Genomic DNA, 144,179 nt, shown 5'->3' with positions numbered 1-144,179 from the left:
ATTGCTGCAGTGTGTGCTCAGTTTTGTACATAGATGTTGGCATGTAATTCTCTGCATACAGAGGAAATGTTGCAATGCTCAGGCAGAAGGGATAGACTATCGATTAATTATAAAAAACTGATGGATTTTAGATATGTGCATTTTTCTGCTGTGTGTGTACACATTTATGTTTAGAATGTGGTTCCATTGTACTGTGGAAGCTCTGCAGCTGTATTGACAAACCAAGTTTTGTTGTCTGTCTATAAGCTAAATTCTGTAAGACTGCATTATGTTGTTTTAAATAGCTACTTCTAAGGGAGAATTTTTAAAGAGGATATTGGGTTTGGACACATTGGTTCCCCTTTTCAGTTTACACTTGTGTACATTTTTAACTGTTTCAGGAGCAGTACTTTCAATGTACATGAGAGAAAAAAAATACTACATATTTTTACTAAAAAATTTAAATACACTGGTCCAAAGACATCAGAGTTCAGCTGAAACATATCAATTAAGTTTTATTTTCTTATCTAACTATTCTATGATTCTATCATTTGTCATTAAGTACAGGAATCATTATGATTCAAACCCAAAGTAATGCCTAATTTCTCTCCCTGGCTGTTGAATAAACATACTGTACTCGAAGTAGTGAGTCTCAGTATCATTGATTTTAAAAGAAAACGCTGCTAAGCAAAATATTATTCAGAGGTGTTTGTAAAACATAAAAGGCTAGTTTGCACGTATTTTGGTATAGAAACACTCAGATAAAAGCTTTTTAAAACAGACGTTAAAAATTAGTCCAAACTATGAGCTTTTCAGTTCTTTAATTTTATATAATACTTTTGATGGTCACAAAAGTTTCTGAGAAATACCAGTACTGACATTCTTGTAACAGCAGAGGGAGCCAAGTGTTAAAGCGCGAGTTTACATGTGACAGAGCTGCGCGTTTGGCTCACAAAGAAAACGTAGGATGTTATGGGTGATGCATAAACATAATAAGTATTTGCACAGTGACGCTGCCTCGGTGCAGAAATTCACCTGTATGTCTTTTCGTATCTGTTTAGACTTTTACTGGTACCCTTACTACTGTATGTTAGCTTTCATTTGCAACCAAAAATCTGCTGTTCGGACAATCCTGATTGCCAAAAGTTAAGATATCAGGTATACTGACTCACAATCATTTAGGGTTGTCATAAGCAGTGTATGTTATTGCAGCCTAAAATGTTACCATATAACATCAGACGTTATATTAAAAATAAATAAATAAACAAATTCAGGGGGATTACATGAAAGCGCAGAGAAGATATCGCAGAGACTTGCGTAACCACAAGAGCAGAGCTGGCTGGATAGTTTTGCCTAGCCTGGTGAGCAGCGGCAGGAAGGGGACAGCTATCTCACTGGGACACACAGTGGAGCACACAGGACTACATGATACTGAACCAGTCTGGGTCTGACTCCTTCATGTGAGAAATGTTACTACAAATCCAAATGAATCCAAACAGTTGTGTCTTTTGCAAAGACAGAAGTAAACTGATAATTTCTAAAAGGCAAGGCGTGAAGGTCTGGCTGTATTTTCTGAGATGAGGAGGAGGATATACATTGTGGTTTATAAATACATTTCTGTGGGAGATCTTTGCAGCAGACAGCCTGGAATTAAAAAAGCACATCAGAGTCCTTGGCCAGATCTACCACTGGAGGAACACCAAGAATATGGATAAGGATATTCTTGACATTCTGAAATGAAGGGGCATTAAAATAGTAATGTTTGACATTCAATGGAAACAAATTCACAATTTCTGTTGCATCTGTAGTTAGCCAAGGATTCTTTACCTTAGGGAAATAGAGTTTGCTGTATTTTAACTTTTAGCCAATTTTTTTTTTTCCCTTGTCCTGTGTGTCTACCAGCTGCCAGCACCTAATATAAAGAGAAATTTCCAGGACTGAATTAACTTAGTGTGAAGCACATAACATCAACACATGGCTTCCCAACATTCAAACTCATTTTCCTTCCAGAGTTGAGTCAGAAACTGACTTTTGATTAAATGAATAAGGAGACAGCACTAAAAGTTAAATGGTCTAAGACATCGTTAGTGTCTAAATTAATTTGCAAAGTCTTTACAGATTCAGTGTGTGCGCACAATTATTTTTGTTTTAAACCATTCAATATATTAATTTTGACTCACAATTATTCAGGGCTCTGATTCATAAGCAGTATATGCTGTGGCCTAAAATGTTACCGTTGTTATTGGCAGGAGATTCACCTCAGTTACCCTTGCTACTGCAGGGCTGCTGTGTGTTAGTTTTTCAGTTGTCACAGCTGGCATATTGTTTTAAACTGCTGTGGGTCATGAGCACAGCTCTCAGTTCTCTGCTGTCAACAAAAATGCAGAGAAGATAAAGATAGAGTAGCTGGATGGTTATCCTTTGGTTTATAGCATCCATCAAAGCCCTACTTTATAAATGGAAATCAAATTAAGCTTTCCAGTATTACAGCAGCTATGAGTCTTCTAAATTATGATGGATTGAAATAATTCATGCAAAAGCCCAGGATATCTCATCTATCCCATCTGGTGGGTTTAGTGTCAGAGCCTTTCAGAGGCATTATTCAAATGTTTCTGGTAGGAGGTGAATGTAATTGCTGCTTGAGGAGCTATTTGGGAGGGGAGATTATGATTACTTTTAATATTATATTTAATTATATACAAATAATAAAGCAGCTTATATAAGTTTGCAATGTTCCTGTAAAAAATGTTATGGCCCTTTATTTCTTCACTCACTGATAGGCTCTTGTTTTTCGTTTGTATCATAATGTACTAATTGTGTGTAATACATCGTAAGAAGGATGTAATGGAAGCCTGTCTTAAACTGTGTGTATCTGTTCTTAAGCCTTTAAGTGGGAGAAGTGGAGAGTTAGCAGACTTGCCAATGTTAGAGGCAGAGACAGAAATAGAATCTATTTTTTTTCCCATCTAAGATATACATGACACCTCCTCATTACTAGGACTGCTATATAGTTGTGGTGGTTATGGATTAAATATTAGTGTTGCAATCTCTCTCTCCTATAAAATAAATGGTAGGTATAGTCTGAAAAAGTTTTGTTATGATAATATCTCCTAATGCTGTAAGCATACAGAAACACTCACACACAAGATGAATTCAGCTAACTTAAAGAAGGCAAGCTGCTGGGCAAGGCGATACAACCTCTACTGTTTGTTTTGATACCAAACAAGGTGTGCTGTTCTACCTAGAAAGGTGTTTCTAGTCCAAAGGATGAAATATAAAATAAACAGTTCTATACTCTGCTATAAATTTATTTTTAGTTATTTAAGTTTGAAGTTATGAAGGTTTCTTCTCGGATTCTTGCTGAGTGAAACAAGCAGAAAGTCTGTCTGTTAGAGTCTTGTTTAAGGTTATCTTGTAGTTAGTGAACACAGACATGGAGCAGAAAGTCTGATTAGATATCAGCCTGTGAAAGGGTGGGAAATATGATGAGCAGTGTTCAGCAGAAGTCTCTGAAACACACTGAGTGGGTATATAGAGGAAGTTGTATTTTACAAGTAAAAATTTGACAGTGTATTTGAAAGCTGCGTTTATATTTTGGAATAGATTGTGTTTGTCAGTTGTAACAACTTATCAGATTGCCATAGACAATGTTGTTGTCTCATTCTCTACAGGCTGTAATTGTAAAAGGAGCTGGGTATGGAATAATATCCTACTATACAATACAAGTTTAACTTTCAACTTTTACATTTTCTATCATTTGATCTAACTGCCTTTCTGAAAATTGACTGTTCTACTAATGGACTTGGCATTCTATGCTACTGAACATTGTTAGCAATAGGTACACATTTTCTGTTGTGCGTATTTCAGAAGCTAAAATGGCATATACATTGTGTATTTTTTATTCAGTTATTGCCTTTAGAGCACGTGAAGTTCTATATTAGGACCTACCATTATGCAACTTATCAGCACAATCCCTCCATTTGCAAAACTGTAAAGCTGTTTCCAAGTCTTAACTGCTAAAGACAGAAAAAAAAAAGGAGAAGGAAGGATTCATAATCTCTTAACAGAATTATCAGGGAGAAAATATAGCACACACTGTGCTGGACTGTGACCTTATCCTTCTTCAAACAGGTTGCTCCCGAAGTTTTCTGCAAGCATTATGTTGAAGACATCTGTGATACTTTTCTCTCCCTTGACTCCTAAAGCAAGGTGATGCACTGACAAGGTAATACAGCTCATAGGTGAACAGAATATACACTGGAATGATTGGTAACTGGTATTATGGAAACACTTGACAGACCCAGCTGAATTAAGGTTCTGCTATGCCTGCAAATTCAGGGTAAAAGGCAGGCCACATCATGAAAATCTCTGCATCATGAATGGGAAATTTAGAGAACTGGGAGGGTGTTGCATATATGTGAAGAGTTTGCTGGCTGTTTTTACACATAAGGTTTGGGGGTCTTCTCTGTCGTTTCCTAGCTATATTGTAGTTTTGATTGTTGGCTGGGTTTTTTCAGTTTCCTGTTGTTTTAGTAATCAATGTAAGTTATTGACTTTGTGTAAACATAAAATATTTTGTATTTGATACTGTTGTATTGATAAGTGATTGGGGGGGAAGAAACTAAACTGTTAATGGAAAGCCAGAATTGTGAGCTTGAAAAACATATGATCAACTCTTAATTTATAAGGACTTTTATAAGGAATTTTTAATATGATACTTTTATATGCCTATGCAAGTCTATTTTCCTGCTGCTTTAGTCATCTTGCTGCACCTTAAATCATAACGTTTTAGTGAAAAAGTTATGTAGATATTTATGATTTATTTATAATTGGCCTATCTAAAGTTGTACTATAGTGGCTACATAGCAATTTGAAGTATGTGGAGATACTGGTTTCATTGCAATTGTTAGTGCAGGCCAGGATTGCTTTTAGAGGATTTGGTGTTTACACATACTGAGATACGGACTAGAGCATCAGGACTAGTAGCTGTCATTTGATGTCACTAAAGGTAGTGAATTCAGTCAGTATCTTGTTGCAGAGACTGACATTGAAATGCTTTCACCGAAGCTTCAGAGTACTTTGAGGTGTCTGGTTTTGTCTAAAACTGGCACAGGATAGTACTCTTCTAAAGCAGAAAGAACTTTTCCAGTGTGAAGTATGTTGTACAGCCATTCTGAATGGTTTTGGCACATTAAATGTACTGATGCTTTGATCTTAGTTTCATATGAAATCGGAGCCCACTTCGTCTGGCAAAGCTTCTTGACGAACTCCCCATCTTCTCCCTCCTGAACTTTTGTTTTGCCGGTGGTTTCCAGGTCTTTAGGTCATCCTCTACCGTAACTCCTTTTGTGACTGATGTTCGATACTAAAGTAAGCATAAATGCTTACATGAAACACGTATTTTCAAACAACTTGTGTATCCAAAACTAGCAAACAACAGAACACTTGTTTAAAAGTGAAGTAACAATCATGATGACTTGATGTGACTGAGAATCTGTTAATCTTCCTAACCCAGCACTTGGGAGGTAAGCTTCTTATAAGTGTTTGTCTCCTTAAGAATTCCCCTCTGCTTAACCAGTGATAAAGAAATGATGGTCCATTTAACCATAAAGGCTTCTCTACCAGCTGCATCTGCATTTATTAGCATGATTTCTATTACACAGGAATAAAATATAGTACATTGGCATGTCTGAAGCATTTTGTGGTATTTTCTGTTTCTTCTGAACAGTTATGAACAGTTATGTTCTGTTTCTTCTGAACTGTGTATGAGGCAACCATGCTGAAATGCTTGGATGTGTGTAGTAAGGCATTCAAATAAGTTGCAAGAGCCAATGCACTTTCAAATGGAATATTGAACATGCCATTTATTCATTCAAGAAAAAGCTGGTTGTGGATTTAAAGAAGAAAGGACTTGCAGACAAGCGTGTGCCTCTAAATCCAAGACGCATTGTAACTGGTCTAATTTTTTATTTGGTTTGGTTCAATTTGGAAGAGCTCTAATTTGCAGTTTTATGTTTTAACTAGTTTAATAACGCAAATTCCTTCAGTATTTCCTCCCTTGATTCTGCTTCACCTTGACAGGAGAAAAATACATAAAAAATTTTAAAAACTGTCTTTCTCCATGTAAAGAAAGTCTGTAATAAAAAATGCTTTGTGTGGGCTGAGGAGAGTGGGGTGTCTTGTTTTTCAGTGGGAGGCGCATTTTTAAGGGGGTAAGTTTGTTTTGGTAGGTGTCCTGGGTTTTGGAGTGGGGAGCGGGGGAGCCGAGAGAAAGAGAAGGGAGCTCTGTGAGTTACTCCTGTGGCCTACAAAGGTGCCATGTGTGCGTTTTGAGTTCACACAAACTAGGTTAATCTGGGACTGACATAAAGGGCATATGATCTTGGAAAGAGCATACAGTCTGCAAGAGGGCATTCATTGTAGTGCTGCAGAGCCTTCCCAGCTGGTTTGTCTATGAGGTAAACTTAAGAGTTCACTGGGGAAGACTGAATGTATACCTGGGGAGTCAGCACAAGTTTTTATTATTTGAGTGAGGATGCTTAACTCCACTTATACTCTATTTACTGGAACAGTTTTATCTCAAAAAATAGATCAGAAATTAAAGAGAAACCTTGGCAACAAAGGCAATTATTGGAAATTATCCACATGTCAGTAAAGCTGTTACCTGGGAAGCTTATAGCCTTTGAGACCTCTTTGGATGGATAAGGAGCTGCTGAGGAAAATTCAAAGGAAAAAAAGAGGCTTATAGAAAGTGGAAGCAAGGACAGGCGGCCTGGGTAGAGTACAGGGATGTTGTCCGGGAAGCTAGGGACCAGGTTAGGAAGGCTAAGGCACAGTTAGAATTAAACTTGGCCAGGGATGTTAAGGATAACAGGAAGGGATTCTATAGGTACGTAGCAAATAAAAAGCAGATTAGGGACAGCATAGGTCACCTCCGGAAGCTCTCGGGAGAACTGGCTACACAGGATTTGGAGAAGGCTGAGGTTCTGAATGACTTCTTTGCCTCAGTCTTCACTGGCAGAGGCTCTAATCACACCAACCAAGTCTTGGAAAGCAGACGCAGGAGCTGCGAGTATGAAGACCTTGGGCTCGCTGTGGGAGAGGATCCAGTTCGAGACCGTCTTGAAAACCTGAACATGCACAAGTCCATGGGACCCGATGAAACCCATCCACGGATCCTGAAGGAGCTGGCAAATGAAGTTGCTAAGCCACTGGCCATCATATTTGAAAAATCATGGCAGTCAGGTGAAGTTCCCGACGACTGGAAAAAGGGAAATATAACCCCCATTTTCAAGAAGGGGAAAATGTGAGACCTGGGGAATTACAGACCAGTCAGTCTCACCTCTGTGCCTGGCAAAATCTTGGAGCAGATTCTCCTGGAAGGCATGCTAAGGCACATGAAAAACAACAAGGTGCTTGGTGACAGCCAGCATGGCTTCACTAAGGGGAAATCCTGCCTGACTGATTGGTGGCCTTCTATGATGGGGCTACAGAACTGACGGACAGGGGTAGAGCAGTTGATGTCATCTACCTGGACTTGTGCAAAGCTTTCAGCACTGTCCCACACAACATCCTTCTCTCTAAATTGGAGAGACATAAATTTGATGGATGGACCACTCAGTGGATAAAGAACTGGCTGGATGGCCGCACACAAAGAGTTGTGGTCAATGGCTCAATATCCGGCTGGAGACCAGTAATGAGTGTTGTCCCTCAGGGACTGGTGTTGGGACCGGTCTTGTTTAACATCTTCATTGCTGACATGGACAGTTGGATTGAGTGCGCCCTCAGCAAGTTTGCTGATGACACCAAGCTGTGTGGTTCAGTTGATATGCTGGAGAGAAGGAATGCCATCCAGAGGGACCTTAACACGCTTGTGAAGTGGGCTGTTACCAACCTCATGAAGTTGAACCATGACAAGTGCAAGGTCCTGCATCTGGGTCGGAGCAATCCCAGGCACAGCTACAGACTGGGCAAAGAAGAGATTCAGAGCGGCCCTGCAGAGAAGGACTTGGGGGTGCTGGTTGATGAGAAAATGAACATGAGCTGGCTGCAGTGTGCGCTCGCAGCCCAGAAAGCCAACCGTACCCTGGGCCGCATCAAATGCAGCGTGACCAGCAGGTTGAAGGAGGCAATCTTGCCCCTCTACTCTGCTCTTGTGAGACCTCACCTGGAGTATTGTGTGCAGTTCTGGTGTCCTCAACATAAAAAGGACATGGAACTGCTGGAACAAGTCCAGAGGAGGGCCACGAGGATGATCAGGGGACTGGAGCACCTCCTGTACGAAGACAGGCTGAGAAAGTTGGGGCTGTTCAACCTGGAGAAGAGAAGGCTGCGTGGAGACTTCATAGAAGCCTTTCAGTATCGGAAGGGGCCTATAGGGATGCTGGGAAGGGACTCTACAGTCCCTTATGAAGTGACAGGGCAAGGTGTAATGGGTTCAAACTTCAACAAGGGAAGTTTAGATATGCGGAAGAAATTCTTTGCTGTTAGGGTGGTGAGGCACTGGAATCGGTTGCCCAGGGAGGCTGTGAATGCTCCATCCATGGCAGTGTTCAAGGCCAGGTTGGACGAAGCCTTGGGTGACATGGTTCTGTGTGAGATGTCCCTGCCCATGGCAGGGGGGTTGCAACTAGATGATCTTAAGGTCCTTTCCAACCCTAACTATTCTATGATTCTATGAAATATTCTAAAATTGAGCTTCAATATAATATATCAGCTGCCCAGTCATGCAGCTGTTATTCAGGTTACCTTAATAGAACTGTATCCTTCCTTGGGCTTTTTTTTTTTAAGTTTGAAAGAAATTGTCTCAATGATCAAACTTTTTCTGCTTCAGGGATCTCAAAACTATCTTTCGAGTCCAAGCTGAAGACGAGGGCCAGGTCCTCTTCTGTCGCCTCACCTCCCTGGTTCTGCTCCCATCCTCCCCATCAGGACTGCCTTTGCTCTGCACCACTGATCAGGTTCACTGAGTCCACTGCACCAGCAAGAGGATCTGATAGGCACTGAGCACTGTCAACCTGCTCCAAGCCCCTGCTCCGCTCTCCACAGGGCTCACAAATTTTGTCAATTGCATGCTTGCACGTGGCTGTTCCATCCGAAATGTAGGACAGTGCACTTGTTCTTTTAGAATCTCATAAGATTCCTGCTGACCCGAGCTTCCAGACTGAGTCCCTCTGGATGGGAGTCTTGCCCTCAAAACCTATTTGTGTCTTTTCCCCAATTTAAAGAGAGTAACTGGGCTGACAATTTGGTGGGGGTTCAAGCTGAAATATTTAAAGCTAAGCTTACAATAAGGTTGAAAATATTAAAGAGATTTCTCATTATGATTTTAGTCTATAGAACTGTATGTTTGGAACTGATTGTGGAAATGTTTTCGGAAACTCTTCAAAGAAGCTTTTTTACCAGTAGCTCATCTTTGTATGCTGCTTTTATGTATGTATGTTGGTAGACACAAATCTCTTGTGTCTGCAACTGGTGTGTGTTTCATGGAAATAATCTTCACTTGCCGCATTTCTGTTTGATTTGGCATTTTCGGATTGGCCAAGACATGTGAAACAGAGAGATCACACATGGAGAAAACCTGCATTTCTCTGTTAAAGCCTCAGTCATTTGGCAACAGAAAATCCTGCCAATGTAAACTAGCTAGCTACCTATGCAGAACAAATAACAGGAAATAGCCCATGAAAAAGTTTCAAAGAGAAAGCCATTGGGTTTTTTTAGCACAGTGACTTATGCTTGTTTAGTCATGAAGGTAAGATGTGGGGAAGACAAGATCCAGTTAATGGTCACACAGTTAGCAAATGGTATGGAATTGATCCATGTTCCATGTATTACCAAGTTGCTTGTAACTCCAACTTTTTGAGACATTTATTGCCCGCCTGGTGTGCTACATTTGTTAATTAACTCCATCTGTTGGAAGTCTGGTCTGGCATTTTAATAATATAATGAGTTGATTATTAAAAATTTATGCCTGAAAATGCTACTGTTTTTCATGAAAAAGAAAATTTCAGACAAATACATCTTGGAAATATCCTTATTTTGCTGGTGATGTCATTAAATCTTAATCTCTTACAGCTCTAGTTCCCCATGTTTAAAGTTTATATGAAATTGTGTGTCATGCATTTCACTATACAAAATATTACCTTTAACACAATAATCTTAATTGCACTAGTCCTGCTCCATTGATCATGATATAAAGAAATCAGCTAAAAACATGGAAGAAGTTGAATTTTCAGCTTTAAAACTGCAAGTGAAAGAAAAAAAAAATGAGTAAATAACTTCACAACTTCTCGTTGTTAAATTCTTGGTCAATTCTGTTGAAAGCAGGTAATAGAGACATTGGTGTCCTGTTTATTAGGTCTTACTTGGTATGCATCTTCTTTGCCTGGCAGACTCATGGGCATACTGTTACTTTTTAAAAAATATGGGGAAGGAAAGCATGTAATATTTATGTTAACTGGATCCGTACATTATAACTTGGTTTAGGATATCTGTTGCTATTATGTGTATGAATATGTACTACCATTTGACATAGACCTGAGGCAAAATGACACCTTGATATAAAAACTTTATTGAATACCAAGAAAATTTCTGGCTTGCTTTTGAACTCTGGCTTCTTCATATGTGTAGTTAATTGTGATTAAGTAATATTCTTTTAAATCCTCAATGTTTGCTATTCAAGGGATTGCTATCTGGTTCTTCACAAGCCACTGGTGTTCTGCAGAGTTCATAACTAGTCTGCATGCTGTTACATAGTTAGTAAAGATAGTCACGTTGTACTTTCATGGAGTTTATAACTGTCAGCCAGCAGATTATATAGCTTGATGCATAGATGACAGGCAATTTTACACCTAATAATTTGGATGGTTATCCTAGGGTCCACCTTTTTGCATTCCAAGAGTTTAAGTGTTGCAAGCAGAGAATTAGGAGACAGTATACCCTAAGACCTATGTATTGATAAGCAAACAGCTAGGTGAGAGATTCTTCTGCTACCTACCCAGATTAAAATGGTTATCAAAAATAGAACTTCGTTAGTAGGAAATATTAACATTGACTTTGCCCCACATCCATTTTGATTTATCAGCAAAACTGAAAAGCTTGTTCTAATGTGTAAATACCTAACTTAGCAAGTGGCACCTACCAAAATTTTCCTTGACAAAGTTGAGCTTTGTTAACCTTTGGTCCCTTGCATCACTGTTAAAGTCTCTGTGCTTTAAGCTTTCCAAAATATTTTAATTCCTGAAGTATAGATATCAGAATTACAGAGAAGCTGTCTTTCCAAAGATGCACATGGGTGTGAAGTATTATGTTTCTATTTGATATTTGTGTTTACAAATATGCAAAAATCCATTGTAAAGAACTACTAAAGTAATGACATGATTAAGGGTATTGCTGACCCTTTTCATTACAAGGTTGCACAAAGAGCTGAATTGTCTTAGTTACAACGATTCGCAGATCTTTTTGCAAATCTGTAGTTTCCAGGATAGCTTCCATCTCAAGTGTACGTTTTTGTGTTCATTCTTCCTTCCCGGGTACATTGTAGTGCACTTGGTTATATTATTATTCAATATGACCTTCAAACCTTATGTTTAGCATCATTAATATAACTTGCCATCCTATAAAGTTTTGGCAGTAAAGATTTTCCATAACTATCTAGATTGGCTATGCAAGTATAAACAGCATGATCCAAATCCACTATGATCTGGTAACCTGCAAATGCTGATAGTTATGTTTGAAGATATATTGTCAGCCTGCTTTCAGTCCTTTTAGCGTTGTTCCTGCTTCAAATAGACTATTTAGATATGTACGGTGTGTGTGTGTGCATACGCATAAAATTTACATATATCACATACATATATATTTGTGTATGATGATACATGAAATGCTCTGGTATATGCAGCGTAAAATGCAGCTGCCTTACCTGCTGATCTTTTCCCTTTTCTTTACTTGTCAAGGTGTACTAATATAATTTTTGTTAAGCTTCAGTATTTTAATAATGAAGTGTTCTCAGGCAGCAATTAAGGAGCAGCTTAAATGAGGCACTTACATCTATGATTAACTTATAACCTAAGAATACATAAGAGGAAGAATTTGTAAGGGTGTGTGCTTTTCCCCAGCTAGCACTTTACTGCAAGGGCTGCCAGTTTTCACAAAACCCTGATGAACTATCAGCTATCCATCCAGTTGCATACAAAGTATGCCTTGACAAGTAAGTCTGTATATTACTAAATGAGTACTCATTTAATAATGTATATTTAAAAATAAAATAGATAAAATATTGGGAAGTTGACCTGGACTGTAACCACTAAGCAAATCCCATCTATAAGTAGGTCCAACTGTAACTACTTTAGTTTCACTGAAAGTGCCTAGATGGAAACTAAACTTTGCCTATGTAATTAAGGTTGTGGAGACAATTAGGTTGAGAATTACATTGCAGATTAAAAATAAGGTCCAAAAGTTGCTTACTTATGATGTAACCTGACTCTACTGTATCTGTAGATATCTGCCCCAATATAATCTTGCTTACTGAGAATATAATACTTTTATTATCATTATACTGTATCAAAACCATGAGCAATTTATATGTTACAGTATGATATAATCTCTGACTCCTTTAAAATTACACAAAGAATACATCTGAATATCATGTGCTTTAGAAGATGGCTGTCTCTTCTAAAAATATGACCCATGTCATTAGCTACCACAATGGACTGTAAATACACAACTTATCCAGGCTTCTATAGCTCATTAAAAATTCTGGCTATAATGATATTTTTAGTAACTGAATATTCAGAGATACTCCTAACAAAAACTTTGGAACTCCCTAATTGACTCTCTTTCATTGATTTCAAGGGCAAATAAATGCTTTTGGAACACTGCCCTCCTGCCAAAGTTTTGTTTTGGTTTTAACTGAAAACAGTTCAGGTTTATATATCATGAACATATTTTACTTTGGTTACTCAAAGTGTCTCAATTATGTCAAGGCAATATTTATTTGGCTTGGCAGAGTTAAAAGGGGTTGTACAACCTGACCAATTTACTGACTGAGGTTTTAATGGCTGCTTAGCCAAGGGTGTGTTGTTTGGCACAGGTTCAAACATAGTAACTAATCTGAAAACAACATGAGGGCCAAGGTAATGGCTGGAAAGGCCTTCACTTGCTAAGATCCGTTCAGTGAATCATGCATTACCTAGTTTTGTTAGTGTCTTTCAGGGGAATTTAAACATCTCTAAGCAAAGCATCTGGATTTTTAAGCAGTCAGGAAGAAACTATAGTAGTCATCATAAAAAAGCAGCAAATCAAAGGGAATACTCTGTATTCCCATGGTAAGATCATAAGACTCTGATTAATGATTATTAATTTAATAGGAAAATGAATTGTGAAGGAGAAAAAGTTACATGTTCTGAGCTGGCTTGCATGTAGATGCTCAGTAATGACATTTGATAGCTCTTGTAGCTAGCTTGTACCTTGTGTATCACGTGGAATAATACTCCTGTTAGTGTATCTCATATTATAATATTTATCTTTGTATTTGATTGTTTATTTGCTTATAATAAAGTCCGCATTATCCTGGCCATAGCTCAATTAAAAGTATCTTAAAGGTAGCTAGAATATATTGCTCAATCGCCTGTGTTTTGCAATCTGATTCAAGGGAGAGAGGGGGATTTGTGCTATGAGCTTCATCAGTTCTAAACTTATCATATCTAAGGAATCCTAACAACTGGAAACGCAAAAGACCCTTCTCTAAGTGCTTCCTGTCAGTACGCAGATCTTCAATTGCTGTGTTCGACATTACAAACTCAAACATTGCTTTGCTTTTTAGAATTAATTGCTTATAGAGACTTGGGAACATTAGGTTAGATTTTTAGCTAGGTGGCTAATTTTTTCAAGTCAAATGTGACACATCGTAGTGTCAGAACAGTGAGGAAATTTTTCTTTAGGGTGCCTGCGCACCTGCTTTCTTCAAACATGAGTATTATTTTTACTCCACTTCAGTCTCTTTGTAAATCTGTGAAGGAAATTAACCCAGGTCTCTTTTGGGTCCTTCAGCTCTGCTGAATGCTTTGCAGGAAAATGATTGACAAAAGTATATATTTTATGAGTAACAAGATTTTTTTTCCAGGAGATACTGTTTGAAAGCCTGGTGCTATAGGGAAAATGATGTAAATTTACATGCTGTTCTACAAAAATTCTTTACCCTAACTAGTATTCAACGAATGTGGTATTTGGAGAAATGCAACTCCAGCCATAAAAATTCTTAAAATTACGGGTAAAACAAAACTATATGCAAAACTAACTATAAACAAACTTCATCTGTTCCAATGCCATTCTTAATTCCAGCCTGGTGAGTGAGTGAAATCTGTAGTCATCTTTTCCAAGATGAATGAGATTAGAAGCACAAGAAAAGAAGAAATAAGGTGCAGGGGGGAAATGCTTATAGAGTATAACATTCATATGGGTCCTTCAGGTTGGCTATGGAAAATATCATCCCTTGGCCAGACTTGCCTAATGTGATTTCAAGACTCAGGTGAACTTTGTGTCTTTTGTCTTTTTGCCTTTTACTGTCATGGAAAAGCAGCAGTATGGCATTCTATGTGTTAAATCAGCTCACAGACCAGTAGAGATGAGAACAATATGCATGCAGAAGGCTTTAGTAATGCTATACTAACAATACAGGAATAATAATATTGATCAAGACTCAGTGCAGGTGTAATTGAGAAAGTTGTGCAGTTATTTTCAATTATATTTCTCTGCAGCCATTTTACCTGTACAAATATGGCAAAACAGTGTAGCACGCCCTGTAACAGGATGAGTGCTATAATCTGAGAAGAATAGTATAGCAAAAGCATGGTAAATGAATGGTTAAGGTGTATCCTGAGCCACAGCGAATCATGACTTCTTTTATCGTCCATATAAATCCAGCCCTATGTTTTTTGTAGTGGTTTCAGTTGTTAAGAATGAGGTGAGTAGGTCTGTCCTATGCTTGAGAAATTTAAATACTGGTTGAAATATTTTCTCTGGTGCATTCCATTGCAGAGAATCTTGTTTTGGCTTTGCCTGTCCCACTTCCTTTCAGAATTGTACCAGCAGCCTACAGGCTTTTTCAAGATTTCAAAGGGGCAATATGATGCCCAGATTAGAATGCTGTCAACAGGAGACAGTCTGCCCAGTGTCACTTTTTGTAAGTTGTGTCTTTGTTTACACTGTGAAAAAAGATGGAGAGGGAAACCAAACTGTGCACAACTGGCTCTAGTAAACATCAAGTGACAGTAAATGCCTAGTTTACTGCCTGGGGAAGGCTGGTAACCTGATGAATTTCCATCAAGGCTTCTTCGTAAAGGAGCAGGGCTCAGATCTCCACTGGAGCTGGTTATGGAACTGATGGGGAAGGGTTTTGGCTTCTGAAGGAGCAGGCCTGCATAGCATGGTTTATAATCCAGCACTCCCTTCCCAGCCTGAAAGGACCTTTTTCCATAAGGCATTTTCTGTAACCAAAACTGCTTCCAGATTTCTACCCAGTTACAGAAATAATAGTATCCTAACTCTCTGAGGAAAAAAAAAAATCTTGTTCAAGAGATTCTTGACCTGATCTTTCTGTATATTGGCCACCTTTCTTTCACTTTTTTGTTTTTTAATAATGCCACAAAGGCAACTTTGCCTTTCATTAGCAGAATTCTTCTTGATACAACACTGAAGAAATTGAATTATGCCAACTAAACATTTCTTGGAGGCTTTAACACAAGCCAGTTTCTGAGAACTTCATTTTTCTCGTATAACCTCTGTATGAGCAAACCTGCAACTAGAAAGTTTAGTCTGTACTTGGGACACGAAGGCCTCAGTAATACCATGATATTTATGCCACAAAGATGTTGTCTGTGGAGGTGGCTATAGTGTTTACTGAAGGACAATGGGAATTGGGATGCCTTGTTCTTTATTGCAGCCTAGGGGCATGCATTCTTCTTGCTTTAACAAGAAACTTCCATCTATTATTCTTCAACTGCCTTCACAACATATGCTACCCATCTCAGATGAGTGATTTCTCTCTTCATGTTTCTGTCCTTAAAGAAATGTGTCTCCCTCTTAGCTTGCTCAGAAATTCTAGAGCAGCCAATGGGTGGTATTCATGTGTTGCAGTCCAGGTCCTACACTGCTTTGTGGCCTGTCTGTGCATATTAGGGTAAATATAAGAACTCATGCAGCACAAGATTTACGTTACTATTTCGTCTTCCAATTGATAGAACTGTAGGAAAAGTGTTCAGATGAAATCTCCTTGTGAATTGAAGTAGACAATCTAGTATTCTTTTCCTCCTGTCTCTGAACTGCCCCACTGCCCATCTTCATGCCCAACAAGAATAATGTTCCTAGATTGTTACAAATTTGGGGTTTCTCTGGGTACTCATCAGTTAGGAGCTGGTGATTTGGAAAGAGCTGAAGTTACATATGCATCTCCCATCATTGTCAGCTACAAATGCAGATGATTGGTCTTTCTGAAAACAACTTTTGTGGTCAAGAGATGACACTACTCTCAGAAGGCAGCAATCAGAATGACTTATTGTAGATCACATGAAATCTGCTATTGTGATGTCTGTAGCAGTCATTTCTTGCTTTCCTTTCATGAAAGAAGATAAAAAAGGTGAAACAAAGAAATTAATTGAAGTATTACACCTTTAAATTGTTGGAGAAATTACTAAAATTGCCAAAGTCCTCATTCACAAAGGGGAGCAGTATGGACAACAGTACTGAAAGATTTGCAACAAATCTTTCAGTTTATTGTACAAATGAGTTGTCATATATTTACACATTGTTAACCCACCCTTTTCAGGAACTGGTCTCTGTGCCAGCAATATTTACAAGGAAAGGTTTTTATCAGAAGGTCCTTGTTACAGGAAGATTTTTCCTCAAGTCTTAGTCTCTCCATTGTTTCTCTGTTGCCACGAACATTGTCACCATCATCTTTGCTGTTTTGTTACAGAAGCTATGGAACACTTTTAACTCATTTCCCAACATCTGGATTGTGCCCAAATCTTGAGGTGGTAATCAGAAGGACTGCTGGTTTTATATAGCAGACTGTCAGACACCCAAGGTGCTGATTATTGGGTTAAAAGCAGTATAATCATAATTTAATTTATGCCTCTCAGATTCACTACGTGATGATGCTCTGTTTGGGTTTAAATGACCAGGAACTGACTGTTTTTTGAATCAACTTCTCTCAACTCCCTCAGAGGCTGACAAAAGTAACACTAAACCTCTGGCAGAAATTATTCAGATCCATATTTTAAAAAGTCAGTAGTTTGGTTGTAGCAAACAATACCGAAAAAGTCAACCATGTACTAGGCTGCATCAAAAGGAGCTTGACCAGGGGGTCAAAGGAGGTGATCCTGCCCCTCTACTCTGCTCTCATGAGACCTCACTTGGATTACTGTGTGCAGTTCTGGTGTCCTCAACATAAAAAGGACATGGAACTGCTGGAGCACGTCTAGAGGAGGGCCACAAGGATGATCAGGGGGCTGAAGCACCTCCTGTATGAAGACAGGCTGAGGAAGTTGGGGCTGTTCAACCTGGAGAAGAGCAGGCTGCACAGATGAGTCATAGCAGCCTTCCAATATCTGAAGGGAGCCTACAAGGATGCTGGAGAGGGACTCTGCATCAGGCACTGTAGCAATAGGATAAGGGGTGGTGAGTTCAAACTTAAATAGGGGAAGTTCAGGCTAGATATAACAAAGAAGATCTTTGCTGTTAGGGTAGTGAGGCACTGGAATAGGTTGCCCAAGGAAACTGTGAATGGTCCATCCCTGGCAGTGCTCAAGACCAGGCTGAATGGAGTCTTGGATGACATTGTTTAGTGTGAGGTGTCCCTGCCCATGGCAGGGGGTTGGAACTAGACAATCTTAAGGTCTTTTCCAAACCTAACCATTCTATGATTCTATCTGAGTTGTGGGATCAGCAAATTGAAGTAAATTGCCAAATGAAAAACAATGAGGTGGTTGGTGACAGCCAGCATGGCTTCACTAAAGGGAAGTCCTGCCTGACCAATCTGGAGGCCTTCCATGATGGGGCTACGGAACTGATGGACAGGAGCAGAGCAGTTGAGGTCATCTACCCTGACTTGTTGAAAGCATTCAACACTGCCCTGAATGACCCCCTTGTCTCTAAATTGGAGAGACATCAATTTGATAGGTGAACCGCTCGGTGGATAAAGAACTGGCTGGACAGTCACACACAAAGAGTTGTGGTCAATGGCTCAATATCTGGCTGGAGACCAGTAATGAGTGGTGTCCGTCAGGGATCGGTGTTGGGACCCATCATGTTCAACATCTTTGTCGGTGACATGGACAGTGGGATTGAGTGCGCCCTCAGCAAGTTTGCCAATGACACCAAGCTATGTGGTTTGGTTGATATGCTGGAGGGAAGGGATGCCATCCAGAGGGACCTTGACACGCTTGTGAGGTGGGCTGATGCCAACCTTATGAAGTTTAACCATGCCAAACACAAGGTTCTTCACATGGGTAGGGGCGATCAGAGGCACACATAGAAGCCAGCAGAGAAGAGGTTCAGAGCAGCCCTGTTGAGAAGGACCTGGGGGTGTTGGTTGATGCAAAACTGAACATGAGCTGTCTTCAGTGTGCGCTTGCAGCTCAGAAAGCCAACCATATCCTGGGCTGCATCAAAAAGAGTATGACCAGCAGGTCCAAGGAGGTCCTTTCCAACCCTAACTCTTCTATGATTATTTTGGATTTTATTATTGACGTGCAAAGGCATTCTTAACAATGCTGAATATAAATCCAGAGTTTTTAGAGTTTATTAACCACAGTTAAATCTTTTATGAGAAACTCCGCATCTTCGGTTTGTGGCTACCGAAAAGGCAAAATACGTATCATTGTACACAATCTGGCTATTCTCTGCTAACAGCCCTAGTGTTTCATCTATGAGAAGCTGGAACCCAATCAAACATTCTGTTTATGCAATCTATGTTATTTAATGAACTACTAACTCCAGGGTTATTTGAACTTTGACAGTTTGGGGACAGGGATCAGAGCTAAAGTTGCATCCTCACAGCCAAATCCACATTAATTTCAGTCTTTAACTGAAAAGTGGAGGGTCAGGTCTTGTGTAGCAACGCATTTATGAAAGTGTGTATGATTGCTTACAGTAAAAACAATTGTTAAGTACAGTTATGTGAATGCAATTTTCTAATTTTCATGTTCTGAAAGAGTGTGCAATGACTAATAATGAAACCAAAACCTAAATCTGAAATTTTGAATTGTCAAATAAGTTTCGGTGTACTCACTGAACAAGAGCATTCTCAGTTTTACTGCTTTAAAGCCCCTCAGCTCTGTCTGACTAGCTCTTTAAGTATAAAATGAATGAAAATTCCCCCCATCTCTCTTTTAAACTGTTTCACTGAGCTTGGGAGCAAGTCCAGACAGAATGTGTACAGCTCTAGGGTTGCAAACATTTCAAAGTTGTGACTTAAACTAGATGCACATTATTGACATAAGAATATTTATATGCTGTACTAACTTGCAGGGTTTTTATAGATGCTGTAACGCTGATGACTGCAAAGTTTGGATTTTTTTCCTGAGATAGACCAAGTAAATATATCTAGAAGAGTAATGTTAATCTGGAACTATACCTGCACAATGAGCTTGCATTGATGTGCTCCTGAGCGTTCAGCTGCCCAGATACCAATGTGCCAATTCTGTGCTATAGATCTGTGTTAGTGTAGTTCCCTGAGCATACACACCTCCTCTTTTGATACCTAAGATATATAACCATCATACAAATCAGTCAAAAGTATAGGGTATACTTATTAAAGAATCATTGTATCCTCACTTTACATTCACCATTGTATGTAGTGGATGCTTTGAATGAAGGTTATTTGAAACAAACAGAATTTGTCTTATCAGATTATCTAGTTATGTAGCAATCTGGCATAATTCATTGCAAGCAGAAAAGCCACATAATGGTATATATAATGGAGAAAGTTTTCTGTTTATTGGAAAAAAATCAAATTAGGAGCTTCAAAAATAGCCCTGAGTCAGACAGCTAGCTCTGTTATTATGTTACTTAGAAGCTAATGTATTATGAACAAGTGCCAAATATTTCTGTGTAATGCAGAAGAGATTAAATGGAAGCTTCTGTTTTTGAGATCCGCTTTATGTGATCAACAGAAAGTCCTAGATAACAAGTAGTACATAGATAGTCCTGCTAATTATGAATAATTATGTAAATGGTTCTAATCTGAGCATTGTACTTATTTGAGGAATTAAGAAAACATACAAATCAACAGAAAAGTTTTGAAAATGAACTTACAAAAAGTCAAATATAATTTATTTTTAAATTGTATGGAAGCAAAGCTCAGCTGTGTAGTTTCGTTTAGAGTCACAATCATAGCACTATGAAGGGAGAACTCCCTGACAGGGCTATACTGCATGAGTGAATAAGGTTTGAACCTGTTCAAGTAATTTACACACTACTTCGTTTTCAGAAATGACAAAAATTGTGGGTTTCTGAATAGAATCATAGAATAGTTAGGGTTGGAAAGGACCTTAAGATCATCTAGTTCCAAGCCCCCTCCCATGGGCAGGGACACCTCACACTAAACCATGTCACCCAAGGCTTCATCCAACCTGACCTTGAACACTGCCAGGGATGGAGCACTCACAACCTCCCCGGGCAACCCATTCCAGGGCCTCACCACCCTAACAGGAAAGAATTTCCTCCTTATATCCAATCTAAACTTCCCCTGCTGAAGTTTGAACCCATTACACCTTGTCCTGTCACTACAGTCCTTGATGAAGAGTCCCTCCCCAGCATCCCTATAGACCTCCGTCAGGTACTGGAAGGCTGCTATGAGGTCTCCACGCAGCCTTCTCTTCTCCAGGCTGAACAGCCCCAACTTCCTCAGCCTGTCTTCATACAGGAGGTGCTCCAGTCCCCTGATCATCCTCATGGCCTCCTCTGGACTTGTTCCAACAGTTCCATGTCCTTTTTATGTTGAGGACACCAGAACTGCACACAATACTCCAGGTGAGGTCTCACGAGAGCAGAGTAGAGGGGCAGGATCACCTGCTTCGACCTGCTGGTCACGCTGCATTTGATGCAGCTCAAGATACTGTTGGTTTTTGAGCTGCGAGCACACACTGAAGCTGGCTCATGTTCATTTTCTCATTGACCAACACCCCCAAGTCCTTCTCCACAGGGCTGTTCTGAATCTCATCTTTGCTCAACCTGTATCTGTGCCTAGGATTGCTCCGACTCAGGTGTAGGACCTTGCACTTGTCATAATTATACTTCATGTGGTTGGTATCAGACCACCTCACAAGAGTGTTAAGGTCCCTCTGGATGGCATTCCTTCTCTCCAGCCTATCAAACGAACCACACAGCTTGGTGTCATCGGCAAACTTGCTGAGGGCGCACTCAATCCCACTGTCCATGTCATCGACAAAGATGTTGAACAAGATGGGTCCCAACACCAGTCCCTGAGGGACAACACTCATTACTGGTCTCCAGCCGGATATTGAGCCTTTGACCACAACTCTTTGTGTTTGGCCATCCAGCCAGTTCTTTATCCACCGAGTGGTCCATCCATCAAATTGATATCTCTCCAATTTAGAGACAAAAATGCCATCCGGGACAGTGCTGAAAGCTTTGCACAAGTCCAGGTAGATGACCTCAACTGCTCTACCTCTGTCTATCAGTTCCGTAGCCCCATCATAGAAGGCCACCAAATTGGTCAGGCAGGATTTCCCCCTAGTGAAGCCATGCTGGCTGTCACCAAGCACCTTGTTGTTTTTCATGTGCCTTAGCATGCCTTCCAGGAGAATCTGCTCCAAGATTTTGCCAGGCACAGAGGTGAGACTGACTGGTCTGTAATTCCCTGGGTCTTCCATTTTCCCCTTCTTGAGAATGGGGGTTATATTTCCCTTTTCCAGTCGTCGGGAACTTCACCTGACTGCCATGATTTTTCAACTATGATGGCCAGTGGCTTAGCAACTTCATTCGCCAGCTCCTTCAGGATCCATGTATGGGTTTCATCGGGTCCCATGGACTTGTGCACGTTCAGGTTTTTAAGATCAAACCAGATCCTCTCCTACAGTGGGCCCAAGGTCTTCGTTCTCACAGTCCCTGCGTCTGCCTTCCAAGACTTGGTTGGTGTCCTGGGTTTACCAGTAGCCGTTTTTCTCCTTCTTAGTAGCTGGTGCAAGCTCTGTGTTTTGACTTCCAGCCTGGGCAGAGAGCTGATAATACCAATTGTTTTTAATTGTTGCTAAGTAACGTTTATTCTGGCCAAGGACTTTGTGAGCCTCATGCTCTGCCAGGGATGAGGGGAGGTCGGGACAAAACAGTGACAGGACACCTGAACTAAGCTAGCCAAAGAGGTATTCCATACCACAGCATGTCACGCCCAGGGAGGTAACTGGGAGTTACCCAGAAGGGCACCGGCTCTCTTCAGGGGGGCTGAACTCGTTCGGCGGTGGTATCGTATTCCCTTCTCTTGTTATTTTCTCTTATCAATATTATCATTGGTGGTAGCAGCAGTGATTTGTGCTATACCTTAGTTACTGGGCTGTTCTTATCTCAACCCGTGACAGTTACATTCTCTCGATTCTCCTTCCCATCCTTCTGCGAGCAGGGAGGGGCGTGGCGGAAGGAAAGAAAGAGGGAGAAAAAGAAAGGGGGGGGGAGTGAGTGATTGAGTTTTTGTGGTTGGGTTTAAACTATGACAGTTGGTGTGGTCAGAGCCTCTGCCAGTGAAGACCGAGGCAAAGAAGTCATGCAGAACCTCAGCCTTCTCCAAAGCCTGTGTAGCCAGTTCTCTCGAGAGCTTCCTCAGGGGGCCTATTTTGTCCCTAGTCTGTTTTTTATTCTCTATGTACCTATGGAATCCCTTCCTGTTATCCTTAACATCCCTGGCTAGGTTTAATTCTAACTGGGCCTTAGACTTCCTAACCTGGTCCCTAGCTTCCCGGACTACATCCCTGTATTCTTCCCAGGCCGCCTGTCCTTGCTTCCAGCTTTTATAAGCCTCTTTTTTTCCTTTGAATTTTTCTCAGCAGCTCCTTATCCATCCAAGGTCTCCTGGCCCTCCTGCTGCACTTCCTTCTAGTCAGGATGCAACAGTCCTGAGCTTGTAGCAGGTGATCCTTGAATATCAACCAACAGTTTTGGGCCCCCCTGCCCTCCAGGGCTATATCCCATGGAACCTTACTGAGCAGGTTCCTGAAGAGGCCAAAGTCTGCTCTTTTGAAGTCCAGGGCAGTGAGCTTGCTGCACGCTCTTCTCACTGTCCTGGGGATCTCAAATTCGACCATCTCATAATCACTGCATCCAAGGCTGCCCTGGAGCGTCACATTTCCAACCAGCCCTTCCCTGTTGGTGAGCACAAGGTCAAGCATGGCACCTCTCCTTGTCAGCTCCTCTATTACTTGAAGAAGGAAGTTGTCTTCCACACAATCAAGGAACCTCCTGGATTTCTTGTGCCAGTAATACGTTTCTGTGCAGTTCTTGGCTAGGTCAGTGTGGGTTTATGCTTTCTTATTATTTCTTTACTGGAAAGGTAAATGTGTAGGATTTCAGAGTTGGACACAGTAAGAGTAGTTTCTCCGCTTAATACATTGCAGTGGCAGCTCTAAAACTGTTGTTCATGCAAATATTCTTGTTGCAGAGGCAAATGCCAAAATTAATTTCAAAGATCTCTGTGCTCTAGGAAAGTTTAGATCTAATTATTGTTATCCATACTGTTGTCATTGTAGGTATTTAAACTGATTTGCTTTATTTTGAGACAGGATTTGGAATGCATTTATTATTGTTTATAAATATTTAGGGCCTAACAGAAATATCCAGGATGAATTTCGCAAGAATGGGCTTACATAAAAAATATTTTCCTTCAAAGCAAGTGGATGGCCTAGCTTTGAGTGAGAGGAAGCTGCAGCAGGATTTGGCTCACACAAAACTGACCTACTGTCTTTCTGTTTGTGGAGCCAGGGCGCATAAGACATCATGGAATTTACACCTCTAGCATGAATTTACAGGCTCTGAATATATTTGTGTTTTCCAAATCATTATTACTTGTTTAGTTTTAGGTGGTTAAAAATGTTGCTGAATTTACAAATGATAGTTTAAGCTTTTGTGAGTAGCAATAGTTACTGTCTTGCCTGTTCTAACACGCCTATTGAGGGCTCCAAAGAACTCACTTAACACAGTGTTATTTTAGTTCCATATGGCACTGTCTTTAGAAGAGGATCCCACTCCACAACAGTCTCTAATGAAAATCAGAATGGATTGTTGTGGTCAGTGGAGGAAGCAATAATTAAGGCCCTGGGAGAAGTAAGTTTCACAGCTACCTGGCAGAGCAGCAAGTTAGCACATTGCTGACTCCAAGAGACCCCCAAAGGCAATTACTGCTACCTCATTAAAGGGATTAAAAACACCTTCTGAAATACTTAGAGCCTTTTCTGTGTTGGCTCTGCAGACTTTCTGAAAGTGGTTGAACAAAAAACCAAGTTTGGTTTGCTTTTGTAAGAATACCATTTTAAAAACCCCTTACTTCTAAACCAGAAGCAAGCTGTCTTTTCAATAGGTATTTGTTGCTAATTCTTAAGAAGTAAAACTTAGAGACACCTTGTTCTTGTTGACTTTCAAGCTTTTACATGTTATTTAAGAAAATACTTCTTCGTCTAAGCAAGTTCAGTTAGGGAGACTTTGAAAGAATTTTCCCAAGTTGTATTTAATTTACTGGGGAATTTGTTTTTCCCTTAAGCTACCAAATAAGTCATTCTTCATAAAATAAGATTTTTTGTACCTAAAGACAGTTCTTTATGGATAAAATCTTAAAACTTTCACTTGGGCAAGTTCAGTTTTTATTTTAATGGTCAAATAGCTTCAGTTTAGCTTTTTAAATTTTGAAATTGAAAACAACATATTAAATGATGAGGTGGTAACAGAATTATCATGTATACAATAGTTTTAAACATTTTGGTTTTGAAATATGAAAGTTCTGGAGTTTTTCCTTCTAACACATATTCTCAATATTAGATACTCAGTGTGCATTTAAGCAGTACTCATCTGAGTAATCACTGTCCCATTTTAATGATACATAAGAATTGCATCATTCTGTCTCTATGAAATTTTGTAGAAGCTAATATTAATTTTTATTTAGCTCCAAAATTCTTACCAGCTGATTGTACAAAGTTGATTTTTATTACCAGTCTGCTCATGACTAGGCAGTACTCATGTGAACACTGTGTAGTGAAATTCTGGTGTATGGAGTATACCAGAATTCATCCACAGCATCCTACTGGGAGATAAATAGTCTGTGATAGGAACTGAACATGCCTTAGAGGAGCTTATGAGTTAACATGAAATTAACGCAATGAGAAATGGTAACAGGCAGAAGAGGAGGGTCAGAGGAAAGTCAGTGGTCACAGAAATTAAAAAATTAATGCTAAGTAACCTTTTTATACCCATTTCAAGTAAGGGTATCCATTAGGCAAATGGGCTGGTTTTTATTGGGCAAATTTAGGAGGATTTTTGCTTCCTCTTTGAATGTAGTAATTCTAGGGTGCATCTTGAGCTATTCTCCTACTGAATGAGTCCTTGTATCCGATTACGAGGCTTCATTTATAAAGGACCACTAATAAGGATGAATATTTCAAAAATAAGACTTTTTCTCTAGCCACCTTTTACTCATTTGTTTGAGGTTCTGGGAGGCGTTCCATTTCTGACGTCTTCCAGGGAGTCCCTCCAATTGTCCCAGCACATCTGTGAGAGGGTGTGCTGATTGTTGTTTAGACACTGATAATATCTGACATTTTACTGGCTCACTGAAATTCTCCAGGGAATTTCCAAAGGGTAATGTACTCCTTTAGCTGCCTAGTTATCTTGACACAATGACTAAATTTTACCACTCCTGTCACTGAGGTAGCTACTGTGGTGTCAAGCCAAGAAGGACCATATGGGATAACTTTGCAGATAAGTTCCAGTCATTTGCTCAGAGACTTGTATCGATCTTAAAGCAGCGTTCTTTGTTGAGGCTATAAAGCACTGTGCAGAGGTATTTGCATCTGAACTTCTTGTTTCCTCTTCTGTTTAACATGCTGTATTACTTTAAGTTCAAACTGTTTGTGACATTGATTCGTCCCTTGTGACAACTATATTATTACAAACAGGAAGTTTGCCTCTTGTGTGATTCTTATTTACCAGCATGATTTCCTTCACAAGAGGGCTGTACATGCTAAACATAATCTCTAGATGTGTCTCCTGTCGTCAGTCCTGTGCTTGAATTGCTCATTATTCTGTCTCTAACCCTTGTCTTATGTAACTGATGTGGCTGTTCAGATTGTTTCTAAATAAAGTTCAGAACATCTTACATTGTGGCAGTCACAATTAGTGAAATACATATTTCTCCAGCGGTAATGTTTGGCAAAATAATTCTGCTGCTAAATTGATTAAATTTACATAACATATTGTCTTCCGAGCTTTTTTTCATTAATTTGGTGACAAGACATAGTAGTTAATAGATCAAACCACAGCTACACTGAAGATGGAATTTCAGTCTCTGAAATGCTAAGACAACAGCTGTGATCCCTTGTGACAATGTAAAGTAGATCATAAAGTCCTGGGTGAAGTTTTTTTATTTAAGTAAGTGGTTTTGGTTAGACATGCTTCCAGGGTAGATTAAAGCCAGGCACTGAACTTCTTTGGAAACTTCTGTAAAAACGTCTTCACATAAAATCTTCTTACTGTTGAAATTACATAAAAAATCTGGATACCAGCTTTAGTGCATGAAAACCAAAGCAGCACCCAATAATCATTTTGATTAAAAAAAATAAAATAATTAAGTAAAGATGTCTCAAACATTCGATTTCACAAGAAAGAGACACAACAAAGATTTTATGAAATATGCTTTGGACTTTACTAGAAAGTATTCGGCCACCATAATGGCAGGTGAAAGCATAAGCAGATTTACTGATGGGTCCTAAGCAAGTCACGGCTGTTCAGTCGTTTCAGGATCTGGCCCTGCAAAGATTACAAACCATTGTGGAAACCAGAACTTTGATGTTAGAGCTGAATCAATCTGATATTTTTAATTTTCACCCAAGGTTAAGGGTCCTTCTGAGTGGTAATGCTGGTGATAACAGCATTTTGCATTTAATTTGTGTGCAAGTGTATACACAAACTTGCCATCTCCTTTTCATTAACTTTTTTGCTTCCCTTTCTTGTTTTCTGTGTAGTAACAAAAACACTGCTGGGTGGTCTAGCATCCAGATATTTTTCCTATGTGACAGTAAAGTACAAGAAGTACTAAGCAAAACAAGAACCCAAAACGAGCTCCAGCTAGAAGGAATATAGAAGTTTACAGACATAAGCATGTTTCAAATACAATCTAAGTAGGAAGCTACTAACTTGAGTGGTGCTATGACTTTTCCCAGGCATTTCACAGAAGTAAAGCTCTGTCGCAGGAGGAGGTTGTCTGGTCTGACCAAATATTTCCTAAAATATGGAAAAGATAGGCTACAGGGGGAAGTAAAATTTATTTTTCTAGTCTATGCTAGCAAACTAAGCTGGACACATGCTGGCCCTTAGTCATCCATGCTGTTGAACAGTTAGCATGCTTGCTGGGGCAGTTCAGGCCTGCCAGAGAGTGCTCGCCCAGGCAGTGCTGGGGTAGTGCAGAAAGTGATAGTTCAGGCCTCCCAGATGTAGGCTGGCTAAGTAACACTTGTCCTCGGAGTCAGAGACTAGGTTCTGGCTGATCTTATTTACTTGTACGTATAGAGCCACGGAGCTCAAGAGGGGAAGAAAGAACGGAGATCTTTAGAGGCACCAAGAGTCTCCTCTGACATGGTTAGGAATTTTGTTTACTGTCTGTTCCTTATAGATTAATTTAAAGTGACTTGACTACTTGTTGTGCTCATTTTGTTTAAAGACTGCAAGTGCTTGCCTATACTGAAAAGTCTAAATCATGATCTTTCGTTACTTGGCTCCCTCATTATTAAAGGTGCCATGAATTAATGGTCAGGATAAGATATTTTGGCCTAAAAAGATTATGTTCTTTTTCCTACCAAAGCACCTGAATAAATATAGACAGATCCAGAATCAACGTAAGTTATAAATGCTATATGATGTGACTCAGCAAAAGCAGAGATGTCATCATCAGTAAATATTTTGATTTCAACTACTTTTTGTCTTTCATATAGATATAAATGCCATTATTAGCAAAGTCAGAAATTGGCTGCTTTTCCTTTCTTATTACTTATATTCGCAGGTCAGTTCTGAGTAGCTGTAAAAATTATTCATATGTGAAAGTGCAGGTATGTTTATGCTACATTCCTGTTACTTTTATTCCATAGCACTTGCAGACCATAAGTTTAGTTAGTACGCTATTTCTTTGCAATTCTCAGCCCATTATTTAAGTTCCAAAGTGAAACATTTCAAAGATGCTATAAATAATTTTCTGAAACTAAATATGAATGAAGATTGATTAAACACCGAGGCTTGGCATGGCCACCTCATTCTCTAAGCTCCCTTCTTCTGATTGCATTGCAATGTGAAACTATTAAGAAAATATTCTAGGAAAGATCCTGTTTCTTTTTTTTTTAAAGATATGTTATTTGAAACAAGATTTGATAATTAGGAAGTGCAGAATAGCTGCAATTTAAAAGGAGTGGTGTTATCTATCTCTGATTACAGTTTTGCAACAGGTCTAAAAGAGCTAGCAGACCCCATGGAAATATATTGGGATTCTGAGCTCATGACCACCTGAATCATGATAACCTTAACAGAAGAGAGGCCTGGAAGGAGTGAACTGTAGTCCAATTTGTATGGGTTTGTGTACTACAGTTATCTCTGTAATGTCTGAGTACATTCTGGGAAGCTACTGCTTTTCTTTCTGTCAACTAGTATGTAAGAAGAGTCTGTCTTAAATGTAGGCCTAAATCTTGTTTTTCAAATGGTATAAAGATGGAATATTTTCAGCCCAGTGTATGTAGAAGAGTGAAGAATATACTCTGTGCCATCTCTTCCATATGTCAGTGAATGCTGGACTTTTAATTGACATGCGTGGTATCTAATTTCAGTAACTGATACGAAATTCAAGTAAAGAAGAGAAGGTAGTAGCCATATGTATATCTAGGGGCATAAGGCTTGGCAGCTTGTTACACCAGTATAGTTCTGAAAGAAATCCTCAGAAGCAAACTTAAAAGCAGGGCCAGAAAGTGTGCTTCTTGCACTGTTGTCTGTTTTAGTGTGCTTAACTGTTGTTGTAAAGCAGATTGAGGAATCTAGATTCCTCACGTACTTTTAGGCTGCAAAATTCATTTGATACCTTCTCCTGCTTTTGACACCAGATAGGGTCCAAAAAGGGCTTCACCATCTGTGTTTGTGTTGGCTTGGTCTTTGCATATCTAGTGGGCAAGTCCCACAAGTGACTTAAGAGTCTCAGCTGATGAATTTTTGCATGTCCCATTTTCTCTTCACATGTCAAATGCACTGAAAGCTTTTGCCGTGCCCCAGGTATTTCCACCTTTTGTTTCAGGGAAGTATAAGATAGGGTGGTTAAATTCTCCAGTGTATCTGTTGCTGTTGAGCATTCTTTGAACTTAATATTTCTCAGAGTATTTATATATAAATATGCTCTAGAAATGTCTTATGTCTTACATAGAATTTCAGCTTTGCTATCAATATATTGCATTTTAACAGGCACAACGGAAACTTTTCCTGGTGTTGTGGTTTAAGCCCAGACATAACTCAGAACCACGCAGTCTCTCTCTCACTCCCCCACCACCCACACCACCCCTACCTCCCCCCCTGCTCCCGGAGGGATGGGGAGGAGAATCAAAAGAATGTAACTCCCATGGGTTGAGATAAGAACAGCCCAGTAACTAAGGTGTAACACAAATCACTGCTGCTACCACCAATAATAATAATGATAAGGGAAATAACAAGGGAAGAGAATACAACCGCTCACAACCCGCCAACTGATACCCAGCCTGACCCAAGCAGTGATCTAGCCCTTCCAGGTAACTGCCTGCAGTTTATACAGTGGGCATGATGTGCTGTGTTATGGAATACCTCTTTGGTTAGTTTGCGTCAGGTGTCCTGTTTCTGCCTCCTCCCTGGCAGAGCATGAGACTCACAAAGGCCTTGGTCAGACTAAATATTACTGAGCACCAACTAAAATCATTGGTTTTATCAGCACTGTTCCCAGGCTGAAAGTCAAAAACAAGCACTGCACCAGATACTAAGGAGAAAAATGACTACTACTGCTGAACCCAGGACACATGGTCACAAAAATACTTTCTTTTGAAGTCTCTGGGACATGTTTAAAACCTAAGAAAAGATAGAATATGTTTTTAATGATCAAAATACTCCTTAGTACTAAAATGGACCATAACTTCATTTCTTGCATATTGCAAGTTTCTAATCATAGAATCATAGAATAGTTGGGGTTGGAAAGGACCTTAAGGTCATCTAGTTCCAACCCCCCTGCCACGGGCAAGGACACCACACACTAGACCATTTCGCCCAAGGCTCCGTTCAACCTGGCCTTGAACTCATAGGCGGGGATGGAGCATTCACAGCTTCCCTGGGCAGCCCATTCCAGTGCCTCAGCACCCTTACAGTAAAGAACTTCTTCCTCATATCCAGTCTAAACTTTCCCTGTTTAAATTTTAACCCATTACCCCTTGCCTGTCCACTACAACCCCCAAAAATGTAAATGAGGCCAAATTACTCAAGAAGGAAGTTGAAATGTAAATAAGAAACTTGCACTACCTTCCTGTATGCTTGAATACATTGAAAGTGGATATTAGTTTCTTGACATACTATTGAGTTCCCTCAGGTCAGCTTCATATTGATTTCTATGAAATCTAGAATTTAGATTTGCATATGTATGAGCTGTAGACACAAATAAGCAATATGTTTGTTTAGACGGTGTGAAGTAATTTTCCCAAGGCATGTAAAGAAGAAATGTCTTTCCAGGAAATTCCTGTTAAATAATAGCCTCTCTATGAATTTAATCTTCAAGAACTGGAACACTGTTGAATAGTACTATATTGTTATAGGCACAAGATGGCGGGCTATTGAAGCAGTTTTAAAATGTAAATACAACTTTAATGTCTAGATCTCTCTGCCAAAGATATATGATTTATGTTACAAAAAGAAAAATACACGTATCTTAGGTTTGGGGTGGGGGGGGAAGAAAACCAAAATTAGAACCATATGTTTAGAACTAAGTTATTACTACTTTCACAAATAGTTTGTTGTACAGCTTTTTCAGAATTATCCCAGATAAGCATTTTGTTGATGACAAGCTGGAATTAAATTAAGATAATACACCCTTCATTATTAAAAAAATAAAATAAACAAAAGTATCTTTCTGGCTAAAGGCTAGTTGTCACCTTAAAGAATTTTTGGTTTAGGTTATTAAAGCATTCAATAATGATTGGCTGCCCTTGGGACACATTTGTTAATATTTTATTCCATGTAAACATCTGGATTCAATTTAGTCAAAGAACATTGTGAGTGAAAACTGGCCTCTCTCCAATGCACCACAATAGGTGTCTGGAGGTTTGAATACTTTGCTTGCACCACTTTTCTGAGATAAAATTTACTATCAATCCAGCTAATTGAGACTTAGTAAATGCCCTTTAATCCCAAGTATCTTAAGAAAGAAAACAGAAAATAAAATTCAGGTTCATGTGCAGAATGCTGCTGCAGTGTAATAACCATAGGATTTGTAATAAAGGTGTGCAAAAACATTCAGGAATCACTTTGCAAAGATACAGCAGTAAAATAACATCTAATCCTGGGTAGTGGAGATTTCCACCCTGAATGGATATTTATTGTTTGCCATTTGATGTCATAACAGAAATATGATAAACTGCTCTGCAATACTTTTGCAAGATTCCGATTTATTTCCTCCAAGAGTAAATTAATTTGTACCCTTATGACTGATTCAGAGAAGCAGTAAGTATCTCCCTTCGAGGTACTGAATACTACATGAAACAGCAACACTACCATGAATCCATGAAGAAAATATCCATTGATGATCATAATATTTATGATTTTGTCTTTGAGCATTAGTAACCATGAAGAACATCAATATTGTTGATTAGTCAGTGAACAAATTTAATTCCTTAAATGTAGCTGTAACTTCGAAATGATGGGCCTTCTTGATTGAATTTAAGTTGCATGGTCAAAGTCATGTTCATTTTGCCATTTATAAACAACATGGGAAGCTGTTGCCATATGTACTAAAAGCCTTTTGGGGAGTAAGAAGATAGGGAGAGGTCTAGTTGAACATAAGCACTACAGGCAGTATTAAGCATCTCTGACTTTGAGTATAAACCACTGTAGTCAATTTTCTATCCTGATGCCTTACAAATCCGTAGTCCTTTGTGTCAAGAAAATCAACTAATTGTATTTCAATTTGTAAAATTATGATATGCCAATAACTTACAGATAATGAAGATTAGTTTTGTAAAGTTTTTGACTGTGGGAAGTGTTACCTAAGGTTTAATTAAGGACTGTAACATTCTCAGGAGCTATGCAGTTAGTATTATGCAGCTGTGTAGACTTAGACATAACAGATTGGGCACAAATCTTGCACGCTCTATCCTACTTCCTCTATTTTTGGGGATTTCATTTCTGGGGCATGAATCAGTTGCCAAAACAGAAATGTCAATTGATCTAAGGTATTTCACTTCTACTCTGGCTACCCATTCATAAGTGAACAGATATTCTTTATGTTCTCGTTATATCTAAATAGATTTTTCCAATAATTTGAAGCAGTATATAAATAATAATCATTCTAAATATTAAATGCTGTAAGTGTGATCCTGACACCCTACACCCTAACCGTGCTAGAAGGCCAGAGGGATTCTTCAGAGCCAGCTGGTGAATCAGGCCAGCTTCTGACACAGTTGCTAAGATGTGCTCTCTCTCTTTCACTGAAAAAGTTCCAGTGTTAGGAGGAAATGCAGCACATTTACTAACCAGCAGGAGAGAGATAACATAAAAATGTTCAGAAATTGAACAGTGAATACGAATGCAAAGGCTCCATATTATGTTTTTCACAGTATCTTTAAAAATTTTATGGTATAGCAATAAAGGTGTGCAGAACACAGATAGTAGATCCATTTTGTGTGCATCAACTATGTGAATATCACTTGTCATGGATCTTATCAGGGATTTTCCTTGAGACTTTGTTTACAAAATTAATCAGTGTCAATTTTTTTAAGCGCAGAAATACATTCACTTTTTGAGTGTCCTTTTGTTATTTTCCTTGGCTTGATAGAAAGCACAGCCACCAAAGGCCAGTGAAAAGGTTGTTCTTGGCCTCCTTCCCAGTTTGTAGTAGGTGAAGGTCCATGTGACATTGGTATCCACATCCCTGTAGGAGGATGTGGGTGTATACATGGACTGTGTAAGCCATAATAAATCACTTGTTTCAAATATAGTTGATCCTTTTCCTTGGTGTCTGAATGATTGAGATTGTGCTGTATTTACTTTATCTCCTCCTAAATGTTGTATTGAAAAGGAACAGATTCTTCCCTGCACATTTAATCCTTTGATTTTTCTGAATTAATTTCAGTATTTTTATTTCTAAGCTTTTTTCAGCTTATTCAGAGGTATAATGGAGTAAGGTTCCAAAGTGGTGTGGTGAACTTGGCAAGACCAGAGAACCATTTCAACAGAACAGTGTCAAGAAGACAGATATCTATGCACCCCACAGATATTTAGTTGAAAAACAAGAACAGGAAAGTTCAAAATGGTGCATTCCTTCTCTATTAATAGTTCTGTAAAAAAAATAAAAAAAAAATAAATAAATAAAAAAAAAAAAACCACACACACACAAAAAACCCACACCAAAAAAACCAAACAACAAAACAACAACAAAAACCCAACACTTCTCCTGCTCTCATTTTTGGTTTTTTTTCTAGTTGGGTTGTTATGCAGTTTCAGGTTTTACACTGTCCTTCAGAAAGCTGTTAATAATATTGGCACTGGTAATATTTCAGAGATAAATGTAATTTCAAGTTTTATGCATAGATTGCATTTTTTCCCCTCCTCATATTAAATTGCAGTGTGGGGCTCTTTTTCCTCCAAGGTATCTTAAAGCATTTCAGATGAAAGCCCTTTTTCCAAAAAATTTCCCATGATGGCATTATATAAGAGCTCCACCAATTGTATCGATCAGCAACCATAACAAAAGTCTGAAATACTGGCTATGCCACTAACATCTTATTTCCCAGGAGTTAAGGGTAGGAAATAAGAATGTAAACAAGCACAAAATATGAGCTGCAGAAAACAACACCAACTGCTATAATAAGTGAGTTTTAAATGTGACAGGATGACTGGCAACACCACAGTAAATGAAAAAAAAATCCTCTTTTGGGGAGAAAGAAAAGCAGGAGAGCTGGTTGATGTTCTTGAACCACTACACATAACAGTGGAAGTGACAATATTTCTGATTATTTTCTCAAACATAAATGAAAGCAGAGTAAATGGACAGAGATTCTTTACGAGTCAGGTCACTTCCAGCTGTAGTCTTCCCTGTGTTTAAAAGTACTTAAATTCATCTGTTCAGGGGCTTGCCCTAGTTATGCAAGTACTTGTTATGGAAAGACACTTCTGTTTACACTGGTATGACTTTCAACAAAGGTCAGATGATTCCATGAGAGCTGTAGATTTTATGTGTACAGTTTACAGGAGGTCTCCAACTCATCACTGTTAACAGGAAGCCTCAGCTATTTGCAGGAGGCTGAAAATCTTACCTATTGGCGGTTAAACTCTTTGAAGAATCATACAAAACAAACATAAAGAATTGTGTTGCCTACAGACATACTGAGGAGCTAGCTGGATTAGCTCTCACTTCCTTCTCACTATATAAGCCACTGTCATTTTCAGGTTTTATGGAACTTCCTGGTTCCAGCACCCTCCCCTGACAGTGGATAAAACAGTATTTAGCACATGATGTCTGAATATCTCAGTGTCTAATTTTAAATATGTTTTTCACTGCCATCTTTGTGTCTCTGTTTTTGCAGTAGCTTTTAAATGAGGTCAGAGATATTGTGCCTATAATGCAGGCTAACATATCTGAGTAATCTAGTCAGCAATTTCATATGGGATTAAAGGTGTTCAATGCCCATTTCGCCTCCAGGTACCAATTGGTTTAAAATAAACCCAAACCTGTTTGAAAGCTGTGTTATTAGCTGAGTGCACATTTCAGCAGGCTCCTGATTTATTTATTGCACGTGACCTGGCTGTTGAAGCTATGGAGATCTGAGTGCTTCAGGAAACCAACTGGAGAAAATGGAAGGCATTCTGCTAGTATTAGGCAGATGCAGGTGCAGTATTACACAGGGAGCTATGCAGTGTTTTCTTGGAAGGAAGCAGTGTTTGCCCCAGCACACAATCCCGCTTGAGGCCAGTGCCTTGCCTCTGCTCCCTCCATTTGCACATGCCCCACATTTTTATTATTTTTTTAAAGCACGGAATCTTTTATTATCCTCTCATGGCATTTTTGAGGTGATGTAATCCCTGTGCTGTTATTTTTCTGTATATGACCAGCACTTTAAAAAAATTATAGTTTCTAAAAATGGGACAAGGTATCACTTTAAGATCTTTGCAAGATCTGTATTTTGGGGTTTTAAATTTAGAAACCTGTGCTGTCATTAAAAAATAAAAAATAAAAATGTTGCTTTTCATCTGATTTCCCCCTGGCTCCCAGGAGTCAATCTCAATGTAGCAGACACTGTATTGCTATTTCCTTTTTAAATCTAGGACAGCAAAGCTATGACACTATTCAAAGTCCCAATGTCCTTGTTAATATTTCTTTGTACTGTGAGTGAAGGTAAAGCTTACGCAGGAAGTGTCCTAGTTTCCAGTTCCTAATTCCAGCAGAAAAAGTTTAGAAAACAGAAGTTTGGCAAGCCTTTTATATTTATATATATCAAGTCATGTACCTTGTAGTGTGTAAAAGCTTTGTGAAAGATGGAGGGAATAAAATGCAAACGTATGACAGTTTATTATCCACTTGTAATATATTCTACTGCTAGGTTGGAAAGAATTTCAAAGCTTTCACAGTCATTTAACTCAGATGTATCTGTTTGGTACATGAGTGGCAGCAACCTTTTAATGGCTCTCCAGTACCAGAAAGACATTCAATATACTGCAGTTAATTCAGCAAAAAGCCTCTAAGAAAACTGAGGGTTTGAAGTACATGATACTCAAGGAGAGACTGAGAGAACCATGTTGTTTGAACCTCAAGAAGAGAAGATGAGGGAGAAGCCTTATTGCTCTCTACATTTATTTAATGAAAATGTAGAGAAAAGATAGAGGGTGACTCTTTCCAGGGAGTGTGCAGCTACAGATGAGAGATCATGAATGCAAACTGGAACACAGGAAATTACAATTATATGATCTTTAAGGTCCCTTACAACCCAAACTATTCTATGATTCCCTGAACAAAATTGCTTTCACTGTGAAGATAATCAAACACTGGAACAGATGACTAGAGAAGTCATGGGGTCTTTGACCTTGAAGATCTGTTCCACCAGATCTACTTGTACCTGCTTTGAGTAGGGGACTGAACCTAAGTTCTGTGTTTCTATGACTGAGCAAAGTCACTACATTTGATGCCGGTTCTGCCACAAGAATAGGAAAATATATCTTTCATACAAAAAGCTTAATTATTTTTATAGTTTCTCTACAAATGTCTGACTCCAGATGTACCCACTATGGATAGTATTTCCTTGTCCTCTCCCTTCTTCTCTGTACTCATGCAGCATTAATAGAAATTGAACAAATAATACATGAACAAACAACAGGCTAATACCATAATGCTTGTGCAGAAGGTTTGAGCTGGCCAGTAGAGCATGTAAAAGCCCTATCTGTGTGTGGCATAAAGTGCATGGTGAGGAGGACTGGGGTCTTAATGGCAATGTTTTGAATTCTGCAGAGGAAAGCACCGATGAGATTTGAGATTTTAACCACTTATGATAGGAATGCGTACCTCACCCAGAAATTCCTCTCTCAGCTGTTTCATATTACCCAATTAAAGTTTCTCACAAATATAAATATGCACATACACACTTTTTTCCTGACTTTAATCTCAACAGTGTTTTTAGCTGCTGCTGCTGTAACAGAGACCTAATTAAAAAAAATGAAAGTGAATACAAAGGAAATAAAGTTTGACATTCTGATCCCTGTGCTCCTGGCTTTATCCACTGTCCAGTCAAAACCAGATATCCCACTACTGCTGTGAGAAGCAAAGCTGGGATATATGGTAGTCCTTCCCCACTGACTGCAGTTTTTACTATGTTTACAACTCAAGTTAGAGGGGAAAAAGTTTTACAAGAATCTATATAAGTATTGCTGTATGAAATTAAAGATTAATGGTTCTTACTTTCTTCCTATAAATCACCCCTTTTAACTCTTTTCCAATATAATAATTTTCTTTGCCTTTTCTACCATTTAGCAGTACAAAAGTTTTTGGACAGTATCTTCAAGCCTTCTGGAAAATCAGCAGATCTTACAGAAATGTTTTTACTGAAAACTAAAAGTATAAAATATTCCATGAGCCTCTAAGGATCACCTACAAAAACATACATGTAATCGCCATGTATCTAAAAATGCCACCCCTTCCCAAAAAAACAGGTAGTGTTGTAATAAATATCAGTGTTACATTTGAAGAGGGAAATTTTCAACTCGGAAATTCTTTTTATTTATTTATTTTCTTAGATTGGGATAACATTTTCAAAACTGTTTTACTAATGCAAGTACTAAATCTGGAAGTAGAAACCAAGTAATTTGCAGCTGTTAAAAAAATATTTGAAGCAAACTGAGTGGCTTTTGGAAGTTTGTGCCTAGTGGAGACACTTTTGTTACAGGTCAAACGATGTTTTCCTACATGTTCACTGACCTTGCTGGGACTGCAAAGGTTCGATTGAGTGCTTCAGGAGATTATTTTATTGCATATTGATATGATCTCTAAGTGCTGTATGTATGAAAGGTTAGAATCCAACGTCTGTACTGTGATTATACTCTGTCCTTATCTATGTAACTTGGTAAGTTAATATGGGGGTAGAAACAGAAGGAGAAGGGATGCCTGCTACACTTGTTTCAGAGTACACCAGGTATTTAGAAGATAGCAATGCTATTAAAAATGAAAGTACAAGAAAAAGAGCAGAATGCCTGGCTTTGAAGCAACAGTATGTGGAATGCTGTTTTTGGTTTTCAAAAGTAACGTCTGTTAGAATACTAGCAGTGATGGAAAAAAGAAATGGAGCTTATCGTGTAGTCTGGGGGGAGTTGTCTTTCTCCTGTACACGTTCAAAATAGAGATGAAAATATTGCTGAGTTCCACAAACCAATACACCTCTAGGCAATCCTACTAAATCACAGAATTGCATCATGATCTAGTCATCCCTGCAATTTGGACTACATAACATTGAGTTCAAGGTGCTCATATATCGGGGAATAGATATGTGACCCTTGAAAGATACTGGCATGTCAGCGAGTTTGCTTCAGGGCCACAAGTTGACATGGAACAATATTTGGAAGGCCTTCCTTTGGAAAACTCCTTCCTGAGCATGAGAGTTCAAGAGGAAATATTAATAAGTACATGTGTTAGAGAGGCATACTCTGCTGTTCTGCAAAATAAGAAATAAAGTGAGATCTATCAATTGCTAAGACAGCATGTTTGGAGTGACTTCATTTTTGATGTTTTTATTTCTGCACATGCTAGGATATTAATTGTAGATACCTTGTCAAAGTTACATACTTGTGCATTAGAAAGCATATGCTACTACAGGGGTTAATAATAGCATATAATGAATTGTTACTTTCCACTTAGTATATAATTTTATGCAATGTTACATTCCACATTAGGCGTCATATAAATAACCCTTCTTTTAAGCAAACTTTACTCATGTTCCTTGGATCATATGCTGAGGAGAAATACTAAATAACAATCGTGGCTAAAATAATAATTGTAAAGTTCTGAAGGTAAAATGTACAGAGTAGGATCTATTCAGACAAGAGGGTAAGTGGGATTGACAGAGCTTTTGCTGTGATTTGGGATAGAATTTATTTTAAAGCAGGATGCAGGTTGAGTCAATGGCCATGCTCACTTAAGAGTGATCTCAATGCCCAGATCATCTCTGTTAGTACACGATATAGTAACATGTTATTACACGATGTAGCTGGTGAATGAAGTTGCAGATGGCGAATGAAGTTGCTAAGCCACTGGCCATCATAGTTGAAAAATCATGGCAGTCAGGTGAAGTTCCCGACGACTGGAAAAAGGGAAATATAACCCCCATTTTCAAGAAGGGGAAAATGGAAGACCCGGAGAATTACAGACCAGTCAGTCTCACCTCTGTGCCTGGCAAAATCTTGGAGCACATTCTCCTGGACCGCATGATAAGGCACATGAAAAACAACAAGGTGGTTGGTGACAGCCAGCATGGCTTCACTAAGGGGAAATCCTGCCTGACCAATTTGGTGGCCTTCTATGATGGGGCTAAGGAACTGATGGACAGGGGTAGAGCAGTTGATGTCATCTACCTGGACTTGTGCAAAGCGTTTGACACTGTCCCACACGACATCTGTCTCTCTAAATTGGGGAGACACCAACTTGATGGATGGACCACTCGGTGGATAAGGAACTGGCTGGATGGCCACATGCAAAGAGTTATGGTCGATGGCTCAATGTCCGGCTGGAGACCGGTAACGAGTGGTGTCCCTCAGGGATTGGTGTTGGGACCCATCTTGTTCAACATCTTCGTCGCTGACATGGACAGTGGGATTGAGTGCGCCCTCAGCAAGTTTGCTGATGACACCAAGCTGTGTGGTTCAGTTGATATGCTGGAGAGAAGGAATGCCATCCACAGGGACCTCGACATGCTTGTGAGGTGGGCTGATGCCAGCCTCATGAAGTTTAGCCATGCCGAGGGCAAGGTCCTACACCTGGGTCAGAGCAATCCCAGGCACAGCTACAGGTTGGGCAGAGAAGAGATTCAGAGCGGCCCTGCAGAGAAGGACTTGGGGGTGCTGGTCGATGAGAAAATAAACATGAGACAGCTTCAGTGTGCGCTCGCAGCCCAGAAAGCCAACCGTATCCTGGGCTGCATCAAAAGGAGCGTGACCAGCAGGGTAAAGGAGGTGATCCTGCCCCTCTGCTCTGCTCTCGTGAGACCTCACCTGGAGTATTGTGTGCAGTTCTGGTGTCCTCAACATAGAAAGGACATGGAACTGCTGGAACAAGTCCAGAGGAGGCCACAAGGATGATCAGGGGACTGGAGCACCTCCCGTATGAAGACAGGCTGAGGAAGTTGGGGCTGTTCAGCCTGGAGAAGAGAAGGCTGCGTGGGGACCTCATAGCAGCCTTCCAGTACCTGAAGGGGGCCTATAGGGATGCTGGGGAGGGACTCTTCACTAGGGACTATAGTGACAGGACAAGGGGTAACGGGTTCAAACTTCAACAGGGGAAGTTTAGATTGGATACAAGCAAGAAGTTCTTTACTGCGAGGTGGTGAGGCACTGGAATGGGCTGCCCAGGGAGGTTGTGAATGCTCCATTCCTGGCAGTGTTCAAGGCCAGGTTGGATGAAGCCTTGTGTGGGATGATTTAGTGTGAGGTGTCCCTGTCCATGGCAGGGGGGTTGGAACTAGATGATCTTGAGGTCCTTTCCAACCCTAACTATTCTATGATTCTATTCTGTGTTGCTCTTGAAAGGAAAGTGGAAGAAGTAAGTAGATGTGGTTCCACCATCTATTAATGAGATAATTTCTTAGAATCAACCAACCAATGGCAGGGACTTCTACTTTGTGTGATCTTTCTCTGATATGTAACACTGGAATTGCAACTTCCTGTGCAAACTTCTATCCGTGTGCATCATCATATCATTGCTGTATGTGTGAATGGGCTTTGACCCAGCCATGCTTTGTATACTGACCTTTTTCACAAGCTGACTAGAAAAAAATAAAAATTGGCTGGTGTAATCAGTTCTTCTGGCCCCTTGCATGGGTCAAGATAAGTTTAATTGCTGTTGCATGCTAAGCTCAGGTTCTGCGAAGGGACTGTAATGCCTGCAAGGAAAGAAACAATGTTTGAAAACTTTCAGCAGCAACAGAAGCACAGTTCATTTATGCATTTCAAGATAAAGGCATTTTGACATCATCTGAAGGTCCCCTTAGGAGCTCCTAGAATCTTTGCAAAAGAAATCTAAGTAAACTTTAGGCTTTAAGCTTTCTCTGCAGTGGACTGTAGAAGGGTAGCATGTTAAATATAGCAGGCATTTTCTTATTTCTCTCTTATTTTTATCGTGTGTGTATCACATTATACAGCTCTCTGCAGTTGGTGATATGAACAGAATATATTCAATATAATTTCTTCGGTATTTTATGTGAACATATTCTATCTCATTGCTAACTTTAAAAACATCATTTTTATACTTGCTAGAAAGCACTTAATACTAATTTAACATGCAGATTTCTAAGTATTATTGCTGTTCTTAGTCCTGATTCATACTACAACGGTGTAATAATCTAGATTAGATATTAACTCTGTTTGGTTTTCCAGTTAAAATAGTTTTATGAGATTCTATACTCTCTCAGCTGCTGTTGAAGCTGTCAGCTTTCACACCACTGCCCAGTTTATACCAAAGGGTTGAAGGTAGTCATGTTTGAGGTTTGGGGGGCTTTTGTATATTTGTATTTGTGACAGTAAGTGCTCAGATGCCACAAGTGCTCAAATTCCAGACAGCTGGATTTGATTGGTCTCACTGCTCACAAGAGTGAATGTCTGTTAGTAGTTATGTTTTCTTCTCATATCAAGAAAATACCTACTATAAACACAGTTTACCAAGTGTGGAAGCATAGCAAATATAACTTTCAAAATTACTACATAACAGTTCTGTCTAATGGACCAAGCCTTGCCAGGACTAAATCTTCACTAATGACATAACCTTTGCTAATTAGGCTTCAAAAATATCTAGCAAAATAATAGTGAATAATCTGAGGTAGCTAACAGTTCATTATGGTGTGGAGAAGCTTGACAGAGTGCTGACAAATGGGTAGCAAAAAAGAGAGTCAATGTTTCCAGAAAATGTGAAGTGGTGACATCGTTTTCTATTGTGGATTTCACTCAGAAGATTGGAACTTGACTTCTGGCCTTCACGTTCAATGCTTGTTGGCAGCATATTGCTGTGTGTAAATAAATCTATTTACTTCTTTTGTTCCGGTTAGTTTCCCAGATCATGTCAAAGTACATGAAACACATGCTAAAAGGAAAATACCTTTAATCTTAATGATAACAATAAAAACTGTTTTAAATATTCTTCAGTCTGGCATATATAAAATAAAGAAATATGCATTTGATATGGTTATATTTATTTTAAGCAAACACAGTACTTTCTGTGGGAATTAATGGGAAAGGTTATCTGTATCAAAACATGGTTGAATATTTCTGCTTTGTATAATGCTATGAGATTAGATGTCTTGCATGGTGTACTTGAATCCATCCTGCCTTATGTTTTGAACTCTTGGCACCCCATTCCCCCCTGCAAAAAAAATCCTGGAATAAATACAGAAAAATACAAGTTGTATTTTGGGGGAAAATCAGAACTATGAGATGTGATTCCAAGTATCTGATGACAGAGGGGCAGATTAAGTTCACTTGTAGGCATTTTCTTGCACTACAAATTGTTACACAAACATTGGTAATCTCTTAAATTTCCCCTATAGAGGCAACATGTTAATTACAGGACGTGAGCACTTTCACTTGTAACTTGACTGATGACAGAATGAGGGAGAAGAATGGTGATTCTAACATCAATTTAAAGCGTTAAAATAAGATGATAGCAAGTAATATAACGCCCAGAAAGTCTTGATGTATACTGCCTCCACATTCCCTTAAAGCTTAAGAGGGTTCTTATTGTTCCTTACATTCAAACTCTGTCTTACACTTGAAGATTTAAGTTATGGCCATCGTGTGTGGGAGGAATTTATTAACATGACAAATGTGCTCTCTGAAACATCACAGAGTTGTTACCCAAGAAATTACCAATTTATATTGTGAGCTGTTCCATTCATGGGGGCTGTAAGCACAATGTAGCTAGAAAACTCTGGATCTGTTAAACTGAAGACCACTATTCAACAGAGAGGGAAGTGATTAAATTTATCATTATCTCAGCTTCCCATATAAGCTACAGCAAAACATTCCCTTCCTCTCTCATGATTAGTTTATAGATGTGTAATATATTTTACCTCTCCAAAAAAAAGCAGAGTTTGAAGTAGCAAAATTATTTCAGATTTTATTATGGATGAAATTAGACCGTGGTCACTGCAAAAGAGACCCCATTCACGTTCTATGAAGTCCAGAACCTTATTCGATCATTTGTAAGTTCTTCAATTGCATTTTTAAGAAAAGTATTACCCTCCCATTTAAATTCTGCTCTAGGCACAGGATGCAGACTTTACCACTGTTCTCTGTTTCTCAAGTAATGAACCTAATGCAGAGTTGCACCACTCTGAACAGAAGTCTTCAGACTATAGACAGAGCCTATATGGTGTATCCTGTATAAGGTCTTGCTGTAGCTTAGAAAGTCCTTTCTCACTCTGTAAACTCTTATATTCTATTCTCCAAACTGGAATTTGCCTGCAAAATCCCTAAATAAAGGTTAGTAGGGTAAAAAAAGTCCCTATATTCAGGTTAATGAAAATCTGAATGTTGATGATGGGCTTGATTTCCTTCTGTACATATCCAGATATGAAGATTTTGGATATAAGCAAGAAGTTCTTTACTGTGAGGGTGTTGAGACACTGGAATGGGTTGCCCAGGGAAGTTGTGAATGCTCCATCCCTGGCAGTGTTCAAGGCCAGGTTGGACAGAGCCTTGTATGACATGGTTTAGTGTGAAGTGTCCCTGCCCATGGCAGGGGGGTTGGAACTGGATGATCTTGAGGTCCTTTCCAACCCTAACTATTCTACGATTCTATGATTGAATAGAATCAATAGAATCACAAACCAACATGTTGGTTGTCCGTCCTATTTCTTCACGAGTTCTCCTCATTTCCCCTTTATCTAGTCAGGCTTTTCAGAAATATGTAGAGGAAAAGAGAAGCAAAATTATGAGAGCTTTAAGACATATTATTCCATCCACTTCTTATCCTTTACATAATTCCTGTAGAGAATTAAGGGTATGTGCACAATTCATAAATTAAATTAGAGGTAGCAATCTCTTTACAGTTGAGAGTGTCAAATACTTGAGCAATTAGTCTGCCTGTTAAGTTCAAATCACTAAAGCATGAAGATTCTAACAGAGGCTTCGTTAGAAATGTTCCTGGAAACAGAAAATGTTTAAAGCAGTTCTCTTACTTATGTTTTCATTAAAGGAATATAATAAAAAAGAACTTTTCCTGAGGACTATCAAGAAGTAACAGGGGAGCTGTCTGAAGATCTGATGGCTGACAAATTGCATCTGTGCTGATGGAGATCAAGCAGGGTTAATGCCCCAAACTATTGTTTTAAATAATAAAATAGCTTAACACTTTCAGCCCTTCTCTACCAGCAATTGAAACCTGGTGGAATTATACCTCAGAATAAGTTGTCAGATATGTATAGAAGAATTATGACAGCAGTTTCCATTCTATCCATGAAACTGCAAATAGGATGTACCCACACAGCTTTTTCTTTACCGCTGCACCATCACCGCTGAGACAGAATACTAATTTTAAATGCGATGGATGAATTTCAAGAGAGAAGACTTGGCCTCTTCAGGAGCCTGCTTAGTAAGGTTCCATGGGATATAGGCCTAGAGGGCAGGGGGGCCCAAGACTCTTGGTTGATATTCAAGGATCACCTGCTACAAGCTCAGGAGTGCTGCATCCCAACTAGAAGGAAGTGCGGCAGGAGGGCCAGGAGACCTCCTTGGATGGATAAGGAGCTGCTGAGGAAAATTCAAAGGAAAAAAGAGGCTTATAAAAAATGGAAGCAAGGACAGGCAGCCTGGGTAGAGTACAGGGATGTTGTCTGAGAAACTGGGGGCCAGGTTAGGAAGGCTAAGGTCCAGTTAGAATTAAACCTAGCCAGGGATGTTAAGGATAACAGGAAGGGATTCTACAGGTATGTAGCAAACAAAAAACAGACTAGGGACAGCATAGGCCCCCTGAGGAAACTTTCGGGAGAACTGGCTACACAGGATTTGGAGAAGGCTGAGGTTCTGAATGACTTCTTTGCCTCGGTCTTCACTGGCAGAGGCTCTGATCACACCAACCAAGTCTTGTAAGGCAGATGCAGGGACTGTGAGAACGAAGACCTTGGGCCCACTGTAGGAGAGGATCTGGTCTGTGACCATCTTAAGAACCTGAACGCACACAAGTCCATGGAACTTGATGAAATCCATCCACGGATCCTGAAGGAGCTGGTGAATGAAGTTGCTAAGCCACTGGCCATCATATTTGAAAAATCATGGCAGTCAGGTGAAGTTCCCGACGACTGGAAAAAGGGAAATATAACCCCCATTTTCAAGAAGGGGAAACTGGAAGACCTGGGGGATTACAGACCAGTCAGTCTCACCTCTGTGCCTGGCAAAATCTTGCAGCACATTCTCCTGGACCGCATGATAAGGCACATGAAAAACAACAAGGTGCTTGGTGACAGCCAGCATGGCTTCACTAAGGGGAAATCCTGCCTGACCAATTTGGTGGCCTTCTATGATGGGGCTAAGGAACTGATGGACAGGGGTAGAGCAGTTGATGTCATCTACCTGGACTTGTGCAAAGCGTTTGACACTGTCCCACACGACATCTGTCTCTCTAAATTGGGGAGACACCAACTTGATGGATGGACCACTCGGTGGATAAGGAACTGGCTGGATGGCCACATGCAAAGAGTTATGGTCGATGGCTCAATGTCCGGCTGGAGACCGGTAACGAGTGGTGTCCCTCAGGGATTGGTGTTGGGACCCATCTTGTTCAACATCTTCGTCGCTGACATGGACAGTGGGATTGAGTGCGCCCTCAGCAAGTTTGCTGATGACACCAAGCTGTGTGGTTCAGTTGATACGCTGGAGAGAAAGAATGCCATCTACAGGGAACTTGGCACGCTTGTGAGGTGGGCTGATGCCAATCTTATGAAGTTCAACTGTGACAAGTGCAAGGTCCTACACCTGAGTTGGAGCAATCCCAGGCAGAGGTACAGACTGGGCAAATAAGAGATTCAGAGCAGCCCTGCAGAGAAGGACTTGGGGGTGCTGGTCGATGAGAAAATGAATATGAGCTGGCTGCAGTGTGCGTTCGCAGCCCAGAAAGCCAACCGTATCCTGGGCTGCATCAAAAGGAGCGTGACCAGCAGGTCGAAGGAGGTGATCCTGCCCCTCTACTCTGCTCTTGTGAGACCTCACCTGGAGCATTGTGTGCAGTTCTGGTGTCCTCAACAGAAAAAGGACATGGAACTCTTGGAGCAAGTCCAGAAGAGGGCCACGAGGATGATCAGGGGACTGGAGCACCTCCCGTATGAAGACAGGCTGAGGAAGTTGGGGCTGTTCAGCCTGGAGAAGAGAAGGCTGCGTGGAGACCTCATAGCAGCCTTCCAGTATCTGAAGGGGGCCTATAGGGATGCTGGGGATGGACTCTTTGTCAGGGACTGTAGTGACAGGACAAGGGGTAACGGGTTAAAACTTAAGCAGGGGAAGTTTAGATTGGATATAAGGAGGAAATTCTTTCCTGTTAGGGTGCTGAGACACTGGAATCGGTTGCCCAGGGAGGTTGTGAGTGCTCCAACCCTGGCGGTGTTCAAGGCCGGGTTGGACAAAACCTTGTGTGGGATGGTTTAGTGTGAGATGTCCCTGACTATGGCAGGGGAGTTGGAACTAGATGATCTTAAGGTCCTTTCCAACCCTTAGTATTCTATGCTTCTATGATTCTAATTAGCATGGAAGATCCATTTGGCTACAGCTCAGCTATTCATTCTTGGCCCCCAGATCTTACTGCATATCTGTTGCAGAAAGATACTTTACTGTCTAAGGGTTCCCACACCATGAATGGGGTACACACGGTTTCTGCCATTCACACAGTTCTAATACTGTGGGAATTTCAAGGCCTTTTATAAACCGGAATCAGTCCTGTGTATGTTCATGCATGTAACTATTATTCAGAAGCATAAACACATGGAGATCAGCTTCTTTGGAAGATGAAACTCAAGGTAGGCTTTCAGCAGTCAGGGAAGGCCGAAAGCAGTTTCTTCATGAGGCCAGAGATATAACAGAAGAAATAACCTAACCTTTTCTCAAATCAGAGAGAGGTCTCTAAGATGGATCTCTCCTAATGAAGATCTTACACCAAGAATGAAAATTACTCCTTACAGCCAACAGAGGAATACAGTGAAAGGCAGCAGATGTTCTTCTGTGCCTTGGGTTATAAAATAACAAAAGAGAAATTGTAGGACCCTGTCCTGTGTTCAGCTGTAGCAGTTATTTTCCTCCGCATCACTGTGTTTTCGACTTTAGTCTGGGAACAATGCTGATAACACACCGATGTTTTTCATTGCTGCTAAGTAATGTTTGATCAAGGACTTTTCAGTCTCATGCTCTGCCAGGGACGAAAGGCACAAGAAGCCGGAAGGGAGTAGAGATAGGACACCTGGCCCAAACTAGCCGAGGGAGTATTCCACAGGACAGCATGTCATGCCCAGTGTAAACTAGGGGGAGTTACTGGGAAGGCCAAGGCCAGGCTGGGTATCAGTCTACGGGTGGTTATCAATTGTGCTGTCCATCATTTGTGTTTTTTGTTTTCTTTTTCCTTTCCCCTTTTAGTTTTATATTCTTTCCCCTTGCTATTTCCCTTATCATTATTATTATTATTGATGGTAGCAGTAGTGATTTTGTATTATACTTTAGTTACTGGACTGTTCTTATCTCAACCTGTGGGATTCACAGAAACCTTGGGAAACAGAAGCCTTATCTTCTTAAAAAACAGTGGAGAAAATCAGTAAGGCTTCTCTGTAAGTAATGTTATATGGCTGATGTGGGCACCTCATTAAAAATGGAGTGTGTGTAAGTGAATCTGTGTGTAAGCCAGTGGTGATGCCAGGGGATTCTTCTGTTTAAACAGGTAGCTGGTGAATATGAAAAGCTTTCCAAAACCACACTGTGACGATTGATTCTTAGTACCATAATTCACTATTTCTCAACAAATACAGTACATCAGTGGGGGGTGGAGGGGGAGGGGGAGGGAGGAGGGTGTGGGGTGTGGATGGAGGATGGGGAAGGAGAGAAAGAGAAAAAAGCTGTGTTTCTAAGATCCTGTGTCTGTGCCTCGTAGTAAATGAACATATCCTGATACTTCTTTCTGTTGATGTCTGTGTTGCTAAAACATTTTTTCTTCTGGACAGTAACTTTGAGAATATGATCTCTTTCTGGGGTCATATGCTTCTTGTTTTCTGTAATGCATCAAGCAAACCAACCACCCCCTTCCTAGATCCATTCACAGCCTCTCTGTTAATGTCTGTCACCTCTGAATGGTACTTAGTGGTTAAACCCTTCCTCCAATACCCTAAACACAGATCCATGACTTTTTAGTTAATTACTCAGCAAAAATATGCCCATTTTTCTATGCCACTCCTCATGCTTTGGGAGAAGGTTTTGCACACCTGCAAAACTCTGTTATTTTCATTCAAATTCTGGTGAACTTTTTGTCCTCTTTTTTATGGCCATGCCTACAAAAGAGAGGATAAATATCAGGATGTCAACATACTGTAACTACTTCCTATATTGCTAGCTTTTATTGTCTTGCCACTTTCTTTTGTTCATGTTCTCCCATCTTATACAAAAGTCTCTGGAGTAGGAAGTGCCCTTTTAACTTTATGTTTATTGAACAGTTGGCATTCTGAAGCCCTGGCATATGAAAAGGAATTACAGGCATAGGTGCATTTAATAAAAGAAGCATTACCTGTGTGACTTAGCCTGGTGTGAAATTGGACTTGTTACTGTTAAAGCTATGTAAAGGGACCTATGATCAATCAAAGATCTCTGAAAATCCAGTTGACATATATTCGTATTTTTACCTAACATACTTTAGTATCATGTAATCTGAAGAGGTAGCCAGCTGCAGTTTGAATAGAAAAAAGAATTAAATTCAGTCTTCCATCACAGAAACTGAGCCAACTGCTCAGTGTTGCCTGTGTATGGACACCTTAGCCAGTGGGCTTGCTTGGAGGTATCTTGTGACATCACAATGATAAGCTGTCTGTTAGCATTCTAATATTCTGGTTGTTCAGAAGAGTTACTCCTGAATTACAGCCATGAAGTGCTGGATTTTTCCTAATCCTCTTGTAGGTACTGCAAGTATAGTTTATCAAACATACCAGGTGTCTTTGCGTGCACACATGAAGACAAACTGGGGAAGTGCAGTGACTAGTCTATCTTCTTCCAGGACTCAAGAGAATCTGCTCTTGGGAATAGACACACAGGATTTCAGGTACCAGCTTGCTTTTCTTATTCATTGTTTGAATTTAGGGTATCCAAGAATATGGAAGATTGGTACTGTTTGTATCAAATACGTACAAAAGGCGACATATTAGGGTATTCCCAGATTATGCTTGTTTAGGTGAATCTTGGTAGACTACTAACACAGTATAGTGCATACACTATTCATAGTTTATGTTGTAGTTAATATAATCATTTTATCAAAAATAACATCTGTTGGCTCTCCAAAACAGTAAATGATATATCTCAATTAGCCTTGTAACTTGTCCAAATGGGTAATAGCATGTAATTAGAATCATAGAATAGTTAGGGTTGGAAAGGACCTCAAGATCATCTAGTTCCAACCCCCTCTGCCATGGGCAGGGACACCTCACACTAAACCATCCCACACAAGGCTTCATCTAACCTGGCCTTGAACACCGCCAGTGATGGAGCATTCACAACCTCCCCGGGCAACCCATTCCAGTGTCTCACCACCCTCACAGGAAAGAATTTCCTCCTTATATCCAATCTAAACTTCCCCTGCTTAAGTTTGAACCCGTTACCCCTTGTCCTGTCACTATAGTCCCTAGTGAAGAGTCCCTCCCCAGCATCCCTATAGGCCCCCTTCAGATACTGGAAGGCTGCTATGAGGTCCCCACGCAGCCTTCTCTTCTCCAGGCTGAACAGCCCCAGCTTCCTCAGCCTGTCTTCATACGGGAGGTGCTCCAGTCCCCTGATCATCCTCGTGGCCCTCCTCTGGACATGTTCCAGCAGTTCCATGTCCTTTTTATGTTGAGGACATCAGAACTGCACACAATGCTCCAGGTGAGGTCTCACAAGAGCAGAGCAGAGGGGCAGGATCACCTCTTTCGACCTGCTGGTCACGCTCCTTTTGTTGCAGCCCAGGATACGGTTGGCTTTCTGGGCTGCGAGCGCACACTGAAGCCAGCTCATGTTCATTTTCTCATCGACCAGCACCCCCAAGTCCTTCTCTGCAGGGCCGCTCTGAATCTCTTATTTGCCCAGTCTGTACCTCTGCCTGGGATTGCTCCGACCCAGGGGCAGGACCTTGCACTTGTCATGGTTGAACTTCATGAGCTTGGCATCAGCCCACCTCACAAGCGTGTCAAGGTCCCTCTGGATGGCATTCCTTCCCTCCAGCATATCAACCGGACCACACAGCTTGGTGTCATCAGCAAACTTGCTGAGGACGCACTCAATCCCACTGCCCATGTCAGCAACGAAGATGTTAAACAAGACCAGTCCCAACACCGATCCCTGAGGGACACCACTCGTTACCGGTCTCCAGCCAGACATCGAGCCATTGACCAGAACTCTTTGTGTGCGGCCATCCAGCCAGTTCTTTATCCACTGAGTGGTCCATCCATCAAATTGATATCTCTCCAATTTAGAGAGAAGGATGTCGTGTGGGACAGTGTCAAACGCTTTGCACAAGTCCAGGTAGATGACCTCAACTGCTCTACCCTTGTCCATCAATTCTGTAGCCCCATCATAGAAGGCCACCAAATTGGTCAGGCAGGATTTCCCCTTAGTGAAGCCATGCTGGCTGTCACCAAGCACCTTGTTGTTTTTCATGTGCCTTAGCATGCCTTCCAGGAGAATCTGCTCCAAGGTTTTGCCAGGCACAGAGGTGAGACTGACTGGTCTGTAATCCCCCAGGTCTTCCATTATCCCCTTCTTGAAAATGGGGGTTATATTTCCCTTTTTCCAGTCGTCGGGAACTTCACCTGACTGCCATGATTTTTCAAATACGATGGCCAGTGGCTTAGCAACTTCATTCGCCAGCTCCTTCAGGACCCGCGGATAGATTCCATCAGGTCCCACGGACTTGTGCGTGTTCAGATTTTTAAGATGGTCTCGAACCAGATCCTCTCCTACAGTGGGCCCAAGGTCTTCATTCTCACAGTCCCTGCGTCTGCCTTCTAAGACCTGGGTGGTGCAGTCAGAGCCTTTGCCAGTGAAGACCGAGGCAAAGAAGTCATTCAGAACCTCAGCCTTCTCCAAATCCTGTGTAGCCAGTTCTCCCGAAAGCTTCCTCAGGGGGCCTATTTTGTCCCTACTCTGTTTTTTGTTTGCTACGTACCTGTAGAATCCCTTCCTGTTATCCTTAACATCCCTGGCTAGGTTTAATTCTAACTGGACCTTAGACTTCCTAACCTGGCCCCCAGTTTCTCAGACAACATCCCTGTACTCTACCCAGGCCGCCTGTCCTTGCTTCCATTTTTTATAAGCCTCTTTTTTCCTTTGAATTTTCCTCAGCAGCTCCTTATCCATCCAAGGAGGTCTCCTGGCCCTCCTGCCGCTCTTCCTTCTAGTTAGGATGCAGCACTCCTGAGCTTGTAGCAGGTGATCCTTGAATATCAACCAAGAGTCTTGAGCCCCCCTGCCCTCCAGGGCTATATCCCATGGAACCTTACTAAGCAGGCTCCTGAAGAGGCCAAAGTCTGCTCTATTGAAGTCCAGGGCAGTGAGCTTGCTGCACGCCCTTCTCACTGTCCTGGGGATCTCAAATTCGACCATCTCATGATCACTGCATCCAAGGCTGCCCTGGAGCACCACATTCTCAATGAGCCCTTCCCTGTTGGTGAGCACGAGGTCAAGCATAGCACCTCTCCTTGTCGGCTCCTCTATTACTTGCAGAAGGAAGTTGACTTCCACACAATCGAGGAACCTCCTGGATTGCTTGTGCCGTGCAGTGCCATCGTTCCAACAGATGTCAGGGTGGTTGAAGTCCCCGATGAGAACAAGGGCCTGCGAGCGTGAGGCTTTTCCTATCTGTCTGTAGAGTGCTTCATCCACAGGTTCTCCTTGATCAGGAGGTCTGTAACAGATCCCCACAGTAATGTCTCCCATCGGTGTTTTCCCTTTAACCCTGACCCACAAACTCTCTGTAAACTGCTCACCTGCCCCCAGACAGAGTTCCATACTCTCCAGCCTATCCCTAACATAAAGGGTAACTCCCCCTCCCCGCCTGCCGGGCCTGTCTTTTCTAAAGAGCCTGTAACCTTCCATTCCAACACTCCAGTCATAGGAGCCATCCCACCATGTTTCTGTGATGCCTATTATATCATACCCCCGTAGATGTGCACACATCTCTAATTCCTCTTGTTTGTTCCCCATGCTACGGGCACCTGGGCTAAGCGAATGCATTCAGTGACTGATCTGAAAGGCAGAGAAGCCTGCATTTCTTAGCCTACTTGCTGAGATTAGTTAGTTTTATAGTGAGTGCTTTAACATTCTTAAATCAGATCACAATATTTACATCTTGGTGTCATTACAACTGCAGTCAAAGCTTGAAGTAAAAGCATGATAAACTGGGAATATCTTAGCAAAGTGTCTTGCTTGGACCAAAAGTTTTAGGAGCTTTTTGCTTGCATTTTTCCTCCATCAGCACAAGAGACTGCAATTCATAACCTTTTTGCTTTAATTTGTATTGATAATCTATAAGAGATTTATCTCCTTTCTTAGATATGGTGCTTTTACCTTCCTCTTTGGGGGATAGTATTTTAAATATGGTTACAGGTTTGACACATGCAAGCTTAGGCTGCTGAGACCACATATTTAGCCATACTGACCTAAATAGGTATTCCCCCACCACCCAAATCTTATTTGTGCTGGTTGCTAGTTTGTGCTGTAAAAAATACTGTTGGAGAAAGTTTTGCATAGTAAAAGGATTTTGCTGTGGTTTCATTAAGGGTTATAACAAAGTTACAAACTAGAAAACTACAAAGACAAATGAATTTTAAAATAGTTTGAGGATTTATGATGAGCATGTACACACTTCAGAAGGCCTCTGGCACTAATAAGCCCCAGTGTCTATCCTCTAACTAGATTAAATTCATCTCCACTAGAACTCAGCAGATGCAGCAGCCATGGGTTGTTTTTCATTCCCAAGGAGTACTTCCTGCTTGATAGAAAACTCCAGATACCCTTTTGCTTTTCACCATCTAATTATTAGACAGCAATCAGGAAGGTGACAATAAAACTGGGAGCTTACAGTAAACACCAGTCAAAAAAGGAGGAAAAAGTTAAAATACCCACAGCTTAAAGCAGTTTCTTAATGAGCATCCTTCCTAAGGAGAAAAATGAAATATGCAACCCTGAAAAACAACACACGGTTCAAAGAGTTGAAGCTGAATAGTGGAATACAACTTTTCAAGAGAGAGCAGTGATTGTAAAGGGGAACTAAATTGTCAAAATGAAATTGGAAATGAGAAGCGGATGGCAGCTTTAGTAGCTGGAATCAAGACATTCTTTCCTATTTTCCAGGAATACACTGAGATTTATCGCTGCCTCAAAAAAAGCTTCACAACAACACCAAAACCTAAACTTTGAATGCAGCACTAGAGGAATTCTACAGTCAATGATAAGGAGAAAACTGATAGGGTAAATTAGTTGGATTTTTTTGAATGAACTCTAATTCCTTGCTATAAGCAGTTTTCCAGCTGCTTTGATGTGCAGCTGCAAAGACTCTGCTTTGGTTGGTTACTAGGATAGGTCACACTCCAGGGCTTCCCATTGTAACGCACTTCTAAGGACCATTTATTGGAAGCTCATGGATGAAATTTATTGATTGTGAAAATTGGCTGTAGTGTGATGACTAAAGGAACAGACATGCTTGTTTGAAAGTACTGGAGTCGATTTATTTGAAATTGGTCCCTGAATTGTGTAGTTTAGGATACATACAAAGATGATTGATTCTACTGCTGTGGCAGTAGCTTTTCCTACCATCCTTTCAAACTTTCTAAATGTGTAGGATGCAAGAACAGTTCTGCAGCAAGAAACTCCCGTGTTCTAGAGCTTATGTTCTTCTGAACAAACTAGGGCTGGTTTGTTTTGTTTGGTTGGTTTTTTTTTTTTTCCATTAGCACTCTCTTCATAACTTTTTAAGGAAACCTGTATTACTATAATACATTAAGAAACAGCACGACTGAAGCTGTGGCAAGCCCCTGCTTGATATGATGAACCTTCAATTGCATACTGTTTAAAATAAGAAGATGGTGTCTTTAGGATCCCTAATGCCATATATAAGGCATACAGGCAGACAGGGTTATATTATTTTATCATATCGTGAAGTGCCTCTCTGGGGTGTGCCTGTTGGAATCCAACCCTGTCTGCAGGATCCCTGTGGTGAGGGATGCGCTATGCAATGCTTCTCCTTATCCCCGCTGGGCCAGCCAGGGCAGGATTTGCTCCATAATTATGAAAAAGGATGCATATTTCACTGTGCAGATGTTCAAATTATGTGCTTGCTTTCTTCCATTTAAAGAGAAATAAACTTTTTTTTGCATTATCACAGTGAACATAAGCACAGCTTGCACAGGATTTCTGTTTAACATCTTACTGAATGTTGTTACCATGTCACCCAAAAATACTTTGGAAGATGATATCTTTATGCAGCTGACAAGCTATAAATTTTCTCTCAGGCAGCTCTGTAAATGTGTGATCTTCCCAAGAGCTTTTCATTTTAAGCAAATGTGCAAAATAATCAAAACAAGCATGGATTTATTTGTAACTACCTAAGAGATTTTACATTTAACTTTGGACTTACTTTGGTGTATAAACTTAATCTTTAATGAATCAAGACTAATGGTTTTTGAAAAGAGGGTGTTTCACCTTAGCCAGGGAGCTGACACCACTGAGAGAACTGAAACAAAAAAACCCCAGCCTCCAAACCCAAACCACCAAACAATAACAGGAACTAAACCCCAAGTATCTTTAGTAGAGAAAATCACTGTGATTTTTTTCTTTTTTTTTTTTTTTTATAATTATTGATGGTCAGTGTCACCACGCTAATTGGGATGGCAAAGTTGTCCTTGGTCATATCACATTCTTTGAATTATCCTGTTTCAAACCAGGCTGTGTTGTTTTTGTTTTTATTTTTCTCTTGAGACAAGGTATAACACATGTAACGACCTCACTGAATAAAACGAAGCCTGTCACTTGAAAGCTTTTCTGTGCAGCACTAGCAATCTATGGGGAGGGCTGGAAACAAGAGGTGCTACAATGGTAAATGATATTACAGTAGGAAGTAAAAAAGATGTGTGCAGTATGAAATAGGCATTCATATCAAAGAACATTATAATGCCCCAAGCTTTCTGGGTACTCAGGTGTGGAAATCAGAATGTTGTCTTTTGCAATTTTCCCTCTTCACTAGTAAATCAGAAGTGTCAGTGATAATGCATGTAATCAGATTTCTTTGTGGTAGACAGCTTCTCCAGTGAGGCGCCCCCTCCGATGTTATAATCCTCATTACACTCCCAGTGTTTGTTCAAACTAACTCCCACTACCATTGACAGGATGTTGCATGACAAAGGATACCTGATAACAAATTTCCTTACTTTGTACTGTTCCCAGAACACCTAACATAAGGTGTTATATCCAGCCAGTATGTGATTTGCTGATGTATTTCTCGTCACAAGTATTTGTGACAATGATTTTTAAATGCATTTTAAACATAAACAGGAATATGAATGAAGCAGACCCTTACTGTACCTGCTGAATTTATGTCTTGGTGACCACCAGGACTCTACTGAAAAATTACTGGCAAGAAGAAAAATGAAAACTCCCCAATCACCCCTTATTTAAAGCTGAATGCAAACCTTGCTCCTTTGTCCAAGCTTCCCCACAGTAGTGCTCTCATTCTTACTGATTCATGCAGAAAATGAAAATCAGGAGACTCTTTGTCCCAGTTTGTATGGATAGAGGAAGGAGAGGGAAAAAGGGTGGAAGCATGACCATTTTCTTTGGAGGTGTTCTTAAAATGCTCCTTTTTTGGCAAATGTTTGCTACTGTGCTCAGTCACAGGCCTGAGTAGTACAGTCACTAAGTAAAGGCTGAGCAGGAGAACAATGAAACATTCATGTGTACTGAGAGATCTACAACAGTGAGAACCGGCAGATGTGGCAGGATCTGAGCAAGGTGTTAATCATGTGCCTCAGGAGATTGGTTGCAAGTATAGAAATGGGGATTAGTGTGAGTTTTCTCATCAGAAAACTTGAAGAACAGCCATGAGCCTCTGTCGGAGGTATTTCACAAAGGCATAAAAAGGGATCTTTAAGCAAGGAAGCTGATGCCACTCTCCTTTTTCCTCCAATATGTTCAAGGCGACTATTTAATAAATAATTAAGCTTATGCCAAAGACATACTTACATTCTACAGGGGCCCTCCTGATTTTAAGAAGGCTCAAAATGTTGGTTGTTTCCCTGAACCATGAGTAGCAATACAATGGAGCAAACTGTAAGAATTTAGATAGGAACTACCTATAAAGTGCATGGTATAGGACTATGCCTGCATACCTCTGGGAAAACTAACTTATTTGTGCCAGCTACAAGCGTTTGCATTCACTATTTGCTGTTTGTTTCTGTACCAAACTAAAGATGTGTTAAGTCTGGTTCAGAACTTTATATATACTGTTTGGGGTTTAGCTCACACCTGATTATTCATGTATACAGATTATCTGTCAGAATAATACAGATCTAGTTATAGTGTCTGACTTAAAAAAAAATGGATGACTTATTACTTTACATTGTTCCTAATTATCTGTCACTGTCCAGAAATGTTGTTCTTCAGGGCATGGTGTAAGAGAGATTTCTTCCACCCAGACATAACCTGCCAAAACAACCCCCTCAAAACCACCTTCTTGTTTTGTTCAGCCTTACAGATATGCAGATTTCAAACCTGGAAAAGTTATATGTGTTTCACAGTATTATTATATATATTTTTTCATATCACAATTACTGAGTTGCCAAGTAGTTGTGAATTTATTTCTGTAGAGTATCATGTGCTACAAGCCCACAGAATCTTTCTAGTGTTATACCATTTTAATGTCATATAATTGAACATCTAGCTTTTTTACTTAGGAGTTAAATGAAGACCGCATATTTACATAGTAAGAAATGGATGATTCAGGAGATTTTAATTGGTTTTAAAGGTTTTTAAATTTAGTTAGTTAGAATCTAAGCCAGGTCAGGACTGACTGGAATTGCATTTTGTCTAATGGCTTGTTATGGATTCTTGCAAAATAACAAACTTCTCCTTGGATTCATACTGATCCTCAGGAGGACAGAGCTTGTGCCAGCTCTTTCTGCTGCTAATAGTATGCTACTTCTGTCTTGAAAATCACAGCTTGTTCTAAAACAGAATTTAGACTAATTATTTCACCTGCATTGGTAGAGAGTCACTTGCTTCCCTCCTAAAACTGCAAGGTAATAATTGCCTAGAAATATGCTGACTATAAGTATTTCTGTGGAGCTCCATGACCTATCAGATAGATAGCGTACAACTGGTTGACAGGTTACTTGAATGTATTTTCTAAATAATTGATACGTAGAGAAAAATATGTGCAACCTAATCCTGTGATTCTTGTATGCTGGGATATCTACAAAATATCAAGATGCTGGCTGCTGTCAGGAAGAATGAAGCTAGAGAAGTAAGCAAGTCTTATATTAACTTTTATAGCACTTCAGAAGAGTTATTGATTAGGTATTACCTAAAATCTCCAGTTCTGAAAATGCTTTTGTAATATACTTTAATATGTTCATATGATTTAAAGGGTAGCAAGGCACCTATTCCTGACCAGAGTAACTTTTAAAAACTAATTTATCATCTTTTCCACTTTAAAAAGATTCTTTTTGTCTCCCCAACATTGTTCATCGCTAAACTAAAAATCCTTCTGTCTTCCTAGTCTTTCTACAAAACCTGTCTTCCACTGCTTATTTTTTTTAAGTTCTTAATAAATCCTGAAGAAGAACATAAGTGGTAAATAAATGTAATGCATGAAATAAAAAAATAAATGTTTCCTTATAAAATAACTGTTATCAGTTAAAGTAGTCAATTACGATAATTAGGAAATACGGAATATCAGTCTGGTATTCTTTCAGAATGCCTTTCTTTGAAGTGTTTCAAGACTTGGTACAGAGCTGCACTATAATTAATAATAGGCTATAACATTTAGTTTCTGTAAGTATATCCAGTAAAGTCAACTAGTACATCAGGGCTATCAAATCCAACCAGTCTAATATAACATTAGCTTCAAAATGAAATATTTATTATTTTAAATACTAAGGTTTTGGTTCTATTTATTTGCCTTCTGAAACTATAGCTTTTACTTCTGAAGGTTTTGTTTGTTCATATATTTATAGGGAACCTCTTGAATGCTGCAGATGTTAGAAGCAGGGAAAATATCCCCAAGCTTTTTCTCACCTGAAGTATTTATCAATAAAATTACTGCAGCTAGCAATCCTGTATATGATGAGACTTTGCAGGATGAGTGGGATTATCACACATATTTCAGAGAATCTTGTTACTTTCTTACAAGCTAGGTTTAATTCTACATCTTATATAAGAACGTCAGCATATCCCAAAATGGTTTATTGTAGAGAGCTCTTCCTACCTCAGAATTTTGTTACCATATAAAATGTGAGGTCCAAGCACATGAAACAGCTATTGATGCCTACCTGAAAAATTAATGAACTGCTTTAAGTAGTTGTTCTGTATTTTCACTTTCTTGCTGTCAGAAAGCCCCAAAATAAACTGTTTGGAAAGAGAGATGTTTAGCAGCCTAGGCAGTGAAGAATATAGATTAAAAAAGCCAAACTCATCCTACTGCAGGATCAGTAGAGATTAGCAACCGATCTTCCATCTTCATATTATTAAGAGCCCTGGATGTCCCAGACAAACTTTTGAAAGTCTGTCATCTTCCTTCCTGTGATACTGGCAATTGTGGGCAGCAAAAAACTCATTAGTACTGCATTCAAAGTGCTAGGACGTACAGGGAAGATATTGACTGAATAGAAAACGATAGGGTTAAAAATATTTTTATTTATATTTTGATAAACAGGATGTATCATTTTGCATGTGAAGAATAGCTTTTTTCTTGTAAACTCTTGCTTTATTTAGTACCTTGAATAATGATCATCTTAAGTGTCCCTTTGTAATTTGTGTAATCACTAATTTGTAATTAGTGTACTATGTTACCTTAAGGTACTTTGTTTACCCAAGTCTCAAAATAAGTGTTTTGTTGGACACTTATGTATGGAATTTTCTTAAGGGCTTAACGTTCTCATTTTCACAGAATCATGGAATAATAGAATAGTTAGGGTTGGAAAGGACCTCAAGATCATCAAGTTCCAACCTCCCTACCATGGGCAGAGACACCTCACACTAAACCATACCACCCAAGGCTTTGTCCAGCCTGGCCTTGAACACGGCCAGAGATGGGACATTCACAACTTCCCTGGGCAACCCATTCCAGTGCCTCACCACCCTTAGAGTAAAGAACTTCCTCCTTGTATCCAATCTAAACTTCCCCTGCTGAAGTTTGAATCTGTTACCCCTTGTCCTGTCACTACAGCCGCTAATGAAGAGTCCCTCCCCAGCATCCCTATAGGCCCCCTTCAGATACTGGAAGGCTGCTATGAGGTCTCCATGCAGCTTCTCTTCTCCAGGCTGAACAGCCCCAACTTTCTCAGCCTGTCTTCATACTGGAGGTGCTCCAGTCCCCTGATCATCCTTGTGGCCCTCCTCCGGACTTGTTCCAGCAGTTCCATGTCCTTTTTATGTTGAGGACACCAGAACTGCACACAATACTCCAAGTGAGGTCCCATGAGAGCAGAGTAGAAGGACAGGATCACCTCCTTCGACCTGCTGGTCTTGCTAATTTTGATGAAGCCCAGGGTACAGTAGGCTTTCTGGGCTACAAGCCAGCTGCATTGCCGGCTCATGTTCAGTTTCTCATTTTGACACAAAAAAAGCAGTTAGGAAATTCAAAACTGGGTAAAAATTAATATTTTTTTTTCTTCTAGAGACTTTAAAATGCTGTAAATAGAATTCATTTAAGCATGTGTATTTTTGTTAGCTTCACTGTTGTTACAGACAACCTTAGAAATTAGTTTATGTTTGGGTGCTTTGCTGAGGCTCTATGCACTAAGCTACCAGGATCAAGTGTTACTTTGATCAGAATCAGTACTTCTGCCCAGGAAACCAAATCCAGCCACAAGATTTGAATATCTAGTTTATCCATTGGTAATCAGATTTCTGCATCTCAAGAGAATGCTGCCATGAGTTGCTAACACTCTCTTCATTCCTGAAACAAACATGTTTTACAGAAACACAAAATATCACTAGTGCCTTTGTAAAATATTACATTAACTCACATAGTTTATTCTTTTACTAAATGCATATTAAATAATGGTGCGTCTAAGAATAAGAATACTGTCTAAAACTTAGAGAAGAAAGAAGTATTTTATTACATCTTAATATAAACTGAAGACTTACAGACATTATTGACTAGTATGGAAATAAAGTAATCTCACTAAACTATAGGACCCCATACATACATAACTTTTATCACAGTGGTATTATACACTTCCGTAGTGAAAGTAGGTACTTTTCCTAGTAAACAATGCATACAAAAGTAACACTGATAAATTAATAATTAGTAAAACTTGATGTTAAGAGGACTAATTTCAATTTGCAATTATTATATTGACAGATACTGCAAATTTAATGGTATGCCCATAGAGTCAGCCTTTATTACTCAGCATTTAGGAGGGCTTCAGTTGGAGTTCTGTGCCCACTTCCCAGAACAATAGTCAAAAAAGAATAAAAGGAGCAGTTGCAGAGTATGCAGAGAGAAAAGGGGAATGATCAGAGGCCTTGCAGTGGTGACCTATAGATTGGAAGGAACTGATGTAATTTACTGAAGATTAAAGTCTTCAAAATCAGGAAAGGGAAGAAAAATGCTTCTGCGTTCACTGGAGTGTTTCAAGAATGGACCAAAGTTATAGTGGGAGATCTAGATTATATATCATGGGGAGCAACAATGTAATGATAAGGACAGACAAACACTACTTTCAGAGGATGGTTTTAAAATTTCTACTGCAGGAGGATTTTTATGAATGTTTAGACCAACACCTGTCAGGAGTAAGGAAAGCATAATCAATTCTACCTTGGAGCAAGAAGGTGAATTAGGTGATCTTTTAATGTGTCTTTCAGACCTTCTAACCCTCATTTCCCACAGTAATAAAACTTGTGCAACCTTGCTGTGAGGTCTGTCCCAGCCAACCCCCTCTACTAACTTTTGAACCCATGGGCTAATTTCACCCCAGTTTGAAGGAGGAATAAGTCTCAAAGACGCTGAAGTTCATGTAACTTTCTCAAAAAGCGTGATGATGGGTAGTGGAGGACTCTTTGGTCTGCCAGCTGGAGAGTGCACATTGAAGATGTGAACGGGGTGATGGAGCACTGCGTGCGTGCGTGCCCACAGCTGGGAAGCAGCTGCGCTGGGTATTCTCTCTGGGGCAGCAGCTACAAGCCAGGGTGCTACAAAGGGTTAAGGCATGTGGGCAAGCTGGAGGCATTTCACAGGTGATGCTGGCAGGAACATAGGGAGGTACTTGTGGTGAGGAGACAAGAAAAATCCATTAGAAAAAAGGCTCAATGACTTTCACTGCTCAAGGAACTAGTTTCTATTTAGTGAAAGGCAAACGCTTAGTCATACTGACCATCTAGGAATGGGCTGATCTGAGTAGGGCTGTGAGTCTCTGTCAGCTTGTCCTTTTTTTTAGCAAGAAGTTAGTGTGTGTTTGCAGGATCAAGGCCTTAACCACAGAGATACTTTGCAGAGACTGCTGGAACTGATAAGCATTCTGGTTTTCGTATCTAAAAATAATAACTGATGGAAGGTTTTTTTTCCTTGTTGTGTAGAGGAGACTGCCTTTTTTGAACTACTGAACAGAATTCCGTTCATTTAAAAATATATCAAATGATTGGTCCTACTCTGTACTAAAATCACATGTGGCCAAAAAACCCTCTTAATATTTATAACTATCCAGGACAAAAATAATACTTACTTACAATGTATTTCCTTAAGTATTCAGGAAGTCAACCCAGCTATGGGTTGGCAGCCCTTGCCAACAAGGAGCATGTACTGCTCCTTATGAATACTTAAAGGAAAAGGCTCAAAAGCCACTGCATAGCTACAAGGAGTGCAGCAAAAAAAAAAAAAAAAAAAACAAAAACATGCAATTAAGTTGCTCCCATAGCTGTCATTCTTCAATAACAAATAATTCACATTATCTACACTTGGGAGGATTCCTAAATAATGGGCTTGATACCTATTGTACAGCACCACTACATGGATGTACTATTGAGAAGCTGCCTTAAAACTAATCCTCCAAAATCTCTGAATAAGAGCAGACTTGGCAGGTTCAACACAAGAATGTTACACACAAAAAAATGCTTTCTGGTCATCAAAAGGAACGGGGACGATATTGAGAACCATCTGGATAACCAGCTAAACCAGACAAGAAAATGCTTCAGTCATTCAAAATTGAAGTAGGATAACAAATACATATTTTAAAATATTTTACAGAAAATAAACAGTGGCTGTCCTCTGGCAAACCTGAATAATTTCAGTAGATGCTCAGGGTCCTAATCCAACAAAGCATATGTAAACACAGCAGCAGCTATACTAATTTCACCGAGTTTATGTGTTGAAAGTTACATGCCCTAAGTAAGGGCATTGCTGGAAGGGGACCTAACCTGAATTATGCAAAGTCTTTAAAGAGACCGGAGGAGGGGTTTGTTACATGCAGTCCTTTAGAACCACCACCGTGCCCCTGTGCTGGATGTTACCGGCCTCTGTAAGAGCTCGTTTGGGGGGCGGTTCAGGTTTTTATAAACAGAATTAACGGACCTCGTGTCAGAGAGAGCCCTGTCGTGCCCCTGCGGCTTTGCCCGCACCAACGCTGCTGTGCCAACCAGCTCCTGCTCTGGGCGCAGGAGCGCTCCCGCGGCCCACAGGGTGCACGGGCCGCGCGTGCGGCTTCCCTGGGCTCGCTTGCTCGGTCTCCGGGCCGCGGGGCAGCCGGGTAACCCCAGTGGGCTGGGCAGCTGCGCAGGTAAGAAGCGGCCTCTCCCCAGGCCCGACAAGTGGGTGGAAGCACAGCGCGGCCCGAAGGTCCCCGGCAGCCAGGCGCCAGCCTCGCCGCTGCCGAGCAGCCTTTGTTCGCCGGCCCGCGCCGCCCCGGGAGCGGGGTAGCCCGACCTGCGTGCCGCTGCTGGTTGCGCGTGCGCGCTGCCGCCCGCCCGCCTCGGGAGCGCGTCCGGCAGGCAGTAAAAGCTCGCTCCGCCGCAGCTGGCGCGTCCTCGTGGCGGTGCGTCCGCGGTCGGCAGCAAGCGGCAGGCAGCGAGCGGTCGGTTCAGGCGATTGGGGCCGGGCACCGAGCGTCTCGGCGAGAGCGGCGCAGCCAGTCGCCCCGTAGCCCTCGCGATCGGGGGAGCCAGGCCGCCTCAGCGGGGTCCCACCCAGCCCAGCGCCCACAGGTGAGCGTGTTGCGGAGGAGGCCGAGCGACCTCGCAGGGGCGAGAGCAACCGGCCTGACGGGGCCCTCTCCCCGCCCGGTTCCCGGCGTGGGGCGGCTGCTGGTCGGTCGCAGAAGGCCCCGGCGCGGCCTTAGGGCCGGCTCGGCGGCCGCAGAGGAGAGTCGGGACAAGGCCCCGCCGCGGCCTAAGCGCAGCGAAGGCGTCCGGTTCCCTGCTGACGGAGGGGCCCCGTGCCGCCGCCCGCGACGGTTGTCTGAGGCAGCGTGACCCAGGGAAGCGAGGCGCGGCGGGACCTTCCTCGTTGGCCGAGCCTGCGGGTCCCGAAGGGAGGAGGGACTGGGCCCCGCGGCGGCTGCGAGCCCTTCTGCCGGACTATTGTGCGCCAGCCTGAGGCGGCGGCCGGGCCCGGCTGCTGCGGAGGGTCTGGGCCGCGGGGCTGCCCCTTTGTGGTCTCGGCCTCGCCGCTCTGTGCGCTTTGTGCTCGCGGAGCGGAGCGGGCCCTGGCGCGGCCGAGGAAGGGCGGCGAGGGCGGCCCTAGCACTGCGGGCCTCCGGCGGGCCCCGCCGCTGCAGGAAACAGGTTGCCGGGGTAAATGGGCCGCTGGGTGCTCCTCTGTGGTATTTCCTGGGAAGGCTGTTGTCTCCCTCCTCTCTAATCCGGTGAAAGCAAAGACGGGGTGGGGGGGCGGATTCTTGCTTATCCCACGGCTTCCCCTGTAAAATTAAAAGGCTGGATTTCTCTTCCCTTCTCCACGGATTTAAAAGGACAGGAAACAATAGCGTTTGTAGTGAAAGGCAAAGCGTCCTAAGTGTTTCTTCAGGAGGAAAACTAAGTTTCTTTTCTGTTACTGAACTGGTGGCATTTTTATTATAAGCGCACGTTTCGTTTGTAGTCGCAAACATGCAATATTTCTCCAGTATTATCTCTTCAGCTTCTATTTCAACCAGTCTGGATGAATACTACCTTTCCTCTATAATAAACGGTTTACTCATATGCTAAATAAATAGATAAAGTGGCTTAATTTGTTTAGTGTGGCAGATGAGTGTATGTTAGGAAGCTCATAGCTAATTGGACTAGGTCATGAAGGACATGGGATATTCCACACATGGGACATAGCTTCACTTGTCTTTTTAACTCTGAGGCTAGCACAGTGCATTCTAGAGGGGGAGGAAAAATGGAAGGGACTTTTCTCAAGCCGGAGTTATTCAAGCTGATCTTCAAGAAGATTTTGGGTATTGGAATACAGGTGGACTAATAGAGGCTTTTAGGATAAAACATGGATCTCTGGGCCACTAATCTGTTGTAGAAAATAACTTTGGGGGGCATACCTAAAGAATAAATTGATTAGTTCTGCTTTTATAATGTATTCTACACCATAACACTGGTGTAAAAAATGAGCGTTAGAAATAATTATGTGAACTTAAATAGAAACTAATGTTCTCCAATAGTTTTAGCACTTCTCACAGCACTGAAAAAATATATAGGAAAGCACAAGGAAAAAAATTATCCACTAGTTTTGAGAATCTGGTGTGACCCAAGAATTCTGAAAACGATGGAATAATGAGTGTTTTAGGCCTGAAAGTGCATGTCATGACAAAGTATCTTATCCGTTAACCTGTTGTTTCTGTTGGTATGGTTTTAATGCTGTAGCTTAATTAGGCTGTTCTAGAGGAGTTAACTCAGAAATTCAGTGGCTCCAGCTAAGTAGGTGTGAACTAGGGAAAGTATTATTTTAAATAACACAAGTAATTTCCGTACTTAGGTTTGAGCATAGTTGCTGCTGTCTGATTTGTGTGAATTGTGAAAGAGGTACTGCTTAGACATCAGATGCCTGCCTGCCTTTGATGTTGAAGAGTGGGAGTATGAGTATGTTCGCATAAGAAGCAACTCTTTTTGGTGCGAGAGCTTCAATCAAGTAGGACAGTTTTATGAGGGACAGTCATGTAAGACTGTCCCATCAGTCTTACATGAGGGATTCTGGAAGACTATACATACAACTCCTATGAGAAATGTGATGTTAAATTAGGATCACTTTGCTTTTCTTGTTTTTTCCTGCTTGTAATAGTGTTTGTGGTCTGGTAACCATCAGCTTTAAAAGTTGGACTGAGTTTTGCCAAACAGACTATTGATGTGTGTTTTGCTTTAATGGTTAGCTCGTGAAAATGAGACAGTCTGAACTAGATGAGTTAAGGCAAATCAATGGTATCTGAAATTCTGGACACATGTGAGGAGCTCAGTTCTGCAGTTGTGATGCATATACTCAGTCTGCAGAAAGCCAAAGTGAAAGTTATCTTTCCAGCTGCTGGCTGTAGTTACCCAAGTCCTGATTGGTACTGTTAATACCAGCTGCTGCAGACAGCAGCAGCAGTAAGAATGCTGGCAGGCTCTAGTTCATCTCAGCCATCTCTTGGGACCTACAGCTTAGGATCTCTTCTCTGATGTTAGTGTTAATGAACGCTGTAGATGCAGAAGATAATTTTACTGGATTTTTTTTTCTTTGTTTTTTGAAGGAAAATCAGTATTAAGAAAAGTGACAACTAGTTGTGATTACTTCTTCACTACGTAGGTTTTGAGACAGTGGCACAGGTTGCCCAGAAAAGCTGTGGCTGCCCCAAGTGTTGCCCGATGTGGCAGCATTCAGGGCCAGGTTGGACAGGGCTAGGAGGAGCCTGGTTTAGTGGAGGTGTCACTGTCTGTAGCAGGGGTTGGAACTGGATGAGCTTTTAGGTACCTTGCAACCCAAACCAGTCTGTGATTAAAAAAGAATAGTAAGATGTACCCCTTTTGATTCTAAGAAAAATACACGACAGGTAAAGACATACTGTTATCTTAATATATATCCTTTGTTTCATGAAAAAGAGAATTTGGTGTAAGCAATTAACTCTTTTTCAAAGTGTAAGGTAGTTTTATGTCATCACAGGAATAATGAGACATTTGGGTACTAATTCCACAGAACTTTAATCAGCTAGTGCTAGATAATTACAGTTAACCAAATGGTGCACTTCTGATTTTGATTTGTTTCTCTTTTTAGAATCTGAATAGGGAAGCTGAGGTTGGCTTTATTTTCAGTGGGGAAGTAAAATATTATTTCAGTGGTAAAGGGTGTATTTGTTCTTTTGCATCTGAAAATACCTCTTTAAAAATCACTGTGGATATATTCCTACAGGGAAATTGATGTAAAAAGAGCAGTAAATTTATCTACAGGCAGTTGTTGACCATTTCCTTTTTTGTTTGCCTCATCTAGGAACAGGTTTGTATCTTTTCTTGTAACAATTGATTGCTTGAGACATGAAGGGAAACAAGGAGAGTGTAGTGATAACTTCTGTTGCTTAAGAAATTAGTCATCAGCTCCTTTAAAGTGAAACAGCACTTACTTGAACATTAGTCTGCATGGTATGAAGTCTTTAAGTTAATATTTTTAAGTTCTTGCATATAGTGCTAAATGGAGCGAAAATTCATTTAGTCCTTGATGAAAGACCACAGTGACTTTTCAGTATTTGATTTTTTTAATGCTGTCAAAGAAGAGCATTTAGAATGCCACACTTTTTTAAAGAGTTATTTTTGAGTACATGTTTAGATAAAATATGTCAAAGGAAAACTACATATGAAGTAAAATTGTGTGTTAAATTTTGCTAACATACATATTGTCAAAAGGTTGAAAAGGTTTTAACTGGAGTAGGAGTATTTTAAAACAATTTGGTATTAAATTTGTGGAGAGAAAGCTTGAAAATCATTTCCTTTAGGTAAAAATTGCTGGAGGTGGTGTTTAACTTAGAAATATAGTTGTGTTAAGAGGCTTATCTTTGTTGTTTTTGTTTAGTCTGTATTACAGCTCTTTCATGAGGGAAGATTCTATGTCCTCTATATTTTGCAAGAGGATGACAGCTGAAATACAAGGTTTCCAAGTTCCGTTTTGTATGTCTTGGTACACATTGCTTTACGATGAAAGCAACGTGCAGGTATTAGTTTAAAGTGGGTTTGAGAAGTTCATTTTTCCTATGTCGTATGATTTTTCTAAAGGAAGTGGTTAGCTGCTGTTAACACACTGGTATTAGGAAGGAAGAAGTAACAGAAGATGTAGCACTGCACAAGCTGTGGTTCAGCAGTAGCTAAAGACAGTTTCAGTTCAGACTGCTAGTGGTAACTTGCAGTGTTGCTGTCACCAATGTGAGAAGTGGGCCAGTTTTAGTTCCAAGGTTAGTTGAAAACTAATCACCTGTGAGGAACAGGTAACTACTACCTGGTTCACTTCCCAGAGCAGCTTGTGCTGGGAATGGCTTAACATGGCTCACGTGTTAACCTGCGAGCCAGTGCTGCTGCAAGAGATGTTGTCCTCTGTCATTGTGGGTGCGCTTGGATTTAGTCCAAGTGTAGTCTTGCAGCTAAGAAAGACTGGTCTGGCGCTCTGTTGCCAGCTTGTTTTCAGTGTCTTCCTGGTGTCTGATGTAAGCACTCATGTACATGTGAAAGACTGATATTGCTGAATACGTTACCTTAAAGAGAAAGAAAACTAATAGGTAAAAGGCAGTGCAACCATTCAGTTTGGTAGCAGCTTGCTTTTGTTTGTTGTAGAAAAGGTAGAATTGCACCCAGACATACTGTGTTTGTGTGCCTAGAGGGAGTCGTGGAGCCTCTATCTGGTGGATTGTTATTTCTGCTGTATATATTTTCTTCAGTTGCTTGTAGTGGTATCTGAAAGCGCTGAAGAAATACTAGGACTGAGCAGTTCTTAAGTGCTGTTAAGGTGTTTCAGAACCATGAAACATGTAGTGTTGCTACTTTCTCTTTGAAAGATAATCATAGAATCGTAGAATGGTTTAGGCTGGAAAGGACCGTAAGGTCATCTAGTTCCAAGCCCCTGCCATGGGCTGGGCCACCTCACACTAGACCATGTCACCCAAGACTCTGTCCAGCCTGGCCTTGAGCACTGCCAGGGCTGGAGCATTTACCACTTCTCTGGGCAACCTGTTCCAGTGCCTCACTACCCTAACAGCAAAGAACTTCCTTATATCTAGCCTGAACTTCCCCTGTTTAAGTTTAAACCTATTTTCGCTTGTCCTATTGCTACAGTTCCTGATGAAGAGTTCCTCCCCAGCATCCTTGTAGACCCCCTTCAGATACTGGAAGGCTGCTGTGAGGTCTCCGTGCAGCTTCTCTCCAGGCTGAACAGCCCCAGCTTTCTCAGCCTGTCTTCAGATGGGAGGTGCTCCAGTCCCCTGATCATCCTCATGGCCCTCCTCTGGACTTGTTCCAGCAGTTCCATGTCCTTTTTATGTTGAGGACACCAGAACTGCACACAGTACTCCAAGTGAGGTCTCACAAGAGTAGAGTAAAGGGGGTAGGATATGGTTGGTTTCTGGGCTGTGAGCACAAACTGAAGCTGTCTCATGTTCAATTTCTCATCAACCAGCACCCCCAAGTCTTTTTCCATAGGGCTGTTCTTAATTACTGTACCACCCAACACAACTTCATGCAGCACTTTAGAACAGAGATCTTAATCCAGTTCTCAGGTCTGTGAAAATGGGCTCTAACTTTTTGTGGTTTTGTGTTTTGAAACCTCACAACCTTCTGGCATTTTTTGACCAGGTGTAGGACTCAGAATTTGCTAGACTTGTGATCAGATATTTTAATCTTCTTAAGTTACCTCATATTGGTTTGGAAATCATATTTGAAACACGCTTTGATACGCGTTTGTGTGTCAATACATATATAATCCCACTTTAAGGTGTACAAGATAAGTGTCTTATTTTTAACTGAAGTTAGTTTTTAAATTTGTGTAAAGTTGTTCGCTTTTGCCTGTATATGAGCCTCAAGTCTTGTTCTGTTCCTCCTCCTTATGTGCATGTGCAGTTGCTTTCCTGTGAAAGCTATTGAAATGCTCTGCTTATCTCTTGATTTCTGTTTATTTTGAAATACGTATGCACACATGTGTATAATATATATTAAAAAAATCACTAGAAGCACAAAATTACTTTGGTTCAAGGAATTTTTCCCCCCCTTTTTTGTGCATGAAGGTGTCAATGCAGTTGAGTTAATTTCTGTAGGGTTCATCACTACATGGCCCATATCTGTGTGATTATGCAAGTACATTAGGGAAGTAATTTGAAGACTGGTTGTACAGGTGTGACTGGGGAATAAATTGGCTGGCAGATGTTGGTGGTGTACTATAAAATTTTAGTCTGGCTTTGTGCTAAGTCAAGTATAATCATTAGAAAGGAAATTTTACAAATGTACGCATTCCATAACAGAAGTTGAAATAGACATTCTTTTAAAAGAGCACCTGTAAAGCAGTAATTTTAAAAGCACTTTTATGCATATTAAAACCAGCTGCTTTGCGTAACAGCTTTATGTTAAAATCTAGTGTTCCATTTAAGGAAAAGTTGTTCCTTGTATGATCACAATTCTTCCATGGATGTACAGGTGCTCATCTACTAGAGGAGTTAGGAGTTTTTTGAAAAAAGATTATTTAATTAAGGGAGTTCCTTAATAGCATATGAGGAAGTAGTCTTAGGGTTGCCTGTGAAACTTTATTTCTTAATTTTTGAGTGCTTGATCTTCCAACCCAATATATTTTTGTAAAACTCCTGTAACAGAAGGCAGCTCAAAAGTACTTAAATTTACGGTTGTCCTCTGGATCGTGAGTCATTGTTAACAGTTGATGTTTGATATTCACCACTGCAGCACAGGCTCAAGTTTTGATTTAACTGCATAACAGAAGAGAGGACAATATTTTGCAGAGAAGGACATAGTCAAGGGTGTTGAATTTAGAAAGTGCTGATAAAAAGAGCATCAAGCAGCAGAAAGTTACATCTACTCCTGTCACTTTCAAACCATTTAGAAAGTCTTGTGTTTTGTTTTTTGATGCAAACTCAGGCCTGACTTCAGAGTGGTTATGGTTGAATTTTAATTTTGCATGCCATGAACCATTTCCCAGGTAATACAAATATGTGAAATAGTGAGTGCATTCTACTTAGCATTTGAGATAATACCTAGTCAGAATTCAGTGGCCATTAAAGAATGTAAGAACACTGAGAGCTGCTCTAGAACATAAGAACACTGAGAGCTGCTCTTCTGATGAATTTGAATCACTTGCTTCAAGAATTGGGTAGTTGGATTTTCACAAAGAAAGCTGAGGCACTTTTTTTTGTCTCTTTGATGTACAAAATACTAGAATGAATAGAGGGCAGTTACCCGTATGTGAGGAATTGGAAAGTAAACAGTAAACAGATTGAAGTTTGACTATTGCTAACTGTAAAAACTGAGATGTTAAATAATTTAATATGGTGTCTTTTAGTGTATAATGATATTTTGTTATTACTAACCTTAAGTAGATTTAGATAGGGTCTACAGAGTGAATTTAGTATCCTTATCAAGTTAATGTTTTTTCTGCATTAATGTCTGAAAAACATGTAAGAAATGTTTGAAAAACCTGTAAAAGGCAGGGAAGTACTTGCCTGTGGCGACTCAGAAACTTGTGACAGAGCAGGAGCTAAACCCATGTCACTCACGCTACACAATGATGCTCTGTTACCTCTAATCCTTTTATATATATTTATTTTTATGGGTTTTTAGGTTTCAGGGAATGCTCAGTCTTTTCATGTGACATGGTCATCTGTGGAATGATCAGTTCAACCCATTTCTGTTTGCTGTGTCTCAGGTTAATAATGCTTGCTGGATGGAAGAGTGCTTTTATTTCTGAGATAAAGCCACATTCTAAAACCTGCTAAAACCTTTTCATGAAAAGTAGTAGAGCTGTTGCTCTGTGCAGGAGTACAACCATGGTAGAGTTGTCAGTAGCCAAGGTTAGGAATCTGAGTAGCATTGTAGTAATGATTTTTAAAAAGATTTTTAATGGTGGCAGTTGAATCCTTGTGCAACAGTACTACAGAAACAGTTGATTCAGGACTGAGGCGTGGGGAAAATAAGTCATTCCAGTAAATTGGATTGGGTTTAACGGAAGCATATGTAATTCAAAGAATGGATGTTAGAAACATAAGACATGAAGCAAATGGGAGTTCAAAGAAATGAAGTGCTGAAAAGTTTGGAACTATCAGAAATGTGAAAGCACCACTCTGCTTTTGCATTTATTTTACTAAGGTCTTACATTTGTTACAGTGTAAATAATATCAGTGCTCTTTATTTTCTACCTGAATTGGGTATCCACAGTAGGAAAGTTTTACTTCCAAAATGTAGAAGTTACCGTTTACAAAATATGCACTTAATTCTTTACATATAAAATGTTGTGTGTTTTATTTTTATGTTGTGCCTCAGAATGACTAGATGTTTTGTGTAGGTTAGTACAAGAAGGTCTGAAAACTTCATAATTACTGATAAGTTAGGCTTCCAGTGTCACTCTGTGTGCTGTTGGAGGTACGTGTGTGCAGATTTCATGTTTGTCATACCTTAGGGCACCCAGGTCTGTACTCTGGAATCAGTTATCTCAGTTCTCCATGCCCACCCCTACGTGTTTACCCTCTACAGGTCACATTACCATTCTTCACAGGGTTCCACTGTAAACGGGACTGCTTATAGGAATACAGAATTAAGCATGGCAAGAATAAATTATTATTTAAGATGGAAATATGTATGGACCTAAGCAATGCATTCTTGCGGGGAGATTTTAATAAAAATAGCCAATATACGTAAACTTGTCCTGGCTGCTCCTACAGGGCGGCTTTGTGTGTCATGATCAGTCTCTTTTACAGGCCAGGTCCTCCTTGATCAGGTCTGGTTATTCTGATGGTCTACTCACTAGCTGTTTAGTTATGCAAGAAGAATATTGAGCATAAAGTAGGTCTTGAATTTGAATGGGAGTAGTTATCACAGAAAGACTTTGCATGTGAAGACACATCGAAGTACAGGTTCTTCTTACAGTGTTCAGCCTTACTGAATTAAGGTAGGTGCTTCCACGCCATACACCACACCCTCCTCCCTTCTCTGCCACAGACACAGGAATGGTGATGCAATATTGCATGGCAGTTACAGTATGCAGTGGAGAATATAGGTTTTGCAAAATCAGACTGAGGAAAGAACCACAGCCCCCAAACTGTCACACTTGGTAGGATTTGCTGTTAATATTTACATAGTTTTGGTTGGGATTTTTGATTGGTTTGTGGTTTTTTTTTCTTGAGCTAATAGAAGTTGTATACAGAGCCCATCTGTGATATCTTATAGAACAGAATCAAGTGCTTCTTGCTTCACATACTTCTGGATGGTAGTATATGTTACAGCATGAAAAATAACTTGTTGGGGTTTTTTTTTGGTGCTGTTACTAATTCACTTTGTAGCTGATCCTCCTGTATGCCTGCGTGCCTTTTTATTGCAACATTCTATGTCTGGAACTTTTTAAGAGGTAACTGACTACCTGTGTTTATAGAAATTACTGGGCTGAACTATTGTTGGAAGATGATCCTGATGCAGCTTAGTTCAGTGTGTTCTGTGCGCTGTGAAAGGAAATCAGATATTACTAAAAAAATAAAACCCATTTTCCCTGGTATTTACTGTTTGCATAGAGTTGTCTGCATTTTCATATGAAATTTTTCTTACTTTGTTAGATTCGGTGGTTTGTGCTGTCTTTATTTTGAAACCTTAACTTCTGCTTTATCTCAGTTAGTGTTTCTGTGATCAAACTACAGCAGGCTGCCAAAAGGCATGTTCAGTTTGGTATCTGAGAAGACTAGTGTAGGACAGCTGCTGGTTGGAGTTCATACCATAGTTTCTCATGGTATAGGTTTTGTTTGTAGGCATGCTGGCGGTTCAGGTGTCCTGTGTAAAAGGAAGGCTCTGACCATTGGCTGATTCCTGGCAATGAGGGTACAGAGCTAGTGAATGGAAAGAAGACAAGGCTTTTGTCACAGAGCCCAGCTTCAGTACACGGCAGGAGCGTGCACTTACACAGCTTTGAGCAGTATTTCTGTAGTACCATCGTCATGCCTCTATAGTAGATGGGATCAGCAGTGTCAGTGAGATAAATTATTTGCTTGTTTTTAAAACAGAAAAAAAGGTGAAGTCCAGTTTGGAAGTGGTCCATGATCTTTCTAATGCAAGTGTTTGGTTTTGATTTGTGTTTAAAGAATGATTCTTTTTCTCTATATTTTTGTTTATGTAATGAAGAAGGTTGTTTCACTGGCTACTTTGTGGCTTAACTTTCACAGACTGGTTTGGGTTGGAAGGGGCCTTAAAGCTCATCCAGTTCTAGCCCCCTGCCACGAGCAGGGGCACCTTCCACAAGACCAGGTTGCTCCAATTCCTGTCCAGCCTGGCCCTGAACACTGCCAGGGATGGGGCAGCCACAGCTTCTCTGGGCAACCTGTGCCAGGGCCTCACCACCCTCACAGGGAAGAATTTTTTTCTAATACCTAATAAATTACCACATATCAGTAATTTTTGCTATTATTGCTTATACCAATTTATTCAATATATTGTTGAATTTTCTTTCCCTAGTGGTGGTATTCGATAAATTGTTTTTAGTATAGCTGGAATTTTAAGGAATTTCCTTTATAGTTCCCCTACCTTTTGCTTTCTGTCCAGCTTCCTCTCCTTTCATATCTAAGAAGATGAGGGAGATGCACATCCTGTTTTGCTTTATGACTTGTTTACGGTCTGTGTTCTTATAATTACAAGACATATGAAAGCTGAGGTGTTCTTTGGTAGTACAGTACAGAGTAAGCAGTCCAAACTCAGTTTTTTTGCTATTAATCAGACATTTCTAGTGCCCATTCTAGAATGAAGTTTGGGAGTTTATCAGTTAGTTGTTCTTTCCCTGAACTTTGGTCTTCAGTTAGCTTTTCTCTGCCAGACTGGAATACCATAGCAGTATAGTCTCCAATATTCCGTGCTAACTTGGATCTTGATTCTTTAGACTATGGAAAATTCTGGTTGGCTACAGTATGGGTCACTTGCTTTTTTTACATTGATGAAGTTATTTATTGCATTTAAAACTTGCATGACTACAGCATTCAAAAGTTACATGATGACAACATTAAGCTGTAGTCATGGTAGTAGTCGCTTGCTAATATGTATTTTATGTAGTGTTGCATGTCTTCTGTAGGGCACTGTTCCTTAATTTTACATTTTAAAGTTGTTAGAAAAACTTCGGTAGCTAGGAAAAAACCTCTTGGGTTGGTATTTTATATTCTGGCATTGATAGGAGAAATAGTTAATGGTAGCAGTGAAGCAGAAGTCAAAGGACACTAGCCAAGTCTCAAGCTTTTGTATTGGATTAGAAACGGGTCACTATAATTTGATGGATGTAATATTATTGTTTGTGTTTACATAGTGCTGTTTGGATGTGCATCTGCTGTGCAGTATGTGTTGAATTTGGAGAAGACCTGGATTGCCCACTAGCAGTGACTCAGTTGGTTATCATATTATGTACACGAGAATATATTTGATAGCATCGGAACACTGAGCCTTAGGGTCTGGTGGTTCACTGCAGAGGTAGCCATGAAGAGGATGACTGATTCCATGATTATGTAAATCCATTGGGATTTCCCTTCCTGATGGTTGGGAAGAGGGGTTGGTAGGGAGTGTCTTGAGGTGCAAGAAAAAAACTACCTGCACTTCCAGGCAGGCTGGGTCACTACAAGGTGATGGAAATTGTTGCAATTTTGTATATAAAGGAGATGAACTGGACAGGTGATGTTTTGGAAAAGGAAATCATCTTGCGACCTGCCTCAATTTTGTAATTTTTTTGAGGGGCTTGTTTTATTATCTGTTACATTGGATTGCTCTGGCTTTTGGCTGTAATGAAGGAAATCAGAAGCCGTGAGGTGTCTGAAGTAATAAATAGCATATAGTTAAGGACACTAAAGAAAACAGTGTCTGAAAGAGTTGAAAAAATTCATAATTCATGAATAAAAACCAGAGTGTTTAGAGACTAAATTGTGTTTTGTAGTTGATTAATAATTTGTCAGGAACTGTCTTCTGGAAGTTCTGAAGTAGGCCAGTAGGCAGAGAGGCAGTGGATAAGCTGGGATGTACTTTTCTGTGCCCAGTGTGTTACCACACTTGCAGGAGCAAGCATGCATCTGATATTAAGCATGCCAGGCCTTTGTACTCTGAAATCATCCAAGAGCTGTGGGAGATAAATTGATAGACTTCAAAAGGGAAAACCTTGGGCCCTCAAGTGTCTTGAAATTTAAATAGAAATGAAAAATATTAATTAAAAAATACTCACAAGCTATTAACTGGGACAGTGTGCATAACGCACTTAATGTTACATGTTTGATTGCTGAGGTGTGGGTTTGGTGGTGGTGAGGCTAATATGGAGTATTTTCACTAGAGCCTGCTAAAACCCTTTTCCTTTCTGTTTTGCTGTACATTGAGGATTATGAGTGCAAGAGGGGACAAGGAAAGGTAGATTCCTTGGAGGATGACTTTCAGAAATAGTAAGTACACGTAGCTGAAAAGCTGGCTTTTCCATAGACCCATAGATGTTACCTCAGCCACTTAAGACTTTTCATGGAACTGCTGGAACAAGTCCAGAGGAGGGCCACAGGGATGATCGGGACTGGAGCACCTCCCGTATGAAGACAGGCTGAGAAAGTTGGGGCTGTTCAGCCTGGAAAAGAGAAGGCTGCGTGGGGACCTAATAGCAGCCTTCCAGTACCTGAAGGGCACCTATAGGGATGCTGGGGAGGGACTCTTCGTCAGGGACTGTAGTGACAGGACAAGGGGTAACGAGTTAAAACTTAAACAGGGGAAGTTTAGATTGGATATAAGGAGGAAATTCTTTCCTGTTAGGGTGGTGAGGCACTGGAATCCAATGCCCAGGGGAGTTGTGAGTGCTCCATCCCTAATAGTGTTCAAGGCCAGGTTGGATGAAGCCTTGGGTGGGATGGTTTAGTGTGAGGTGTCCCTGCCCATGGCAGGGGGGTTGGAACTAGATGATCTTGAGGTCCTTTCCAACCCTAACTATTCTATGATTCTGTAACTGAGCAACCATGTTACAAAATTATGGTATCCTAAGAATTTCTTATATGAAATTAATGCTACTTTAAAATTTGTGAGAAAGCTCCCTACTTAAAATACACTGGAGCCTCTTTCTAATCAGAACCAAGTGTGCTTTATAATCACCTTCATTCTCAAGATAATATTCACTTGGGACTTCTGTATTGTTAGCACTTGCAGCTTCTTGGGCTTGATATTATGTACTTGTACATGTGCACATGTTCTTGTTTCTAAATATACACACAGTTCTCTTTTCTGTTGCATTCACAAAACCTGCTGCTGCTGCCAAGGAAATATTGGTCACTCTTTAGTATTTTCAATTTATTGTTTATAACATTTTACAGACGTTACCAGTCTTTCTCTATCTTCTTTCAAGATCTTATTTACACCTGTTTAATGAATATTTTCAACAGGTTGTTTAACTTTCAGGTTTTGGCACTCCTTGGCTTACATCACATCTTAGAAAAAGTAACCTGTCTGGTTTTTTTACAACTTCAAACACTGTCATGAAATGTTCTCATTTGCAGTGCTCTGTAACAGGGGATTGGCTTTAAAAAAGTCTCATTTTCAAATATGGATGTAGAGTTGAAAAAGTTGACAGATTTTGTGTAACTTTGTTGATGGCTGTAATGCATTAAGAATGCATTTTGAGCGGAAGTCTCTGAATTCAATTAGTTCTGAAATGTGATTGAAAAAAAAAATTTTATTGCATCTGTGATAAGGCAGATCCTGTCCTTACACCACTGTTCAGCATTATAGAATCGGAGGGGTTTTTCTCTCTTCCAGCTGTTTAGATGACTCTATAGGAGTTTCATGGGTTTTTTTCCCAAACCAATATTCAGATACTCCCTCAAAAGCTAACTAAAATGTTAAATCTAAGTCTTAAATCTGTTTGTTGAGGGTGAAGATTTTGGATAAGTGGGTGGTATTGACTTGACTTTGTCAAAGGTACCCTGTATTTTGGTGCAGGGCAGGAGAAGTAATTTCTAGAGTGGTGTCTGAAGCCAACACCTTTGAAAGATGAGCAGCTGAAAGGGTCTCGGTCCTTTCCTATGTACTGTTAATTCTATGGCATGCGAGGTGTATCATTGTTTTGAGCTTCTCTTGAAACTGCTTTCCTATGCTTGCACCTCAGCTCAGCTTTTTAATCAGTGGATTGATTGTATGTTCCTCTTCTCATTGTAACTTTTTTTATCCCTCTGGAGTTTCAAAGGCTTTCTCTCTTCAGGCATTGTATATTACATCAATCTAGCAGAGCATTCACTAACCTATGGAGGGGCTAGTGATTTTGTTTCAGACACAGCTGCTTTACTGCAGAAGGGAGAGCCCAGGGCACATTTCAGACACTTCAGAAGGTGCTCTTGGGTTTCTTGAAAGCCATTTCAGTGCTGGTTTTCTTCAGCTTTTCTGTGTTGTTTGAAAACTTTCTTGACTCTTAGCAGGTGGGGATGTTGTATATTGCATGTTTGTGGGGAGACTGAAGCATGTCTTGTACCGTCCTGATAGTTTTTGTTACTAGTGATGGGGTGTTATTTGCATGTAGTGGAGCGGCACTGCAAGCCTCCATGGTCTTCCTTGAACAGGACTTGAAATTCAAGTGGTAGGGACGCATTCTCAAAGATAATTTTCTTTATTCTGATACTGTAGCCTTTTTATGTGATGAAAACAATTTATTGCAGTATGTTCTTCTGTTGCCTGCAGTGGAACTTGTACCTCTGTGATCTTGCTATTCTTACGTCTGTATTCCTTAATGCTGAATGTTTGATGAGCCCAGAGTGTGCATCGTGCAAACGTGTTGACTCCTTTATCCTTAAACAGTCCTTAAAACAGTCCACACGGACATTCAACTGTGTCACATTTTTCCACGTCTCTTGGTCTTTTCCTAGGGTTTGGTATGGTTCTGCTTCATAGAAATGGTGAAATTTCATGTTGAACAGGTTCTTCACAGATGCACAGCGGGAAATGCTAATTAGAGCAGTGTCCTTCAAATAGCGGCAACGGGAAGAGAAATCCATGTTTTGAATGCAGCCCGTAGGTTTTTAGAAGCGGTTGTCTGGGGAGGATGTATCAGATCCATCTCTGTGTGTGAAGAGAACCGGTTGTGGCACGTGAGAATCACGTGCCGCTGTAGAGGGGAGCTCTGTGTACAGGTGCGCGGCGCTCCTGGGCCGCCTCTGCCCCTTCGCGCTGCCCGCGGTCCAATGGCTGCCAACGGCCGCCGGGGGCCGCCCGCGCCGCGCCCAGCCTTCTGCGGCCGGGCGGAGGCGGGGCGGGGCCGCCCGGGACAGCCAATGGCCGGGCCGGGCCGCGCCGCCCCCGCGGCCGGGCGCGGGGCAGCGCCGGCGGGAGGAGCCAGCCCGGCCCGGCGCGGCCGGCCCGCGGCGGGGTGGAGGTTGGGGAAACCATTTTGGGGCGCCGGGCCGGAGCGTGGGTGCAGCCGTAACGGGGGATGACAGCCGCGCTTGGAGCGGAGCCGGGCGCCGCCGGGGTCTGTGCACCCCGCGCAGCCCAGCGGGCACGCGATGAGCTCCTCCGCTCCCCATGACGGGGAGATCGGCCTCCAGCTTGCCGCCCTCGTGGAAGGGAGTGCTGTGTGCCTGCTTGCCGGGAAGTAACGCCAGCAAGGGGAAAGGTAGCGACTTGTGACTCGCGGTGTGTGCAGGGCTGTAAGCTGTTGTGTAGGAGCTCTGAAAGCGTGTCCCTCGGGAGGCCTCGGTAGTGTGTGCAGCTCACCCCGCCCCAGAGCCGTGTTGAGAAGTTCCCTCCGCAGCTGTGTGCGTTCTGGTGTCAAGGACAGAGTTTTTCCTGCTCTAGAACCAGGAAATCTTAAAATGTACTTTTCACTCTTTTGTTTTTTTGTTGTTAGGGTTTTGTTTGTTTTAATTTGTACAACCTCTTGAATAATTCGTGTTGTAGGAAATAATACTTTGACAATCATGCTTACCCTTAGTTTGTCACTGTTGCTTAGAGACATGTCCCTGTGCATGCAAACAGAGATGGTTACACATATTGTGTATTGGGGTTTTTACCTGTAGTAAAGCTTTTATAACTAAAAATGTATTGTATTTCCAGTTCTGTAGTTATTTTTATGTGGTTTGTAATTGTATGGCTTTTGATAGTTTAATAGGTTAAATATATTGTACTGTTAACACTTGGGTTTGTGATTGACTTGTAGTTTTCAAGAGAGCTATAAGACATTAACTTCTCACTTTTCCATCGTGATGTATTATTCATCTCTGCGTTAACAAGAGTGATGAAAATATAGGCTCTGGGCAGGTTTAGGCTTGGTAAATTACAGTTTGTAGTTTTATCCAGTTTCTTCCTTGTGTGCTAATCTCAATGGCCTGGTTCACAGATCCTGCTCAGTTTAATTCCCTGCTCACTTGGACAGTCCTCAGTTGTAGAAGGTGTGTGTGAAGGCTGGTCACACACAGAAAAGGTGATAAAACAGGGCTGTATGGTTCTCTGTAGTACGTGGTTCTTTTCTCTAGTACTTTGAGGCTTAGGAGGTTTAAGTGGCAAGTACCTCTGTGCATAAGGTCTCCTGCGAAGTTTGAAGGTTGCTTAATTTAACTGCTGAATGGGTCCCCAGAGGTGTAATCAAAGAAAGCGGAGCTCACCCAGCCCGTCAGACTGCCCAGGGAACTGATCTAACTCAGTGGGTTCACCAGTGTTATCTGTGGGTTAGTGGGGATCCCTGCATCAGGACCTGTAGATACAGGGAAGATGAAACACACACAAATGTTTCTGAAATGTGTGTGTTTACAGTATTCGAAGGGAAACATGCTTAGAATCTGACATGAATATGCATGTAATGTGTCATTGGGCAGCCTGGTCTAGTGAAGGTGTCCCTGCCATGGCAGGGGGTTGGAACTGTGTGAGCCTTAAGGTCCCTTCCAACCCAAACCAATCTGTGGTTCTAAGCTCTTCCTGTGAATACCGTCATCAGAATTTCTTCTCCCATGTTCAGTTACTTTCTGTGTAGAATTTGTTCTAGATTGTAGAACTGCAGCATGTCATAATGAGTCTCCCACCTACAGGTGCTGAGGAAAAACAACAGCAGTGCTCAGTTCTCCCAGAGGCCTTTACCATTTGAATCCCCTAGCAACAAGCTCATGTGGCATTGCTTCCCCAGAACATCTATTCGTCACAGATCAAATAAACTTTTGAACTTTTCATCTAAGCTGGAGTGCCTTACAGTAGGCAAATGAAGCCAGAAGATACGAACATTCCTGTCATATCTCTACAGTATCAGTTAAGGTCCAGCACTGATTGAGTTTGGTTAATTTCCACCCCCCCCCCCAAAGATGGGAACTGGGTATCTCTAGTCCAAGAAGCCTGAGATGAAGGAAGAGGTTTTGAAGGGTGAGATGATGCTGTTATTGGGCATGTGACCAAATACTGAATCTTAGTGTTTTTCTAGCTCTTAGGAGAGAAGTGCTTCTGTAGAAGAACTTGAAATTGCTGATCTGTTTTACTTTTTAAATGTCAATGGATAAGTTGATTTTATGTTCAAGTCTCATAGTTCCTTTGCTGCATGCCCTGAACCTTGCATGTCTTGCAAAAGCATGCACAGTATGCTGCTTTGAAGTACCTAGTCCAAGTATGAGTAAGTTTGCAGGTGAAATGTTGCTAAATATGGGAAGCTTGCCTGTTGCCTAATATTCCCATGTCAAATAGCAAGGTGATTAAGGATGAGGTTTATTTTGAAAGCTTTATACGTATGTGACAGATACAGAGCTGGTGTACTTGCAGGGAAGCACTTAAGGTGGTTGAGAATTTTACTGTGTAATGTAAGCCAGTTTTGGATAGCATTTAACTTCCTTCACTTAGGATGGCAAGGTTTATCTTTTCAAATTGGACTATTTTTTCCTGGTAGTACTAGTAATTTCTTCTGCATGGGAAGGAGGAGAGTTGGGGGGGTGAATCCATCAGTACTTTTAACTGGCCTGTTGAATGCTTGAGCAAGGTGCTTAGGCAGGCAGGGCTCAGCTTTTGTAGGGGGATGTTTGAAAGGACAGAACTTTAGTGTGAGCTCCACTGATTGTGAAACTTAACATCAGTGCCTCTTCAAATACTGGGAATGTGTGAGCTCTAAGATGTTAAAATTAATTCTCAAATTCAAATTTCTTTTTAATTTCTTATTTGGGAAATTCAGTCAAATTCTTGGGTTTTCTTTTCTTGTATCCTCACAAATGGTTTGGTTCAGGAAGCTGAAGCAGCGGATGTGCTTTACAAGCCTTCGTAGCAGAGTAATGAAAATGAAGAGTCAGTGCCCTGTACTGGGGAACAAAGCAGTACAGTGATCTCTGATCTATGCTTTTCCTTTCTACTGGTTTTTCAGTTTAAAACAAACAAAAAAAATACAGTAAACATGGTCACTGGGAAGGTCGTATCTTGAAGATCAAGTCTGGTTTCTCATCTCACTAAATACGCAGGAACTTAAAATTCAGCCGTAGAATTGCTTCATAGTGCTCCCAGTTGTTACACCCAGTGGCCTGGGTGGAGTGTTTTGTAAATGCAGTAGTAACACCACCCCCTCCCCCTTCGAAAACAAAACACCAACAACAAACTTTGAGGATTTCAGTTTCATTTTCAGTGTGTCTTTACTCATCCCCCTTGGAGTTTCCAATAAGTAAATTCTACTTCAGAATAATTACGAGAACTTCACTTGTTACATCTGCATCTCATACAAGTGTTTGTGTTGTATGCAGCACAACTGATATTCTCCATGTAACATACCCACAGTTTGTATTACATGGAGGTTTTTCACTGTCATTTGTATCTGGTTTCAAGATTTCTTTGTAAATCAAGCAAATCTGTATGCAGAGGAAAATCAGGTGTGTCTGGGTACTCATTCTTTTTTTCTCTGTTCTGTTGCAGAAATGAGCCGTCAGACTGCTACAGCACTACCCACAGGTACTTCAAAGTGTACACCGTCACAGAGGGTGCCTGCGCTGACAGGCACTACAGCTTCCAATAATGACTTGGCTAGTCTCTTTGAGTGTCCTGTGTGTTTTGACTATGTGCTTCCACCAATTCTTCAGTGTCAGAGTGGCCATCTTGTTTGCAGCAACTGTCGCCCCAAACTTACGTGCTGTCCAACTTGCCGAGGTCCGCTGGGCTCCATTCGTAACCTGGCGATGGAGAAAGTTGCCAATTCTGTACTCTTCCCATGTAAATATGCCTCTTCTGGATGTGAGATAACTTTGCCACACACAGAAAAAGCAGACCATGAGGAGCTGTGTGAGTTTAGGCCTTATTCCTGTCCATGTCCTGGTGCTTCCTGTAAATGGCAAGGTTCTTTGGATGCTGTAATGCCACACCTGATGCATCAACATAAGTCCATCACAACACTTCAGGGAGAAGATATAGTCTTCCTTGCTACAGACATTAATCTTCCTGGTGCTGTTGACTGGGTTATGATGCAGTCTTGTTTTGGCTTTCATTTCATGTTAGTATTGGAGAAACAGGAGAAGTATGATGGTCATCAGCAGTTCTTTGCGATTGTACAGCTGATAGGAACCCGCAAGCAAGCAGAAAACTTTGCTTATCGGCTGGAGTTAAATGGTCATAGACGGCGATTGACTTGGGAAGCAACTCCTCGATCTATCCATGAGGGAATTGCAACAGCCATTATGAATAGTGACTGTCTAGTCTTTGACACGAGCATTGCACAGCTCTTTGCAGAAAACGGCAATTTAGGCATCAATGTAACTATATCCATGTGTTGAAATGGCAATCCAACCTCTTGAGGCCAGTGTTTAAATCGTTGCATTTAATTTAGCTGAAACTAGGGTAACCACCTTTGACTGTCGGATGAATTATTTGGTAGATGGAGGCTAGACATATATGAAGGTAAATAAAAGGAAAGGCTGTTAAATTACAAGAAGCAGTTGCATGTAGTAACACTAATATATTTAAAATAAGTCAACAGTAAACCACTGAAAATATATATACACCCAAAACGGGCATCTTTTATATTAAGAATTGATTCTACAGAAAATGTTGTAAAATAATTCTAAAACCTTGTTTGTAGATTGATTGTACTGTTGAAAAGGATACTGTTTTGTGGTTTTGTTTGTGTTTTTTTTTCTCCACCCCTTTCACTGACAAGCCATGTTGAGCGGTCTGGTCTCTGGCCACTGCTTCCCTCCCTCCTTGTCCCCCCTTTGTAAGTCACTACATAGTATTGCTGCTGTTTGTGTATATTTTTTGTGTATTTGCTAATTTTTATTAACTTCTAGTTTTTCATTAAATAAATATGACTTTCTTTTCTGTAATTCAGGTTTTTCTCTTTTTTGTATCATCTTTTTAAAAAATAATTACTGGTGTCATCTTTTTGATATGCGCAATTGCTATGGTAAAACTTCTGTTTCTGTATGTTTGGTAAATTTTGTCTCTTTCCAGTAATCAATTCTTTGGTGATGCTGTTCTTAATTGAGCTATTCTGTGAATGTACGGAACTAGAAAGAAGTAATTCTGTTGAAAGATATATCGGTAAAGAAAGCTCCTCTAAAAACAGGTCAAGATGTTGTTGTACTTTGAGTTATCTTCTACCAAAAAGAAGCAATTACTAAGAATTCTGTGAATTACTTTGTTTAAATTCAGGCTTCAAATTTAGAGATGTTTAAAAACTTGATTGCATCCTTGTATTTGTTGTTTGCAGTACAAAGAAGGTATTATCTTAAGCAGTATTTCACTTACAAACCAGACCATTTGCTTAAAAAAAAAAGGCAGTCAGAATGAGATGCTTTCAGTCTTTTTATGTTTGTCATTAAGAGAATACCTGGCAAATTCAAAAACAAAACAACCCAACTTTTGCTTTTTGCATTAGCTCAAAGTTTGACACATTGATACTCTTGCTTAGTTTTTTGGCTTCACGGCTTTTGGTTGTTACTAAAGGAACTGTCTTGAACTGATTTCTGTATATTAGTGACATGACAGATGTTACAGTGCAAACAGTCTCCTACAGGTGTGACTCCCTAGACAGAAAGCCTTTTGAAGGATACTGGGCTTTCTACAGTCCATCTGTATGTGAAAGATTGAGCCATAAATGTATATGGTATTTGTGTTCCAAGTCGTAGAAACACAGAATAGACTAAGCTGAAAAGCTGTTTGAAAGAGATCTTTGTCAAACCTGGTGGTAGTGGACATGTGGTTGGGGAGGCAGGCTGGCTATTAACTACTTTTGTAACCCATTAAAATACAGTTTTCTTTACTGTGCACTGTCTTAACTTTCTTGTCAGAGATTGATCTATTAAGACAACTCTTGCTTTTACTATTTTGATATATGATGAGGTAAGTATGGGTAAGGAACTTAAAAGCCATCAGGTTGGATTAATAAAGTACTACAGAAATAGCTGTCTTTGTGTAGTAAAAGTTTCACTTAAAATCTGATATTTAGGCTGTTGGAACGGCACACAGATTTGATTTAAAAGATGTAATGGTGCCTTGTGACAGTAGATAAAACACTTCAGAAATCCAGCAATCTGGCATCTTTTTCTGTATGAATATACAGTAATTATTTGCAGTCTTCCAAATTCAGTAATTACTCTCACCTAATTAAGCCTGTCTACATTTACCTCTGGTTCGTCTCCTGGCCTTTGACAGAAACTTGGCTACTTTTTGGTATTTTGAGGGATGCACTGACTTGTGTGTGATCAGCCGCCTGGGACTTGCGTTTGCTTGCTGAGGTCACCTTGTTTCCAGCTCTCTGGTCTTGTTAAGAAATCTGTATGGAATATGGGGTGTCTGTCATCAGAGAGAATGATTAGAGATTATCCTTAGGCCCAGATCTTTAAAAGTATTAGAAGCCTGTTTCAGTGGCTCTCCTGTACAGTTTGAGGATATGGTGAGTCAACTACACTCTGATACAGAAACAGAAAACATACTAGAAGTCTGTACAATTCACTGCCTTATTTAAAATAAATGGTGTATTAAAGTCTGGCATTGTTGTGACAGTAGCTATTTATTCTAGAAAGCATTGTTTTACTTTGCTGTATTGGGAGTGAGTATTCACATTTAATAGATGGGATGAAATGCAGTAGATCTTGTGTTTGCTAGCCCTGTTTCCATTGCTTTTCATTGCCCTTTGCGGGGGGGGGGGGGGGGGGGAAGCCTTTAAAGGAAAATGATTGTCAGATGTGGACGTTAATGTTTGGGTTTTGTTTGACATTTTTTGCTGTCCTGTTGCAGTAGTGCTTTCCAATTGGAGCAGGCAAAGCAGTGCATTGGTGGTGTACCTTTGTAGTGTTTCACCAACTGTCTAGTTTCTTTGTGTATTCTGTGTTCAAGTATCTTGCAAGGTGTTCTGAGACTCGGTGGTTGTTGCCTCTTACCCTTGCAAGGTGCCTAGTGAATGAATGGAACAGAACTCTTAAAACAGTGAAACATTATGATTTTATTACATTGTCTTCAGTGACATTTGTAAAATCTTTTGTAATCAGGTACAGAAATACTCACAGACTTTATTACTATGGTGCTGTTATGTTCCAGGTAAATCAGCTTTCTGTCTATGGAAATGAAAGCAAAACAAATCATTACTTTTGATCTATAGGCTGCTTCTGTAATAGCTTTTGTCAGTGGCAGTTTGCATTTCATGAGCACACTCCAGTTTGTTTCAGAATAAATGAGCAGGATGAGACTGTAATATATGGGGCTTCCCTTGTGGTTGACCCTAGCATGAAACAGTGAAAACCTCAAGGATCTTACATTAAAAAAGTTAAATTCCTATCCACACTCTCAAGGGAAGCCAAGACAAAGCTGTCAGCTGAGATGGGACACTGACAGGCTTCTTCTTAAACATGCTTGATTTTTCTTACATCACTTGCAGTGGGCAGTACCTAGTGCAATGTGATGATCCAGGGTTCTCTTGGCATTGTTTAAACGATTCACCCTTTATAGGCTAACTCCAAACATAGGTGCAACCCAGGCTCAAAGTGATTTCTGTCAGGTAGGAAAGACACAACATGTCCCTCCAAAATGTGACCAGGCTTTTTCCACAGTCTTCAAGTGTGCTCCACCTCCTGGTGCTGACAGTACAACTGCAGGTACCTGAACCTGAGTGTGTCCCCTCCCTCTTATCATGAGAATTAGAACATTCCAGTTCTTTGGAGTAGATTCCTGCATTTAGGTTCGAGAAATGATGTCTGCATAGACCTTGCCACAAACCAGAGGTGAGGGTTGAAAGGACTTAGTAACTTAACTTGAACCATATTGCTTCTGTTCAGATCACTTAAGCATACTTTTTAGATTTCAAACCCCTTATTTTTCCCCTGCTGTTGCTGCTGCTGCTCCTTAGTGTATTGAATGTTATTTCCTAAATAAGTAAACTGTTGGGCTAAATCAGTTTACTTTTTGGTGTATTGGACTCTTGCTGAGCTGAATTTGCTGCAATTTGTGTTCTCCAACTACAGCTCACAGAATTATGTATTATGGAATCAGAATCACAGAATGGTTAGGGTTGGAAAGGACCTCAAGATCATCTAGTTCCAAGCCCCCTGCCATGGGCAGGGACACCTCACGCTAAACCATCCCACCCAAGGTTTTGTCCAACCTGGCCTTGAACATTGCCAGGAATGGAGCATTCACAACCTCCCTGGGCAACCCATTCCAGTGCCTCACCACCCTCACAGTAAAGAACTTCTTGCTTATATCCAATCTAAACTTCCCCTGTTTAAGTTTTAACCCGTTACCCCTTGTCCTATCACTACAGTCCCAATGAAGAGTCCCTCCCCAACATCCTTTTAGGCCCCCTTCAGGTACTGGAAGGCTGCTATGAGGTCTCCATGCAGCCTTCTCTTCTCCAGGCTGAACAGCCCCAACTTTCTCAGCCTATTCCCTGTTTATATACAGCTATGCCAGATGAGCTGAGGATTCCTTCTTGACAGCCTCAGCTTTCTCTTGCTTTAATCTTACCAGTAAAGGAGTATTTTTTTCATGATTCTTTGTTGATGTTAGTAAAATGCCTGTAAAATGTGGTTTTGGATTAACTGATATAGTAGTATTTTTATTTTAATTCTCATTTACACCCACATTTAAACAATCAAGTTTAGCTCATAGTTCTACTTGATACATTGAGTTTCACAGAAATCAAGAGTTATCAATACAGATGTAATCTTGGCCCAGCTGCTTAAAGTTTACTATTCAGACGCTCAACTCTGGGCTTAACTGCAAAGCCTCCATCAAAAGCTGCGTTAAGAACTTCATCCAGGCAGCTTGCCATAACAAAAGTCAAATCTTGCCGTATGTTCACTGCAATTTCTTCAAGATCCTTTTCATTTCTTTGAGGAATGATGATTCTCTTCAGTCCGGCTCGGTGTGCTGCCAGGACTTTGTCTTTAATTCCCCCCACCTAATGAGAAGAAATACATATATAAAAACATCCGTGACACTGATCTAATGAGGTAATCATTGTAACTAAACACATGAGGAGTTAAACTTTAATGAAAGGTTCTCCCTCCCCCAGTCATTTAGGAAAACAAAAATGCAGCTGTAGTTTTATCTCATATGCTTAATGAGGGGAATATGTTAATGTGCTACTGTACGCTTTCATAAGTTGAAAGGAAATTAAAAATTAGTCTGGGACTGCAGGTACATGAGCATCAATAGTGGAAGAGTCGCCACTTTTCAGGATTTCTTAAAGAAACATGGCCCTGACTTTTTTTTTCACAGGATACGCTGAATCCCTGTACCTACATTAGAACTGTTTTTATGATAAGGGCAGTACCAGGTTTAGGGGGAAAGTAGCCTTAAGGATGCAATGCCACAAGGTTCTAGACTGCATTTAGAAGGAAGGTAAACCTGGTCTGATACTGAAAACTAAGATTGTATTGGTTTGCCTTTGAACTCAAGCTTTCAAAAAGCTTCACAGGAGCCATTCAACTGAATTATGTACAAGTAACAAAATTTAAGACCACTTCAAAAACGCACATTTGGAGATGGCTTCAAGAGTAATCTACATGCAGTAACTGCAAGAGCTTTAAGAAACAACTTTTCAGATTAAACTAGAGGTAGTTCTGTATTAACAGTTTAGAAATTTCAATTCTGGGACTATTTGTCTTGAATTTCGGGACGTCCAGGTTTCCTTTCTCAGTAAACATTTTGCAGTGCTTTCCCCAAAAGCAGCATCAAGGGGAGCTTTAGCATTCAGTGTAAGGCCATAAGGAATGGTGTGGCACTGCAGCGGGCTGGCTTCCCCTCAGCCTGACAGCGCACCAAAAGAGACTGGCTATAACCAGATTTTATACCCAGAATAGGGGGAATTAATACAAGTTGGCTCTTTTCTGAAATGATGCTTACAGGAAGAACAAGGCCTCTTAGTGTAATTTCTCCTGTCATGGCTACATCTGAACACACCAGCCGCCCGCTGAAGAGTGAGGCAAGACAGGTTACTATGGTAACGCCAGCAGATGGTCCATCTTTTGTGACAGCTCCAGCTGGGAAGTGCAGATGGATGTCAGTGTTGTCAAGGAGATCAAAACTTCCAGAAGCTTAAGGAAAAGAAGAATGGTTTGAATGTGAAAAATCTTAAACCATTTTGTTCCCGGTCTTTATTCTAAAAGCCCACCAGAGAATCACACGTCTCAGCACTATTTTTTTAACAAACAGTAGACTGAAAAAAACAACACTGTATCACAGAGGCCCTAGAAAAACAAACAAAAAGACAACGTGCTTTCTACATACAGATTCCCAGAGAAAACCATTAACAAGTCAACCAATATGCTTTGTATTTGCATGGGTTGGGAAATTCTTAGTAGGGAATAATGTAGAAACCAAGCAATTCCAACACAGAATTTTTAGGCGGTTTTATGTCCCCAACTCTAAATGTCAATTTTCAGAGACCATCCCAAAGAACCAGCACTTCACAGAAACCCAGGATTAACCAATACTAGAAAGTAAGTAAGTCTCTTATTTACATCTTTTTACCTTGCTGAACCTGTCGGACATAACAGTGTAAACTAGAGAGGTAAATGTATATGCAGTTAATAGCAGCATTTCATGCATCAATTCCATTTAGTTTTTTAACCTGTCTAAACTCCTGTAAATAGTGACAGATACTGGCCAATACTGCCTAGTCAGCAGGTGATCGAACTAGTCCCATTTACAGAGCTCTTGGGAGGTTCAAGAGTTAAAAGTGTCTTGGCTGAAGTCCTACTGCACTGCAGCTCAACAGCTGCCACAGCAACCCAACCAGTTTTCAAGGTATGAAAGCTTAGACTATGAAAACTGATATTTAGCATAAACTATCTTAAATTTTAGAGAAAAACTACTGACTTGTCTATCTAGCCAGTGGATACACACCGTCTCCACAATGCACTGTCATTTCTTCCCAACCTACCGTTGGTTAGCTGGTATCTCTTGGCATTGCTGCGCAGCCAGCTGATGGCAAGATGTGCTGACTCCTTCATCACATCTCCAAGCTGACCAGTCAAAGTGAGCTGACCTTCTCCATCCATGCGACTGGCTTCTACAAACATGATCTCTCCTCCTAAGGGAGTCCAAGCCAAGCCTATGGCTACTCCTGGCTGATTTAAGCGTTCAGACACCTGAAGGAAAACAAAAGGGAAACAGTTTAGGGAACAGTCATAATGAAGCTATCACAAAAACAATTTGATGGTTGCCTTCAAAACAACTGTACCCACTAAAGCACAAAAGGTCATTCCAAATGTTCAGATTTTTTTCTAATGCAGCAGTGTTTCAGCTAATGTGTAAACATCCATTACACAATCAGAGCTGTATGTGGCTGCTTAGCTTAAGGCAAGGGCAAACATCTGGGTATATCAAGTTTTTGAAACCTTCCCCACTCCCAAAAGTTCAAGGAGAATCTTTCTTTTCAAACGACTTCAAGTATTCTGCCAGTGTTTATACTACCTAGTCCATCTGCTAGAGGTCTCTTTGCTCTGACTCTGTTACCTAATGAAAAAGCCAGTTTTGCTCCCAAACGTTATCTATAAAGCCTCCTTCAAGGTGCATACACTGCTAAAACTACCATTAGATAACACTGATTTTGCTCACTGCAAAAACAATTCTGAAAAATGCAACCACGACTCTACTAGAAATGAAAGAGGATGGGAAATCTGACTGAGTCCCATTAGTAATTACAAGTAGTTGAGCAAACTCTACCCACACCAGACTGATCTACTCATCTACAAGTCTGCCCAGGCCCAGTTACTGACGAGAGTAATGGAGGGCTCCGAGTCCCACATTAAGGGGAAGGAAACACAGGCAAGATGTTTTCCATACAAGTTCCAGGTTTTGGGTTTTTTTCCTCTGTCAGAGGTTCTTTAAGAATATACAGAAAGTCCTTTTGTTTTCTTGAGCTTCAAGATGCAGAAGCCCTGCTGAAAAGAGCATACAGCTATTCAGCATGTTCTGAGCCACTAAGTTAGATATTTATTACAAGGCAAAAAAGAAACTGGATGAATTTCTACTGTGTGAGGCAGTGACTGGAGCAAAAGACAAATACTCCTTTGTAAAATAAAAGTATAGGCCCATTTTAAAATAATTTGGTCTCTTACTGAAATGCAGAATTAAAAGTTAATTTGAGTCATTCCTTAAAAAGGGATGAATTCTTCAGTAAACTGTTTAGAGAATTTCAATGTTTAATTTCTTGGATAGAAAACAAATCAAAGGAGCATCACAACAGAACCACAATAAAAGAATTCCAGTTCTGAACTCTGCATTTTTTTGTCCTTCTAAGCACATTTAACAACATCACATTTTATACTACTTGCAAATCCAGAGCAATAGACTTTTTTTCTCTCTAGCATCAACTCATTCTGCACTGTGCAACTCGCTGTGATCTTAGTGCTTTCATTTAACTTCCTGCCCAGACTTAGCAGAGAAGTCAGTTTTTAACCATCAGCCCAGCTGCAAGAGCAGACACATCTGTAAAGAGGTCTGGACAGCCCTGTACCTCAGATTTGGAGGCAGAATGACTCGTACAGCCCTGCTGTGAGCTGGCTGTATAAGAAACACCTCCAGTTGTGAGCTCCAAAGACAGAAGTTACTAAGTATTTTAGTTCCCTACTAAAATGCTCTCTCAAAGCCCACTAGAAATGCTGCTGCAAGTCCCCAAGTAGTACATGGGACTGAAGTTTTGTAAGTCAAACAGCAGTGTGGATTTCTCTTACTAGCATAGTTTAGATGACTGTTTTCTTTTCCTAGCATTTAAGAAAATGGCACATAATACAGTATTTAATTTCTATGGTATCAAAATACCTCATCAAGGATTTTAATTTTTGTTAACATGAGTTTCTGCATTTATTCCTACTAGTTACAGTGACTTAGATTACCTTAGTAATCACTTAGTAACTCAGGTTAACACAATTCATCTTGGTTACACTGAGATCCAACAACTGTGAATCTTTCTCCTTGACACTTGAGACAATGATGTATTTTGGCAGCCTCACATGGTTTCAGACATTTCAGGTGTAATGAACAACAGCAACTGTCCGTACACTCTCCCATCCCAAAGCAGCCATCAACGAGGTTTGTTGGTTTGAGGTTTTTTGGGTTTTAGCATTGGTTCTAACTGTGTATCAATTCCAAACATTTACAGACTAATTCCACCGTTTGACAGCTCAGGGGCAGAAAACAGCAAACATGACTGAAGATCAAAAAACAAATGGTCCTAAAGACTCTTCAGTTATCTCACCTCAGTACAAACTCCTTCCTCTATCCTCAGACTATGTAGACACCTCCTATTTTCACAAGTAACTTGAGATCTGGTAAGAGAAACTAGGTGTGTAGTAAGTGCTAATCTCCTTTCAACTATCATTCTTGGCACTAAGTGGCAGGCTCAAAGGCCAGCAACTTCTCTTGCTGCAGTGGTAGAGACTGTACTGCCTGTACTGCAGCCTCTTCATCTCAATGGTAACTGATGTGTGTTGACAGGAGTATGTCTAGAAAATGCCCTGGCAGTTTGGGTAACTGTCCTCAGAAAAGAAGCTTGAAAATGCCTAAACACACACACACACAAACCTAGCACCTCTGAATAATTTCTTCTCACAAGTCAGAGGAATTTAAATTAGAAAAAAACTCCTTACTTATACTTTTTTAAGAGCTTCAGTTAAAAATGCCATAAGAATGACCAGTCATGTCTGTTAGATGACGGAAAAAGAGCGACATACCGGTCTGTTCTCAAAACTTTGTGTAGATGAGACCTACAGTTTGGCTGTAATCTGGGACAGAGCAAGGAGGGAAGGAAGGCTCCAGAAATGTTAGAAACCCCACGCTTGTAACCTACTGTCACGATTCTTCTTCCATGTGATTTATTCCTACACTTGTTCTGTAAAGTGACACATAAGACTATTTATTTGTAATAAATTAATTAATCCTACAAGTATGAGCTGAGTATTCTGTCCTGCCTTTCTGTTGCGAGACCTCTGCAGAAGATAGATACACAAGCAGTGCACTGAAAAGACTAATTACTTACTTTAAGGTATTCTCTGAAGGACAACAGATCAATTAAGTCATGTCATGTTTTCTGTTCTATTCGCTCACTCTTGTCCAAGTACTGACATGCAGCTGCCTCCATTGTATCTTTATTTCAACTAATTATAAATGGCAAAATGCAGGTCAAAGGTGAAGCTTTAAAGGCTAGAGAGAGACACACCACAGACTACAAGCCAGAAAAAACACCACTGGCCAGGCTGGAACGCTCGTCATTGACACAGGAGCTTGAAAGAATCTGGGGGCACTTGACAAAATTCAAAAGGCATAAGCGGTTAGCTGGGAAAATTCATTAAAGCAGGAATTGTGTGGCTGTCTGAGCAATTCACATTGAAAAATCATAAAGTGTATGGAAAAAAATTTGCTTATTAATAAATACAGCAAATAGCATAGGAAAATAAACCCCGAGCTGCTCAGGGAATTGATGCTGTGTGGATTCATTTCTAGTTCTATTTCTGCACTATTTAATTTGCCTGCTAAATACACAAACGTTTAAAAAACCTTTGGTAAACAGGTCAATAGCGTCAATCTTATTTCAGCTTATACAGGCCAGCGGATCCATGAAATGCTCATATGCATATTCATGGCAACTGTGCATGCAAAAGGCCCCAAGACACAGCACTCATGTATTTGTATACTTGGAATTAAGAACCGCAAGTAAGAATTTTACTTGCATTACCTACTCCTGTAGGAAAAGGACAAATCAGCAGGAATTATTTGCCAACACTGTCATGCTACCAAATTTAAATGAATAATCAACTCCGGAAAAGTTCTAAACTAAGCAGCACCTCTAAGGAAAGTCACATATTAGCATATTTCTTGGCCTCCAATCTAATTTTTAAGAAGTGTGATAAGTTTATATTTATTTGAATTAATTCTGCTCTTGACTGGGAACTGGGTGTACAACTGCAACTGACCAGAATTTTCATACAAATTTACAAAATTTAATTTATTTTTAGCACCTTTATGAAACTAATAAACACCATTTGTAGAAATCAGAGTACTGCCTTGAATATTAAGTTCAATTTACTACAATGGCTTTATGCGTGCCTGCAATTCAAACACTAAAAAGCCAAATAATCCTGCAGCGCTTTAGCTCCAAAGACCAGATGTCTGAAGTATGTAACATACTTCAAATTCAGATAGAATATTATATCTCTGACAAAAACCCCACATGCTGTTTTTCAGTAATTGTTTCTAAAAGTCAGGTAGTGGATAGGCTAGTAAAAATTACCATAGGAGTATCACAAATGATCTGATGGCTACAGTCATCCCAAATCAAGCTGAAATATAGCCACACTATCTTTTTAATTAAAAGGGCCTTGAACTGTCTTGTGTGATTTTATTACTGGGTATAGTTTTATATATATAAAACTATATACTGGATAAATATAGAGATATATAAAACTATATATATATATATAGTTACAGTCATAGTCACTACTGGGTACATATATTACTAATGTCTTCTTCCAATGTGTCTCCTCATTTGTGTCTCTTAATTAAGAATATCTACTGTGATAAAATCTTCATATCAGAAAACCTCAGTTCAGGTCTAAAAACTGACTTGTTCCGTAACAACCATTCGTATTCTCCTGATTTCCCTGCATATCTTGTTCCCTTTTTGTCCTCCACATCCCACTGGAGTCTGGTTCTCTCATCTAGGAGATAATTATCACAGGAAAGTTCCTAAAAGTTTGAATTTTGTCTCTTTTGGAAGTTTTCCCTTCATTTCTATTTTCTCTATAACTTTCTGGTTTACTGATCTTTTCTCCTGCATAAAGACAGAAAAATTTAGCTTTCCATTGGCGACTGATTTCCTGTCCTAGTGTTCTATTGCCCTTTATTAGTTCACCTGCACCTGAAGGGAATAACTGCAATGTAAATGGTGAAAAAGAGAATCCCAAGACAACAAACTAGTTTATTGGTGGCATTTTCATAGACTGTGGCAACATACAGATGGGGGAAAGAAAAAGTTCTGGAATACGCCCAGTGAGGAACAAAGCTAGTACTAGGAAGCTGGAGGTACTTGGCTGATCATAACACATTTTTAACAGCTAAGCATCACATTGATCTACAGAATGTCTGAGAAATTCTGGTGAAAACAGAAGAGGTTTTAATACCTAAAACTGCTGACTGGCTTTAAGGAGGGATGCGGGACAATCCTTAACACAGCTGCTTCAGAGACAGGATTCCTGGGTTCTACTTTTGGTTTCTTTCATAAGGCCACCAGACACCCCCCAGAAAAAGCAAAGTTGTTATAAACTGAAAAAACACCACATTCTTCAGCCCTGCTGCAGGCATCTTTGATAACAGGAAGTGATGCCATTGTGTTATTTACGTACCCTGGATTAAACCAAAATGAAAACTTATTCAGGTGAAAAACACACTTGTTAGAACACAAAGAGATACAGTGCTGTTACTAATACATTTAGCAATAAAATAGACAATTAGTCAAACCAGACAGAAACAGCAGCCAAGCAGAAACAAATGAGGATGTTACCTCCATTTCATACATGGGTGGCCCCAGGATGTCTTTTAAAGCATGGAAATCAATTAAAATTGGCATTTCAGGTGGCAGAGCCAGGTCAGCCGTGTCACTGATGGATTCTGATTTTGCATCTTCTGTGACGTGCTCTTTGCAATCTAAGAGAAGAAAATCTGATTTAGGATTTGTGGCAGTATTTCTTGACACAGGAATTCAAAAAATCATGACAGAGAAAAATAAAATATTCAAAGAAATGCATAGAAAATTCATGAAAGTGTGCTTAAACCATCTTTACAAAAAATCTTGTCAGACTAAAGATAACATGGCATCAAACTCAATTATTAAACATGTTCTAACTGGTCAGCAAATATAATGTTAAATCTAAAGCATTGACAGATGCAACTCACTTATAAACAACGTCAAATAGTAAAATGTACTAAGTTCATTTTTGACTTTGCACTTTTCATCAGATTTGTGCATAAAAACCGTATGTGTAGGAGATGATCACGTTTAATGTAATGTATAATACAGAATATGGACCTCAATGTGGAAATGCTGATAGCTCAGTAACTACCATTATTTTTACACGTTTACAACAGTGCGTCTGTGGTCTCCTTCTGCAAGGACTCCAGTGCTGAACTTCCAACACTAGTAATTAAGATCTGACAAATTAAGTAGGAGTGTTTTGGACAGATTTATCTACACTGCTTTGCCACACGGCTGCAGTGCTTACAGCTAACCTGCATTACATTCAGTAACATCTCCTTTCACAGTGTCAAACACTACAGCTCTGGCCTCCCCGCTGCACACCCCAGTCCTTGCACCCATACCCTTAACACCAGCTGCTGCTGGAGAAGCTGCTACTTGTAAATCGCGCAGAAACCAGCTCCCCTGGAAGCCCAACTCACCCAGCCACAGTGTGCTGCCTCCTTCTGGGCTGTCAGAGCCACTATCCCAGCACAGAACAGCCCACCTTTATTGCAGCCTGTGCTGCAGATATTCTGACACACTTCTTTAATTCGACTTTTGTCTGTTATGACTATGATGGCTTTACTCAATCATATAAATATAGAATGGTTTGGGTTCCAAGTGACCTTTAAAACTCACCTAGTCCAGCCAAAGGGACATCTTTCACTAGACCAGGCCTTTGCTTAATTCACGAAATCAACATTCCTTGTTTGCTCAGCAGCCGGTTCAGAACACAGAATATACAGTCCTTGCTGAGTGGTAAAACCTCAAATAATATTCGTATAACAACTTCATCTATGGCTTTTGTCTCAAAATATTATATTTACACAGGGCTCTGCTCTTTCCTTTGTTGGATGAGATACTGGTAAGGTGTCCAGACCAATAACCACTTGCAGCGAAAAATAACTCAAAGATCAAATTATTAGGTATTTTCAGAAATCCCTACAGGTGTGAATCATACTTCATGAAGTGATATATATATATATATATATATATATATATATACACACACACACACATACATACATACACATAAGTATATTTTGCAGCCAATATGCTCAAGCGTCATCAAGAAGGGACCACATAATCCAAGCAATATTTATGGATTCAGAAGTGTGCTCCTTCATTCCTTCATTTATAGTATGATTGTATCTCTTACCTATACAATTGTTTCCTTGCAGAATTTCCTTAAAATTTCTTTTCTCCACAAATGTGTTTTCTATGCAAAAGCGAACTATAACGGGGACCATATAAATATCAAAGCCTCAGGACTGTTTCAAACCAGACTACACATCTGGTTGTTTGCATGAATAAGCTCAAGAACTTAAACATCATTCGTAGCAGGCCTACACTGCACATTTACTTAAGTGACTGTATACAGAAGAAGAATGTAAACAGGGAGTCATTTCCCCACAGAATCTGATCCAGATGCAAAAGGCTCATTACCATTTTCAAAAGCCCAAAGCAATATTTTTGGGCAATACTTCTCAGAGAAATAAAAAATACTGGAACAATCCAGATGTTTCTGAGGTTCTGTGGCAGTTTTATGACAGTGCCTCCTTGCCCTGAGGCTGACATTAAGAAAAGCATTGTACACATACATACAGTGAAAACACTTCTTTCCACCCCCAAGAAAACAGGCCTAAGATACATTTAACAAGATAGTTTACATTATGCAGGAATGTATACTGAGCTTCAAGACTTCTGCACCATATTCATTTTACTTTCAACTAAGAAACTCTCTTCCTTTGCATATTGATGCATGCACGATAACTGAATCTAGTAATTTAAACAATTAGAGAAAAACACAAATCGTTGATTTAATATATTTAATATAACATTAAGAGGTGTTCTGTGCTGCAAAAGTAATTCTAAGACAAGATGAAGAATGAATGTCTCCTTCACAAGATACAACTATCCTTTTATTAATCATGATATATAAAGGCCTTTTTACAGTTAATTTTGCTGCAGTGCAATTCTCACTAATGCCTTCACACAGTATCAAGGAAAACATTCTACATCACTATTACCATAATAACACCAACTCAGCTTTCATTCAGGACTCAAATCTAACAGTAATTATCCAACAGCCACTAATCTTTCCATTGTACAACTCATGGCTCCATGCACAAATCCCATTCTTTTACTGTAAACACTAATTTAGTCAGATGGCCTTCCTGTTGTTCCAGCCTCTTTTTCTGTTGAATTACTATTTCTGTACATAATAAATTCAAATACATAAATGCTAGCAAGTCTAGGAAACATAACGCCACATGCTATTCTTGCAACTCAGATTGCAATTTTAACACTATGGATCTTCAAAACCAGAGTAATTTGACAGAACAATTCATATCTTACAACAAAACGGAGTTTAAAACCAAGTGCTTTGGTTCTATACCAAGATTTCACCAGCTAACAAACACTGTTTTCTATTTCTGCTTGCTCTTATTTCCCTAATTGTATGTATACAGCTGAAGGAGACAGACTTCTCATAAATAAATCAGCAGGTAATTTTGAGGCCTCCTGCCCTATTAAAAGAATCAGAAACTCTTTGAGTTTACATAATCTAATTAATACGCCCCATTTTATAATCTGTAACAATAGGAAACTCGAGACTTTTGCTAAAAATATGAAAGTAAATTCTGACATTATCTAATTTTCTACAAAAGCATACAGTGATGTTCCAAAATACAATTACAGACACCAACTTTTTGAAGGAAAAAACATTTTCATTCACAACCTTTACAGAATTGCTGACTACAAAGAGTCTATAAAGATGCAAGTAATTAAAATTTCCATTAATGATGACAAATACATGTTTCCTACCTATCCCAGATGAATAAACGTAAACCATAGCAGAAGTTAAATGACACAGTCATCTAAAATAAGACAGTTAAATTCAAGTTTCCAGAAACAGAACTTCTGGTTAAGAACACAGCTCAATCATCTTACATTTTGCGTTAAGGTAGAGAAATAAGCTAAAAGAGTCAAAGAAGTGCCCTTAACAGAGCTCTATACTGCATTGGAGGAACCACCTGCTGATCGACTATTGCTCTGCTGCTTCAACAAAAGCAGCATGGTACTGAGTTGTTTAAACATTTAAAAACTTGGGGGGGGCAGAATAAACAGAAACTCTCAAACCACCATCACCCCCAAACAACAAACCAGAAAACACCCCTCCTGACAAAAATAAATAAAAAACTCCCACCCCCCCAAAAAACCCCAGAAACAACATCAAGGCAATGTTTGTAAAATTTTTAAAGCAGAATCTGCAGCTGCTCAGCAAAGGTCACAGCAATGTTCCTCAGGAATCTGCCTTTGCAAGTTCTCAAAACAAACCAGCCTTGGATGTAAATACTGCATTTGCTGGAAAGTGGACTGCTAAGAAAACATACTGGCTATGAGCTACTATATATAATTCAAGATTTAATCTAAAAAGGAATTCCATGGCACAAAGATTTAAGAATTTAAGACTGATACTTTCTTCTAGAGATATAATGGAAATGAGAGAATGGGAGAGCCTAAAGCTTCCTCAACATGCAGCAATTTCTCAGCTCCTCATAAATCATATTGAAATTAATCACTAGCAATATATAAGTCTTAAAGCCAAAGATTTCTAGCCATACTTGCTGGCCAAGATAGCAGAATATAATAGAAACCTAAATTTTTTTGCTAAATTTCTATGAAGAGGTGTAAGAAAGAACATAAGCATGAAAGAAGTAAGTTTCAAGTTTATGGGCAATTAGAGGGAAAATAGCATGTTTTTCTCAGCTGATACAGTAGCAGATGCTCCAGCACATGATAGACAGATCCAGAATTCTTTTAGCTCCTCCAAACCCCACAAAAACTACATTTAGATAAGACAGGATGGGATTGCCCTTACTGACAACAGTCCACATTCAAAGCAAGGGCTAACATGAAAATACATCTTCAAAGCAACTTTCCCTTGCCCAAACTAAATCTCATGCACTACATACTTGGGAAGTGTTACTTCCAAAGATTTTCTTTTGGAAAGAAACACCTTCCTGGGACCCTAATCCTACTAACACTTACTTGTATACTTCAATTTAATGCTACATGCATTTTTCCCACAGGATCAGAAAATTTCTGTTTTCACAAAATAATTATATTCCATCAATTCTCATCTTGAATGACAACATGTACTTGAAGCACTTGATTTTGAGATTTTCGGGTTTTTTTTAGATAAATGAACATGGTAAAAAAATTGTTTGCATATAAACCCAACTTTACATAACATTCATGTCTCTTCGGCCTAAACCAGAAACATCATTCCAAGTAATTTTTTGAAACAGCCACATATTACAGTCTGAAGAGCTGGTAAGCATACTAATGCCAGCACAGCTGAGCCCAAACTTGAGTGCCTACAGTCATATCACTGTGGGATTTATGCTGCTCAGGTTTCATACACTCATTTCCCAGTGCTGTGGGAGATCCCGTGCTCCTGGAAGTGCTGTTTTGGCTAGAATATTGAACAGGTCATTTTTTGCAGGAGCAGTGATGATAGCCCAGCTCTATTAAGGCTCTGAAACAACTAAAACCAAGTAAACACCACCCCCACCTCCCCCAAGTCATGCATAACGTTTTGCAAATAAAATGCATCATGCTCGAGTTGAGTAAGGGAACATAAAGACTTTGTGTTTCACTTCACATTGACCACAATGACCACTTCAGTCAAACTTATATTTAAACTCACGACCAAGTGTTTCATTCACAAAGAGCAGAACAAACTGTACTGTATTAACAGGTTATTGAAATATTTTTAAAGCCTTGGTTTCAACATAGATTGAATCTTCATTTAATCACTTGTAGTTACTAAATATTACCCATCCTAAACCTCCTTTCAAGTCTGAATCAGGCAAATCATTTTTTACTCTGAGTTTCAACTGCTGCATCATGACATGGTGCCCTAGTGCACAGTTGCTGCATTGTATTCTCAAGGCAGTTGCACTAAAATAGGAAGCAGAGCTTCACATCTCTTTGTGACTCCTAGAAGCTCTTCTAGTGTCAAAGAAGAGTGTCTCATAAACCTCAGTGTTTCAGTAAAATATAGTGAAAAGATAGTGTTACTGTACACAAGGATGACTCCCTGGAGAGGTCTGAAAAAATTACTCCATTTGCTTTTGCTGAAGTTCACTGTACAAATTCAGTGACTGATGCAAACTAACACTCTTCCACTTGCCAACTTCATCATAAAGCTCAGGAGTCAAAGGAGCCAGAAAGGCAATATAAAGCTGCCAGTGTATTTCAGTCATGTAGTTCTGGAAGGTGCTAAACGCAGTTTGACAGCATATCTCTAACATCAGTTCTGCTGTGGCAGGTATCCTCCATTTTTAGAGCCTACAAATCAAACAACGTCAAAAGCCCAATATTTACAAAGCCTCAAAAACACATGCTCCACTTTGAGTTCATAACCTGATCTAAACAATATAATGATGGAAATGTTGTAGTTCTACCACCTAATGTCTTTCAACTTCTATTACAAACCCACGAGACAGAAGGCGCTCAGCTGAACAAACAAAATAGGCACCATCTTACTATCCTGATATGCTACAAATCATACATAAATTATGCTTTAGCAAAGTTCGAATCTACAAGGCAAGCCTGTAGTTTGCTCTCTCATATTCACTACTCACGATATGTGAATGCACTAACTGTAGAGTATCGATCCCACATCAGTAACTGACAAATGTGTAAAGCAAAAATGGATTATAGGTCTTTTTACACAGGAAAAAAAAAAAAAAAAAAAAAAAAAGAAATAATTCTAAATGAAACTACTAAGAGACAACAACTTGATTACCAATTCTTCCAAAGTCGTTCATTATATGAAATAAAAATTCGTCATCACTATGCACAACTGCCCACTAATCCAGGGTAAATAAAACCCCAAAGAAATAAATTTAGGTTACAAATCCCATTATTTTTATCGGCTCACAAGCACTTGGGGCTATTTCTGAGCTTTGTTTTAAATACTTTGTTGTTTCCAACAGACTGAATGAAAACTAAACAAAAATGTTTTTAACAGTGTCTTACTCTCATACACTCCCAACAACTGACATATTCAGCTAAAAATACAGCAGGGTATAAAGCATACTACTAGTACAAAAGAAAACACATTTTGCAGACTGTACCATTCTATACATGTCTTCTTAATGCCAAACTTTAACTATAGAGCCACCTGTCCCTTGGACTTCTTTTTATTAATACAGCTTTTTCTAATGGAAAGTTTCAATTCCAGAAATACATAGGCAACTCTTAACAGCTTATTTCTTCTGGGTTTACTCCAGATTGTGTGTCACTCAAAAAACTTAGCATGTGCCCTCTTTTGAAGCAGTTAGCTTTCTGTTTTCACTTCCCTTTGGTAAGTTCCAAGTCCAGTACTAATTTTAACAGAGTATAATTTTAACAGTGTAAATACCTAAGTTGCAAGTACAGTGCTAATTTTAACATTGTAAATACCTCCCTCACTAGATTGAGATGTCTAATACAGTTCTTTTTTGTTCTTTGCTTTAATAATAAAATGTTTCTTCTTATAGTATCAAGAGCTGTGCTCTGAAACTCTACTTTACCAGAAGGGCTGAACAGCAGAATGACACTTATTTTTTACAAATTCAGCAACCATGTTAGACCTTTTAAGCCCACTTTAGACATAGATACCCTTCACTGCAAAGAAATACTTTAAAAACATGACTTGTCGAAATTACTATCAAAAAAGTGACAGTAGCAAAGACACCTGATATTGTTCAATGCTAGCAACCCTGGCCACCACAGCCCAAAGGCTCAGCTCAGCATTCTGCTATAAGAGCAAATTCAGGTATCACAGAAGAATCGACGAACTGTTTTTGACTTCCCCAGCACAGGGGAAAGAAGGTTGACAAGATGCACATAATATATATAGAAAGCATTAATAAAGATGTCTTAAAAGCTCTTCCTTTTAACGTCGATGGGACTTCTTAAACTGCAGTCATTCACACATGCACAGCCTTAGTAGGAATTGACTTTCCTTAAGCAAAACATTCAGAGAAAGCTGAGCTGAATCCACTTAAGCAAAAACTGTTTTGTAGACCAAGCTCCATCTTCCAATATTACACTTTCCACAGGTGTTATCATGATCTTAGAAAACTTAACAAGGTAAAACAAGATTTAATTTTCAGAAGGGAAATACCGACTTGGGAGAAAAAAGGCATAGTAAAGCTGAATCTGTCAATAAACAGATTTCCAGAGACAAATTACAAAAGCTTTTACTATGGGTAAAACTCTTCCTATACTCTACTAATTAATACCCCTGTTTGTACAAGCATCAGTAATACTTCTTCCCCCAGGATTTACTCTCAGAAAGGGGGGCACCATTCAGATCTATGCACTGCCTTATTTTAAAGGAACAGATGAGTCTCCTTATTTTTGTCTTTTGTATCCGTCTAGAACTATTCTAGCCATACAGATGTGTCCTGGGTTCAGCAGCAGCAGTCATTTTTCTCCTCCTTAGTAGCTGGTGCAGCGCTGTGGTTTTGACTTTCAGCCTGGGAACAACGGTGATAACACCGATGGTTTTAGTTGTGGCTAAGTAATGTGTACTTTGACCAAGGACTTTCTGAGCTCTGCCAGGGAGGAGGGGAAGCCGGCAGGAAGCAACGACAGGACACCTGACCCAAACTAGCCAAATGGGTATTCCATACCACAGCACGTCATGCCCAGTATATAAACTGGGGGCAGCTACCCGGAAGGGCTAGATCACTGCTCGGGTCTTGCTGAGTATCGGTCAGTGGGTGGTGAGTGGTTGTATTCTCTCCCCTTGTTATTTCCCTTATTATTATTGGTGGTAGCAGCAGTGGTTTGTGTTATACCTTAGTTACTGGACTGTTCTGATCTCAACCCACGGGAGTTACATTCTTTTGATTCTCCTCCCCATCCCTCTGGGAGTGGAGAGGAGGAAGAAGAGGGGAGTGAGCGAGCAGCTGCGTGGTTCTGAGTTACTGGCTGGGCTTAAACCACAACAAGATGTTAAAGGTTTTTTCCACACCAGCTATGTTGCAGAATCTTTCACAACATCAAACCAACAGGGGTCTGTTCAGTATTTTAAGTTTGTGAGTATTCTGGAGCAAAACTAAGCAGCCACTCTGCAGCTTCTGCTTTCCAGTGTGTCCTCTGGGACACTGTTGTTCTCTGACAGATTGGCAGTATTTCTTGTCAGGAAGTATCAACCGGAGTCACTGCAGTCTTTGAAAAACAAACAAACCAAACATCTGACACCCTGCTCACTAGATTTTATCGAGACTAAGGACTAGCCACATTTTAAAAGTTCAATTTCAGGTTTGGATTCTGTGCTTTCACATTTATCATCACCTTGAACTGAGGGCTCCTGACAACACCTGGTGCTGCAGTGAGCACCCTGAAGCCTTCAACATAAAACTGCTGTGTACAGCAAGATCCGCCATCAGCAACTGGCTGGAATAAAAGCACAACAGTCTCTGATCTGTATGTTATATTTCACCAAACACAGTAGGGATGTTGGTTTTTATAAAAGAGAACACTAATTTGAGGATGAAAAGAGAGCAGTCACCAGCTGCATGTTGCACATGAACTGGATTATGGCCCTGATTTCTTCCTTCCTCCCTTCTATTTCAAGAATAGAAAGAGGTCTGCCTTTATTGGCAAAGAAATTACCTGAGTATCTTTACTGTCTAAGAATTCTATGTTTAGTTTTCATCAGTCTGTTGGATGGCTGGGAACAATAAATCACTACTGTCTGTATACATGAGAAAACAGAACACACATGCTGAAGTAACCTACACCTTTCTAATTCCAAAGCTCTTCAAGCAGACATTTAGAGTACAACAAAACAACCTGACTGATTTCTGAGCTGGTAGACCATGCATAGCACAGTTAAAGAACTGCTTTAAATACAATACCTAAAGCCATACTTAGTCTTTTATTAAAGAAAAAAAAGTTATTGAAATATTTGTGAAAAAAAGCCTAGGAAGACAAAACCATACAAAAATCATGACTGCGTACCTAAGATATGAAACAGGTCCATTGTACTTCCCAATTACCAACCTGGCAGGTTGAAATTACTCTACTTATATCCCAAGCCTTAATTTAGGACTACTTGAACCATGTTTAGTAAGAATGTCCCTCTAGTTGCAAACATTTTGAAAACAGAGCCCTTAAAGAAGCATAAAGAAGCAGAAAAGGTTGATAAATCAGCTTCTTAGTGTCTATGTTAGAAACTTCCTTTTTAATAAAACATTCAAAAGATACCTACCTTCTTCACCCACTTCAGCACGATCTGGCTTTGTTTCTTTGTGCTGTCCTTCTGCCACTTTCACTGCCACTGCTCTGCAAATAGCTCCCAGCTTCCGATCCAGAGAACGGACTCCTGCCTCTCTAGTGTATCTAGCGTAGAGACAAATGTTTTAGTGGTGGATGTGCTTTGTAAGAGAGAATTCTTTTAAATACAAACATGATTTCTTTCTAAAAAATATATTCAAATAAAATGAGATGTGAAAGGCAGTGAGACCTTGGGCTACTCAGGAAAACCAGGATACTCAGGAAAAACAGGAAAAAAATATCCTGTGCTTTTATCAAAATAACTGTGATTTGCCGATAAAATTATTAAAAAATTTTAAAGAAAGACAAAGAATAGGAAGAAGACATGTTCAACAGCTCATGCCAAACCTTAGTGAAATGCAAAACAATGCTCCAATAGCACTGAGTCCTTCTCAGATCTTTTTCAGTTCTTTTAGTCTACGAATTAGAAAGAAACCCCAGACAATAACACTCACTAACTGCCAAATGCTGTTCCTGGTCATAAAATGCTTAATTAATTGGAAATAAGGTAGATTAAAGTCCAAAAGATGTTCTGGTCAGTCTTTGCTCTCATGTCCAACAAAAAAGTACCTCTAATTCATACAACTATCTAAATAGTTTGTATGAATAGTCTGTATGAATAGTTTCTACATAATTCCAATTTTTAGACAATTGTACCCATCAAGTCACAAGAAACAAAATAGTAACTTCAATACTTTCTATGAAAATGACATAGATCAAACTTCATTATTTAAAATAAAGACTGCCTGCTGCCAACACCACAGCTTCACACACTGAACACTACAGCAATACTAGCTTCAACCATTGATATTTATTCCTAATGCCTTGCAAACTGTGTCAACACAAGTGATTGTGAGCCATCCTCTGAGAGCCAGAACAAGGAATTCTCTAGAGAGGGAAGGGTAATTCGGTTTAGGCAGCAGAGCCAGACAGAGCTCAGGGACAGCAATTCTATAAATTACCAACTGTTGAACTGCTGACGTTATTAAGGACAACAGATCTTATGAAATGTTTTGTGTTATCCCTTCATAAATGATTGCAATGAATGGGAACCTAGCTGGGACTTCATTCCCTCTCATGAATGAGAACCATAACAAACAACTTTGTTTGACACAGTGTATTTGGCAGCATATATATGTTTGTGCTCATTGTGACTGTCACAAAGAGGCAGAAAAACAAAGGTGTGCAGCTGTTCTATGACCTTCATACGTTGCCACAGTGGGTCACCTGGCTAGTGCTCTCAAGAGTGGACAACAGTGAGATCATACGAAACTGCATAATCCCAAGAGTAAACGATTAGAATCTGGCATAAAGCCAGTTGTTTTGATGAGGGTATAAAAGCGGGACCCTCCTGTTGCCACAGAAGAAGCCTCATTTATGGGTGGACGCACCTCACTGGAATTTTCCCAATTACTTGAGACTCCTGGCACTGGCTGCAATGAAGCTTCCCAGCTGGAAGTGTGAGCCTGGATTATGATTCAGTGGTAATTGATGATATATTTCTTCTTTATCTCTATTCTCTCTATACAGTAATAATCTAATGCATTGCTAACTTTCTTTGGTACTTTATTTATATACCTGTATCTCTGATTTGTCTTACTGTACTTATTCACTATATATAAAGAGATACATTTACCTAATTCACGTTAGTGTGCTTGCTTTTAGTATGCTTATTGGCTTTAGGATGCTTGTTTAATAGACTCCACATATTATACAGCTAGTGTGCAGTCACTTTGTGGCATACCCTGTCAGCAGAACAATGATTTACTAGTTACAAGAAAAAAGAATATACTTAAAGCAACAAATAATAGATTTACCTGGTAATTATGTCCAAAGTGGTTACTTGTGGAATCTGTATTTGCTGTGGAGTCAGGCCATGTTGTTCAAGCTGTTTAGGAATCAAGTGCCTATGTGCAATTTCAATTTTTTCTTCTTGTGTGTATCCTTCAAAAGAAAAAGCATGTATTTACTAATCTTTTTTGCTTATACGCTACAATATAATCAAATTTCTTACTATTTATAATTGTACCTGTTTCAATTCAACAAAAAGACCTCAGCTATAGTTTAAAAGGTTGTTGGTATGATATTTCATGGTTATTCATGACTTCATGTGAACAAGAAGAACAGAATTTTAGTGTTACAACAATCCCTTTCTTCATTGGAATCTTAAAAAGATGCATTAGCCAATAGCCAGTTACAGTATTAACACATTAACTAGTAAAAATATTGTTATAGAATGTATCAAAGTATCTCCATACACCTACAACTGAACTTCCTTCTTGTGACAGAGGCCTAACAGAGGTATCATGACTAGTCTCTTCTAACGATTCTGGCCAGCCTAGATTCCTGGCAGGCTTACTTTAAAGAACTGCTTTCATTTCAGAAAAAACATCCCAACATTATTTAAAGACCTGCAACAGCCACTTTAATGAAAACACTGTATTGGTACCTGGAACCTGAATAACTTCCATTCTGTCCAGCAGAGCAGGCGGTATAGTAGCTGTTGTGTTGGCTGTAGCTATAAAAAGGACTTGGGACAGATCAAAGGCTACATTTAAGTAGTGATCGGTGAAACTGTGATTTTGTTCTGGATCCAAGACCTTAATAAGAGTGAACACAAAACTAATTAAGTTGCAGAAATAGAAGTAAATAAAATACGCACATTTTATTTCTTTCAGATACGTCAAATCTGACTTCACATTCACAAATATGTTATGAGCATTACTAAAACCTGACTCTTGGTATCCTGCCTCACTTTGATTACTCTGTAACAATATTCCACACCATATGCAAAAAAAAACCCTGTCATTTTCCCATTCATTCTTTTTACCCTTTTCTGAAGATGGCTGCAGCATATCTCCAGTCACCTCCTGTAACCAGCTCCATGGCCTTTCACAGCTGGTAGACAGTGGCCTTTCAAGGACACTCAGCACCCTTGGAAAAGCAGTCCATGTAGTCCCATGGGCTTGTATCAGTAGAACTCTCTCAAAAACTCCCTGACTCCAATCCTCATCTGCTGCTGTAGCTCTTCTTACTCTAAGCACACCAGCTTGAAATCTAACTGTGAAAATCAAGACGAAGAATATCCTTATCTGCTGCCACTAAATCACTCCCTCAGCTTTGTCCAGCCTTTTACTAATAATGCAGTACTAGGAGCTTTTCTTATTGCCCATGACACTGCATGAAAGCCTTGACTCTAGGTTAGCCATGGCTTTTTACTAACACCACCTCTGCATTTTTGTTTTTTCCCCAAATGAAAGCGGAGACAATATGAGAAAGTGGAGACAATATGAGAAAATGGAGACAATATTAAACAAGCATTGGAGTATAACAAAGAATAACACAATATACCAATCAATCTGACCAACCTCAAAAAATTTACTCCACAAGTAGAACTATGGCTTAAATAATAGTATTGTCTTCCTCTTGCTTTTAGTACTACTTTTGTATGCTAAGGCAACACTAGCATGTATTTAAGCTCTTACTTGAATACACTGATTTTCTGCATTAGGTGATAACTATATAGGTCGATCACAGGTGCTCTCTTGTAGGTTCTTTAACAGTGCTGAAAACTGGAAGTTCATACAGCAATCTACATTTGGCTTCTATATTACCACCTATGAACTACCTCCATTCCACCCCCCCTAAAGTACTGTCACATTTTTCCTTCCCGAATGACGAATTATCAACGATACACTGACATGAATAGTTCTCATGTTACAAATAATGGGACCTACGCATTTCCTCAGAAATAACACACTGCTGTCAAAATAATTTATCTGCCTGTACCCAAGTGAATGCACCCCTTGTCTGAGGCAACTTGAATTACAGCCAACAACAGTGCTGATAATTCTAAAAAATGGAATCTGAGCACTTCTTAGCTGGTTATGAGAGAAACTATCCTGAATTTTCATTACTCTCAAAATCTGCTCAGTCTTTGAAAAGTTAAAAATCTTTAGAATAGAAATGTTTTCTACTCACAAAAAATTGGTAAAAGGGTTTTTTTTATAGAACGCCAGAAACACAAAAGAACTTCTTTTAAAAAAGAACAATTTCTGGCTTTATTTGAAAGTACTGAACAGATTTAAGACTAGTACTTGAAAGAGTATTTCAACTGTAATAAAATACAAGTTGTATGTTCCCCTTCATAGTGAAATCTTAAAACAAACTGAAGCATATGCCTAAATTCTAAAACTAAGGTTGGAACTCAGTGAATGCTATTGTTCATTAGCTATAAGCTATTCAAAAGCTTCTTATGCTCTTCAGCAAACAGATGGGGTATTGTTTACTCCCTTCTTTAATGATGAAGGCAAAGGCCTTGAAGTATTCTGACTAGTCTAGCCTTGAAGTATTCTGACTAGCCAAGTACACTGATACATAATTCAGAGTTACAGATGTCTCTTACCTCAACTAGTCCTACAGTCTAGCCCTAAAATGCAGAAGGACACAACAGTCAGTGTATCTAACCACAGCGTCTACAAACTGACCTCAAAGAAAGTAGATCTATACCAAGTATTAGTCCCTCAGCCAGTCTACTCTTGTAATTTTTTCAAAATTTATTTAAACAGCAAATCCTCATTAAACTTACCCTCCCCTTCTTTTATTTTACACTGATAATACAGTATTTCCACAAAATTCCAGTCTATTAGCTGAAGTATTTGCAACTACTTCCAAAGATCTTGAAAAAAACAATGTATTCTGGCAGACCAAATTGGGATTTTTTTTAATCACATTTATCTACACCCATTTATCTCTTTCTCCTTCCAGTCTGCAGTCAGAAATCCTTATGGATTCTATTAAGTGTTGAGCTGGTGATTATAACAGCATTTACAAAGATACACAAAATACCGATGCTGTAATCATGTGAAAATAATACTATCAAATAAAGGCAAAGAAACAGTAATCGAAACCAACACATATTATACCTAAAAATGTGAATTATCTGAGATTTTCTACAAGGGTGAGTCTGTCTGGACTAATAATTCTTTGTCATGGCAACCATTTCTTAGAATAAGACATAAACCAGTATCATGCCTAAGCATTTAAGGGATTTTCCAAAGCAAATAGAACTGCTCTTGAGTTAGGTATCTGTGCTAAAGTTCTAGATCAAAAGTTTTCAAAGAAATTAAAGTAATACGAAAATATTAGAAAAAGAACATTGAATGAATGAAATATCTTGGTTAATTTATGGCCAACAGCTCACATGCATACAAAGGCTTCTCTGTACCAGCTTTTTATTACCACGAAATCCAGAACAAGTTCCATGAACATTAAATTGCCTGGCTATGCTCCTGGTCTAATTTTCCTGCATACAAACACTCACTATCAAGCACTTGGATCCATTTCTGGCTTCTTCTGTGTTAAACAGAGGTCATCTAAATTTAGGCTAAAATATTCCCTTGTTGATGAACAGTAACTGGAAATAGGAAGACATTCTGCTTTGCTTAAGCAACAACTCTGCAGAAGCACGAGAACTAAATACATATCCAAATTATAAAACACCAAGCTTTGCATCCAAGCTTACAGGGTATAGCAATATTCTTCTTGAATATATCCCACTGTAGACAGACAGAGAGAATTCAACACACCTACACATTAAGGAAAAAAGGATGTTCCTTGTATGCATAATGATGGCACTTATCAAACAAGAAGCTGCATTCTGAAAAACAAATGTGTCAGTTAGGTGACCGCTTACTATTGTTTGTTCTCCACCTTTGCTCATTCCAGATAGACTTTCCAACCACAGTGTAAGCCACAAAAAGCAGATGAAAATTAAGCTGTTATGTCCAGGGATGAGTTCTCCATTAGAAGAGGTAAAGCACCTACTTCAGGATGTTTAGACAGCAGTAGGAATATACAGATCTCACATGGGAGCAGCCCAGACACGGTTAGTAGAGCAATTGCTTCTCCAGATTAATTTAATGGTCAATTAGCAATGACTTACATACAGACTGCAGCCTGAGCAGACAGCTGCAAGCTAACCTGACAAATGTCAGCTGGAAAAATTCATGGCAAGAGCGGAGCTGAATAATCACAGAAAGTGTGGGTTTAGAATATGGGAAACAGAAACATCCAAAGCAGCAACAAAGTATCAAAAATTCAAACACAGATAATTTAAAAATAAATTAATTTCATTTGCCCTTATACACTTGACATGATAGAAGAAGAACAGAAATACCAATTCTCTATTGTAAGACAGGGAATGAAAAATTCTTTAAAAGAAACAGCAAAGGTTGAATAAAATTAGCAACATTAATTTACCAATCTGGATTCACGACTGGAACACTTTAAAAAAAAATATTCTCTTCCAAGAAATGCCAAATGGATTTCGATTATGGATTTCGATTGCCTACAAACAACAGGCAGCCAACAAAATTCAATTTTCAGCTATTTTTTATCCACACATTGTCTAAATTTAGGCCAGCTTAGATCAGTATCTAAAGGGAAATGACAGAAGAAATATCAGCAAACTGAGAAACAGAGCTGTAATTACCATTAACAGCAAAGAGTAAATAATATCCCACAAGTGAGAAGTACAAAGAAAATGTATTTGAGTATTTGTTACACTGACCTGTTTGTTTTCATTGTACTTAGAGGCTCTTTATGTACCCTCAAAACGTGTTCTACTTACTGATAAATATGCAAGTAAAGAACCATAACTGTCATATTTTAAAAGCCAGAAAAATAAAGCCACGCTATTTTCTAGCACATTTAAACTACTACTAGTTCATGTTAACATGCAAAGATCAAAATAGAGCTCTCAAACCATAGCCTGTTCATACACTGACTTTCAAAGAGCTAGTTGGCCTTGTCAAAACAGCAATTTTACACTATCTAGTAGGAAGAAAATAATGACATTTGTAGAATGTGAACAGTCATTTCATTTGGAGAAAGTCATACAGATGAGCTCATGACACCTGAATGTAAGTAGCATTTTTCATATTCAAATCACGTATTAAGTACTGTCAGTCAAAGAGAGTCATTAGGATGACTCTGTAGGCAAATATTACCCAAACCACTTTTATCCCCACCTACAATCACCCAGCTATAGAAGTTATCACAACTTAAGTCTAACAACTGAGATGCTTAAAGGATTAAGCCCTAAATTATTTCAGTGAAAGTGAACCAGACTCGCTCAAAACAACTGGATAAATATCTTTTACTAAGACCACTCCTTTTGACTGAAACAGGTAAAGAACAATTGCATAAGCAGTTGAACTGAAACAGTGATAGGAAGGTAGCCCCTATAGCCAGAGAAGACACAAAAGAGAGATATTCAGTGTAAAAATGCAGCAAAATGAGGAAATTCTAAATGTGCACAACATCAAAACCATTAAGTGCACTTGTGCTACACCTGCTCTGGACAGCCTCAAGCGTTTTAGGCTAAGCCAGCCTTGCTATGTCATGACCTTCCTCATTCCTTCCTTTCCTCATCATCAATGCTAGCACAGAAAGATGTACACAGTCTTCTGCACTAAGATGCTGGAGAAGGGTAACGCTCTCTTTCTTTTCCCCATACCTAAGGAGATGCTCTTTCCTCCCTCTAGCAAACTGTTAGAATAAAACCACTGAACATCCGAGTCAGTGGAAGAAGAAATTGGGATATCTTCATGTATCTTACTCCAGGGAAAAATAGAAGGCAGAAAGAACGTTCTGGCAACTCATTACTGCTCTCTGCCACAGACTCCTCGGACACGTGAAGTCTGCAAGGCATAGATCTCAATTCATCTTCTTCATAATCACTTAGGTTTTAGCATCCTGAAATTCCAACAAGTAACCTACTTAAATAACCTCACAACAGCTGAGGGCCTTACAAAATATAGCAACAGTACCTCATTCACCAAAGTCTTCATTTGTATCTCCTAGATTTCACTTGACTTCAAGCAAGTCAACTTTAACACCTCTAAACTCTTTGTGATAAAATAACACCACCACACACCGGGAGCACGAATCAGGGATGTTACAGAGAGGCTGCCTGCTCTAGTAAGTTCCACGGACTATTACCCGCTCCTGGTGATCCATGTGGGTGCTAGGGATATAGATAGTCATAGACTGGGGACCATAAAGAAAGACTACAGAGCCCTGGGAGAGGTGGTTAGGGGCTCCGGTGCTCAGATAGTCTTTTCGTCAATTCTCCAGGACACAGGGGAGGACCAAAAAAAAAAAAAGCTAGGAGGATTGGCCAGGTTAATAAACGGTTAAAAGGGTGGTGTCATAGTCACGGGTTTCGGTGTCTTGAACATAGGACTGAAGTTAGTAGGCCAGGTCTACTGGGGGCTGGTGGAGCTGCTCTGGTGAAGAAGGGGAAGAACAGTTTAGGTAGGAGGCTTGCCAGACTGGTCAAGGAGGCTTCAAACTAGATGTGTTGGGGGAGGGGGGCATCATTCCATCCCAACACACCCAGTCAGATGCCAGAACCTATAATAAATGCTCGGAACAATGCACATATATTCCAGCTGCTCCAGCCAACGAGCTGGCTTCAATTGGAGCTCGGCTCAGATGCCTCTATACAAACACCCGTAGCATGGGGAACAAACAAGAGGAATTAGAGATGTGTGCACATCTACAGGGGTATGATATAATAGGCATCACAGAAACATGGTGGGATGGCTCCTATGACTGGAGTGTTGGAATGGAAGGTTACAGGCTATTTAGAAAGGACAGGCCTGGCAGGCGGGGAGGGGGAGTTGCCCTTTATGTTAGGGATAGGAGAGTATGGAACTCTGTCTGGGGGCAGGTGAACAGTTAACAGAGAGACTGTGGGTCAGGGTTAAAGGGAAAACAGCTGTGGGAGACATTACTGTGGGGATCTGTTACAGACCGCCTGATCAAGGAGAACCTGTGGATGAAGCACTCTACAGACAGATAGGAAAAGCCTCACGCTCGCAGGCCCTTGTTCTCATGGGGGACTTCAACCACCCTGACATCTGTTAGAACGATGGCACTGCACGGCACAAGCAATCCAGGAGGTTCCTCGATTGTGTGGAAGACAACTTCCTTCTGCAAATAATAGAGGAGCCGACAAGGAGAGGTGCCATGCTTGACCTCGTGCTCACCAACAGGGAAGGGCTTGTTGAGAATGTGGTACTCCAGGGCAGCCTTGGATGCAGTGATCACGAGATGATCGAATCTGAGATCCCCAGGACAGTGAAAAGAGCGTGCAGCAAGCTCATTGCCCTGGACTTCAATAGAGCAGACTTTGGCCTCTTCAGGAGCCTGCTTAGTAAGATTCCATGGGATATAGCCCTGGAGGGCAGGGGGGCCCAAGACTCTTGGTTGATATTCAAGGATCACCTGCTACAAGCTCAGGAGTGCTGCATCCCAACTAGAAGGAAGTGCGGCAGGAGGGCCAGGAGACCTCCTTGGATGGATAAGGAGCTGCTGAGGAAAATTCAAAGGAAAAAAGAGGCTTATAAAATATGGAAGCAAGGGCAGGCGGCCTGGGTAGAGTACAGAGATGTTGTCCGGGAAGCTAGGGACCAGGTTAAGAAGGCTAAGGCCCAGTTAGAATTAAACTTGACCAGGGATGTTAAGGATAACAGGAAGGGATTCTACAGGTACATAGCAAACAAAAAACAGAATAGGGAAAACATGGGCCCCCTGAGGAAGCTTTCGGGAGAACTGGCTACACAGGATTTGGAGAAGGCTGAGGTTCTGAATGACTTCTTTGCCTCGGTCTTCACTGGCAAAGGCTCTGACTGCACCACCCAGGTCCTAGAAGGCAGACGCAGGGACTGTGAGAATGAAGACCTTGGGCCCACTGTGGAAGAGGATCTGGTTCGAGACCATCTTAAAAATCTGAATGCGCACAAGTCCGTGGGACCCGATGAAATCCATCCGCGGATCCTGAAGGAGCTGGCGAATGAAGTTGCTAAGCCACTGGCCATCGTATTTGAAAAATCATGGCAGTCAGGGGAAGTTCCCGACAACTGGAAAAGGGAAATATAACCTCCATTTTCAAGAAGGGGAAAATGGAAGACCCAGGGAATTACAGACCAGTCAGTCTCACCTCTGCCTGGTAAAACCTTGGAGCAGATTCTCCTGGAAGGCATGCTAAGGCACATGAAAAACAACAAGGCGCTTGGTGACAGCCAGCATGGCTTCACTAAGGGGAAATCCTGCCTGACCAATTTGGTGGCCTTCTATGATGGGGCTACAGAATTGATGGACAGGGGTAGAGCAGTTGATGTCATCTACCTGGACTTGTGCAAAGCGTTTGACACTGTCCCACACAACATCCTTGTCTCTAAATTGGAGAGACATCAATTTGATGGATGGACCACTCAGTGGATAAAGAACTGGCTGGATGGCCGCACACAAAGAGTTCTGGTCAATGGCTCGATGTCTGGCTGGAGACCGGTAACGAGTGGTGTCCCTCAGGGATCGGTGTTGGAACCAGTCTTGTTTAACATCTTCGTCGCTGACATGGACAGCGGGATTGAGTGCGCCCTCAGCAAGTTTGCCGATGCCACCAAGCTGTGTGGTCCGGTTGATATGCTGGAGGGAAGGGATGCCATCCAGAGGGACCTTGACACGCTTGTGAGGTGGGCTGATGCCAACCTCATGAAGTTCAACCATGACAAGTGCAAGGTCCTACACCTGGGTCGGAGCAATCCTAGGCACAGCTACAGATTGGGCATAGAAGAGATTCAGAGCAGCCCTGCAGAGAAGGACTTGGGGGTACTGGTCAATGAGAAAATGAACATGAGCTGGCTTCAGTGTGCGCTCGCAGCCCAGAAAGCCAACCGTATCCTGGGCTGCATCAAAAGGAGCGTGACCAGCAGGTCGAAAGAGGTGATCCTGCCCCTCTACTCTGCTCTTGTGAGACCTCACCTGGAGTATTGTGTGCAATTCTGGTGTCCTCAACATAAAAAGGACATGGAACTGCTGGAACAAGTCCCGAGGAGGGCCACGAGGATGATCAGGCGACTGGAGCACCTCCCATATGAAGATAGGATGAGAAAGTTGGGGCTGTTCATCCTGGAGAAGGCTGCGTGGAGACTCATAGCAGCCTTCCAGTATCTGAAGGGGGCCTATAGGGATGCTGGGGAGGGACTTTTCGTCAGGGACTGTAGTGACAGGACAAGGGGTAATGGGTTAAAACTTAAGCAGGGGAAGTTTAGATTGGATATAAGGAGGAAATTCTCTCCTGTTAGGGTGGTGAGGCATTGGAATGGGTTGCCCAGGGAGGTTGTGAGTGCTCCATCCCTGGTGGTGTTCAAGGCCAGGTTGGATGAAGCCTTGGGTGGTATGATTTAGGGTGAGGTGTCCCTGCCCATGGCAGTGGGGTTGGAACTAGATGATCTTGAGGTCCTTTCCAACCCTAACCATTCTATGATTCTATGATTCATCCACATTCTTTGTCAAAGTCTCAGAATTTCAGAAAAAAAACACACTTTATAGCTGAATCTCATGGAAAGCAAACACCACATCATAATCAGTCACGGACGGGGATCCATGACTTAAATGGAAACTTCAGAAAGTTAATTACAACACTAATTTAAAAAATGCTGCTAAAAACCCACACAACTAGTCCAGACCACATGCTAGATAAAACGCTTAGCTCCAATATAAGTTTGTACCATCAAAAGCTTCAGAAATACGTTAAAATTGTTTCAAGAAAGAGAGGGAAAGCTTGAAAAAGTCCAGCTACCATCTGGCTGCTCTACAGTTCTTTCCTATGGCTAACAGCATGTGGTCATTAAAAATCAATGTCTTGAAGTCCCACAAATAAATAATGTTTGATTTGAACAGTCTTTAAATATATAAAACACTTAGCATAAAACACTTCTTTGTGTTTAAGCACAGAGTCCTGAGACTAAAGATACTTAGCATACTATCTAATAAAATTTGCATTGTGTGCAAGTAATTGACAGAAATCCCACGTCAAAACATAGTAGCTGGTATTTGACTAAAGAAGCTGACACTCTCATGCTATCTTTTGTCCAGTGAAAACTCCTTTCTGAGCCCAGTATTTTAGTTCTTTTTAATTACAAATGAAACAGTGCTTGCGATTTAACACTTCTTACCTCAAGCAAGGCTGCTGCAGGATCCCCCTGCAAGCTTTTTGCCAGTTTATCAACCTCATCTAATAGGAATACTGGATTGTTAACCCCAACAGTCTTCAGTCCATTGATTATTCTGCCAGGCATACTTCCAACATAGGTGCGTCTGCAAGAAATAAATGTATATGGGGAAAGAGGGAGCAGCCATGTGCAACTGGGGTAGAAAGATCCAAAATAATACTCAAACAAAAATATAAGAATAAGCAGCACTGTAACAATTCTTGCTGTTTTGCTAAACTTTTTGGAACTAGCTGATAAAAATATGGAACATGCATCTAAACTAATATAAGCAACTACATCAGTAGATGAAAATTCCAGTGCCATTGTGCGCTAGCCAATCTGGAATGATAAACATATGCATTCAATAATATCCAAACTTTATGGTTTGTAGGCATTTAACATGATTCAGTATAAGCACCCTTTTACTGTATGAACATGGAGAAGCAGATTTGGGAACGTCAGTAACATTTTACTAATGATGCGAGAGGGTTTTTGTCACAACAATCGAGTTCACACAGCACATTACAATTTACTTCAAAATTCCAAATATGCTGAACTGACAATGTCCCCTGTATAAACAGCATGCTTTAGTTACTACTCACAGAAAATAACTGAATTTACTATGTCATTTCACCATGAAATAAAAAACTAGAACAATGCAACAGAACAAAAATGAGTTTAAATTCAATAATAGTGGTAAAACCTATTTTTCACAATGCACAGAGCAACTACATTTTACATGTATACATATCACTTGTTTGCTGAATTTAGCACAGTTTTTTAAAAGTATGAAATGCTGGTCACTGAAGAAGAAAGAGATACATGAAGCGTTCAATTACAGTACCTATTTCATGACCCTCACAAGCCATATATACAGAACAGGCCTGCTTTGCCATAAGATGTGTAGTAAGGTCCAAAATAAACAGGATGACATTTAGAAAGATAAAACAAAAAATACCATGGAAGTAATTTCAGAAGATACTAGAGAAAACTTTAAATATTAAAAACCCCTAACTTAAACCACACAGCAATAGTGTTAGTTCCATGTCATATTCAATCATTGAGAAAACAAACTGCAGTTACTGTCTTCAATTCTACACCTGAGCAAAAATAAAAGTGTTTAAGATTATCTAAATAGACAGAAATGCAGCAGAATTTTAGTTTGCCTATTACCACTTTCATGAGACAGCTGCTAAAGACTGGAGCAGCCAGCATGCAATAGTTCATCATCTCTCTGCTTTTGTGTGGAGTCTTACTCCTCAGCAAGTGAGTGGATTCATCTCCACTGAGGGCTGCACTATGTAACATTCATTACAGATCAAGAATCTGCATGGGGGAGCTATTATATTAGCACGCCACTTCATTCTCCATCTGCACACAGGCAACCTTGCCAAAAGAATGAAAGGATTCTATAAAATCCAATCAGAAAATTACAATACTGAAGGAGAACTGAAGTTCACAGAAGTGAATCATTTACCAGTGCAACCAAATTAATCATTGTAGCAATCTGGGGATTTCTTTTTCATTTTTCTTGGGTTTTTTTATTTTATTTGTAGTTTTAGATTTTTTTGTTTGGTGAGGGGGATTTTGTTGTTGTTTTGGAGATTTTTTTTAAACAAAAGGTGCTTACTGCACTAGTAAATAGTTTTATATGCTTCAGAGACAATGCAGCCTGTTTCTAATACTCAATAGGATAACATAATTAGGTAAACTTTAAACATTGCTTCTTGCTTAGCACATTATTCTCAAGTGCATGCTTAAAGACACTGCACTTTTCTAATACGTGTTTGTGGTTTTCTATAGCCAAGTTTTATCTGATCCTTTTAAATTATATAAAGTCCTGAGATACCCATGTTGCATCTATTTTTAAGAAACAGCTTTGGTTTATAAACTAAATGAGGGTAAACTGGGTTTCTCTAGTCATGGGAAAACACTGTGAATAACCACTCTATCTCTCCCTGCACCATCCAATTGCAACACAAGTCAAAGAATAAAAGCATTAGGTACCAAAAGGTTTTCTGAATAATAGATCTGTTTGTTTATGTTCAGGCACACAGACCTACCACTTTAAAAAACTTTTTAGGAGATTTTCCAAATAGAAGCACTTAAAAAAAAAACCCAAAACAAACAAACAAACAAAAAACAAAACACACGCACACACAAAAAAAAAAACAACAGGAAGAGATTTTTCTTTGATACAAGAAAGCTGTTATTAATAGACTGAAATACTTCTTTTTGCCCTCAAGCAACCCTGAAAATAGACTTAAAGTCACAGTCATTGTAGATTCAAGTCCATTTATACTTGTGGAAGATTCTCCCAGATACAGCAGCTTTCAGTAAGACTTAACTGCTGCACACAATCAAGTTTCTTGACATTTTAAAATAAGCCGTAATACTAGGTAAGTTGAAACACAGTGTATCAAGATCCGTGGTGAAGAAAAAACAGGAAAAAGCAAATATACTCAAGACAACTCATGACAAGTCAAGTGAGATCAATACCTTGGAGTACTACAATTTTAAGAGTATAATAATTAAGTGGCTACTAAAGCAAGTAATAAGAAATAACATTCTAACAGTGACAGAAAATCAATATTTTTTTTTTCATGTACCCTGACCAAAGTAAGCCCTGGGTCATGAGCTAAAACTCAAATAGAAACCACAGTCCAACTAAAATGAAGCCAATGTTATGAAGAGGATTAAATTGTTCCCTATATAACCCAGGAGTTTTTTCAAGAAACTCAAAGGTCAAAATTAAAGGAACTATTGTTGGAAATATAAAGTAGTTCTGCAAAATACTCAGTCTCCACAGAATTAGGTTTAACAGATGAGAAAAGCACATGGTAGGTGGAAGCATTCTGCTCTTCCTTTCACTATCTGACAATTGACTGTTCTCACTCTTCTCTCATACTGTCTTCTCATTTGTCTTTTCAATCACCTCTAGACATAGTAAATCTAAAAAACAAAGTGCAAGATAAGCATTTAATCAATAAACTAGATTTCAAATAAAAGCATGATTAAATTTATTTATATAATTTGATCAGGTATCATGAAATAGAAACTTGGACTGTAAATTTTTGGATAACAAATACCTAGGTATCAATTTGCTTTTCCCATGTGTAACAGCCTAAATCTGTGATACATCTATTAGAGATGGACCAATACCTATTATATTATACTATTTATCAAACACTCCAGATCTCCAAGGGAAGAAAATAATTCTTATGCAAATGTCATATGTAGGACATCAAAGAAAAATAATACAGTATTTTACCTTCAAAATAGAAACATAGGTAGCCTGGTTTTATTTTTAAATGGCTATTAGGGAACACATTTTAACACAAAAGTCCTTGGTAAGACAGACCCTGCAAATATTTATATATAAACCCACCAGAACATATTAAAATGACAAGCAGGTATGGCCATTTATCTGTCTGGACATTAAACCTTTGCCTTGTAACCTGTGAAACTGAATACTGCTGTTTGCGAACAGCAGCCACCAAATGTGATGCTATTCTTTATTTTCTTTATTCTAGCTAGGTTGAAAGGAGGAAAAACAATACTCTGCATTAGCATTGTTGATGATACAAGGTGGCTTTGCTCATTTTTTGATGCACTGTTTCTCTCCATGCATTAAACCTAAAGCTGCTTTCATTCAAGACAGAAAGTACATACAGAGTTTCCTGGTTACCTCTCTTGTGTAGTAACTTTTGAAGAAACCTCTTAAGAGCTCATGACCCAGGTGGTCTGTAATTTAGTAATTTTTAATTTATTTTTAAATCACTGAAAAGGTACATTTAAAAAAACACTAGAGTTGTACAGCATGTCATTAGGAGCTATGTATCCTAGAAAACGCAAGAAAAACAACTGGGAGGTCTAACCTTGTTGACTCTCCTGATGTAAACTGGGAATGTGTCTGAATCGTAACTTTAAAGCAGTACTAGTATTATTGATAAAAATATGACTCACTCCCTTCACAGTGTTATAAAGACAAACCACTTTAACTTGTTTTTAACTACAGTAGTTTTCAAACTGCAGACAAAGAAACAGATAACGTTAATGCCGCCAAACAAGCTATTTCTGAACTTAGTTCACAAGGTCACAGCTTATTTTCTTGAAAAAGACAGAGCGTGCATGTACTCAAGTGCTTTACCAATGTATCTCTGCTTTGTACTTATATAATAAAGCTATTCCTCTCACAGTTGAAGTTGCTTTAGGTTTGTTTTTTTCTTGCGCAGCAAGGTATGTGTAGTGAACTTCTGCTAGCCTGGCTGTACTAGTGAGCAATCACACCTTTTCTCATGCGGATTCACCTGAACAAGTCTTCAGCACAGGGCTAAGCTATAAATAAACTACCCAAACTTCCAGAAACTGAAAAGCAATGATAATGTAAGGAAAAGTGCTCCACACAGAGGTGAGAGAGAAAAAAAGAGCTCCACAGTGATCTCACCAGCACCATTATAAGTAAATAGCACAATTACGACTTTCATTTTTAAGAATAATAAAACACACACACATGGAACAGACATCATACAGTTCCTGTATAAAATAAAGTATCAGTCACTCATTCACAACCCCCTCCCCCCACTTCCTTTCTTCCCATCTTTCCCCCCCCACCCCCACCCCACCCCACTCCCCAAGGGATGGGGAGGAGAATCAAAAGAATGTAACTCCCACAGGTTGAGATCAGAACAGTCCAGTAACTAAGGTACAACACAAACCACTGCTGCTACCACCAATGATAATAATGATAAGGGAAATAACAAGGGGAGAGAATACAACTGCTCACCATCCACCAATCGATACCCACCCCAACCTCAGCAGCAATCTAGCCCTTCCAGTTACTCCCCTCCCAGTTTATATACTGGGCATGATGTGCTGTGGTATGGAACACCTCTTTGCTTAGTTTGGGTCAGGTGTCCTGTCTCTGCTTCCTCCCGACTTCGCCTCCTCCCTGGCAGAGAATGAGGCTCAGAAAGTCCTTGGTCAGACTAAACATTACTGAGCAGTACCTAAAACCATCGGTGCTATCAGCGCTGTTTCCAGGCTGAAAGTCAAAAACAAAGCACTGCACCAGCTACTAAGAAGGAGAAAAATGACTGCTGCTAAAAATGACTGCTACTGCTGTACCCAGGACAGTCATCCTTCAGTGTGGTTTGTTTGGTTTTGGTTTCTTTTTTTTTTGCTTGGTTTTTTTTTTTTTTTTGTAGGTTTGAGGGTTTTTTTTTTAATGCAAGCTAAGAACAAAAGTAAACCAGCAAACTTTAACATGTAATATAGATGAGTGGCAAATGGGTAAATGCAAACAACAGCTGGAGGATGCCTGATAAAGCAGTTCTGCTTTTGTACCAAGATGATGATTTCATTTTGGAAGGCAGAATGGTAGTTGCTACTCTGTACTTGATCAAAAAAATAATTCACAAACCCCAGCTGCAAGCACATGATCTGCACTGAGATGGCAAACCCTGGGCATTTCCAACTGCCTTAGTTACACACCACAAAGAAGAGCATGCTTACTGAAACTCCACTCCCCACCCTGCTGCCATCTCATGTATTTTGCTTGCTGATTCTGTCATTCTGCATCCCTCACATAAAACTGCAATAAGTGGCCCAAGTGAATGCTATTTCAGGCTGTATTTGCTTGCAAGTGAAACTGAATCACAGTTCCTTTTTTAATGTTATAGTACGTTTAGTACATTAGTTGGTATATACGGTTGATACAGACTTAAGCTTTCAAGCTTAATAAAGAACTTTCAGGAGAAAAATAATGGTTTCTAACACGTAGTATCAGAACATCAGCCTGTTTACTGAACAGTAAAACTCAGAGAACAGTATCCTCTGTCCCTTCCACTTCCAGACCACCTCTGTAATTACACTCTGTGACTGCCACCAGGCGCACAATGTGGATTCACTTGACTGTGAATGACTTATTCACACAAAAGGACATTACAGAGACAGTTCTCTAGAAAAGCCAGAGTTTTGATTAAATCTTGGTAAGCAGAAACACAGGGGGAAAAAAATGAACAGAATTTAAAAAATCAGTATGCAACAGTTGGTTTTAACTACAAAAAATTTGCAAAAGCACTCCTTACAAAGGACTCCTCATACTGACTGCTGTGAAGTTTGTTGTTAAACTATACATTTGTTTGTTGAAGAGTAACCCCATGATACTGTTGATAATTCTAGATGGTATCTTCTTTTGCTTGTGAAAAATACACTGTGTTACCAAATATGAAATTTAAAATAGTTTCTAACATGCATTAATCATTTAATAATGCCCACAAAAATACTACAGTGACAGTCACAAACACTTGAATGTAAAAGTTTTTAAAGCCTCATTATCAGACAACTTTCTGTCTTTATTCTCTGTTAGGCCTAAACACAAGATAGAAAGCCAAACAAAACAAAACTCATCAAAACAATAACAAAAATTAACACAATTAGGAATTTCTGGCAGTTGAGGAAGAGTTGATGACAGCTTTACTCTTAATGTTAATTTTCCAGACGTGGTTTTCTTGTTACAAAGGCTTCAGCCCTGCTCTGCCCCGGAAAAGTGACTGATACCTACATCGCTTAGTATTGACCACCCTCTAGTGGCTTCAGTTTGAATAGCAACGTGTTGCTGAACAACATTTTAAAATTGTTTTTAGGATCCATATCATAAGTAATCTAAAACATCGGAATTCTGAAACAGCAACTAACACTGTTAATGAATTATAGGAATAATACGTAGTGCAGGAGGAGAACACAGTTTCGCTTCTTTTTCCATTACTGCATAAGTAAACGGGGGAAAGGCCAGTTATCACAAAGGTTTACAAAACAACACACAGAGTGCTGCTATGCAGTAAATACCAATGCATGAAACCATATGTGCCTACAAACCCACAGTGGCTGCTGGGTATACTGGCGTAAGTAAGAAAAATCTAAACTAAGAAAAAATCCACAAATAATTCTTTCAGGCTACAAACTCTAGGTAAGTGTCAAACACGCTGGAAAACTCCAGCAAATTTGTCACAGAACACATGCAGGAATAAATGAATATTGCTTGTTTTATCGAGAGTGCTGAAGTAAAGGTTCATGAAAAAAAAGAATTTTCAAGCTGTCATCAAGCACAAATTCACTGTTTTGTCATTTCTTCACCTCTCATGCTCCGGCCTAAGAAGTCATCATCAGTAACTTACGCTCCAGATTCATAGAAATACCTCATATTCCAGATTCCTAGAAGTTTATGTGTATGTTCAGCATAAGATTTCCCACTGAGTTTCCTGCATTTCTTCCAGTTGGGACTGTGAGTTTTCACCACTGTAATGTATTCACATATGCAACTAGCTTACAGTCAGAAGTCTTCTGATATCACAAAATGAACTTTTATTGGGGCATTTATTTTAGGTTATCATTAAAATTTCATAGGGAAGTGATACAAATACCAAGGTCCTTTTTATGCTTGAAAACAAAGAGAAATTACAGAATAACCTATAACTGAAGACAGAATGATAGTGTATTCTGATGATTCAAAGTAGCAGCATAGCCATTGAGCAAAATTAACCACTACATGGCATCAAAGAAATAATGGATAGCTTTAATTCATAATAATTTACCTAATGTCATAAGAAGAACTTTTATTTAACATATGACTTCAAAAACAAAACAAACAAAACCCAAACAAACACAAACAAAAAAACACCCAAACCCACATGCTTTTACAGATCTTTAGAACACTAACAAATCTATTATATGAAATATCCTATGCTGCATGCAAAAAGCATAAAATATGTTTAACAGAACCGAAAAGTGCTGCACCGATGTTTGGCACCTACTTACCTACCTTACCCATCATATGTTTCCAGTTGCAAGGAATGGGAAATAGATTAATACATATAAATGGTTTAATAGGCTAAGAAGTATATGCATAAAGAGATGCAAGATCATAAAAAAGTCCTACAGAAAGTCACCCAAAAAAACTCCTTTGACATAATCCAGCTTGGGCGTCCTTGCATAAGCTTCCATTTGAAATGGGAAAACACTACACTAACAAGTTTGAGATACTAAGTAACTCAGTTGCTATCCTCCAGCAACCTGTAAGTATCACTCTCAGTTTCTCTTTCTGTTTTATCAACCAACATGGTTATAAAGTAATGCATTGTTATACATAGGCTATTTTGTATAACTAGATCTTTACATCCCTCTTAAAAAGTAGAAAAATCAGATACAACATTTAAGAGTTTGCATTAGACTTCCTACTGAATTTTACTTCGAAGTGCCAACATGACTGAAGATGAAATTCCATTATTTCCTATGACAATAAAAGGCAGTAGCAGAAGGAAAGAATAAAGGCCTTATCTCAACACTAAACATCCATTCCCACTACTAAAATTCTCTACTGAATAACACCACTGAATAACAAGAAAAATAAATTAATAACTACCATTGTTTGAAATAAGCAAAACAGCTCTGTATTAGCTAAACAAATAAAATAATACATACATCCTGTAGCAAACAAAAGCAAAAATTTCAGTTAGGAAAGGAAGTAGTTACCTGTGGCCTCGAATATCAGACTGATCACAGACTCCTCCTAAAGCAATTCTGTGGAATTCTCGACCCAATGTCTTCGCAATTGATCTTCCAACACTGGTTTTACCAACTCCTGGGGGTCCCACAAAACAAAGAATGGGTCCTTTGAGGTTGTTTTTAAGCTGTCGGACAGCTAAGTACTCCAAAACTCTCTTCTTCAGCTTCTCCATAGCATAATGATCATTATCCAAAACAATTCGAGCTGCACGAATTTCCAGGCGATCTATCAATAATTGACAACAGAAAAGATATTTACCTTTAAAAACAGAAACAACTCATTCTCAAACATGTTCATCAAAACAATCCCACTGACACACACACACACTTTTCAGACATTTTCCTAAAACACAGGTATTATAATTCTCATTTAATTAGACATAAGATAGACAGATTACAGTAATGAAATTTAGAAAACAAGAAAACACCGGTTTACAGCACCGCAGACCAAAATCTGGTTCAAATGAATTTAGGGAATGTGGTTCAAATGAACTATTTTGTAACAGCAATTCAGTGATAAATAAATTTTTCAGCATTACCTTCTCACAGAAGTAAGTTAGATCCTGTAAGGTCTTCTCAAAAGACAAATTCATCCCTATGTCTTCATCATCTACTTATGATAAGAGCCTGTAACTATCTCACAAATGCAGCAAGAACTCGTAGGCCTAATGGGCATGCTTTACTTGCTATGCAACACAAAGTGATTTAGCACTGTATAAAATACCCACATGATACCACGACTGGAAATATTAGGTTTTTGCAATTGCCATGATTTGTGATAAATGGTAAGGCCTCACTGGTGGACATTAACTAATGCTTTACAAAAGGCAGGAACTTCTGGCAGCTGTCTTGTCCTTTGCTCTACAACATAAAGATAGCAGGCAGGAAGCAGTGAAGTCTACCAACTCCGCACACACCCACCCTTCAAATCTGCATTCTAGATGCAGACTCCTCATACTGTAAGTGTGCCTATTTCACATGCAGTTCACATGCAGACAATCGTGATTGAAGTCTCATCATCAACAGTGCAAATTTTTGTGATGAACCACTAGGCAAAAAATTCACTAATGATCATCATTTTCTACTGTATTTTCTATCTTTATATTCACGTATATTTTTATTCACTGTAGCTATGGATTCCAAAGCATCAGTCACATGAATGTGAATGCAAACTTCAAAACTTTGCTTAAAGTAAAACTTCACACTACATGTGACATGGCATAATTTTACAAGATTAAAGAGCAAAAATTTAACCAAAACACCATTCTTGTAGGACATCAACAACTATTTTACTCGGTTTGGTATTCTTTGAATAACACTATAGAGATCTGCAAAGATCTGTAGGCAGATCTTTTCACAACTTAATGATTAAAGAAACTATTACAAGAAGATTTGTAAACAGTAAGGCTCTAGTTCAAAATAGCCAAAGTTCATCACCACGCTTAAAGTTCATCACCACTTACTAAGAGGTCAAAAGACAGACAGACGTCTTTCTGCTGGTGTGTTATGTTAAATTTCTTTTTAAAATCACATTCTAAAGCTTCGTTCTTCAGTAGCTGCTAGAAAGAATTAAAATCCTTTTCTCCAGCAGAACACCTTCTGGAAAGTCATTTTGCCCACTTAGTCTACATGTGCTGTTCAGTAGGAAGTCATGTTTGGTTTTTAACTCTACTTGCTCTCAATTTTTGTACGCCGCTCCCATATTAACAGTATCACTCTACACTCAATATTTGAAAACAAGAGTACAAAGCTGACATGACATTCAGTTTTGTTATTGTACCTGACGTTGCAATTATTAAAATTAACTACAATTGTGCTTTTTCATCCTTTTGTTCCTCACGAAACTTGAGTAACTTAAGACACAGCAGAACCTTCTTTTATTAATGACGTTTTTATGGTCAGACAATGAGACAAACATTTGCAAGACAGAATTAAGTACAAACATTTGCAAGACAGAATTAAGTACACAGTGCTTACATGATGGTTACCTGTCCTAAAATGTCTGTGTAAGACACCATCAACAATAATAGAGGGGTTACCTTTTGTACTCTTGTTCCATGGCAATTCTACCATCAGTTCCAAGTAATTTCTTGTCAAAGCATATTCTGGCATTGACTGAGGCATCTTCTTTAATCTGGAAATATATGCACAGAATTCATAAGGCTAATCGGGAACTAACTGTAAAGTAAGACTCTTCTGCACCACAAGATGGACATTTAGCAAACACTTAAAAAAAACAGGATACCATCTTACTTTCTGACAAAGTAATACTAAAAAAGCAAGTCACTATTTAACCAATCATGAGCTTGTCTTTGCATAATAATAGGTTATTTATACGATACAAAGAGAAATTAAAAAAAGAGTCCATTTCCTATGCATATACTGCATCCCCAATGCATGCACCACTATCTATGCATCCTCACTGGAAGAGGTTGTTACCCATCATGGATAGCACAGTTACCCAATCACGAAAGAAAAACAGAAGAAAAAAGACTCAATAACTGGGTCAGTTTTAATTAAATAATCATTAAAAACTGGTACTATTCAGCTGAGGTTTTTTAGATATTCGTAACATAGGGGCTTAGAGCTTACAGTTTAATGCTGTATTAACGTATAAACCATATCTAGAAGACTTCATATTTCTTTATCATCACTTCTGAAGCTCAAAAAAGATGATGAAACATATAAGCAAAAAACAGCACTCTACTAAATTTTTAAAAATAATTTCCAAAACACAGCAACACAAACACACAATCAAATAAGGGAAGGTTAATACAAGAGAAGAAACCACCATATGAAAGTCTCCTACCTCTTAATTTCCTTAAGACAAACTTTAAGAGCTTGTTCTGACATACTGGATGATCTAATCTTTTTTTCCAGCATGACAACATCATCATGATCTTCTTCCTCCTCATCATCTTCTGCAGTGCTTGGAATGTGATTGCTTCTTCTATTAGGACGGATGGCTACAACCTACGAAATGGAAAACAGAGCCAGAGTATAGTACTGTTTTTTAAATCAGGTAGATAATTTGGCTTTGAATGGAAACCATGACAAAAATATACAAGGTGTTGGGAGAGCCTCCATAGAAAAATTCAGAAGACTTTAATCCAATAAATAACTTCAAAAAGTATTATTGGTACTACTTTAAAAAGTTATAGTTGTTATACTGCTGTATATTGTGGTATACTTAGGAAATACGTACTTCCTAGGTGCATCTACCTGAACAGAAGACAAGAACAAAACTGAAAAAGCTATTTACAAGGTTTTGGGCATTGCATCCCAACATATTAAGCATAATAAGCCTTATTTTTACAAAACAGGTGTCGTGGTTTAAGCTCAGCTGGTATTTCAGTACCATGTAGCAGTTCGCTCACTCCCCTCCCTTCCTACCACAGCTCCTAGAGGGATGGGGAGAAGAATCAAAAGAATGTAACTCCCACAGGTTGAGATAAGAGCAGTCCGGTAACTCAGGCGTAACACAAAACCACTGCTGCTACCACCAATAATAATAATGATAAGGGAAATAACAAGGGGAGAGAATACAACTGCTCACCATCCACCAATTGATACCTACCCCAACCTCAGCAGTGATCTAACCCTTCTAGGTAACTGCCCCCAGTTTATACACTGGGCATGATGCGCTGTGGTATGGAACACCTCTTTGCTTAGTTTGGGTCAGGTGTCCTGTTTCTGCTTCCTCCCAGCTTCCCCTCCTCCCTGGCAGAGCATGAGACTCAGAAAGTCCTTGGTCAGAGTAAACATTACTGAGCAGTACCTAAAACCATCGGTGTTATCACCGCTGTTCCCAGGCTGAAAGTCAAAACCAAGCACTGCACCAGCTACTAAGAAGGAGAAAAATGACTGCTACTGCTGAACCCAGGACAACAGGTAAATCGCTTTTACCTTTTTTCATTTCTCAGTTACTTGCTGCTTACTAAACTGTGTAAGTATAGGCAAATGCAGCAAAAGTCTTAAGGTGCCCTAGTTTAGCAAGCTACATTTTACAACACACATATTTTACCTGTATTTCCAAAGCTATCATTCACCTGCAATGCCATTAGCAAACGGTACACCTTTCACTGCACTGGCCAAAACTCAATGTGTGCTTGCCATTGGGCATCAAACGAATCTTTGAAGGAACCTGAGGCTTTACTGAATGTCAGAAAATAAAAAAACCAACAACCCAAAAAACCCCACCACCCAAAGACACTCCACATAAAACCAACCAAACAAAAACTACCCATACATACACACATGAAAATAAAACCAAAATGATAACAAAACAAACCCCAAATAAAACCTTGGCTGTTTTAAAATTATATTTTATCTTTTTAGGCATTTAAAATACCAAAGTTGCCAGCAGGGTGTTCTCTGCAGCTCCAGACTGACCATGAAACATTACTGTTGTAAATCAAAACTTTGCACAGATTAAAATTAGTGAATAAACATTAGTATGCTTAAGAGTGTATCTTCATACTTATTTATGATGTTTAATTATCCACATTTAAAGTCCATACCCTTTTATCATCATCCTGTTTGGGCTTTCTTGTTTTCTGAAGCAGCTTCAAGCCTTCAATCTGCCTAACAAGCAATGGTATAGTCATCTTGAACCGTTCTTCCAGCCTAACAGCATCTAAAATCTAAAAGCAAGGAGTTATAAGTTGCCAATGAGTTCATTCTGATGGATCATCAGCTTCAGGGAGGGGAACATGAAGGACACTGTTACTGTCTTCTGACCAGTTATACAATAGATGGTTTAGGAAAATAGGCAGCAAGAAAAGCAATGAGAATACAGTCCACAAAACCCAGCCTCAGAGGTCTGGATGCCAAAACTACAAAGCACTCCAAAACAGAAAAAAAGTTTTTTATCCCGTCTGGTTTTAAATTGTCTTTAATATTTCAGTTGCATTTTCTGTGGCAGACATCTATCAGCATTCTGGTTTTCAGTTATTGAATTGAAAGAGTGAGACCTCTCAGAAAATTACAGCATGATCACCTTGATTAACCCAGAAAAAAAAAAAAATCACCTTATGCCTCAAGCTGTTTCTTGTCTGCCTGTTTAGAGGTTTTTTATTTTGCTTGCCTTTTTAAAATTTTATATGTTATTCCATTTTCATGACCAATGAAGTTGCTATGTGGAAATGGGTAGAATTTGGCTCTTCCTTTTTAGCACAGCTTCCACTGGCTGCTCTTTTCTTTAGCACTTCTAATAAACAAAGGACATGGCAAATTTAATGATTTATGTACCTTCCTCCAGCAGGACATTCAGCCCAGTACAGACCTTCACTTCAAATTAATTTCTGTATTAACTTCTACTGTGCTTTGAAAGAACCTAACTTATGCTTTCAATTCAAGGTGAACGTGCAGCACTGCCAGTGACAAAAGAAACAACAAAACTTCCAAACACATCAAACAAGTACAGAAATCAGACTAGTAAGTCTTAAGCCATAAGCACTATTTTTGCATAGTTACCTGGACATACAATGCAAATTTAACCAGTGTCTCAGTATTTTAAATCACACGCTTTGAGATGTTTTTTTTTAAATACTTAAAAAAATTTCTTCTTTTGGTAAGAAGAAAGCTGTTGATATTGATGTATACTGATGTCAACTGTGATAAGTAAGCAAGATTTTAACACAGCCTGAAGAATGATTCCTCATCTTTAATATTGGAAGGGCAAGCCCATGTTGTATTTATTGTTTAATAAAATGAACTGTTTCCAATGCTAAGTAGATTAATTTACCTATTAGGTGAGTTCTGATACACGCATATATAAACACTTTAAACAACAGCATAAAACCCTTTTACAAATATTCATGCTCAGGTGTAACACAAATAACTTCTGACACAACATTATCACTGTACAGTCTCAAGTGTAAGCAACTTCACAATTATCTAAAAAGTTAATTAACTGAAAAATAAACCCCAAACCAGCAAATACCTAACTCCACTTAAAAAAGGTTTAAGGTTGTAATACCTGAAGCTTCTCTTGGTTGGAGGTACGGATGATAGAAGTCAGTATATCTGGTAAAGCTTCTCTTGGCAGATTGTCCAAAAGACGTCTCAGCTTTGCAACTGCAGGAACGGACATATCTAGCATCTCAACCAACTGTAAGAAACACACAATAAACAATATTCATGGTTGTAGTGTTTCTTTTTATGTGACTTAAAAAGGGTTGCATCTTTCAGCACAAAACATGCCTAGGTTCTTTTCCAAAATGTCCAAAAAGCTACTGAAATAAATTTTTAGAAGTTCACAGGAGGCACTAACTCAGCACAAGGCAACCATGATTTTTGGTTTTTCAGCTTGTGCAAGTAGTTGAAAATATCATCATTTGCAGCACTTTTTTCAGTGCCTGTATCTCTTATTTCGCACACACATGCTGAATAAAACTTTCCCAGTTACCTTAACACTGTAATGACTCTTTTTCTATAAATCCTTTAAACTCAAACTCATTATACCTGGGGACATCTGTTTACAATCAAGGTTCTAGAGGGGCTCTTCTCCTTTAATAATTAAAAAAAAAATCAAACCAAACCACAAAATCTCAAACCATTATATATGTTTATGCATATACATATGTAATCCAAGAACAAAAAAACAAAAGTATTCCTTTTCTTAGCGTATTTACAGTAGTACTATATACAAAATAATACAAACTTATCACAGTGCTACCATACACAGTTAGACTCATGCTGCAGCAAGCTGTATAGACATCCTGCAACTCAACACAGAAACCTTAACATGTAACAAAAATATTTATTTTGCAGAAGAAATACTGAAATTCTAACAGTCACTGGAAAACATAAGCACTACGGAAAGAAAAAGGCAGATAAGAAACAAATACATACATTGATATATGATACATAGGATTAAAACAGTTCACCTGCACTGCATACTTGTAGAATTGTTCTGACAGCTCTCCAAGTTCCTCCTCAGATTTATGCTGATTAGTAAACTGCTCAAGTCGATCTAATTGCTCAACTTCTGCCACAGGATACGGCTTCTCTTTCAGCAACTGCAGGATCTGGAAGCGGCAGAGGCCTGTAACCAGCAATGTGTAATGTGGCTTGGGCCAGTTGCTGCCGACCACCTGAACTGCCAAGGCAGCAGTGCCAATCCTAAAAACAGATCAAATCTCTGTGTTACTTGTCACCTTCCACGGAACATTTTGTGTGCCCATTATTAAGCAGCAATCGAACTAGAGGTTGCAAGAACCTTCTGGGTCATAGTTATTTATCATGAAAAGCAACCAAATTACACAACTTCCTCTGCAACACAGATTACCTGAAAATTAATGAGGTAACTGAAAAACTAAGATAATATAATACAGTCACCCAACTTAGAAACATAATTTTTTCATAAATAATTTAATGAAGCTTGCTGTGGACAGGAACACTGACATTTCTGCTTAAAATAACGTGCTGGGAAATTGAGTGTAATTTACAGTTCTTCAGTGAAACCGTCAGCCTCATTCTGACCAGTTTTAGATAACAGGTACCTGTTTAAGCAGGTTAAACCAGAAGTTACTTTCTTGCAAAAACCTTACTAAGTCCACTGATACGATAATTTTGAGTAAGGGCTGCAGCATGTTAATTTTACTCATGCTTTATCCGACAGAAACAGGATAAAATTCGGCCTCATTTTATGCGAACTAGATTACTCTCCACGCTACTCGTTAGGCGAAACTCTAGCGCTAACAACTGCGACAGGCTCAACACTCCTGGCCTGCGCTCTTTGACCCTATCTTCCTCGTCCACCTCGGTCTCCTCACTCAGGCCCCTCCCCAGACGCCAGCCTGACAGCCGCTGCCGCCTCCAACAGGCGCTCCTCCGGGGCACCCACGAACGCCCCCCTCACGGCGGCGGCGAGGAGCGGACTCGCTCCCGCGGCCAGGCCCATGCCCGCAGCGCGACGCCCCGCGAAGGTGACAGCTCGTCCCGGAGCCGCGCCGGCCCGGCCGAGGCGGGCTATGGAGAGGGTCAGCCGGGACCAGCGAGCCGCGAGGGCGAACCGGGCGGCGCAGGGCAGCACCTGTGCAGGGAGGGCAGGTCGTCGCAGTCGGAAGTGGGGTCACTGGTGTTGGGGATGACGCCGATGATGGTGCTCCTCAGCGAGGTGCCCTTGAGGAGCCGGCTGCGCACCAGCTGCATGTTGCGCGGCGAGTCCACGCTGGTCCGCATGGTCGAGCCAGGCAGCAGCACGCCCTCATGGGTGAGCAGCAGCGGCAGGCGGCTGGGGATCTGGATGGCGCTGCCCGCCGCCATGCCGGCCAGCTCCGCTCCCGGCCGCAGACACGGCAGCCTCGGCTCCGCCCCGCTACGGGCGCCGGGACGGAACCGTCCGCTCTTCACCCGCCCCGCCGGGGCGGGCCCTCACGGCGGAGTCTCTGCTCGGGCGGGTTTTGCCTTTCTTTCTTTCGAACGACAGGCCCGCTGTGGGTCAGGGCCCGGGGAGCGCTGGGCCCCGCGCCCCGAGCGGCGGCACGGCTCCGGAGTCTGGCAGCGGAGTGGCAGAGCGTGGCAGATTCAACATCGGTTAAATGTGACGGTTTACAGGTGAAAACCATTTTGTGCCTGTTTTTACAAAGCCTGCTCTTCTAGGTCCGTACTCATGGACAAAGGATTCAGGGCCCTGTTTCATTAAGTAGAAGTCAGTGCAGGGACTCTTCAGGGTGCTCCAGGCAGCCCAGCACAGGAAGACACGTAAGACAACAAGATGCAGGAGACCCCACCTGCAGTCCTGTGTCCAGCTCCAGGGCCCCCAGCACAAGAGAGACATGGATCTGCTCAAGCAAGCCCAGAAGAGGCTGTGAAGATGATCAGAGGGCTGGAGCACCTCTGCTCTGGAAACAAGCTGAGAGAGATGGGCTTCTTCAGCCTGGAGAAGAGAAGGCTTCTCCAGAGAGACCTTAGAGCAGCCCCAGTGCCTAAAGGGGCTGACAAGAACACAGGAGAGGAGATTTTCACAAGGGCCTATAGTGACAGGACAAGGGGGAATCACTTTAACCTGATAGAGGGGAGATTGTGATTAGACATTAGGTAGTGAGGTGCTGGCACAGGTTGCACAGACAAGCCTCATCCCTGTCAATGTTCAAGGCCAGGCTGGATGGGGCTTGGAGCAACCTGGCTTAGTGGAAGGTGCCCCTGTCGTGGCAGGGGTTGGAACTGGATGAGCTTTAAGGTCCCTCCCAATCCAAACCAGTCTGTGGTTTCACGACATCTCTTCTGCAGGACAGGGTCCCAAAGCCTGAGCCTTCCCCAGGGGCTGGGGTACAGTGAAGAGCAAAGCACCCACTGGTGCTCCTCTTCCCCAGGCCAGGCCAGATGCCCGCAGAGGAGGGACAGAAGCCCTGGGGCCTCACCACTGCTGGGGGAGTCCTGCTGCACTATGGCTCTTTTCAGCAGGCCTGGAGGCATTAGCTGAGGTCACAGCTCACTGTGATTAGCAACACTCCTTTGCCTAGTCCTGCTAAAGCCTGCCCAGGGGAAAGGGCTCCACGACTTAGGCCCTATGGAGAGTTCAGATGAAAAAGCAGCTTTTAGAAACTTTCCTTCAGCCCCTCTGGTGAAAAGAGGTGCAATATCAAAATTGCATAATATAATGAGACACATTAGCCAATCCCTTGTTAATCAGTGACTTGCACAATATGGTTTGAACAAAGGTAATCCTGTACAGAGGAGAAATCTCAGTAGCAGTAAAAATGACAATTTGAAACGCACAAGTGTAGCTACAGTAAAAAAAATAGCGTAATTGTTCAGTTTATTAACACCTTAATCTGTTGGCCTACTGGAGAACATAAGCTATCGGGATGTATGGAAATACTAACAATATATTTAAATGCAAAAATTCTAAGAAGATATTACAAATATCTTCTAAAGATATTAGAAAAATAAACAACTTCTAAGGCAGTCACCTCATGCACCTTAGAAAGAAGATGGAATTTTATATACTATTCAGCATGATGTTTAAGAAACATTAACACAAAAGGACACATAACAGGAACATGGAAAGTGTTCTGTCAACTTTCTGATGTTAAATATAATTACTCAGTGAACATATGTTTAACACTCACAAATGTTTAAGTGTCTCTAACTATATTAGTTTGTGATATGAACACAAACCAAACCTAAACGTTTAACGTTTGCTCAATACATTTATTGATTTCTTATTTTCAGTCTGAGTTTTTTTCCTATTCCTATCAATGCAATGCCTTCTAAACCTTCAACACTGCTAGATGTTGTAGAAGAGCTTCAGAATTTATTAGGACATGAGGGTTGGGAAGATTTGACAGGTAATACATGCTAACTAGTTTTCCTTTCAGAAAACTGATAGCTTCTTTCTTCTTCTTAATCTGCTTTGTGCTTCTGGAAATTTACATTGTCAAGTACTAAAAGCTTTCAATTGAAACAGATCAAACACCTGCTGTATATCTACCTATTTCATCTGAACTACATTCTTATTATTTGGCACCCACTGTTATTATTTGGAAATGATATTATCATTACTTTAAAGAGGAAGTAATTTAATACGAAGACAGAAAATACAGTTATAACAAATATTATTCTTACAGATGCATAGGAATTTTAAACCATTTTGCATTTTGTTTGGTTTAACTAAGACTGTGCCATCTCTGATGTGCTACAGGTTTTAGAGCTGCTAGATCCCTAACTAGCTCTCATTAATCACAATGTGATGGATTTATTTTTTACCTACTAGACATCAATTATTAGTACTAGTTACTAATGCTAGGGAAGGGCCATGGAGTGGAGGTCTGGGCAACTCTGGGCACCGTGCTGGAGGCATAGGGCAGTGACAGAGAGCTCTCAGGGAAGGGGTGCCTGGGATAGAGTAGGAGCTGAACTGGGGTGGCTCGCAAGTGTGCCACAGTGCACCTCTCCAGTGCACCACCTTCCTCTTTTCAGGGCCATCCCTCACCCCAGTGTAGCTCCCCCTGTCCCAGCATGCCATCTGCTCCACTGTTTGTTTCACATTGCCCAGGACATTCCCAGTTGTAGGGACACCCAGTCCCAGCTCACTTTCTCTGTGGTTGTGGTCACAGTTCTGTTCTCAGCGCAATGCCTTCATTGTCCCAAGACACAGCACAGCCACCGCAAGCTGCACCTCCACTGCTCAACTATACCATATTGGATGTAGAAGGACCATTGCCATCAACCCCACTAGCTGCACCAGGGGCTTTCTGTCCCCAGCCTCCCAACACACAGCAGTGACCCCATGGTCAGGAACAGGAACATGGCAGTGTTCATCCCACGATCAGGAACAAGAGCCATCACCACCAGCCCCTTCAGGGACAGTGGGCCCTGGCTCCTGAGAGCAGCTTGCCAAAGAAAAAGAGAGAAAGCCCTGGGGTGCACAGAAAGGAAAAAGGATCAGTTTTAAGGGAAAAAGAACAAAGTGAGAGCTATGGGGTACAATGAAAATAAAAACAGTAGAGGATGATTAGGGCTACCTGATGACTTTGTGAGGCACAGCCAAAAGCAGACAGCTCAGTGGCATGCAGCATCCTTATCTCCCAGGGCCACCAACACAGGCCCCAGCCCTCTGCCCCCAACACACTAGGGGCATGTCAGGGTGCTGTTGGCAAAGTCGGGAGCAGCCCAGGGACCTCATTCAGCGCTGGCAAGGCCTGGCTGCCCCTAGGATAATGGAAAATGCCACCAACAGCCCTGAGAGTCCATAAATCCCCAGCAGCGCTGTCAACAGTGCTTCTATAAACCATAAAGTCTAGCTGAAAAACTGCAAATATCAGAACCCAAATGGTTGTTGGGGCTTTACAACTTATGGATAAGATTAGATTTCAAAAAACCTCTGCCTTGAGTGGTAAATGTGTAAACTGTAAATCCTGACTGATAAATACAATCTTTAGATTGGATATAAGGAGGAAATTCTTTCCTGTGAGGGTGGTGAGGCACTGGAATCAGTTGCCCGGGGAGGTTATGAGTGCTCCATCCCTGGCGGTGTTCAAGGCCAGGTTGGATGAAGCCTTGGGTGGGATGGTTTAGTGAGAGGTGTCCCTGCCCATGGCAGGGGGGCTGGAACTAGATGATCTTGAGGTCCTTTCCAACCCTAACTATTCTATGATTCTATACTGAATCCCACAAAATTAAGAAGAAAACCACAACACCTGAGTGAGAAAACCCCAGCAAGAAATTCTAAACAAAAAACTGCACAAGAAAACCCCCATACCTAGTTTTACACAGGAAAAACGAAAGCACGTGCAAGCACGAAAACAGCAAAGAGAAGCCAAGGTTTTATTGCCCACAGCTTAAAACATTTCCCCTTCATTTCCGAGTGCAGCAGAACCGTAAGACACATCACAAACACTTTACAGTTGCTGTTCATAAGCTTGGGTTTAGCCACAATTCAAGTATGAAAATATGCAAGAAGCAATATATAGAACTGTGCTAAGCTGTCTTTCCACCGAGCCTGCCTGCCGCAGTGTGAGAAGTAACTCGTGTGCACGATCAACCGTTTGCGTTACCCCGGCTATCCAGCAGGTGGTGCAGAGTGTCCAGAGTGAGGGTAAAATACTGCGGATGGGAAATATTTATGATGTAAACCAGACATGGTTTTAGCCCATTAACCACCTTTCTAGTCCAGAGCATTTCTCGTCCAAGCTATACCTAATCACACGGCTGTCTTCAGCCTTTAGAAGATGGTACTCCTCAGGGAAACTGCAGCACAGACACTGCAATGTTACAAATGGCATGAAGAACACCTAACATAGAAGGGGGGAACAAGCAGGCCTCTCACCTATATTCTCATTCGTCACAGGCAGGAGAAGGAAAACTAAGACCTCTCAGACTCCCAAGACACCATCCACCACCACGCCCAACAGCACTGCCTACTCAGCGTGCTGACACCAGGAACATCCTGTTCATTGACCTGGGAGCAAGGAAGCCAGCCCACAGTCCAGCCCCTGACTCCCACATCCCACCTATGCTTCTCCACTTAGCACTGCCCCAGCTCTTCTCCCACAGACCAGACGTACAACACCCACAGCACCCAAATTTTTGGTCTCCAGACCATTGAGAAAGCAGCCTAATGCACACAAGTAGCTCAAATTGAACAGACCCTAGTAGAAAGCCCTCTGGTTCAACCATGTGCCTGAAAGGCTGAGTCAAGTGCAAGCCACTGCAGCAGAGGTGAAAGAGGAGCAGAAAGAGGCTGATGAAAGGAAGACACCTCTTTACATAAACACATAGCCAACAGGAAACTGGGCTATGTGCTGGCGTTGCGTTCATGAGTCAAGCTGCATCTCGTGACAGCCCCATCTGGACACAGGCAAGCAAAATGCACTGACAGTCTATGCAGAGCACAGCCTGTGCACTGATGTGTGAGACAGATGGTAACAGCAGTTCCCAGGCTAACCTACTATGGGCACCTGCCCTAACACCCAAGTACTAGGAGGCTGATCTCTCTCTTCCTGACACCTCCCCCACAAGCCTCTTCACTATCAATTGTACTGCCTATATAGCATCTTGGCTCAGTGCTGCTTTCCCAGAGCACATCCACAGCCCTGTGATCACCAACAAAAATCTCTGTAAAGGTGTTACATGTATCTGAACAAAGCAGATCATTCTTCCATTCACTGCTGATCAACATCACTGAGCACCCCCAGGCCCTGCTGAAGGCCTGACAAAACACAAAGGAATGCCAAACCTTCAGATGACAGAAGAATAGGAATACAGAAAGGGGATAGGGAGGAGAAAAAAAGAGGGATAGGAAGACAGACGGAGGAATTAAAAGAGATTTAAGGTGTCTTTGAGGAGTGCTTGGAGGTCAGAAGGAGCTTTCAGGAAGGGTTTGGCAGAGTTTGAGGTCTGCTGGCAGCTTTAAGGCAGCATCTGGTGGGTCTGGGACAGGCTTTAGGGATATCTGGGATCTCTAAGGCCATTGCAGATCCATTGCAAGTAGCAGCAAAAAAAAAAAAAAAACAGTACAGTGTGAGGTCTGTCCTAGTCATCATCAGTATCCAGCGATGCTGATGGCTGCAGTCTCTGTTGTGGCATAGCTTCATTAGCCAGAGCTTTCTGGAGGAGGCACAGTAAAGTCCATTGTGCCCATAGGACCTGTAATACTAACAGCCAGGCACAGCAGCAGAGGTATTGGCACCCATGTGCACATAGCACACCAACAAGGGCAGCCCCCCACCAACTCTAGCCCCCTCTTCCCTGCTTCACTCCCCCCTGCAAGGCTTTTTAAGACACCCTCTCAAACTCTCCCTTCAAAACCCCGTAATCACTCAACCCTGCCCCAGTGTGAACACTGAGCCTTGAAAGCCCTGGTACTTGCAAAATTACCTGCTCCTCTTCTTCTGTGAGAATGAAGACCTTGGGCCCACTGTAGGAGAGGATCTGGTTCGTGACCATCTTCAAAATCTGAACTGATTCGGAGAAAACTCCAGGAACAAACTTGCCAACAAAGTTTTCAAGCTGACAAGCAGGTATTCTTTATTGTGGCGCCGGGAGACACGGGGGATAGCTCCTCCTAACGTGTGTCTCTCTGTTGCTCCACAAGCTGTCCTTATATAGTCCCTGGTCATACATACATTACGTCATTTTCCAGAAAGTTCCCCGCATGCGTACAGAATTGTGGTGGTGGTGGTCTCTGAGGGTCATTTACTTCTTCCAACAATCTTCATCACTTCTGGCAGCCTTTGGAGCACGCGCAGTAGATGCTCATACCAGTTTAATTGGTTCGTTAGCACAGGAGACATAATAATCCTCCTATCCTCCTACTTACCAGTTAGTTTAACTGTAGCCCATCCTGGACACCTGCCATTCCCAGATACTCCTTATCCCTGTATCCTGTTCCTCTAGACTGTTTTTCTTAAAACTCTGTCAACTATAACAATTTATCTTGTACAAGAATGCTTAGTGTATTCTCTAGCTGCACTCTATTTTTTTTTCCTATGTATCATGCACTTTAGTAATTTTCCATTGCTTCTGTTACAAAGCCATCAAACTTAACATTACTTAAAACTGATTCCAAAGGTTTATATATTCCATTTTGTAATTTTCTGTCCCCCTTGTTTCAGAACGCACACAAGTCCGTGGGACCTGATGAAATCCATCCACGGGTCCTGAAGGAGCTGGCGAATGAAGTTGCTAAGCCGCTGGCCATCGTATTTGAAAAATCATGGCAGTCAGGTGAAGTTCCCGACGACTGGAAAAAGGGAAATATAACCCCCATTTTCAAGAAGGGGAAAATGGAAGACCCAGGGAATTACAGACCAGTCAGTCTCACCTCTGTGCCTGGCAAAATCTTGGAGCAGATTCTCCTGGAAGGCATGCTAAGGCACATGAAAAACAACAAGGTGCTTGGTGACAGCCAGCATGGCTTCACTAAGGGGAAATCCTGCCTGACCAATTTGGTGGCCTTCTATGATGGGGCTACAGAATTGATGGATAAGGGTAAAGCAGTTGACATCATCTACATGGACTTGTGCATGTACATGGACTTTGACACTGTCCCACACGACATCCTTCTCTCTAAATTGGAGAGATATCAATTTGATGGATGGACCACTCAGTGGATAAAGAACTGGCTGGATGGCCGCACACAAAGAGTTGTGGTCAATGGCTCGATGTCTGGCTGGAGACCGGTAACGAGTGGTGTCCCTCAGGGATTGGTGTTGGGACTGGTCTTGTTTAACATCTTCATCGCTGACATGGACAGTGGGATTGAGTGCGCCCTCAGCAACTTTGCCAATGACACCAAGCTGTGTGGTCCGGTTGATATGCTGGAGGGAAGGGATGCCATCCAGAGGGACCTTGACACGCTTGTGAGGTGGGCTGATGCCAACCTTATGAAGTTCAACCATGACAAGTGCAAGGTCCTACACCTGGGTCGGAGCAATCCCAGGCACAGCTACAGATTGGGCATAGAAGAGATTCAGAGCGGCCCTGCAGAGAAGGACTTGGGGGTACTGGTCAATGAGAAAATGAACATGAGCTGGCTGCAGTGTGCGCTCGCAGCCCAGAAAGCCAACCGTACCCTGGGCTGCATCAAAAGGAGCGTGACCAGCAGGTCGAAGGAGGTGATCCTGCCCCTCTACTCTGCTCTTGTGAGACCTCACCTGGAGTATTGTGTGCAGTTCTGGTGTCCTCAACATAAAAGGGACATGGAACTGCTGGAACAAGTCCAAAGGAGGGCCACGAGGATGATCAGGGGACTGGAGCACCTCCCGTATGAAGACAGGCTGAGGAAGTTGGGGCTTTTCAGCCTGGAGAAGAGAAGGCTGCGTGGAGACCTCATAGCAGCCTTCCAGTATCTGAAGGGGGCCTATAGGGATGCTGGGGAGGGACTCTTTGTCAGGGACTGTAGTGACAGGACAAGGGGTAATGGGTTAAAACTTAAAGAGGGGAAGTTTAGATTGGATATAAGGAGGAAATTCTTTCCTGTTAGGGTGGTGAGACACTGGAATCGGTTGCCCAGGGAGGTTGTGAGTGCTCCATCCCTGGCGGTGTTCAAGGCCAGGCTGGATGAAGCCTTGGATGGGATGGTTTAGTGAGAGGTGTCCCTGCCCATGGCAGGGGGTTGGAACTAGATGATCTTGAGGTCCTTTCCAACCCTAACCATTCTATGATTCTATGATTCATGAGCACTGAGGCTGGAGTAAAGCAGCAGGTGCTCCGGATGCCCTTGAGGCCTGGGGCAAGTTTCTCGTGCCTGTGGTAGCTAAGGGCTACCTGGTTGTGACAGTAGAAACTCCAGAATCACAGAAGGGCTAAGGTGGCAGGGGACCTCCGGATGTCATCTGGTCCAACCCCTCCCTTCTCAAGCAGGGCCACGTACAGCCAGCTGGCCAAGACCATATCCAGATGGCTTTGGAATATTAGACATAGTGGCACACTCTACAACTTCCCTGGGCAACCAACCCATGCCAATGCTCCATCACACACACAGTGAAAAGTGTTTCCTGATGCTACAGTTTGTGCCCATCACCTTGTCCCATCACTAGGCACCACTGGAAAATGTCTGGCTCCATTTTCTTCACACCCTCCTGTCCTGGGTTTAGCAGTAGCAGTCAGTTTTTCTCCTTCTTAGTAGCTGGTGCAGCACTGTGTTTTGACTTTCAGCCTGGGAACAGAGCTGATAACACCAATGGTTTTAGTTGTTGCTCAGTAATATTTACTCTGACCAAGGACTTTGTGAGCCTCATGCTCTGCCAGGGATGAGGGGAGGCCGGGAGGAAACAGGGACAGGACACCTGACCCAAGCTAGCCAAAGAGGTATTCCATACCACAGCACGTCATGCCCAGGGAGGTAACTGGGAGTTACCCGGAAGGGCACGGGGTTGAACTCGTTTGGTGGTGGTATCGTATTCTCTTCCCTTGTTATTTTCTCTTATCATTATTATCATTGGTGGTAGCAGCAGTGGTTTGTGTTGTACCTTAGTTACTGGGCTGTTCTTATCTCAGCCTGTGGGAGTTACATTCTCTCGATTCTCCTCCCCATCCCTCTGGGAGCGGGGTGGGGGGGGGGCTGGGGGGGGAAGGAAAGAAAGAGGGAGAAAAAGGGGGGAGAGTGAGTGAACAAGCTGTGTGCCTTGGTTTAACCACGACACCTCCTTTGAAGTGTTTATAGACATTGATAAGATATTCTCCCTACCCTCCCAAGCTGCGCCTTCTTCTCTTCAGGCTGAACAGTCCCAGCACTCTCAGGCTTTTATGAGAGAGATACTTTATCCCTTCATCACTTCAATGGCCCTTCAGTGGACTCTCTCCAGTATGTTTGTGCCTGTCTTGCACTGGGGAGCCCAAAAGACCTCCTGCACTACCGACAAGAGCCCAGGTACCCTTCCCAGCACAAAACTCTAGATTCCCTGACACAGGGAAAAAGCCCCAGATAACCTAAGTAAGCAAATGGCCCCCAAAGAACTGAAGAATGCACCAGAGATGCCAGCATAGTCTCGTAGTCCCTGGAAAGGCCACCAAGACAAAAAAATATGGCTCCATAGGCCCCATGATAGCTCTGGGAGCACTTTGGAAAATTGCCAGAAGCA

The 144,179-nt window shown here is 40.5% G+C and overlaps 2 protein-coding genes across 3 annotated transcripts; one reads left to right on the top strand and one right to left on the bottom strand.

Annotated features, from left to right (window-relative positions):
• Positions 1-63,555: 63,555 nt before the first annotated feature.
• On the top strand, positions 63,556-85,707 carry SIAH1 (siah E3 ubiquitin protein ligase 1). Of its 2 annotated transcripts, none has more exons than XM_065663167.1 (2): positions 63,556-63,804; positions 82,639-85,707. In XM_065663167.1, the coding sequence occupies exon 2, from the start codon at positions 82,641-82,643 to the stop codon at positions 83,487-83,489; it is 849 nt and encodes a 282-aa protein (XP_065519239.1). In that variant the 5' UTR covers positions 63,556-63,804; positions 82,639-82,640; the 3' UTR covers positions 83,490-85,707. The 2 variants fall into 2 exon arrangements, with proteins under 2 accessions (XP_065519239.1, XP_065519237.1); XM_065663165.1 differs by lacking the exon at positions 63,556-63,804 and adding an exon at positions 79,110-79,387.
• Positions 85,708-87,738: 2,031 nt separating this feature from the next.
• LONP2 (lon peptidase 2, peroxisomal) lies at positions 87,739-134,483 on the bottom strand. The gene is made up of 15 exons (XM_065661802.1): positions 134,183-134,483; positions 133,035-133,269; positions 132,125-132,256; positions 130,665-130,787; positions 128,954-129,117; positions 128,184-128,278; positions 126,112-126,370; positions 117,544-117,685; positions 107,964-108,114; positions 107,332-107,458; positions 105,450-105,580; positions 95,717-95,859; positions 90,098-90,305; positions 89,059-89,249; positions 87,739-88,111 (listed from the first exon to the last, which is right to left on the bottom strand). Exons 1-15 carry the CDS (start codon positions 134,413-134,415, stop codon positions 87,890-87,892), a joined length of 2,556 nt encoding a protein of 851 aa, XP_065517874.1. The 5' UTR covers positions 134,416-134,483; the 3' UTR covers positions 87,739-87,889.
• Between the last annotated feature and the right edge of the window lie 9,696 nt (positions 134,484-144,179).

The sequence above is a fragment of the Lathamus discolor genome, chromosome Z, assembly GCF_037157495.1.
Source record: "Lathamus discolor isolate bLatDis1 chromosome Z, bLatDis1.hap1, whole genome shotgun sequence".
In the NCBI taxonomy this organism is placed as follows: Eukaryota; Metazoa; Chordata; class Aves; order Psittaciformes; family Psittacidae; genus Lathamus; species Lathamus discolor.
The sequence above is the reverse complement of the archived record's forward strand: the minus strand, read 5'-3'. Positions and strand labels throughout refer to the sequence as shown.

Bases quoted from the DNA above. Each gene is read 5' to 3' on its own strand.
- SIAH1 (XM_065663165.1), top strand. From the start codon at position 79,297: ATGACGGGGAGATCGGCCTCCAGCTTGCCGCCCTCGTGGAAGGGAGTG. The intron at 79,388-82,638 runs GTAGCGACTTGT...GTTCTGTTGCAG, and splicing joins TAACGCCAGCAAGGGGAAAG to AAATGAGCCGTCAGACTGCT.
- LONP2 (XM_065661802.1), bottom strand. From the start codon at position 134,415: ATGGCGGCGGGCAGCGCCATCCAGATCCCCAGCCGCCTGCCGCTGCTG. The intron at 117,686-126,111 runs GTAACTACTTCC...TATTTCTTGCAG, and splicing joins TCTGATATTCGAGGCCACAG to ACGCACCTATGTTGGAAGTA. The intron at 90,306-95,716 runs GTAACATCCTCA...GTTTTCCTTCAG, and splicing joins CACCCATGTATGAAATGGAG to GTGTCTGAACGCTTAAATCA.